Genomic DNA, 141,970 nt, shown 5'->3' with positions numbered 1-141,970 from the left:
GATGATCTCGTTGTCCTCAGAATACTGTTCGATGTCAAGAAGGTTCTCAAATACGGGCATTGAACACTGAACAGTCTATTAGATTGACCCTACTATTGAAGGAAAACCTACCTGAAGCATGTCTTCGTAGTCGCGCGCAGCCAATTTCTTCATTGCCGAGGTATTGTTCGTGAAACGGCGAATAGTGTCACGGCTAAAGGTAGGCACAAGACGATATCTAAAGAGAAGAAGATAAGCTAATTAGTATTGGGGTTTACAGACAGAAAGGACTGACCGGAGATTGAGGTTGGTGATCGCGTCACCACCATGAGCATACAGAATGCGTAGGAGATGGACAAATGCGCCTTTCCACACCCCGAGCTCAAACTCGTGCATCAAGTCAGGAGCAAGCATCTGGTACATATCCCATATATATGGCTCGACTTGAAGGAATGCGCTCTGGAGGTTCATGAGTTCGGAAACATGAAGCCGAGGCCTCAAACAGACCTGTGTCGGGACCCATGACTCAGGTTGCAATAAACCTTCAACTTGTTTGCCTTTGATAACCTTCTGGCAACGGTATATAAAGTAGCGCGCGCGTGAGACCATGGACTGGTATTTCTTTGTCGGCTGTCGCGCCATTTTGACGCGCCGGTTTGCGTCGTTGACAGTTCCGAATTCGTGGAACATCTTTGTGGGTATGGTACATCGTGGACATTGGCAGCGACCAAGACCACGAATGCAGGCAAGAAGAACCCTGATATGAAATTAAAGCACCGATCAGAATACTAGATTTTGTTTACTTCTCTGGGTAATCAGCTGAGTAGGTAAAGATACGGAAGTAGAATCGGCGGAAGAGACCATCAGGGCAAAGAATGACGACTCCATGCTTGCACGCTTCCAGAAACTCGGCATCCAACAGGAACAACCAGATTGCGTGCATTAGCTCGCGCCCGACATTGGGTGATGACCTCGGGACGTGGTGCATCACCAGTTTCAGCCTTGAACCAGTCGAAGAACGTGTCAGGAAGCTAAAAGCAATAGTGAGTGAGATGTGTTATAAGAAACTAAAACAAACCTTGGGCATATACGCAATGTGATGACATGCATGTGCTCGTGGTTTGCCGCGAAGCCATTTGGAGTAATTGCCGAAGAACAAGTAGAGCGGCCATAAGGACGCTGTTCCGAAGTTTGCGAGATGGGTCGAGTCGGACCAGAACATGAGTGCGACAATGCAGCGCTCAAGAGTACAGTTGGGTTCTGGAGGTTGGAGTTGCAGCTTGTTATATTCACTTATATACGCCTCCGATGAATATATTTCGTCATAGATTCGTTGAGGTGGTGAGCCATCGTTCGGTTGCCAAAACTGTCGGAAGGGTGTAAAGTGGAAGGCTTTGGCGGTTTTGTCGGCCAATGATGCCTTGATAGTTTCCGTGAGATTGCGAAAGTGTAGGCCAGGAACTGTGTAAGACAACAGCGGCTCGTCATTCTTGCGTTGTCGATGGTCCGGGACTGGAATGTTGATGCTCGTTATCTGCCAGCCATCTTTGGCTTGTCCATCTTGGCCACGAAGGAGGTTGTCGAAGCGCTGTGTTTGTGCTTTTAGATCGAAGTCCATCAAATCTACCAGCTTAAATAGCGGGGGTTTGAGATAGTGGAGGAGTTTGAGTGCTTCTCCCAAGCTTTTTGTCGCTGAGCCCGTCCACATCCAATTCATGAAACCCCACACTGTGAAGTTTCCAAACGGTCCATAACTCTCGCTTTTCGCAGCCATTCCGAGGATTTCAGATGGTGCCGCCAAAGGCGAAAGCCGTGTTTCACCTTGGGACTGTCGATTGGGTTGCGGTGGGGCAGGAATGTCGGAGAGATCATTGAGAAGGATGTCGGAGTCTGGATTGTAAGTCGGGAAGCAAGGATATTCACGGAACAGCCCAAAGTTGTTGATTGGGGTTCGTACAGTCTATTCGATATCGGGAGGCGATGTTTCGAGCACCTCAGACACTTCCTGTGGCTGGTCTGGCAAAGGAGGCGGCGGTTCAGGGAGCTGCTGCAGGAGTTTCCATGTTAGGCGTTTGGTGCGAACCGGGCGACCAGTGTCTGGTGTCGTTGCGGCATTAGGAGATGATTGTGGTATGGCTTCGTGCTCTTCGTGGGTGTTTTGACCAGACGGTGAGCCATCTCTCACTGGTGTGTATGAATCCAGAGATATTTGCGGGGTTCCATCAACCTGGGAAGTAACAATTGAGAAAGGTTTGAAAAATATTCGATAACTTACCTCCATGTCCTGCATCTGCACTTGTGCTCTCACTGCATCTTCCTCCACCCTCCTCTGCTTGAGCCGAAGCTCCAAGGCAGCTTCAAGTCCTTCGTCTGGCTCGTTGAAGTCCGGACAGCTGAGTTGGTGAATATCCCGCGCTTTGCTGTTATCGTAGAAGCGCTGACAAGGCCCAGATGGCTGACAGTAGAATCGTTGGGCCATAGAAATATAGAGGGTAGCAAAGAGTATGAGTAAGGATAGTTGCCGTAGCTCTTTCATTGAGCACCATAAGTTGCTGGTGGTCGACGACACCAAGACATGAAAGTCACATTTTGGTCACACATGATTATTGAAGGTCAGGCAGTGTTCATACGGTAGATATGTTATACAAGCTTGGGTTTGTTGCTACTAGTTGCTAAGGATAAGTCCGAGGCATGCAGACAAGCACCTGGGGCCTGGAGCACCTTCCGCAAGTATTGGCATTGCCACGAAGCCGAGCATACCGCTTCTTCAGGAAGTCTAACTGTTTCTTGATGAATCTTTTCTCTGCTGCAGCGCGCGTCCGCAGATGTGGGGGCATCTGAAGCTAAAGATCAGTATATCAATGGCGAATAAAGAAATCGTACCTCCGTTACACGATAGATGAGGTAGCGATGCTGTCGTCGATGGAGTTGGATCGCACCAGGGCTCGGGGTGCCCCTCGTCGCGCCTGCTTCAGGTGCGGCGACCCAAACCATCTCGCCCGGGATTGCCCCCTCCCCGCGGATGTTCGCTCAATGGACATCCTCGACGAGGTAATCCAACAACTCGGTGATGAGATGTTAGCGGAGTTGATCGCCCGCTACTCCGACACAGCTGCCCTGCCGGAATCAACAGCGGAGTTGATGGCTGGGGAGGATTTTGTCCCCCGCGACGAGTGGTTGGTGTGCCCTCGTTCGCGTCCATAAATCGTTTCGCCCCCTTGTATGATGAATGCACTCATTTGCCCTACAACGAGCCTGAAACGAAAGACATACCCTCCCTATCAATTTCCGATAAGGCCCCATCAATTTCCGATAAGGCTGCATCAATTTCCGATAAGGCCCATCAATTTCCGATAAGGCCTGTCACCCACCTCCGTCGCCTCACTGCCTGGGAAAAGAAATTACCCAAGCAGTATACTGTTGCTGCCGCCCCTGGAGTGAACTCCCTCCACCTCCCGCTGGAGCTAGAATCCACTACCAGCGCACTCAAGCTCTCGCTTTCTGGTCTGGTTGACTGTGGTGCCACCTCTGATTTCATCGACACAAACTATGTCACTAGAAATGGCATTCCAGTCCGCACTCTGGCGCAACCAATTCCGGTCTTCAACGTCGACGGCACTCCAAATGATGCTGGCTCCATCAATCAGATCGCGGACTTGGTCCTACGCTACAAAGGCCATTCCGAGCGTGTTCAACTTGCTGTCACTCATCTTGGCAAACAAGACCTCATCCTGGGGTACTCCTGGCTGCGGAAGCATAACCCGGAAATCAATTGGGAAACCAAGGAGGTCAAGATGACACGGTGCCCCCGCGGCTGCTCCACTTGCCGCGAGGAAGAACGTGTTGAACGGGCCGAGTTACGGCGACTCCGCCTACTCCAGAAGCGCCTCCGCTCCGGCCCGTTCCCCTCGATCTGCGCCATGGACCTGTCTGGTCCTGACGACGAAGGCGAATCTGTTTCCGATGGCGATTCCGGTCTGCCTGATCTGATGCCAGACTCCGATGACGACGACGACGACGATGACCAACTCGAAGATGGTGACCGCATCTTCTACACCTCGTTCCGTCCCTCGGAGGAGATACGTGCTGGCAGCACCGTCTCGCAGCGCCTAGCCGAAGCCTTCGCCAGGAACTCCGCGCCTCCGCCCTCTGAGATCCCAGACTGGGCTAGGGAGTTTGAAGATGTCTTCAACAAGGAGTCCTTCGACACATTACCGGAACGGAGAGCCTGGGACCACGCCATCGAACTCGTCCCTGACGCCAAGCCTACTAACTGCAAGGTGTACCCCATCTCGCCCCTCGAGCAACGCGAGCTTGACGCGTTCATCGAGGAAGGGCTTTCAACGGGCCGGATTTGCCCCTCCAAGTCTCCGATGGCGTCTCCAGTCTTCTTCGTCAAAAAAAAGGATGGCGGACTCCGCTTTGTCCAGGACTACCGGGCCCTTAACGCGATGACCGTCAAAAACCGGTACCCCCTTCCGCTGATCAACGACCTCATCAACCGGCTCAAAGGCGCTCGTTACTTCACCAAACTCGACGTCCGTTGGGGCTTCAACAACGTCCGGATCAAGGAAGGTGACGAGTGGAAAGCGGCTTTCCGGACTAACCGAGGCCTGTTCGAGCCCTTGGTGATGTATTTTGGCCTGACAAACTCCCCTGCGACGTTCCAAACGATGATGAATGACATTTTTCAGGACCTCATCCTCTCCGGAGACGTCATGATCTACCTTGACGACACTTTAATCGCCCATTCAGAGCTTCGGAAACACCGGCAGATCGTTCAGGAGGTCTTACGGCGACTCCGAGAGCACAAGTTGTACCTCCGAGCGGAGAAGTGCGACTTCGAAAAATCGTCAATCGAGTACCTTGGAGTCATCATCTCCCACAACCACGTCGAAATGGACCCGTCAAGGTTGCAGGCGTTTCCGCCTGGCCGACTCCAGAAAACAAGAAGGATGTTCAGCAGTTCCTTGGGTTTGCTAATTTCTACCGCAGGTTCATTCGGGACTTCTCAGCCCTTGCGCGACCGCTCTTCGCGCTTACCAAGAAGGACCAGAAGTGGACTTGGGGCGACGCAGAGGCCTCCGCGTTCCAGGCGATCAAGGACGCGGTCACCTCGGAACCGGTTCTGGCGATCCCAGACGATGCACGGCCTTTCCGACTCGAGGCGGACAGCTCTGATTATGCGACGGGGGCGGTTCTTTCACAATCCGCCCCGGACGGGAAGTGGCACCCTATAGCATTCTATTCCAAAAGCTTAAATGATGTCCAGCACAACTACGAAATCCACGACAAGGAGATGCTCGCGATCATCCGCGCACTCGAGGAGTATAGACACTTCCTCGAGGGCGCCGCGCACCCTGTCGAGATTTGGACTGACCATAAGAATTTGGAGTACTTCAGGAAGACGCAGCACCTCAACCGGAGACAAGCCCGTTGGTCCCTTTACCTCTCCCGGTTCGACTTCACACTGCACCACAAACCCGGTCGCGACATGGGCCGACCTGACGCTCTCTCCCGGAGACCTGACCATGGAATCAACTCCGACAACTCCGACGTCGTCCTCCTGCGACCCGAACTCTTCCACGTCCGCACACTCGAAGGCGTCTCCGTCTCTGGCCCCGGTTCCGAACTCCTTCGCGACATTCGTGACGCCCTATCTGGTGAGCCTGATCTGGAAGAGCCCGTCGCACTAGCGGCCCGGCAACTCCTTAAGGTCCAAGGTCAAGCTCGAGGCCCCCGCTCCTCACGTTCTGACGAGTGGGCCGTCTCTGGCGGTCTTCTCCATTTCCGAGGAAAGATCGTCGTACCAAAGGACAAGGACCTCCGGAGACGCATCATCGAGCTCTGCCATGACACCCGAGTCGCCGGACACGCAGGTCGTTTCAAGACCCTGGAGTTGGTCTCCCGGAACTACTGGTGGCCTCAGATGTCTCGCCATATTGGCCGGTATGTTGCGACCTGTGACTTGTGCTGTCGGACCAAGGCACTCCGGAGACTGCCCCACGGAGAGCTGCACCTGACGGAAACACCCCCGGAGCGCTGGCATACCGTCTCCGTCGACTTCATCGTCGAGCTCCCTGAGGCGCATGGGTACGACGCGATCATGGTCGTTGTGGACACCCTTGGAAAGCGAGCCCACTTCTCAGAGTGCCACACCACGGTCGACGCAGTAGGAGCAGCCCGCCTCTACTACCGGAACGTCTGGCGCCATCATGGGACTCCAGAAAAGTACGTCTCCGACCGCGGCTCACAGTTCATCGCGGACTTCACCCGAGAACTTTGGCGTCTAATCGGCATCAAGCCTGCCACGTCCACTGCGTATCATCCACAGACGGACGGTCAGACAGAGCGCGTCAACCAGGAGTTAGAGCAGTATCTGCGGATCTTCACCAACTATCAGCAGGACGACTGGGACGAGCTGATTCCGGCCGCGGAGTTTGCCTACAACAACCACGTTCACTCCTCCACGCAACAAGTCCCCTTTATGACGGACACAGGACAACTCCCGCGCATGGGCTTCGAACCCGGAGTCCGTTCCGCTATGGAGTCAGTGAACGAGTTCCGCGACCGCATTGCCACTGGGGTTGCCGAAGCCAAGGCCGCGCTCACCAAAGCCAAAGAGGAGTACAAGCGCTACTACGACCGGAGACGCACTCCGTCTCCGGAGTTTAAGGTTGGCGACCGTGTTTGGCTGGATGCCTCTGACATCAGGACGACTCGCCCTTCGGAAAAGTTCTCCCACCGCCGTCTGGGACCATTCAAGATAGTCGCGGAGATCAGCAAAGGTGCCTACAAGCTCGACCTCCCTCCGCGCTACTCGAAGCTCCACCCGGTCTTCCCCGTTGTCAAGCTCGAGCTCGCTCAAGACGACCCCTTTGATGGACGCCCCGGCTACGACCAGCCCCCTCCAGACCTCGAGGACGGAGTCCCGGAGTGGGAAGTAGAGGAAATCCTGGACGCAAGGGTGAGGTATAAGCGGCTGAACTACTTCGTCAGATGGAAAGGCTACGACGCATCGCACGACCAATAGGTCCGCTTCGACCGCGTCTTCGCCCCGGAGAAAATTGCGGAGTTCTATCGTAAGTACCCTGGCAAGCCACGACACATCGCCTCCGCGACCTTCGACTCGATTCCGTTCCGGTCTATGCGTCGGGATGCCGCATTCAAAGGGGGGGGGTGATGTCAGGGGAACCTCCCTTTCGGCCCCTCGGAGACGCCTCCGATTCCGGTCCGACTCCGGTTCCGTCTCCGGTCCGGCCCTCCATCTCGCCCGCACAATCACCGATCCGTCAACGCCCTCCCGACGGTCGCCCTGGGACCTCGCCTGCGACGCCGCCCAAGCCTTCTGTGCCCGACAGCGGCAGCTACGGACAAGCAGTATATAGTCAGCTACCTAGCAGGCGGACCCTTAGAGTTTCTTCTCTTTGGATCCTCCCCTGCTAGGTCAGCTTCATTTGTATTCGCTTACCAATGTTCACGCTTTGGATCCTCCCCTGCTAGGACCTTGATCTCAGGCCTCCGGGGTTGCCCTTACAGCCTGTCGTGTATATTACATTACAGCCTGTTTGTTTTACCCTCTGAATTCACCATGTTTGCATTTTACAAAAGTCTGCTGAATGACTGATATCGTCTCACTACTCCCGGACAATACTCCACCAACCCCATTATCTATCGCGGTCTCGGCAATAGGTTTGCAACACGGAGGTCGTTTGCAAGACCCGGCGAGAGTTTGCGCAAGCTCCGAAGGCCGGGCGAGCCATCGCAAGCCTTGCCGTTTTCGCAATCGACACAATTCGAAGGTCATTCGTAAGGCCGCTTGAGGCCGCGACACGCTGGTGAGTGATTATGGCGTATTTCGCCAATTTTAATGTTTTCAAGGCCTTACTAGGCCTCGAAACAAGGTCCTTATTTTGCTGATGTAATCTCCGGACCTCGGATCACACCATCATGATTGTAATGTATCCACCTTAGATCTAAACACATATCAGTGTGTCTGAATCCTATGAATAACATGTTTACCTATGTAAGGGCAATCCTGGAGACTCTGACAAAAGCCTAGCAGGGGAGGATCCAAAGTGTGAATAAAAGCTACAGCGAATACACGGAGGGACCAACCTAGCAGGGGAGGATCCAATTGGGATCCAAAGAGAAGAAAACTCTAAGGGTCTGCCTGCTAGGGCGCCAACTATATACTGGTCCTCCGTAACTGCCGATGTAGAGTGCAGAAGGCCTGAGTGGTGTCACAGGCTCTGTCCCAAGGTGATTGTTGGGAGGGTCTTGACGGATCGGTGATTGTGCGGGCGAAGGAGGCCAAGGACGAGGGTCAGGGTGGGTTGGAGCGTCTGAGGGGGCGCTGATCGGACATGCCTCGGATGCGCTCAGGCGGTCTGAAGGAGGCCAAAGCGGGGTTCCCCTGATAACCTACCTAAAAATTATCAGCTGCATTTCCCAGCTGGCAGCGGCTGGAATTGAATATGGCAGCAGCTGGATGCCACAGTGCCAACAGCTGGACAGATCCGCTGATGGAAACAATATAACAATGGAACAATGACATGGCGCGGGAGCCCGGCAAATAGAAAATTGCTGTGCTTCTGACAATCAGCGTCTGTCAGCGACATCTTTATCTTCTCTTTCCATCTTCAGAATCTACTTATATTTGATGTGTCAGACCGAGGCTCGAACCTACATGACTCATTGTTTGTATCTATTTCTTTTCATGGCAGGGAACATGATGAATTACCAGTACTTATCACGTCGGGCATCAGCACACGCTAGAGACATTACCATGCTAAAGAAGCAATTATCAGGTATCAATTGGCACATACTCTAAGTCGATGACACATGCCATCGATAAATCTATATGACCCTTGCGGCCAACGCACATCTACTCCCTGCCGTCACCATGCAGGCCGTGTTCCTCCAGAGCAAAGTTGCAGTGAAGTTGGCTTCCGTGCAGTAGCGCTGGCACAGGATGGCACACAAGTTGATTGCTTCAAGCCAGCCAGTGTGATAAAGTTACGTTAAGCCATGGTTGGCGTTGAAAGCCTCAAGTGATTCAATTGTATCCTCGCATATCCCAATCCAGCTGCTGACCACAAGAGGGCTTGGCTTGGCCCGCTTGTCCATGAAGGTGGGGAAGGAGATAAGTTTTGTGATTTGTGCGTGCGGAATTAATGGGCTGACAGGAGAAGTGGAGTTGTGAGGTAGAAGGAACCATATAGGAACTTGGGAACACATAAAGGGAGAGATCTGGAACAACTACCGAATAGGAACAAAGAAGACCAAACAAGCAACAACAAGCCAAAGGTGGAAATATAATAATATATATTGCAGAAAAAAAAACTTAAGACCTGTGCTGATTAATGCTGTCCAGAATTATATTTTGCCAGATTATGTTTCAAGTACAATCAATTAAATAGGAGGATAATTTACCCCTCCATAATCATCCATGAAATGGAATGTAATTATGAATAAATATCATTATGGTTACATTATGCCAAGGTCCTATATATGTCCTATTTTGCTGGTATTCACAAATCCGTTGTTTCAAGTTTTTTTTGCCTATCACAGAAATTCAAAATCCGTGAATGTGCTATTCTTCGGTGCATTAGAGGTAGTTACAGGCAAAATTGGTTATGCTGGCAATCATTTCATCAGGTCATGTGTTTACTAGATAAAGACTACTAGACAGCGCTGGGGCTACGCCCCAGCTTTAGGTGTTGTATGAATGAAAAAAATATCTTACTTATTGAAGAATAATATAAAGGTGCATTTATTGATTCACTGGCGTTGGCTTCAGGCGAAAAAGCCATGGCTTTTTGGCTTTGGTACCAAAGCCAAGCCAAGCCAAAATTTCCGGCCTGTGGTGGCTTTTGGTTTAGCTTATGCGCTGGGCCAGCCAAAGCCAGGCCAAAAGCCAGTGGCCTGTGTCACGTGTTGGCGGTATCATGTCACAGCTGTCACTGGTGATGACGCGGCCTCTTGCTTGCTGTTTACTCATCATCTCCGACAACCTACGGGCAGCGATGGGCTCTGCTACCACTAAGCGGGTATTTTCCAAGGTCCTCCCACCTGGAAACGGCCGCTCTGCTCGGGTTTGAAGGTAGTCTTGGGCGATGGCGGGCTAGGCTATAAAATCGCTCACATTTGTTAGTAGCGACCACAAAATGCCCCCCGGGCCACGAGATGTCCCCGACCCATCATTGCTCATCGACACTGCCCGCTCGCGCACCAAATCCAGCCGTGCTCTCAGTTACGAGGATCCCCCGCCATCGACAAGCACCATCGACGTGCATGGATCTGACTTGGAGGAATCGGATACTCGTGAGTGATGTATAGATTCCTGCCGAGTAGTGAGCTGATAACAACTACACATTCAGCTATTGTGCTTCCCGGAAAACGAAAGAAAAAGCAGGTGCTGGTCCCACAAACACCAGTGAAGGGGGTCAAAGTGACGACGACATCATTGCCACGAAGTCCTATCAAGAGTCGTGCGTAATTGGAGGTCCTTGGTTTTTGAAGACTCACCAAGGCAACTCAGGCTTCCGCAAGGGTGTTCCCGAGACAACTACTGGGGGCGCCGAAGGTACGTCGCTGCTCGGACACTTCAGTGTATCGAATGAAGTTCTCATCAGGCAATAACACGGCAACTTCCACGACCACTCAGGCCGATCCGGATATGTTAGACGATGACAGATTTCTTGCCGACATACAGCTTACAGCACTGACTGGGGGACGAAAGAAGAAGGAGGACACGAACAAGGACTTGGACCATTTCTTTGGTCCCATATACCAGGACGGTGGGCAGGGCGGGAAAGTGCAATCACGCCGGCTATGTCTCGTGTGCCCTCGGTAAGTGGTCATGAATATCTAAGCATTCTCTGCTTACTTCGAGCTCCAGTGGTAATAAGAGCATAGTCTCGCAGCCGACTACACTTCGTAGGCATATGGAGGCCACACACGAAGTATGCTATTTTCCTTGTTGATTAACGTGACTCATCGCTTTCAGGCTATATATCATAGGTGGGCTACGAAAAACGGTTTTCTCTCAGCGCTTCCGAAGGACCGAAAGGCTCGCAAGGATGCTGCTGCGATCGCGAGTGGCGCAGCATCACAGCCAACTCTCGACAAGCACCTCCACGAGCCGCCACCCCGCGAAAAGTTGGTGATGTATACTGACGAAGTCTTTAAAGAAGCTGCTCTTGACTGGCTAATTGCGACAGACCAGGTATGTCTTGCGCATTCAAGGTCATATCCACATATTGACTGGAGTGGGATTAGCCTATTGAAGCACTCAATCATCCGAAATTCAAGCATATGATTGACATTGCCTCCCGCGCAAAGAACGGCGTCAGCATCCCTGGACAGGGCTCTACCCGGGCTGAGATTATCGAGCTGTTCCAAAAGCGTATGCTGTTCTTGAAGGAGAAGCTGAATGTAAGCCTTTTGACATTTCCCTTCGATAACTTACCTATGAATTCAAGGGCCCAACTGTAACAGGAGAGCTTTCATGTACGGATGATTGCTGGCAGGCCGATAATAATGATTCTTACTTTACTTGTACTGCTGCATGGATTGAGGAAGTTAGTCGGGGCGTATGGGAGACTCACGAAGCCATTATTGGGTTTGTTTGAGTAAACAATGCTCATCATGGAACATGTCTGGGTCAAGCGCTATATAAGATTGCCACTCGACTCGGCGTACAAACCCGGGTAAGTAACTTCTTTTGATACTGTACCGTTCGCTGAACCTGTATAGATTGGTTATCTTACAACAGATAATGCAACTAATAATGCATCAACGGTCCGCAAATCTTCGTTCGCGCAATGGGATGCTGATGAACGTCATCTTCCGTAAGCTCTTTCTCCAAGCACAATAACTTAACTAATACTTGAAAACAGCTGCATGGCGCATATTATCAACCTCGCAACACAAGCATTCATCTCCACGTATAGCAAGTCACCCCATTTTGACCCCAAAAACCCTGAAAACCACCTCCCCAATATGGTTGCTGATATTTGTGACAAAGTTGGGCTCATCCGGGCCATCGCTGTGAAGGTAATGATATTGTCAGAGTTGATATAATGCTCATGGAGTTCCAAATTATAGGAGCGCTCTTCATCCAAGCGGAAAGAGCTCTTTCTCCGAATTCAAGCAGAGGCTGTTAATCGGCGGACGCGTGCAATTGAATTCCAAAAGACCCTTCGCACTGGCGACATGATACAGACGGAATCATCAATACCTCCGGATCCTGGGATGCCTCAGCAACTTATTCTTGACATGAAGGTTTGATGGACGTCGACACAAAACATGATTGTATGAGCACTCGAGAGGCGCGAGGTAAGCATGGTCTTCATTGGCATAGACTCGACTCATATTCATCCTTGTTAGTTTATCCCGGAGTTCATTGAGCTGCTTACCGTTCAAGCCAGTACTGCAGACGAACGGACAAAATTACGCTCCCTTAACTTGACAGAAAGTGAATGGAAGCGGGCGATTAAATTCGCGAGCTTGCTTCAGGTGCGGGGCATTGTTTGAGCTGAAAAATTCTCGCTCACATTTTCCACAGCATGCCAATAACGCACAGCAGTCGTTCTCATCTGGAACGATCCCGACGCTTCATAATGCCATTCCTGCATCGGAAGCGCTTCATGCGGCGTGGACCAAACGCGCCGGACTCGACATATTCAAACTTTTCCGGCCAGCTCTCGAAGCCGGAGCAGCGAAGATCAACGAGTATTATATTAAAACAGCGAAATCTTCTGCACATGTTATCGCCCTTGGTGTGTGTTCCAGTTCCCATTAAACTCCCAATCTGATAGATAGGCGAGTAGTCCTGGATCCACATCAGAAGGGACGGTACTTCCTCAAGCACTGGGGCAAAGAACTAGCGGCCGAGGCCCGACAGACAGCGGAGAAGACGGTTTGTGCAGTGAATATTATTCGGTTTGGGGCTTTCTGACCCAAACAACACAGTTCAAGGAGCGTTGGGAGAAGCTTAATGGGCCTGTCACCAATCTCACACAGCCCATAGACTGACCGAACACTGTCATGGGTGCCTCCGGAATTGCCGCACTGCTTCACGAGCTTGATTCTGCAACCAATGATATCGACAGCAACGATATGGAGTCAATCCATGAAGATCCCGAGCAGCCGTGGTTGACTACGACTCGCGACCCGAAATTATAGCAGAGAACACCAAGTTGGCAGAATGGTGGGGAGTGAGTGTCATTAGTTTCTTGGAGCATACTGAAGCTGAACCCTTATTAGTCCACTCTTGGGCGATTTCCCACAAGGAGATCTCTTGCCCGAGACCACCTGGCAGTCCAGGCTTTGTCTGTTTCGAGCGAACGCGCATTCTCGGCTGGTGGGATCACTATCAGCAAGCGCCGCAACTGCTTGAAAGGCGACATTGTCGAAGCTCTGCAAATCCTCAAGTCGTTGCATCGGTCGATGGCCCTGTTCCGAAATGCAGGTGTGGATGACGAGGACAACAAGGACACAACTGAGTTAGACGATGAGACAGAGGGATGGGATTGCTTCATTGATGATGCTCCAGATAACTATGAGTCTGTAGTATAATATAAGCCCGTTGAATTTTATCTACGTAAACTTCAAAACTTATGAAGTAAAGCCATGGCTTAGGCCAAGGCCAGGACAAGGCCAGGCCCAAGCCAGACCTTGTGGCCTGGATTATATGCCCTCAAAGCTCAAGCCAGGCCAAAGCTATGGCTTTCGGGCCAAGCCAAGGCCAATGAAACACTAGGTGCATTTCTTATAACCCTCTTCAATATCTGGTCTACTATTATCTATATAGATTGCAACCCAAGTCAGTAAACTTTATATACTTATTTATTTATATGCAGGTAAATTAAGAATACTTAGTACACACCTACGTGTCATGGCAAATAACTCTAGATATAACATTTTTATAGTACTGGGTGCAAGATATCATCATATACAGCTTTTGTTACCAATTTGGGGCTTTAACAGCAGTGGCCCCAAAAATGGAAATGTGGAGCAAATGAATTGCTAGGGCCCATACCAAACATGTGCATACATTCACATGACATCTGCTTAATATATGAGTAATAATAATGGTTATGATATGGATCTGAGTACTAGTATGTTGTGAACATTTTGTAAATATACCTATAATTGGACGGCACTATAGTACTATGACCCGATTTAAGGCCATCATCCTCCCCTTGCATGCAAATGGCCAGCATACTTAGAGGATACAAGGAGGATGAGTAGTAACCAGACTTACTTAGTGCTGTCCAATCATGGATATAATTATGAAATCTTCATAATATACTCATATCCATATCATAATCATGGTCTTTGTCCTCAATCATATCATACTCATAATCATTGAGTATATATTTGATTATACTCAGAATATAATTGATTATTTTAGGCCCACTTGTAACACTATAAATACATGTCAATTAGCTGAGATTAGACTTTTTACCTATCCATTATATGTTACAATGGCTGGTATTCATGAAAGGTACAGGTAAACTAATGTGTGATTGAACAATATTAATCACATGATCTGATTAAATCCTGCCAACTTGACCAAATTTGCTCCTCGCTACTTTTAACTCACTGGAGAATAAGAACAATTTTCATTCTTATATCTTGTTTTCTGTAATAGGTGAAAAATACTGACAATGAGTGATTTGTGAGGAGTTGATGGGCCCGATACCATCAAAATATGATATAAATATAACCTTGGCATAATGTAATTATAATTATATTTATTCATAATCATATTTTTATGGATGATTATGGAATAATCATATTTAATTGATTATACTCAGAATATAATCTGGCATAATATAATTGTGGACAGCACTAGACTTACTACATTGTAGCTGTCAGTGTGCCAGGGCAGTGGCATCACGGAAATATAAAACATCATTATATATAGCTGAAGTCCGAGCTAAGCAACAACAAGAATAGGACTGTACATGTACTCATACTAGTCCCGGGCGTGTCTATCCCGCAGTGCTCAGTCGCGGGTGGGGTCGGCGTTCTCGGCGAAGAACTCGTAGCTGTCCGAGTTGCGTGCGCTGCATGGACGGGGGGTCAGTGGGGGGGGGATGCTCTCGGAGGTGGGGGCAGAACGTACGCCTTGCGGCTGTCGCGCGCCGCGAGCGTGAGCGCCGCGTCTTTGCCGGACGCGTAGACGTCCGTTGCGGAGAGCTGGTTGAACTGCGATGCGGCGGCGATGAGGAGGCCGCCCTGCGAGTACGAGCCCGCGGGCGGCGCGGCGCTGAAGAAGCGCGGGCAGACGTCGATCACGGGGAACCTGTCCGGCTGGACGCCGGTGAACGCGTACGGGCTGTCGCACCCGCAGTTGTACTAATAAACAGTCAGCAAAGCAACGAATCGCGGGGCGGAGCGGGGCGACATGCCGTGAACGACCCAAACTGGGCCTGGGCGATCTTGCGGAAGTTGGCGAGCACGCCGTCGTGGACGCCCTGGTCGAACTGGCCGAACCACGCCTTGTAGCGCGGGGTGTCGCCGCGGGTCTCGAGGTAGTTCACCGCGTTGTTGGCGTAGGTCTGCGCCTGGCTATATGCCACGATGAGCTGACTTTTCTGCTCGTCCGAGCAGCCCCAGTATTCGACGCGCTTCTCGAGGGTGTTGCCTGTCCACCCGCCGTATAAGTCCTGGGGTTGAGCGGGGCCAAACGAGGGCTCACCGGGGACGGTCAATGCGTTTGCAGAGAGGGCAGCGAACGCGAGAGCGAGGAGGGTGGTGGCCAACATGGTGGGTCGAGTGCTTCTGTCCCCATCTCGTCCCAGCGCCAGCTTTTATACCACCACACTCCTGCCCGTGTCGCTGGCGGCGAAGCCACCAATCGTAATTTGCAAATTGCCTTGGTGCGATCCTGCGCTTACTGGCGGCTGTGTTGTCCCCCCACAACGCAGTAATGGAGGGGGTGCACAAATCTCCCGCTGCATCGAGGAAGGCTGATGAGCGTGCGCAGGCTCGGCAGCAGGTGCTCCGCGAGTCCAACGACACCGGTGCACCCCACCAGTCCGAGTCACCGTCGTGACCACCCATGCGATGTTGATGCGATGTCCCTAGGTTAACTTCAATGCGCTAGTCATCGGATGAGGACGACTGCGGTGTTTCACCCAATGGCTGTGGGAGGGTAAAGACCCCAGGCCCAGACTCCGCGAGCACTGGCGAAAAACTTGAACTGGTGCATCCGTCGGCGCGCTCCCTGGCATGCCGTATCCGTGGTCCGGGGAGAGAGCGACGGCGACGAGCTGAGACTCGAGAGCACGAGAGGGTAAGTAAGCCAGGATATGGTTGGCATGGAAGCCTCGTCGGCGCCGAAACTCCCGATCTCACGTCACCGAGTGCCACTGATGATCATGATCCGACATAAACCCGATAAGCTGAGTGAATGGATCACCTTCTATACTCGTTGTACGCTGGAGGCATAACCACGTTGAACAAGCAATTATCAGGTATCAATTGGAGCATACTCTAAGTCGACGACAGATGACTCATCAATGAATCTACACACCCCTAGCGGCCAATGCGCGTCTACTCCCCGCCGGCACTGCGCGCGCCGCGTTCCGGCGGAGCATCGCGGTGAAGTTGTCCTCCGCGCGGTAGCGCCGGCGTAAGGGGGTACATGAGCCGATCGCCATCGCGGGGCAGTCGTTCGGCGGTGCGCCGACCCGGAGGACGTACAGGCCCGTCGCCGCCTGTGCATCCGGTCAGCATCATCGGAATCCCAACTTGGACGGGGGGAAGACTACGCACGGAGTACTCGCAGTCGGTGTTGTCGTAAAAGCACGCGACGCCGAGCGCGTCGGGGTTACCGTCGGTGCCGGCGCTCGCGGCGCGGTACGTCCCGGAGCGTGTGAGCCAGCGGCCGACGGTGTCCGTGCGCGGGCAGAGCCACGGGCACGCGTCGGCGCTCGGCCCGGACCGGGCGACGGCTTCGGGGTCGCATTGTGTCGTCGAGATGCCCGGGATGCCCGTCCCGTCCGCCTGCAGCGCGTCAGTGGGCCATAAGGGGAACACGAAAAGGAAAGGGGCGCACGAGGGAGAAGTAGCACAGCGCGCGGACGCCGTCTTCGAGCAGGCCGTCGCAGTAGAGGCTGCCGACGGCGGTGTTGGGGGTGACGGCGTCGATGTTGTACGCCCAGTCGCGCGCGACGGTGAGGTACTCCGGGCAGTGGAACGCGGGCGTGTACGGCTGCGGGGGCACCGGCGACGACTGCGGCGCCGGCACGTCCCGGTTCGAGACGAGCACGCCGGCGACGAGCGCCGGGGCAACAACAAGCAGCAGCGGTAGGCGCATGGCGAGGGGAGGGTGAACGGGGCCCGGGGGCGACGAGGCCCAAGTCTTTTAGAACTCCAAGACGACTAGGAGGCGCTGCCAGTTGGCTGCCAGTCCACGACGGAGAGGAGGAGCGACTGAACGGACGCATGCTTGGCGTGTCGGCCGCTCCAAGCCCTTGGCGGGGGGCACCAAGAGAATCGTCATCGAGTCCTTGTTCCATGTTGTGAGACAGGAAAAAGAAAAACTCAAGGCATTCAGCGAGTGGATGAGGAAGATGCCACGTCATCGTTACGTAACAGTAACTCCGTGACGCGATGACGAGAACCGAACTGATCTGATCCAATACTTACACTGATAAAGGGAATATTTCTGTGTCAACTTTATTTAATATAGTGCAAACAACTGATAAGTTCATATATTTGTCCAACCATGAATGGACAAAACTGGCCCCTGACAATCTTCATGAGCAGGTGCATGCTTAGCTTTTGCTAATGTACTGCCATGTGTGTTCCTCATGCCAAGGATGACGGAGGACTGGCGGCCCGCGGGTGGGGAGGGGAGCTCAGCGCCTTTGTCACTGATTTTAATCCCATCAACTATGTTCTCAGGGTGACTCTGAGGAGGGCTCAGGGCATTGACAGATCCATGATAGTGCGAATGAGAAAGTGAGTTGGAACAGAAATGGAGATGGAGTGAATATGTCTGTTCGGCCTAGTGCTGGCCATTCACACTGGGGATTTCCGCAAAAAAGGCCACCCGAAGTAGGATTTATATGTGACAGATATTTGTCAAAATTAATGACCCTGATTGGTCGTAAATCAAAGCTCTTAATTCCAGTGCACGTGACCGGCAAATTTCCTTATTTGGAAATTTGCCAGTCATGTGCATTTACATCGGGGGCCTTGATTTGGCAGCAATCAGCTGGCCATTTTTAGCACCAAATCTCTGCCATATAAATACAGCTTTGGGCTGCCCTTTTTGCCTGAATCCCCGGTGTGATTATTATGTTATGCTTTATTATTATGCCATATTATTATTATTGTTATTATGATGATAATATTATGCCCGGGGGCCAGAACTAATATTATATTATTCCATATTATATTACAATATTATTACTTACATTATTATTATAGCTCCAGCATAATATATTATAATACATTATTGTAGAAACTTAGATAAAATATTTCTCTAAATAAATTAAAAAACACTGGTCAAGTAGTCAACTTTAGAACAAGTCCTAAAAAGTTTCCACATACATATTCTATCCAGTTGCAGACAATCAAACCCAACAGCTTTTATTACAAAATCAGTGAGACTGGGACTGGCGGTCACTGGCCCAATCCCACTGATGGCACCCAGTCTCACTGATTTACTACACATCAGTGGGACTTGTGCAGTCTTGCACAAGTCCTATTGGGATTGTCACGGGTATACCAGTTGCAGCGCCCGGCCGGGGTTTTCCACCCCGGACCCTGACCAGGGGCTTCTGCTCACTATAGGGCCCACAGGGCAGCGCTCTCTTCCCTTCCCTCCTCCCCTCTCTCTCTTTTCCCTATGCCCTGGAGCCTTTTATCATGTGGTTGTGGTGACGGCTGTGATGGCTGAGGTGGACCCCAACTGGACCCTTGTCAGCATCAGGCTCAGGATGTCTTGAATCATCAGGGTGTCCAACTGCAGGGGGTTTGAGAAGCACAAAGAGATGGGTGTTTAGCCCACAGGTGGTAGGTCCCAGGGCAAATCGGATGGGTGCTGGCAGGACGTCGGCCCAGACTGTGACAAGGCTACTTTCTACTCAATCTTGTGTAATAAAAAGTTATTGGCTTTGATTGTCTGCAACTTCCACTGTATACCTATTACCAGATACTATTTTTCCTATGACAATGTGATGAAACCCCAGTTTTGTGCTTAAGGGACCATACTAGTATTTCCAACATAAGATCATTATTATGATGTGTCAGAACTGGCCAAGCTTTGAATTTATTCTTTATTGATGCAAATCTGATTGCATGTGTGACGATTTCGTGGGAGATTATTGGTATATAAGGGTCCAGAAAGAAATTCACCCAATTGCACACAATTTGTACTTTGGGCCCCATAGAGGATATCTTGGTCTTTCAAAAGCTACCAAGACTTCAAGAATTACCTGTATGGTTGCCGCCGAATCTGCATCAGCTTCGGGATCCGATCAACTTGAATGCCGTGTGGCAAGTGCCCCATTTCCTTCCTTGGGTTCGGTGACTTCGACACATGACGTAGTAAACATTGATTGACTCCGTTTCGACGGGCGAGCCAAGCTGTCGCTGCTGACGCCCCTCGGCGGTGGCGCGAAACAGGGACCCCGTCATCACATCGCTCCCGGACTCCCCTGTATCAACAACACAAAAGCCGACAGTGTGCCCCCCTTCAAGTCCCTGCTCACCGAATGCTTCTCCTGCCACTTCTCCTCTTCGCAGGCCTAGGCCCGGCGTCCGGTGCGCGCATCCGCGTGCGCGACGCCGCCGAACCGCAGACATCTCCGGTGCCTGTGCTGACGTACACTCCGCGCCTGCACTGCCCCGCGGAGATGACCGTCGACCGCGACACCCTCGTGCGCATCGGCCCGGACGACCCGACACTCGGGGACCTCCTTTGCGACGGGTTCAACATCGATGGCGCGCGAGCCATATGCTACTACAGCCTTGTATGTCCATCACCTGCACTGCTGCACTGCTGACTGACTCTGTCCCGCCTTAGGCCGCGGGAACGCTTGTCAGCAGCCTCTCGAGCGTCACTTGTTCGCGTGCTGGCGCAGCCCGGGCCGGGGCGGCACCGGAGGAGACGCCGTGCCCCTTTACTTTGCCCGCGCACGAGCCTGGCCGGCACACGCCTGCGCCGTGTGGTAACGTACCGGGCGGATGTGGAGACGAACTACTTCGGCGTCTCGTGCGAGTACGATGATGTGTGCAACTACGACGTGCGTGCCATGTTTGTTTGATTAGACTTCCGGCCCGGACTAATGAGAGGATACAGCGGAATAGCGGCGCGCTTGTGCTCCCGCCGGACGACATCCCGTTTCAGTGCCCGCCGGTGGCTGTCCCCGGATGTGTCGTGCAGCGGCGGCGTTATCGGGCCGAGGACAACTTCACTGCGATGCTCCGACGGAAAGCTGCCGCCGCTAGGCCTGCGCTCGGCAAGAGGTGATTGTAGTGTGAAAAGAGTTTTTGGATGGACTTTAGCTTCTATATAAAGCCACCCTCCCACAGTTGCTCCGCAGTTATTACCGTACTATAGTCTACTCACAACTATTTTCAGAAGGAGGGTACACGAGTTTGGTGGGAGTGGGACTCGTGCCAGTCCCACTCCCGTGAATCCGATGACTGATTGGTGTGGCTTAGCCCAAGTTTGTGGGATTGGAAGAGTGTTGGCCATGCTTTACCGACGGCAGGAATTATGATGTGTGTATGTGTATATGTGTATGTATGTATGTACCTGGAACCTTCAAACACACATGGCAGGCCATTTCAACTCTTTAACATGTTCACCTCTCATGAATTACCTGTCCATGGACCTATAACAGAGTGGGCTATCCAAGCTCATGGGCCTGAAAGTATATAGATATAAGTATGAGGTTGTGAAATATAGAAATTGGAGTGTAGACACTATATTTTCAGGGTCTTTACACCCATATAAGGCCCAAATCTTTCATATACAAAAAGTTTTTTTTACCCCCCTGGGCCCCCCCCCCCCCCCCCCCATGTGCCTGATAAGGATCTTGAACCCCTTGACATGTGGCAGTGGCTAGCAATGTACATGGCCGCTCAGCAAGCTTGACAAGGACTAACGCTGCATTCAGTCAGGGTTGTCTTGCGCTTCAACGCATCGACTTCTGCACGCACGCATGCTGTATCTCCATTCGCCACTCTTCTTCAATTCCGCTTCTTCCTGGACGTTCTCGCTCGAAAAAAACACCAAGGATGGGGATAACATGTGAGTGCCATTCATTGTAGACATATATGCTATTAATGCTGGAACAGCGCTCCAAGTAGGTACACTGAACATGGCTGCAATCAACGATTTTGGTAAGTTCCACTCCAGAATAGAGCTGTTAACCGATTTTCGGCAGACTTTCAAATGAGTCCAAGAATGGCTTCGGCGATTGCACGTGCAATGGACGAGTATGAAAGAGAACACAGGGCTGTGCTCACGTCGGAGTTGCCGACCTTAGCCGCCCCTGCGAGGCATGGTAGCAATGCCGCCCACAGCATCTGAGCCCAATGGCGGCTACACTGGCATAACACACATGAATGCAAGCAGTTTGGAATCACTTTCGTCTCTTGGCCGGTGTGACGTTAAATGAACTTGGTCCCACTTATTTGGGTGAATCACACTAAAACATGTTGATTAGTGGCACTCAGCCAGCAGAGTGGGACTCGCGCCAGTCCCACTTCCACCATCCGCGTATATACTCTTTCAGAAGTCGAGGATGAGCAGAGTTGGTAGCATCATCGATTAACTCCATGCATCCTGATCAGGCCAGATATTCGTCTCCCTAGTCCTCGTCATGTGGGTCGCGCTCGACAAACAAAACACCGGCCTTTGCTGCGAGCGGGTGCGCCACCGCAAACTTGCCTCCCATCATGCAAAAAAACTTGTCGGGAATTTCGCTCGGAACTGCATACAAGCTGAGAAGAAACGTGAGTGACATTATTGCTGGGTGACTAACGACTGCGCTGTCAAGCGCTGCAAAGGAGCGCTGGTCGAGGGGGATGTTAGTTATATCAAACAACGACAGTGGATCATAGACATCGCGGCCCAGGGAGGTGATGGAGACGAGGGTATAACGGACTGCTATGGCCTTCAACATTGGACATGCAGATGCATAAATAAGGTCGAGGACCAAGGAGGAAAGGAGGTGTGGCGACTTCGGCGATACCTTGCCGAGATCTAAGGTGAGCCGCCGGAGAAGTGGAAAGTGCATTGGAAGAACAAGTAATACCGTGGCGTTCAAGTAGTTGTCTTGTGTAGAGTGAGTTTAGATCTTGGCAAGGTACATTGGTTTTACTCACGGGACAACCTGAGATCGAGGCTTTCCAGTGCCTCCGCAGCGTGGAAACAGATCACCAGGTCTTGCTGGCTATACACAATGTGAATCTTGAGTGTTGAGAGGGAGTTTCAATGCGGCACGAACTCAGGGCGACAAAGAACGTCCATGAGTTTGTTTTGATCCTTCATGGACTTGAACACCATGAACGCTCTGAGTGGCATGCTCAGGACTGCCGCCACTGACTGCTGCTCTATTGAGGCCGAGTCCGAGTTATTGATAGCATTTTTGGTGTCCAACTCAAGCTGCGGCATAGGGTTGACGTAGGTATATTTGACTTCATCCGCAATGACCAGCATTTTGCAGGAATTCGCATGCGAAATACCATCAGCGAACCACAGAATGAAGTGTTTTAACTTCTGCTGTCCAGGGTGGGTGTATCGGTCAAGTAGGGCCTCTACAATACCGATGTTTACGGTCGGGCCGGCCCAGAATACTTCGAAAACCATCACCTCCTCCAATCGGGTGAGCTACCACGGCCGCGGCACCCTCTGCCGGATCGCTCTGACTGTCGTCATCTAGTCGGAGATCTAGAATGATTGTCCTGGTATATGCAGCAAGGTGCGGAGACTCCCGCCAGAGCTCCAAAGCCACGGAGTACAGGAGCAGCCGCCGCTCCAATCCGTTGCCGAAGGATGCCTTTGGGGCTTCGTCCAAGTCACCTGTGGATTCCACATTACCCACCTAATTACAGCTCCTATAGTCAGATCTATGCATAAGATATGGGTGGTGTCCAGGGAATATTATGCATAAGATATGGGTCCAGCTATTTGTAATATATAACAGCCCTTGAATTTATTATTATTAGACTACCTGAGAGGGTTATCAGTGATGGAGTGATGGCATCTAGATATATACCTTGATGTGGAACCATTTTTGATTGGCATCAGTGATTCTGATGGCTATATAGAGATCCATCAATTTCATCCCAATTAGGATGATAATCTCTTTTCCCTATCACACAGTCCCCCTAACTACATACCGGGTCATCGGCCTGAAGAAATAGGACTTAAGGATATTATATATGATATTACATAAGTGATATCTGTCAATCCTGTTGTGTAATATCAGTTTTGATCTCCTGTCACAATTCCTGTCACAAGTCGCACTTAGAGGTCTCTGGTGGAACACCCATATCTTATGGATAGCTTTCTGTGGACCTCACCAGCATTTTATGCATAGATCTAGCCATAGAGGGTGCTAATTAGGATGGATGATACATCACAGCTCCCATCCTAATTAGAATGAGAGCGCTCAAAAGGCCTATGCTGCAATATCACGTCCTTTGCCACAAGTGTCGTCAGTGTCCTTTGCGCGTCCTTTGGCAATGAATGCTTTGACCAAGGGTTGCTTTGGCCTTGAACTTAATCAAAAGAAACACAAAAAGGGTAGAATTAAATGTAAAGATATAATCAGTAAATTTGTACCAAAGTAAAAAAAAATGCAAGAATTCGGCATACTCATCAAACTTCATTATCATCCTCGCCTTCGTAACCGTCAGCCTCGTCTTCATAACCATCGGCCTCGTCTTCATAACCATCAGCCTCGTCGTCAGAGCCATCTGCGTCCAAGTCACTGTCCTCAGCGTCCTCAAAGTCTTCCCCTCCATCAGTGGTCAGGAATGATGCAATACTCCCAGTGTCCGATCCATCGTCTTCGCTCGCCTCACTATCTTGACTACCCACACTCTCACCCTCGTCGTCACTGGTACTGGTTGAGTCAGGTGCTGGAGGAGGAGGAGGGGTAGCAGGTGGGGCATCGGAAGTGGCAGCAGGAGCGACATCAACGATATCATACTCTGCAAAGACTGCTTGACCATACTTCTTGGTTAGCTCTTCAACTGACATCGACCCAGTGTCGCTTCGCCTCGACAAGTCCTTTGACCCAGGTTGGAAGACGATGATGAGCTTGGGTGCGATTTTTGCACGTATCCCTGGCGGTAACTTATTGAATTCCACTGGGTCATAGTACTGAACAGGCATGTTCTTCGGAATCTGCTTCTGGCATGAGTATCAACATAAAGAATCAAGAGTAAGTCTGACCGTTTCAAATCGTGAGGGCCCTCGCTTGGTCAGCTCTGGTACGACACGGCGCCTGAGCTGGTTTGCTGCCTGTGTCTGGTTGTTCATTGCCAATGTCGTGACAATAAGACGGTCGACTTCATGAAGAATGTCATCTGCTTCGGCAGATCGCTCTGGGCGTCGAAGGGCTCGTGTGCCGCCAGTAGGTGTCGACTCATCGTCAGAGGTGGCTTTGACATCGAAGAGCAGCTGGACTCCCTCTGGGATGCAGGAAGTAGCGTCCTTGATGTATGCAACACGCCGTTCGCAAAAGCTAAATATGACGATCAGTAAAACAAAGTTAGCACATAGATGACATACCCGACGCCGACCATGAGATGCAGTGTTTCTATCCACCTCAATAGTGTTCGCTCCTGGGTTCCGAACCTCCTTCGTCCACTTCTGGAACATGTAATGGAAGACATAGTGGTTGAAAATGTTATTCATGAACTCGATTGAGTTGATGAAGGATATGTCTGTAATGTCGAGAAAATCGTAGGCGGTGCTGGAAACCATGAGACGGAAGGTGTCAACAGCTGTTGCTCGCATTATTGCGTTGTAAAAGAGAGTCGAGAGGTTGATTGAAGTCGGGAGCCCACTGGAGGATGCCATACTTGGCCAGGTGTCCACGCACAAGGAGTTTTGGAGTATCTCCAAGCTGAGCAAATTTCTTGATGATTTTGCCCTTGGAGCGTGCATCATCAGCCATTGAGATGCCGAGCTATAATGAGTGAGCAATACGAAAGAGTATAGAAAAGTAAGTACATACCCTCACTTCGTTGATGTCAACGAAGTTCTTTGCCCCATGCATACCAATGCGAGTCATCTCCTTCACCGAGAATGCTCCGAACCGTCGATTGAACAGGTCGATGGCTGCTTGCGGGGGCTGACTTGGGTGCGCCAGGCGTCAGACCACCCCATAAGAATCAAATATAGAGGAAAAATCCGTTCTATATGACCATCAGTAAGAGGGACAGGGCGCGTATGATAGAAAGCAAACCTTGAAGGGGTCCGTTTCTTTATCCAAGTCCTTCTTGAAAATCTGATGTTCTGCTTGCTTGCGAACACGTTTAGGCTTGGACGCAGGTGTTGCTGGAGTGGACGGGGCAGGGGCTGGTTTCGTTGATGGAGCTGGTTTCGCTGATGGAGCTGGTTTCGCTGATGGAGCTGGTTTCGCTGATGGAGCAGGTTTCGCTGACGGAGCAGGTTTCGTTTTCGGGGTTGCAGTTGGTTTCTTTGGTGGGGTTGGAGTAGATTTTGCTGAGTTGGTCGTTGAGGGACCAGAGCGAGAGGCAGTGGGAGCGGTCTGAGGCTGGGGCTTCGGAAGCTCTAATGCAGTTGTTAGATGACGCAAAAAAAGAAAATGAATACGAACGTAGCGTTTGACTTGGGCTTTCGCTGTTTTACTGACGGGTTCTGTGCTGTCTGCGAGGCTCTGAAAGATATCAGTGGATGCCAAACGGAATGGGAACAACGCACCTCTGCTGAAAAGCAGCCTGGGCCTGAGCCGCCTGAGCCTGAGCCGCCTGAGCTTGAGCCGCCTGAGCTTGAGCCGCCTGGGCATGCGCATAAGCAGCGTCACGCTCAGCTTGCATATTCAACCAGTCAGAGTTCATTCGATTGTAGTCGTGGTGGAATTGTTGTCGATACATCGCCTCTGTTTGCTGTTGTTGTTGCCAATGTAGCTGCTCCTGCCGCTCCAGCACGTTCTCATGCGCGAGCCGAAGATTAGCCATCCATTCCGCAAGGTCGGGGTTGTTGTTCATCTGATCAGCGATGTGGGGAGGAATGTCGATGTGGCCAGAGGACGGATAGCCTTGGTCGTAGCTGTACTGGTGGTGGTTGTACTGATACTGGTTCGAGTTGCTGTACGACTGATCTCCACCAGTGGCGTAGTAGGGGTCAGCTGGTTGGAACGAGTTTGCGTCGAAGTCGGAGGTGAAGTTGGTGGTGTCGGGGCCACTAGCCCACATGGACTGGGCGACACCTTCGTTGTAGTAGCCGTTGTTGCCTTGGGAGGGATACATGAAAGAGTTGAGATGAAGTTAATACGACTCACCCGAATTTATAGCAAAAGTATGAAAGAACAAAGACTACCAAGAGTTCAAACGGTGTCAAAGAAATACAAGGAAGCTCACCTAATACGCCCGAATGGACTAAGTAAATTCTTGATTTGGGTCTTGAATTGACGTCAGCGGGCTTGGAACTCGCATATGATAAGCTGCAGGAAAAAGAAATAAGCCAAGAGCACGTCCAACGAAGGATCAGGCTTACCATTGAGAAACGGAGGGGTTGGCAAGGACGTGAATCGAGAGCGAAGAGGTGAATCGAGAGACACCTCGGGCCAGCAGTAACACCCGCTATAGTGGCCCGATTCACCCTATCACGGGCGCCAGGGGGGGATAGCCCTCGCTGGAAGGTGGAAGCAACGCGCGGAGGGTCCTTGGAAGCTGGCTCAAGCAGCAAAAACGGTGTCACACCAGCGTGTCACACCTGCTGTCAAGGTGTGACACCGGCTTCACGTTCCGACTCTCCAAGCAAGCTCCCTCTCTCGACTCTCTCTCAGCTCTGCCGCACATCTACCGCTGACCCGCCGCTGACCCGCCGGCCATTGCTGACCCATTCCGTCTCTTGCGGTCCGACCACGACATGACGCGTCACAACATTCCTTCGACCACTCGCTCTCCCGCCAATTCCCTCGTGCCGCGCCATGAACAAGAGCCTGGCAATGCCGTCTGCGGCAAGTCAGCGGGAACCAGCAACGAGACGGCTGCAAGCTTACCGCTCCTCGTCCCATTCGGCCAAGACTGCTTGCGACAGCCAAGGCAAACCCTCCGAGAACGGCAAGGATATGCCTGAATGGTCCGTAAGTGGACTCAGACGTTGAAAGGGATCCAAAACTGACCTTGGCGTTATACAGGCCGCTGACAACGCAATCATCTCCCCAGTATCGCGCAAGACACCACAACATGACCAACAAGTCGGGCGATCCCGACAACCATGACTCCCAAACCAGTCCTCTTTCGCCCGCAAGCACTCGGGTCGAAGGAGAACGGTGCGTCAAACCACTATCTTTTCTCGTCTCCACGACTGACAGGGCCTTCCGTCCTCCAGAAACCTCACCAACAAGAATCTCTGCTCCACGCTTTCTATAACTTTCCATTTTCCAAACCGCCCACAAGACGATTCGCCCTTGGATCTCGCGTGCGGCGTTCCGTTTACTTCATGAATTCAACACCTACCTCACCATTTACTGATGCTTTTTGTTCAGGTTTTCCACCTTCACCATCTCGGGTGCCATTCGCAGGGCTCTCGTCGTTACCAACCGCTGACCTTCCGACAGCGAGAAACCTAGCGCGTGGATTTTCTTTGACAGCTGGTGGGTCTATACTTTCGCACAATATTTGTCATTCACTGAATCATATTCAGCGGTCATTATCATATTCTTTCATTAATGCTTCAAACAATGTACATATATCCTGCATCAATCTCTTCCGCGTTGCAGCGAATCAACGAAGATGGTGATATCTTGTGTGATTCCGAATGTTCCAGCAGGACGACGGTAATATGGCAGGTGGGCAAGTATCCGAGCAGGTTCGATAATGATGAGGGGTTGGGGATATGTGGGGCTTGAGTATCGCACAACACAAGCAAGCCCTGGATGTGAGGCATATGGACTCTTGGCCTCATCGCTAACTGATAATGGCTCATGCGGCCGGACAAGCACAAATGTGAACAGCTTGTCGCTCAGAAGCATGGAAAATATGCTTTCAATGAAGCCAAACTCCTTCTTTTCTGTGTGAGGGTTGGTGAAGGAAATGGAACTGTTTCCATGGTGCTTCTGATAGGTGGAAAACACTCGACTGTTATGGTGGAATGTTTTTACTGGAAGGGCTTGGGAGGGAAAGACTTTGAAGCCAGCTTCCATTTCAACCATTCCAAAATCGGCTAGGGCTATGAATGGCGGAGAATAATAACGGTTGTGATAGTCGAGGAGCAGGTTGTAGACAGTATCTTCCAGCTGAATTGCTTGTCGTCGGTGAGTGGACTGTTCCTTTGGTGTGATAGTATAAGGCTCCAATGGGACTGACCCAGTTGGCTGTGGAGCTAAAATCTCCATTGCTTCCACAACTGCAGATTTGGACTCAGGCTCAGCAACTTTGGCACTGTCCCGCATGGCTGCAACAAGTCGCCCCCGTCGACAGATTTGGCGAAGCATGGTAAGATCCATTTCCCCTGTAATTTGTGAGAAAAATTCTAAAAGGTTTATGGCCATACACATGTGGTTGTTGGTTTTAATCTTTTGTAATGTCCCATTATGAGCCTCATACAAAAACTCAGCAAGTTGGATAAGAGGACCCCACCACTTGAGCTGAGCACCATAATGAAGAGCAAAGTGGTGGTTTGGCCGTGTGGTAAGCCCAGGAAAGAGATTTTGGGATGTTGTCAGATAGCGGACATAGTGCTCCATATACTTGTCGGCTTCCGCAGGGGTTACAGAGTAGGAGAGCAGAATATTGGTTGCAGCAACTAGATCTGTTAGATTTGCAAGTAGCTTTGTATCAAACTCCCTGCGGTCTAAAGGACCACAGCTGAATATTTCTGGCACAATCAGGGGGAAGTCAACTGTAATAGCAACAAACCAATTATCAGCTTTAAGCTTTCCATGCTTTTTGTCGCCAAGATTGACAGGAATCTGGTCAAGATAAGATGGAAGAATTATTTTCGAAAGACCTTCATGGAGTTTAGGTATGCCGAAATGCTTTTATTTTTGTCAGAAAAGATATGATGAGGGAAATAGACCAGAAATATACCGTTGTGAAGATGGTATGAGGTGGTTTCTCCTTCTCATATACCATCTCATCATCATCCTTGTCTTCTTCCACTCCTTCAGATAATGGTGGACCATCTGACTGGACTGGCACAGGTGCATTTTGCATCACTTGGGGAGGTCCAGAAGGACCACCAAATAAGGCACCCAGCCCCATCCCTTCAATCTCCTGCTCCACCTCAACCTCATCCACATCCATCATCTCCATATCACCCCCTAACTCATCTGATACTGTCTTGCTGGGCGCAGGGCTGCCAATTCCCCATTTGAGCCGACAATGATGCTGGACAACTCCTTCAAGCCATCCATGCATTACACCCAGAGTAATATGCTTGATAGCATCTCGATACTCCAGCTTGTGAAAAACTGAGAATCGGTGACCCTCATCATGGACAATCTGTTCACGTTCCTTCTTTGTCTTTGCAAGAAGGTGCTTGTATGCGGACTTTTTTGCCTCGGTGCCAGTCCGGAGAACAAAGTTGTCGTAATCGACACGGGTAATCTGGGCTCGGGAAAGCTTGCATAGAAAACAGAAGTTCTTTGCAGATGCAAGGCCCGCACAACCCAGAAACTTGATGAGAGCCTGGAGATCGCCTAATGCACACAAAATTGCAGTGCGATATAGAACACCCTCGATAGGATGATCAAATGTCCGTAAGCGTTTCCCTTTCCACATCTCGATAAACTGCTCGACAGGCTTCTCCATAAGACCATTGATATTATCGACTGTGGGCTCATCAGGAGGTGGGGTAATACCAGCGAAATATGCATTGTCCAGTTGGTGCCATAACTCATGCGGCAGGTTCAGACACACTGCAATAATTGCACCACAAGATGCCTTCTTGCCTGCAATCTTGTTGAGAAATGGGTTGAACCAGTCAACATAGAAGCTGAAGACAAGGTTATGGGGATTGGACGTGAAGTCACCAGGAAGGCTTTTCCATGCTGGGCTATCCCAAATAGAGTGCATGCGACCAGAACTCTTGGGCTTGTGAAGACGGGACTTGTCAAGGAGTTGCTCCATTCCAGGTCGACCAAGGAAATGCTCTAGCCAGCTTTGAAAGCTTTGAGTGCTATACAGCCTTCGTGGAACAATCTTCGGTCCACCACTTGTTTGGCGTTCTGCCCAGAGAGACGTCCCACATGTGGTATTGCCATCACGGGCGAGACAAGTCTGGGGGAGAGTTCGGATGGAATAAGCACGGAAACAAGTTGGGCAGCAAATGCTCCGATCGATTGCAGGCTCGATAGACAAATGATCTATTGCTGTACGGACATCGGTAGGAATCTTGTATTTCGTGGGCGACTCTGAGGCAACATTGTCTTGGGCAGTAAGGCGAATAATGATGTCGAGAATTTTCAGAACACGGCCACTAGTGTCTCTGCTGACTCCCCCCACAAGGTGCAGCCATGACACCAGTGAGTTGGTAAGAAAGCGAATTCGTTGTTTGAGAGACACTTCATATGTGTTAGTCTTGAGTTGACAGTAATATACGAGACTCACCAGCTCTGCCCTCATGGACAATCTGAAGAGCAGCTGGCTCCTGGTACTCTTCTAGAGGCTGTGGAGCAGCAGTAGTCTGAGATCGAGAATGAGCCTGGAAGAACAATCAGATAACTTGAAAAAGTAGGAGAAAGCTGTTCACCGAGCTAGGGGCTTGCTGTGCATGATATGCAGCATCTTCCTTGCGATGCTTGTACACAGTTCCCTTATGGTACCAGTGTCCATTCCTTAGTGAGCCGTCTATTGATTTCCAGACCTTGGAGCGGCAGTCTCTGGTGAGACAGGTGCAGACAAGGTAGTTTTCCTTGCTCTGGTTTGGGTCTGGCTCCAGGTCCTCATATCCAGTCCCACTGGACATGGTAAAGACGGAGGGAAGGGGAGTCATCAATGGGAGAGAAGGAGAGTCGTCAACGACATGAGGCTGTGTCGGGATTCACCGGGCCGGTCATGTGGCATGGAGTCTCGGACTGAGCGCCATTGAAAAATTTGCGTCCCAAAATGGACAGATTTTCATTTTTTCATTTGACTATTTAAAAGGGACAAAGGAGAATAAGAGGGATAGCTAGCAAAGGACTCCGGCTTTGAATGAGCAAAGCACCAAAGGTGGGAAAAGGACACGGGCGACTCATTTGGCAAAGGACGTGACATTGCCCGCCGTGTAAATACTGCAATAAAACTGCAATAATTCTGAGATAAAAACTTTCCAAGTCATAAGTCCAGTAGTCAGTGTTGTTTAGATCGCTGGCTGTGATCGGATCACCACCTTCCTAAATAGGTAATTTTATCTATGAGAAGATTCCCAGACACAAGACCTGTAGAATTTCATAACTAGTGTCTATCATCATCTATCACATCAGACCTTCCCAAAATGGTAATTTTGATCGCCCATCAAAACCTGCAACTTCAGCCACTCAATGTTTATAGTGGCTGGTCAACTCATATCATATTCAATTAAGCAAGCACACATGTCCATTGATCAGAATAAGAGCAATTAAAAAAAACAATTATTGACTACTGTAGCGCTGACGAATGGTACCGAGAAGAAAGAGAGATAAGAAAGTAACCCAGCTAGGCCTCTCGAACGCCAGGCGGACCCTTGCCCTTCTTGCCCTTGGCAAAAGCCCGTGCAGTGTTAACAGATTCCGCATTGACTTGGCGGGCTTTCCCAAAAGCAGGGCGCGGCTTGGGACGCGGCTTGACCTGACCTCCGCTTTTATCACCTGCTCCCTCACTGCCCGCTCTACCCATTCGCCTCTTCAGTCGGTTCAATGCCCGACCCCCATCATCCAGAGCTTGGTCGTTTTCCTTCTCCTCCACGCGCTTCTTTTTCTTCCTGCTGCCACCCTCCCCCTCATCCTTCTCAGCCCTTTTTCGCTTCAAGCTCCCATCCTTGGCCTTGCCCTTGGTCGTCTTGTGTGGTTGGGGCTTGGACTTGGCACTTTTGCGTGCAGCTGCCGCCCGGGAAAGTGCCGCAAGCATCTCGCGCCTGCACTCGATAGCAGTCGCCGTTGTAGGTGCAGTATTTGTGTTGTCTGACTCTTGGTTTTCCTCGATGTCCGTTTGTTCGTCATCAGTCTCGATCCGCTTGCGCTTCGTCGAGCCCCGGGTCGTTCCCTTTATCGTTCCTTATCTTGCGTGTCTTCATCGCCGGAAGCTCGCCATGACGTTGGAGCTGCTTGAGTCGCTTGAGCTCCTTCGCGACTCCAGCATCGTTGAGTCATTCCCACACACACGACTTGTCTTGAAGCGCGCGGTAGATATTACGCGTGTCCGAGTTGTTCTGGAGGGACATTCGCTTGAAGGGAGTATCTTCAGGCCAACGGAGCGTGACACTGTGGACAGCAACAATCCGCTCGCCGAAGCTCTCGAAGTTCATGCGGACGGCTTTCCCTACAATTTCCTCTGTAATGAATATCAGTTCACTGACAAGCGAGCAAGCATTAACACCTACCCAATCCACGCTGAATCATTGCTGCAGCCTCGACCCGCATCTCGGGAACAGTTAGTGTCGCCAGCTTCCCTGAAGAACTGCTGTGAAACTTGATCTGAAAGACGAGATGAACTACAAACCTTTGGCGCGCGCGACAGCCCACAGCTCCAGGAGTCCGGGAATTTGTGCAGGGTCCTTTTTGAAGATATCGGCGAAGAAGCGCGAGGCGCCTCCGGATTCGATCATGACGGGGACCATCGTGTCATTGAGATGTCCCCGACTAAAGAATGCCACGCCCAGTGTGCCTGTGCGTCTTTCGAGATCAATCATCTGCATTATGTTGTTAGCAACAGCACAAGTGCACGAAGATAGATGTTAGCTCGGTCGATATACCCTTGAGAGTATTGACCCCATCGACTGCTGCTGACTTGTTGTCTTTTCGAACCCCAGAACGCTGAACCTCGCGCTGAGTCTTGATGGCTTCGACCATGTTGTCCGTTTCTTCTTGCGTTATATCTCGCAGAAGACCAGGATCATCCGCAATCATGGCCTGAATATCCTTCAGCGTGTACTTGTCGCCTGCCGGACGATCTAAATGCAGTGTTAGTTGACCTTTTCAGCGAAGAAGGTACTGCGACATACCAGCGTTAAGCTCGTTCATCAAGTGCTTGATTTTGGCGTTATAGCTGTTGACCTTGCGGCTCTTCTTGTTGAATCGCTGAGAGGCGTTGGTAATTCGACGCAGAACTTCCTTCTCGGCGACCCCATGCGTGGCGGCAAGCTCTGGGACAGCAACTCGTATTGGCGCAAGGAGTTTTTCGATGGCGTCATTGAGCTGGATTCCTCGATTCTCCTTGACGAGCTTACGGGCCCGCATATTGGCGCGGTAGTTGGCCCCTTTCTTGACACTTCCACGCTTGCGAGAGGGGATGATCGAACGAAGAGGGTGACGACTAGCATGGGTACTCGTCGCACGTGCAACTGGAGAGTCCTCGTCGGCCCAGTCCTTGTTTCCGTCGTCGTCAATGGGCACATCATCTTCGCTTTGAGGAGCGGGAGAAGAAGACATCTTGGAGGGAGAAGGAGAGGCGGTCAGGGTTTGTGAAGAGTAGGTGAAGAAATGTGACATACCGATTTCTTCACATCTTGAAGGATCACTTTGCGGACTTCAGGGTTGCGGGTTGAGACCGTTTGGTGACATCTAAGTTTCGTTATATTGTGTGAGCTGTCTAATCGGGCGTTTCGTAAACTAACGGTAATCTAAATGCGGCCACGCATTCGCTCCTGCAGGGTCTTGCGGGTATGGAGCTCGATTCTTCCATGCTGAAGCTCGTCGACGGCCGTTGAGCTTGAAAGAGCATTAATAGTTAGAGATGTAGAGTGACAAAAACTCACTGGTCTCGATAAACATAGTGCGTTGATGAATTGTAGGCGAAGATGGTTTCCCGACGTTCGAGTGAAGCTGTGGCTGACGCGGCGATGGCCGATGCAGCGAGGGAGAAAGGAGCGGACTCCGCTGCTGCCAGGTCTGTTGCAGTTTCAGAGGTTGCAGCCTCAGAGTCGGTCTCGTCAATGGAAGACTCGGAGACAGTGCCGATCGCTCTGTGAGTCGAAATCGATTCATTGGTGCCGAGATTGAATCGGCGGCGCTGTATGGCAGATGCTGCAGCCTGAGGTTGCCGGACATAGCTCGATGAAGAGACGTCGAGGCCTTTGGTAACCAACTGCGCTGCTGCCAAAAGGTAGCGCGAGCCGGGTGGTATGTCGCTCTGGCGGAGTGACTTCTTCGAGATGGTTTTCGATGATATGTGGGATGTGTTTGGGCACCGTTTTGTCGTAGAAAGGTCATTGGGTGCGATGAAAGCCGCCGAGGGAAGTATCGCGCCATGTGGGATGGATGGGAGATCGATGTGAAGACCAGTCTCAAGATCGTCGTGATCGAGAGCGCAAAGGACATTCCAGTGCGACAAAAAGCCACTCCATGTGAGATGCCCGCTGATTTTCTCGCGCTTGGCTCCAGGAACATTGAGAGCCGCACTTCTGGGGATGACTGTTAGGGATTGAATGAAAAACGTGGTGGTAGGACTTACAAGAGAGTAAATCCTCCAACACCAGGAAGTAGCCAGTAGTACACCTTGTCCGACGTCTCGTGGGCTTCAAAAGCATTGTAGTTCGGACTGGGAAAGAAGGGAGGCTTGCAGAAATCCGCCTCCTCCATGCTAAAAACGACCCGATGAGCTGGCGAAGCCATGGAACGCGGCGGACACTTACAGAGAGCAATGTGAGTGTGGACTCCACCAATAGGAACGACCGCTTTGGATGGCGTTGTGTTCAGGCCAATGTTGTCGATGCAGACAGTCGTTGAGTGAAGTCAAAAAGTTGTCACTCCGAGGTGTGACTCGGACTTGATGTCATGGTCGATCAATGGTCAATCGAGCAAGAAACGCACTCCGATCCAACATAGTTATGGATAGTACTAGTTGGGCATACCATGCAAGTCAAGTACTTTATCACTAATGTTTCTTCATCCCACCTGGTATACTGACATATTATAGTACCCACTCAACGCTGATGAATTGCTTCGACCATTCAACACAGAATCGACACGAGACTAATGGAATCATATTGCGTGCTTCATCCTCCCGATCCTTGCGCGTGTGTTACGCTGTTTCATTCCATTTATCCATCCCTTCATTTCCCCAGCATAGCCATCCTCGATGTCCAACATCGAGGAACGTGAATGCTTGAACTCGGAATCCCAATCTTCAATCGGGAAGCACGATTGAACTTGATTCGCAATGTGTGCAAGGTGAGAATCTAGCCATTGAGTTCTCCTCCTATTCTAATATCTTTGTAGGCTGTGAATTGTCTACAAGTTGGATGTACTACTTCGACTCAGGAATGCACTCTTCTAAGTTGTACGAGACTTGTCCTCGTGAACTTGAGATGTTTGACCAGTATCTTACCTCTAAACGGATATCTGATGAGCTCTGTCAATGAACGAGAAGACATTGCTATCTCAGGTCCAGTGTCAATGTCGGTGCTATTGGAATCGAAAAGGATTTGCCTATGAGTTCGCTTAGATCTCCCCATCAGGTAAGCTCGGGGGTCTCGGACGAGTCCGGGACGACACGTCATGAGTGACATGTTGTGACATGTCACCCTTCAGGGCTGTCCGACGATGCACAGGTCGGCGGCGCGCTCGTCCCGTTTGCTTGTCCTTGGCTCCTCTAGGCCTAGCCTTGGGCTCCTCTCTACTTCTTCTCCCGCCTCCCTCAAGCAAAAGGCTCTCAATGCCAGCGCCATCAAGAAGTATCGTCTCTCAGTGGCAGAGGAGATGGAGGCCGAACTCGAGAGTGCGCGTCGTTTGGCATGCTATTTCGCTGCTAATTCTTCATGCAGTGATGGACCAAGACTCTCTGGACACCCTCCACACTCTGCAAAACATTGCCGCTGATGATGACTTCGACACGACAAACCTGCTCGCTCAAGGAAACATTCTCACTCTCGGCAGTGTGCTCGATGGCACTCACGCTCCCAACCTAAGCCATGCCGGAGGCGAATTTGAAGGGTTAGAAGAGCTCTTGCACGGGGGGCGAACAACGAGCAAGGTTCTTGAATACCGTTATATCCTATTTGCATCGCTAACTCACCATCCTCTACAGTCCACCCCGCCGGGACTGGAGAACACGGCGTGAATCAACTCAGAGACGTGCCGAAGCATTCGCGGTCCAAGGTCCCACAATGCTCAATGCCTATTATCGATTCTGTGCTGGCGACACTTCTACTACACCACCGGAGAGTCAAGCTGACGCCGACCTGTACTCTGTCACCATTGTCAACATCTTCGGTGCGTATTCTGCGTCTCTCCGTCAAGTTTATGCTAACGTTTTTGCCAGAAACAAAATATCATCAAGAAGTTTGGCTTGACCCGACCGCGAATGGTATTGCACCAGCGTTGGTTGCTCAAGGCCTTTTCCCATGCTCGCCATGGGCCCCGAGTGTTGTCATAACATTCAAAACTCTTGAGCTCTATCGTGTAGCACACGTGCGCTGCCCACAGTATACTATTCAAGCATTCGTTCGCACATTAAGCGACTTACACGAGGTTTGTTTTCCTCTTTCTATCGCAATGTCAAACTAATCTCAATACCAGGTTCCTCATCAACCATATCTTCGTCACCAGTTCTCTGTCGCCTACGACGTCCTCCTAGACCTTCGGCGCCGAGCAGAAGCCGAGGTTTTGTCACTCCTCGGGCGAGATAATGGCCCATGGCGTATCAAAAACGTCTGCGCTCCCTGCACTTATCGACTCGAAGCAGAGCCGCCTCTCAAATTTGGCATGCTTTTCGCGATGGATGGTAATGACTCTTTGAAGCGGGTGGAGAGGAAGGAGTTGACGGAAGATGGAGAGACGTTCCGGAACAAGGAACGACACGATCCTCGAGATGCCAGTAATGGCTATTTAATTCCACGACACCATGTCGATGAATTCGCCAAGACCCCATCCGGGAGAGTGTTGGCGACCGATGGAGAGGTATGTCGACTTGCTTATGATGGTCAATCTTTCTAATGATATCGTCTAGACTAATGGCAATCCGTGTGCGGACAGATGGAAGAATATAAAAAATGATGTCGTTTCGAAAATGTGGGGCATGTTTGATGAGACGGGGCTCTTCCTCGCTCTCTGTCGACATGGATATGTCATCGTCGGCGCCGATATGGTTCGTAGTGGCGAGCTGTAAGTCTTTTTCCTTTCTTTTTTATTTCTTTTGCTGACAAATTGAAGGTCTAAATATGCTCTTGCCATCGTCAACATCATTCTCAAGTACATCGAGGAGGAGAACAATGTCCTCGGTTACGACGTGGCCTGTAACGTCGACACGACGATCAAAAACAGTGCAATTGGGGCTCTTGCGGAGGAGAAGGGGCTGAAATGTGTAGTCGGGTCCTTCCATGGGCACGCGCACAATCGTATGTGTCAGCTCTACTACCTGTCAGGGGAACCCCCGCTTCGGCCTCCTTCGGACCCTCCGAACGCATCCGAGGCGCATCCGACCGGCGCCCCCTCGGACGCTCCGACCCACCCCGACCATCGTCCACGGCCTCCTTCGCCCGCACAATCACCGATCCGTCAAGACCCTCCCAACGATCACCTTGGGACAGAGCCTGCGACGCCGCTCAGGCCTTCTGCGCCTCACGTCGGCAGTTACGGACGACCAGTATATAGTTGGCGCCCTAGCAGGCGGACCCTTAGAGTTTCTTCTCTTTGGATCCTCCCCTGCTAGGTCGGTCCCTCCGTGTATTTCCCGTAGCTCTTATTCACGCTTTGGATCCTCCCCTGCTAGGCTTTCGTCCGGAGTCTCCAGGGTTGCCCTTACAGCAGAAGAAACTCTCTACGGGATTAACCGGTCAAGATTGCCAGGTTTGGCGCTGATTCAGGCTCGGAGTACGAGTCCGTACCCCCCCTCGTCACCGCCCCTGCCACTTGACCCCTCCTCCTCTGCTCTTGTCGTCTTTACGCCCGCTATGTCCACCGGAGCTGCTCCGGACGCTGACGCGCGCATGGACGCACTTGAGGCGAAACTAGACAACCTCACCAATATCCTCACCCACCTTGCTTCCCAGGCTTCCGCTGCCGCACCACCTTCGGCAGCTCCCGAACCGCCTTGGCATCTCCGAATGCCCCGACGCGGATGCGTTATTTGGTGATATTACTGTCGCCTCAAAACTGGTCTTACGACCAAACCCTCCGTTTGCGTTTAACGGGGATCGCAAACGCGGCCGCGCCTTTCCTATACGCGGTCAAGACTTACGCCGGCTTGCCCCGGAGGCCTTCGTGGTCAACGGAGAGCCGAGCGAAGAAAAGGCCGTCCGCTACGCCATGTCCTATATGGCGGAGGGACCTGCTCAGCAATGGGCAGAGCGTCATGGGAGCAAAAACCCCTTCCCCTTCCCTCGGTGGAGCCAGTTCCTCTCCGAGTTTCGCCTTCGGTTCGTTGAGGAGAACGAACAGGACCTCGCGCCGCTAAGTTGGAAAGCGGGTTATCACATGGGAACGCGGGATGTCTACGGATACACCGACAACTTCGAGGACTTGATGGACCTCGCTGGCTTCAAGACACGTTGGTTAAGGTAACCAAGTACCGCCACGGACTTGACCCCCTGATCAACAACGGCATCACGTCTTGAACGACCCCCCAGACCTCCGTGACTATCTGGGCTGGCGCACTCGGGCTTTCCGACAATATGAAGCCCTGGTGCGAGCGAAGCTCATTAAGGGAACGGCTACCCCGCGGACCGCCTGGGAGCTCCGCGGCGCCTTCCCCATCACTCGTTCGGCAACTCCGTTCCCCATCCGCCCGGTGGCCGCACCTGCGCCACCCGCGGCCCGCGCCCCGTCCCGGTACCTCCGGCTCCCGTCCCTATGGAGTTGGATCGTACTAGGGCTCGGGCGCCCCTCGTCGAGCCTGCTTCAGATGCGGCGACCCCAATCACTTGGCTCGGGACTGTCCGCTCCCCGCCGATGTTCGCCATATGGACATCCTCGACGAGGTGATCCAGCAGCTTGGCGATGAGATGCTGGGAGAGCTACTTGCGCGGTTGTCCGACACCGCGGCCTTAGCAGAGGCGCATTCGGAGGCTCCGGCAGAGGATTTTGTCCCCCGCGACGAGTGACTGGTGTGCCCTCGTTCGCGTCCATAAATCATTTCACTTGTTTGTATGATGAATCAACTCCCTTGCCTTACAACGAGCCTGAAACGAAAGACGCACCCCCTGCCCCCTCCGAAGCCCCCGTTCGGATTCGCCGACTTGCCTGGGAGAAAAAGCTACCTGGCAGCTATACCATCTCTGCCGCCCCTGGGGTTAACTCGCTCCACCTTCCTCTTGAGCTTGAGTCCACTGCGAACGCGCTCAAGCTCTCCCTCTCAGGTCTGGTCGACTGCGGAGCCACTTCGGACTTTATCGACACAGAATACGTCCAACCGAAACAACGTGCCAGTCCGAAATCTCTCAGTACCCATACCGGTCTACAATGTCGACGGCACCCCCAATGATGCTGGGTCTATTCGCCAAATCGCGGACCTGGTCCTACGATACAACGGACACTCCGAACGCGTTCAGCTGGCTGTAACCCACCTCGGAAACAGGACTTGATACTCGGGTACTCCTGGCTCAAAAAGCATAACCCCGAGATCAACTGGGAAACAAAGGAGGTGAAAATGAGCCGCTGCCCCCGGCTGCTCCACCTGCCGCGACGAGGAACGGACCGAGCGCGCTGAGGTTCGCCGCCTCCGACTCCTTAAATCGCGCTTGCTTGCGGGCGGCCTTCCCCACCGTTTGCGCTATCGATATCGCTGGCCCAGACGATGCCGACGACGAACTCGGAGCTCCTTCGGACCCTCCGGAGCGCTCACCAGACCTTGACGACGACGAGCATCTTGAAGACGGCGACCGCATCTTCTACACCTCCTTTCGCCCAATCGAGGAGATTCGCTGGGAGCACCGTGTCCCAACGCCTTGCAGAGGCCTTCGCCCGTAACTCGGCCCCCCGCCTTCGGAGATTCCGGACTGGGCCAAGGAGTTCCAAGACGTCTTTGACAAGGAGTCCTTCGACACGTTACCAGAGCGGAGGGCTTGGGACCACGCTATCGAACTCGTTCCCGACGCGAAGCCCGCTAATTGCAAGGTGTATCCGATCTCCCCCTTGAACAGCGCGAACTTGACGAGTTCATCGAGGAGGGACTTGCCACAGGCCGTATCCGCCCTTCGAAATCTCCGATGGCTTCCCCCGTCTTCTTCGTTAAGAAAAAGGACGGAGGACTTCGGTTTGTCCAGGACTACCGCGCCCTCAACGCAATGACGATTAAGAACCGGTACCCCCCCCCGTTGATTAATGACCTTATCAACAGGCTTAAGGGCGCCCGTTACTTCACCAAACTCGACGTTCGCTGGGGCTTTAATAACGTCCGGATTAAAGAAGGAGACGAGTGGAAGGCGGCCTTTCGGACCAACCGAGGGTTGTTCGAACCTTTGGTGATGTATTTTGGCCTGACGAACTCCCCCGCGACTTTCCAAACGATGATGAATGACATTTTCCAGGATCTCATTCTCTCAGGAGACGTCATGATCTACCTCGACGATATCCTTATCGCGCATTCGGACCTCCGTAAGCACCGCGAGATCGTCCGCGAAGTCCTTCGGCGACTCCGAATGCACAAGCTGTACCTTCGCAAGGAGAAGTGCGACTTGAGAAATCGTCAATCGAGTACCTGGGGGTTATCATCTCTCACAACCACGTCGAAATGGATCCCGTTAAGGTTGCCGGAGTCTCCGCATGGCCTCCGCCCGAGAACAAGAAGGACGTCCAGCAGTTCCTGGGGTTTGCTAATTTCTACCGCAGGTTCATTCGGGATTTCTCAGCCCTAGCGCAACCCCTCTTCGCTCACCAAGAAAGACCAGAAATGGGCCTGGGGAGACGCCGAAGCCGCCGCCTTTCAAGCTATCAAAGACGCGGTCGTCTCAGAGCCTGTCTTAGCGATCCCGGACGACTCCCGGCCTTTCCGACTTGAAGCAGACAGCTCAGATTATGCGACGGGGCGGTTCTTTCACAACAATCCGCCCCGGACGGGAAGTGGCACCCTGTAGCGTTCTATTCCAAAAGCTTAAATGATGTCCAGCGCAACTACGAGATTCACGACAAGGAGATGCTCGCGATCATCCGCGCACTCGAGGAGTATCGGCATTTCCTCGAGGGCGCCACGCATCCGGTCGAGATCTGGACTGACCATAAGAATTTGGAGTATTTCCGAAAGGCACAGCACCTTAACCGTCGGCAAGCCCGATGGTCGTTGTACCTTTCCAGGTTTGACTTTACGCTGCACCACGTCCCAGGTCGCCAAATGGGCCGTCCCCGATGCTCTCTCTCGCCGGCCCGACCACGGTATCTCCGACGACAACTCGGATGTCACCCTCTTACGCCCCGAACTGTTCCACGTTCGCACGCTTGAGGCCGTCACCGTCTCTGGGCCTGGGTCCGAACTTGTCCGCGACATCAAGGAAGCGCTATCCGGTGAGCCTGACCTAGAGGAGCCCGTCGCGCCCGAATACAATATGTGCAAGCTCTAAAACAGCTCGACAAATCTACGTGCGTTCACTTTATTTCAAAAATCCTTCCCCGGACTAACTTCAAGTCTCTCTAGTCAACAGCTGCGTGAATATCGAAGCGCTGCTCGCCGAGCGCATGCCGATGACGCCACATATCAGCCTGGTCGAACGAAGGCTGACGTGCAGGCGCGTCATGCTGAAGAGCACTTCAATCACGACTTGAAGATCGTACAAGAGTTGGAGGTGGAGTTGGAGGTGATGGAACGCTGGAAGCCGGACCAAGCCGAATATCGCGAAACTGAGCGAGATGCATCAAAGCTACAGTATAGTCAAGCGTTGGATCGGCTGGAGCTGCTGCTCGTACAGCGGCTGCTCGAGTTGAGCAAGATGAATCAATCTGGGCTTGGTGCGTATACCTATTTATCTCTATAATATGACTCATCGTGAATAGGCTACAAATTACGTGCACATCTCGCAAGGGCGATACAGACTCGGTCGAAGACGGTCCAGAAGGCGCTCGACATTTATAACAGCATTGCGCAAACACAAGATCCACCTAAACCGCACATCTTGTGGGACGAAGTGGTAACCCGCGCCTTTCTATCGGACTTCGATCTCCTTCGTGATAGTACAAGTAATATTCAGCATAAGCGTTGGGCCCGCCCTGTCTACCGCAAACTCATGCATCGTTACTTCAAAACGCGTCGAGCTCACGAGGAAATTGAGCGGCTTAATGTAGAGATACGCCGTCTGGTGACATGGATGCATGACGAAGCAAAGTTCCTGAGAGAATTGGAAGCAGAGCTGCGCAACTCGGCAGGGAAGTCTCCTGAGCAATCAGCAAAAGATCTACTCATGACAGTTGAACTCGCTATGTATGCATCGCAGCGACATCGGTTCGATGCTGAACATACTCGACGGTTCCAAGCCCTTGCGCTGATGGACGGCTTCACAGGCTCGCTGGAGTTGGGGGTTTCGGTTCGGAAATTTGGTGATCGCAAGGACATTGATGGCGATGAGATGCTGAATGTGAATGTGACTCCACTGGGTGAGCAAAGAAGCATGGACATGGTAGGACAAGTAGATGATGAGGGTGGGGGTGACTCAGATGATGAGGGAGATGACGCACATGATGCTTATGTTGCTGAAATATTGTATAATCTGACTGCGGTTAGCATAGATAATGACTAGCTGTTGTTTCTTTTTTAGGCAAGTCACCTACTACATATGTACAATTTTGATGGGCGATCAAAATTACCATTTTGGGAAGGTCTGATGTGATGGATGATGATAGACACTAGTTATTAAATTCTACAGGTCTTGTGTCTGGGAATCTTCTCATAGATAAAATTACCTATTTAGGAAGGTGGTGATCCGATCACAGCCAGCGATCTAAACAACACTGACTACTGGACTTATGACTTGGAAAGTTTTTATCTCAGAATTATTGCAGTTTTATTGCAGTATTTATTGCAGCATAGGCCTTTTGAGCGCTCTCATTCTAATTAGGATGGGAGCTGTGATGTATCATCCATCCTAATTAGGTGGGTAATGTGGAATCCACAGGTGACGCGACCTTGGGCCCAATTTCGGAGCTGCATGCAATCTGCGCGCAGGGAGAGGTACTCTCCAGCTTTCCACCATCTATGCGCTGATTACTATGGCCATTGTCATTTTGGAAACAAAACAACGAAGGCTTTAAAATCCTTCGCCACAACAACGTTTGGCCGCACATCTTCCTCTCAACCACGATGGACGTCGACACACCAAGCACTTCTCCCCCTTCTGCACGTCAGAACCACACGTACCCCGCCTTCGCCGCCGACCAACCACCGATCTCTGAGGTGTCGATGTTCTACGAGAATCTGCTCCCTCCTGCCCCTCAATCTTCGCGCCCCAACGCCTCATCCCAGCTTTCTAACCAACTTGGGCAGCATACTTTATTGGGGTCGTGAAATCCCTTCTTTGCATTTACCGTGCCACCGTCCCAAACGCCGGCCACCGAACTGCTGGTGAATGCGCCGCAGAACCCTAATCCATTGGCCGAACAGCTTGTCCAGTTGGACAACGGCTTGGATCCTCCAGTTGGTGGCGTTCGAAGCGCGAAAAGAAGTCGGATCAAAGAGTCGGAGACGCCAAAGGCTCTGGCCAACGTTCCCCGTTCCAAGGTTGCTTTCTCGTTGCTATTCAAGCTCGCTCAGCTCAATGTCTACAGGAACTAAATGCGGGCCTCAAGCATAGCGAGTACATACAAACCCACTGGTCCATACTTCGACAACAGGCTGCGGAGTATCGTGCCAAGGCCGAGGTATTAGCCGGCGAGGTCTCCCGCCTTCAGGGTGTCAACGCTACACAAAATGCTCATCTGCTAGAAATGCTTGAGGCATTTGGGACTCTTAAGGGGCAGCACGAAGTGCAGGAAGCCCAATGGGAGGAAACTGTAAGTGTTCGTCATTCTCACCCTATGTAATTTCTAACCAGTTGTAGTTCGAGCGACATGAGCAGGAGATGCATGAGCTCACAGCGAAACTGACCGCTGAAGCGAAAATTATAGAGGAAAACCAAGCAGCAGCGAAGAAGAGTAGAGAAGAAGAGCAAGCTGCCGAGAAAGAAAGCAGAAAAAAAGAGCGAGAGGATGCACAGGTGAGTGATAAGTGGTTTTTGTTCTCTCTCTTTAACCCAGTTCCAGATGGAGAGAGAAACTGAACTCATCAAGCTCCGTGCTCAAACGGCGCAAGCTAACGCAACTCGGAAACCTGGCTTCCGTCGTGGAACTCGTGAGAGTCTCCAACATTTCAAGAACCCCACCACCCCTTTCGTGAAGCTTGCATTTGTGCCCAGCAACAACGACTTGAATTCCAGTCCCGAGCCAAGCGAGGATGAAGGGGAAACTCCTGCATGCAAGCTCGCCAAGACTACTGCGCTAACCTTCGCAATCGCATTTGAGTGCGAGGTTGATATCAAACAGTTAACCAAAGCCATGGAGACGGTGTTCACTGGTGTTCCACCCCCTCAAGCTGCGTCCCCTAAACAAGCAACCCCTCGAAGGAAGAAACCGGGCGGTAAACCCCAGGGTATGTTACCACACGTCCCCAAGATCTATGTCAACGTACGTGGCTTCTGTCTTGTGCCTACTTATAGCTACTAATGTGTTGCAGCATCTCTTGCGCGATGCACTCTACGATATATTCCAGGTCATGGACGGCAAATCTTTTGCCGTTCATCAACCGGCAGACCCAAAGAAGGTTATCGACTACGAAAATCATGTAGGACCAGGTCCAACCAATCCACCACGATGGGATTATGGTCCTAATTGGGCTCATTCTCGATGGAATGGTACCATCATCGGGTGGATCGTTGATGCTGCTTTGACTGCGGATGTTAGTGGGTCAGGGTTGATTGGTCGTGGCGTAGAGGCGTTGGGGAACAACCGCGAGTTCATGGCAGATCAGATACTCATCAAGCTCAAGGGGTATCGAAGCAAGTCGTCTGAGACGCATGCCCGTTTGAACAAAACAGAAGGGCGCATGGAAACGGAGAATGAAGCGCAAGATCGTTCTATAGGAGCACAGGAAGATCGCCTCGCTGCTTCCCGTGTCAATTCGGGCAAGGCTCGAGTGAGTGATACTTTACTGTATCGGTTAACAGTGTGCTGACTATTGAAATAGAAATTCAAATGGCGTGAGGAGACGATCAACCAGGTCATCGAGCAGTTGACAAAAGCAATGACCCATCTGTCCGGTTCTGGCAAAAGATGTTGCGCGCACTCAGGCGTCTCAAAAAGGATGGAATGTCTTCAGATGAAGGCCAGTCAGATGTCGATGAAAGTGGCCATCGCTCTCAGGGTTTCACAACAAGGAACACCATTTGGCGAGCGGAGAAGCTTACTGAGTGCCTGCTCCTTGTTGATGACCAAGCCCTGGTGTTTGCGAAAGGTAATCGCAAGAAGAAGAAGAAGACGAACGACAGCGAGTCTCGGATCCTGGTTTTCCTCCCCCTCCTCGTGGGCTTCCGGCCTCTTTTTATAATTCTGCATGGTTGGCTGAACAGCTACCTTCTGTTGTCAAGGCACTGAACATGGACGACGAGTTTGACGAGTTCGCTGCAGTCTTTTGGAATTAATTGATGTATCTAGTCTACGTATTGGAAATGCCAAGTAATATATAACAACATCTGCATGAAATTTAAAGGGTGAAGTTGGACGAGTTGGACGAGGAGAAGGTAAATCATTATCCACATGATCAGGCAGGATCGCCGGCGCTCATCTGCCGATCATCTGCCGCTCACCTGCCGCTCACCTGCCGCTCATCGGACGATCATCGGCAGACTAATTTTTACATCTGGAAAAAAATCTAAGAAAAAACTTCAAGTTTTTGATTGAGTTTTTGCTTAGAAAAAATGAGAAGAAAAACTTCGAATTTTTCTCTTGGTTTTTTCCGGGGAAAAACTTAGTTTTTGTATGTAAAAAATTCAGGAAAAAACTGATCATTTGTGCAACAATTTTTCCTGAGCAAAAATTTGAAACCTTTCCCGAGCAAAAATCTTGAAAAAAACCTAGAATTTTTTTTTCTAATTTTTTCTTGGCAAAAACTAGCTACAAAAACTCGAAATTTTTGTCCTAGTTTTTTCTCTGTATATAGTCAGACATTTTTCTTAGTAATAATTGGGTAAAAAACTTCAAGTTTTTGTTCTGACATTTTTCAGCCAAAAGTTAGCAAAAAAAGTTCAAATTTTGACTTGGAAAAAATTTATTCAAAAATTTCAAATTTTTTATCTAACTTTTCACAGGGAAAAATTCTGGAAACGGCCCAGTGATTGATACCATCATGCTTCCCTTCCTATAGCTAAGTATTTGAAAATTTCAATACCAAGTTCAGAGAAGTGATTATATCATACAGCACAACTTATTCCTGGTATTCAGTGTATTGCACAATTTTTTAGTGAAAAAAAGTTTGATAAAGATTGAATTTTTTATTGCCAGTTTTGATTGTAGAAGTGGTCACATGATGCTAATTGTGGGAATATATTACCCTATATGGCAGGAGGGGAGGCCCAGAGGGTTGGAAAAAAAACTTTCTGACGCTATATCTGTGATTCGAATGATGAACCCCCTTGTAGGCAAGCATACTAGAGCCTTGGTATTAGACTACAGGATTAAATCCCTGGTTCAAACCAATTTTGAAATACTGTTTTAAACTCTTTGCAAAAGCACCTGTTGTGAAACAGCAAGGGCCATAGAGTTTGGTGCAAAGTGAGGCTCAAAATCAATGTTGGCCCACCAGATAATGTCTCATTTCAAGCATGTCCTATATGGCAGAGCGACCTGCTCAGCAATGGGCGGAGTGTCATGGGAGCAAAACCCCCCTTTCCCTTCCCTCGGTGGAACCTATTCCTCTCCGAGTTCTGCCTTCGGTTTGTTGAGGAAAATGAGCAAGACCTTGCACTTGCTAAGGTGGAGAGCACCGGTTATCACATGGGAACGCGGGACATCCACGGATGTACCGACAACTTCGAAGACTTAATGGACCTTGCCGGATTTGAAAACACATTGGTTAAGGTGACCAAGTACCACCATGGAGATCAACAATGGTATTACATCTTCGAATGACCCCCCCAGCCCTCTGTGACTACCTGGGCTGGTGCACTCGGGCTTTCCACCAATACGAAGCCTTGGTGCGGGCGAAGCTCATCAACGGAACAACCCCACGGACGCCTTTGGGCACTCCACATGGTGCATTCCCTATCACCCGTTCGGCAACTCCATTCCCCATCCGCCCAGTAGCCTCACCCGCGCCACCCATGGTCTGCGCCCCGTCTCGGTGCCTCCAGGGTCACAGCGAGTTTCTTTGGCCCTAAACCATCCCAAAATGGTAATTTTTAAAAATTTCCGCGCCTACGGCGCGCAGAACTTCCATATAAGGCAGGAGGACACACCAAATTCACCCCTTGGCTGAATTGCACATTTCTGCCACATGTGTCACAGGTCACAGGCCTGCAGAATTGAACGAAATAGTACAGTATAATTGATCAAAGGCACATTGCACCAGATATTCATAATATTTTGAATATGATCAATATTGATTTAATGAAACTGGATATAATGATGGTCACCACTCATGGAATTCATCTGAGCAAAGTAAGCTGGTGAATATTGGAAGACGCCGCGGAAGTACAGGACCGTAAGTTTGGCTCCAACTTGAACTTGAAGCTTCAATTGAGCAAACACTGCCATTATCTACAGTGGCCCTGTGTGAAGCCATCTCACACTAGATACTTCCCCTGCGCCTCCCACACCCACATCCACCGCTTATGATGCATTAATAGCGCACGTTCCTGTTGAGCTATTCCGGGGCTGACGTCGGGCGCCCGGACCGGCACGCCACTGCCGCACCATATGTGGGCTGCTGGGTTGCGAGCCCTGCCACTAAGTAACCAGGCTGGCTCAGGCTCCCATGCAGCTCATCTCCCTCGTCTCCCTTCTGGCGGCCAGCAGCGCGGCACTCCCTTTGCTCGGTCTCGCGATACCCCAGGTGAGAGAACTGCGGTGGGCTTCAGTGACGAACATGATGCCAGTGTGCCATAGCAGAGGGTGGATGCGGGACATGCTCTGGATGCCAAAGGCGATGTACTGTTTAATAACATGCAATCGGTTAGTCGTCCTACGCGTGAATTGAAAGCGCATAACTCATCAGCGATTAGGACCATATTTTTCACGTTCAACAACTTCAACTTGGATCTGGAGGCGAAGAATATACTATGCGTCGTCCATGGCCGTTCGTGCGATGGATCAGCGGCGATCCACAGGACGTTACGGTAGCTGGAGAGGACAACGACAAACGAACACAAAGAGCAAGAATCACTGCAGAGGACCGCCGCGGATGTGTTGGCGATTTCCAGTGGTCGAAGCCAATTTGAATATATCATGATTGTATTTACATACATGCTTCTCGAATTCATTTCAACGGTGTATTGAGAGTGGATGTTGCAGTACAAATATTCCTTGAGGCTTGAACAACTACTGCCGCAAAATCACGAACGTCTGCGAAACCAACTGCAGCCCCAATCCAAGCGCCGTGAGCCACCACGCACGAAGGAGCACGCGCCAGCCCTCCTCCCTAACAACACACCTCGCGCAGTCTACCAACCCCTCATACGGCGGCTCATCTGCGTCCTCGCGGAAGCGCAGCACCTCATCGCCGGGCAGCGCGACCGCCTCGCTCCCGCCCCGGCGTTGCAGCGTGAGCTTCGTATTAAGCACGTGCAGCGGGTTCAGCACCAGCGTGCCAAGGAGTACGAGCGGGAGGCCGACGAGGACGAGTAGCGCGTTCGGGAGGCGTGGCGCGATTAGCTGCCACGTGATGTCGAGCGTCGGGATTACGAGGCCGGGGAGAACAGCGGAGAGTGCGACGCCTGGGGCGAGGTATAGTTTCAGTGGCGCGGCCTGCTCGGCGGGGGAGAGCAGCGCCTTGAGTGCCGGGCCAGGAGCGAAGGAAGAGAGGGTGTGCGGCGTTGTAATGGCGCGATTGGTCACAATCTCGAGGGGGACGAGGAGAAGGACGGGAATGGCGGAGAGAGCATGAGCGATGACTTGAAAATGTGAGCTTCAGATGGAGTGGACAAGGCTCCGGAAACGCACGGGGGACAAGTAGTTCCTGATGAGCTCGAGAGGGTGGGACGTATATCCGTCCATTGGGGAGGATCGTGGACCCCACAGCGACGAGCGCGAAGACGGGGGTCAATACGACCATAGCCACGAGCATCGAAAGTAGAGACGGCACTGCCCACGGTCAGGCTGCGTTGGAAATGAATAGCAGAAAGACGCACTGATTCCCTTATAAAGCCCAGCCCAGCCTTCAATACGATGTACGCGCTTCATCATTCCGAAGTAACCAACGTCATTCTCTGCTGGCGGCGGCGTTGCTTCGCCCTCGAGCCGAACACCACCCTGTTTCGGCGTGTAGTTCCCCCAGTAGCGGACCAGTGTGCCGATGAAGGGCATCGACACCGCGAATATCAGTCCCAGTGGGCTGGCCTCTTGTCAGCTTTGCGCCAACGAAGAGGATGTGGACGTACATCAGCGTGGCGATGGCCACGAAGACCGCCGTGAAAACGTCGAGCATGTGGTGTATGTGGTTGTAGTCGTGGAGAAAGAAGGAAGTGGGGCGTGTCCTGCCCACGCTCTTAATATATATGCTGTGGCCGAAGCGCCCAAGGCGGTGTTGCCCGCGACAGCATGTCGCTGCGGCGGGATGCACAACGCGCAAGCGCCGACTTTAGCGGCACCAGGACACGCGTCGCCCGTGGCTCAGAGTCGGGCACTACGCAGGGTAGTCCGTCAGGGGCGAAAACAACGACAGCGAAACGAGAAAGGTGGTGACGAATCGCACGATGACTCACCGGCGTCCCACGCTGCCAGCCTACATTCTGATCGAACATTCACGCACCGCCACGCTGCAAAAAGCGAATTTGTCAAGTCATCTGTTGTTAGGACAAGAAGGATTTTTCCACCCAGTCTGCCCATCCTTGTTACGGGCACACGCAGAACACTACACATGTTGCGGAGCATACTCATGATCTTGTTTATTGCAAAAAAAAATTAAGGTTGCATGATGAGATAAGAAGTAATGTAGAGTTGCAAGGTATTGATATGAGTGATGTTTGTATTCAAGGACTGTGGTCAATATAAGTCTTAGTTTAATCAAATCTGGGGGGTATCTCAAAGTGCTTATTTCTGACCCCTGGTTCAAGACTATACTTGTCATGCTAGCTGTATTTGTTCAAGATCACAGATACCTATAGTTTGCTGACAGAAGTTTAAACCTAATATTATGAATGGTCAAGTTGAAGCTGATTACTTGAATCTCTTCAAGTCTGGAGCATACTTTCAAAAGAAACTGTTACTTATACTGTAGCATTTTATTTAATTTGGCACTCAAAATGAGTGTGACATCGGTGCTGAACTGAAATTTTTAGCATCTGGCAGCTCCAAGTGTGACCACTGAAAGAATTTCGGCATATCACTGCGGCAGTGCACGGTCCTGCACCACCCAAAACTGGTAAATCAGTCAAGGGAATTTGGCATCCGGGCTGTCGAATATGACTGCTGAAAAAATTTCAGTATTTTAAGACCGTGACTGTGAATTGAATGAAATGCTATAGTATTGATCTTGTGAATATTTGAGTATCAAGCCTGTGTAGTTATATTTAAGATTACTATAAAAAAGACTACAATTGGGACTCGTGATGTAGTGGCATTCCACCTGTCCTGGCCTTTGGGTAAACCAAAAAGGTCCTGGGTTCAATCCCAGCAAAAAGCTGCCTAACGAGGGGTTCTAGTGGGTATTAAGGACAAAGAGCCTTGGAGTCCCACACTGTTTGTTCACACACTGTGTCATTCGTGCGTAAATGCATCCCCCCCGGTGGAGTAGTAGGATAAAGTCTTACTGCTTTGGATATTCATATGTCCAACCTTTACCAGAGCCTTGTGGGATGATCAATTATCAACTGCACAAGAGTTCACATATGGTACAGCTAAAAAAAAAAAAAAAAAAAAAAAAAAAAAAAAAAACTACAATTTAGAAACTTTGCATTAGAGATTATCAGCAACGAGTTTTTGCAAATTCTATATACAATCGATGTAAAAGATGCGCAAATTTTGAGCTCCACTTCACAAAATCTGTACACAAAATGGCAGTTTCGTCACCGGCCATAATATGATAATATGACCGAGGTTGGCCGGTGTCCTTCTAAAACGGCCTCTTTTCTCTTACTACGACCGGTCAACATTGCACGTACCCTCCAATCCACCATGCCCGTGATCCACCAGAAGCTGTCGCGCTATCTACTGCTCAGCCAAACACTAGGACTTGATGGAACCCATGTGCTACGTGCAGCGATGCAGGCAACAACAGCACCACCGGATGACATTTAGCGGGTAATCACGGCAATCAGGCTCGCATTTTATACGAATGCAAGTTCAAAGCACCTAGTGTGCCACATGGGACTACAAACAAAGCTACTACTCACTTGCCACCTCTCCCTGAGCCCAAACAAGCCCGTTTCAATCACCTGACTTCTGTACCGGGAAACGGCGCTGCCGTTTCCGTTTCAATTCCAAGTTCAACCCGTAACGGTCATAACATTGTTTCACCTCCACAGATCCTTACAGTATCTCCCTATGCACGCCCGGATATCGGAGGAACACGCATCAGTCTGCCTTAGTTAAAGCAGCTGAAACCCCAGGACTACTTGTACCAATTTCGGTCCGTCTCACAAGCAATCTAGTGTCTTATATATTCTCACGCATTTCTAGCTTCTATGCTGAGGACTTACAAACCTTAGTCAACGTGCCCAATGTTCCTCAGCCATTCAAGACAAAGAACCGTGCTGTGTTCTCTGACATCAAAGCTCTATGCTTACTTCTTACACGATTTCGGACCCAGGCGACCAATATCAACTCTCGATGCGATATGGGTGGAAAAAAAGGTGGTCTGGTCTGCTGATAATCTCTATTGCAATGTTATATTATATTCATATTTCCTCTCAGATATTCAATATAATAGGAATATATTCCAATATAATCTAGTGATCTTGTGAGCTGATCTCCAGGAGCACCTTGAATGGTCCCAGACAGCAGTGGAGGAACTTCTGCGAGGGGTGAGTCATCCTAATGTCAGAGGCATCCAGCCAAACATGGTCGCCAACCTTAGAGCCAGCCGGTATCCCTCATGAGTTGTTAATCAAGGGGTCAAGTCCATGGCGGAACCTGGTCACCTTGACCAATGCATTATGAATTGGAAAATGGCAATCATAATCCATCTTGCTATATTTGACTATTCTGTGGCTATAGTATAATATACTGTAGGAGTCTGTAGGGGTGAAATATAATGCATAACTCCCCCACTGTTTCGTTTCTATATTCTGAAATAAGTAATGCATAATAGACCAAGTGTTTCAGGTCCAAAATGAACCAAAAAATAGTATTCTTTAGGTAGGATTCTCAAATTTTTGCTAAATTTCCACCTTTGACTATGTATTCCCCGAAAATACATTAAACTTTTGCATGTTTGCCTGTTGTTGAGTAGAAATACCACTGATATATATGTTTATGGACCAAATATTTCAGAATATCAGGACCTCAACTGGTACTTTTGAGTGTCACTGTTTCAGTGTTTCTTGCTGTGTAACACATAACTCAGCTGGTGTTTCCTGTTTCAGTTGATTATATAAGTGTAACTGTTTCACCCCTACAGAATGCTACAGTAGTCATAATATAACATAATATATTCAGACATAATCATATTCAGGTGATTGACCAAAGGCATAATATATTAATATTCATAATATTCTGAATATATTCAATATTTAATCAACAATATATAAATCTGGCCAGCATGCCATACAAGAGATATATAGTCATATATTGACTCTGTACCCTATTGTTCTGAAGCATTGTTAACCACACTGCTTAAATACCCTTGAATGCTTGCTTTGACAATGCTTTCTCTTCAAAGGTCAATAAAATACCTCTGGGGATCCTCCCCCTCCGGGGAATATATTCCCATGATATGATAGGATACTGCAGCATGTGAGCACTGATGTGATCAGATGTTGCAAAATTCCACCTTTTGGGTACCCTTTTATATTTCTATCTATGCACCTGGAGCCTTTGTGAAATAATGACACACTATTTGTCTCAGCTCAATGTGAAATAAATCCACCTTAACTTGAGTCTTCAGTGGTTCAATGTCACAAACAACACCAATTCAGAGGATGCCAGTTGGCCAGTGAAGGCAAGCAAGAAGCACCGTAAAAGGATATCGTAAAGATGATGGAATTTGAAGACTGGGGTACAAGACAAAATCTACTCTACTTATATACACTACTACCATGTGTTTACCATGCCTAATACAAGAGGCAATGACATCATACTTTAGCCATGCCTTTATGTGCTGTTTGCCTCATGTCCAACTCCACGCTGTCAATCAACATTAGCATCGACATCTGATTATCCAATCACCATCTTATCGTCCATCTTATCTCCTCCTTGTCTTATCTTATCAACCAGGGCCAAAATAAAAGGTTTAAACGGCGAAGAAAAGGGTTTCTTGAACCCAGGGCTTGACATTCAACCAACTACTGAACTCAAGATCCAACGTAACTTAAGTCCAAACTAAATTATGGCTGCTATAGGTCTGAATACAACATTGAGCATGCTTAGGTAAGCATAAGTGCGCTTAGGTCTGGTTCTACAGGACTTAAGTATGATCATATAATCCTAATTTTCAATATTTTGAGGTTTCCAATATCAAAAGCTTCCTGATTTGGAAATTATAGAACTTAATTAGAGATGTTGTACCACTGCCATTGGAGCCATTTATCCCTCCAATGGCTCGTTAAATTACCACTTACAGTATCTATGAACATTATTTCTTGACATAAATTTGAGATTGACTATATAATAAGGTAATCTATTCTGTCCCAAAATCTGGTCCCAGAACAGGCCAAAAAATTCAGCTATTGGAGCTATTTAATGGCTGTGGTGCAACATCTCTATTGAGTATAGAACTATGATTGCTTGAACTTTCAAATGGTAATAAGCATTGACCAAGATTCTGGTTTCTTCGGATGATCCTATTGCCTATTTGTATCTAATAATACAAACACATAAGAACTGGTTAAATTTCATTTAACATGAGAAGATTTTAGTACATTGTATCTGTGTTCTTAATCTATTTTATCAGTTGATCCAATTAAAATTTCTCATCCTATAATAGGAAGTACTCCCTTATACTTCCATTTGCAACTATTAAGAGAAGACATTATTTGGAGCTTGCTTATGACAACTTAAGGTCAAGTAGAAGCTAAAATCAGAACTTAAGTGTCTCAATTATAGCTGCTAGGTGACACATATCCACCTGATAGCAGCCAGACATTCCAAAAACTAAGTCAATCCAGTCATCCTGAGGATCATCATCTCGGGCAAGATCATCTTCCGAGCAAACTGTTTTGCATAAGATGAATTTGATCTCGGCGCGGGATGTCTGTCCGCTTGGTTGCGACGGATGTGTAAGTAATCTGCCATACTAGTTCGTACGCATCGTCGAGGCTCTGAACCTGGAAGCTCTCCAATTTGCAGAGAAGTTTCAGGTCGAGATTCATACGAAGGACAGTTCATTGAACGGTTTCCCGCCAAGTTGCCATGCCGCGTTACTCTGGGCAGGGGTGACGTCACGGGCGGTGATGCTGTGCATCATCGATTGATTTCGCGCTCACCTGCCAATCGACGTTGCTAACTTATCTCGCTTCTTCCTTCCCTTCCTCCTTTACCCCGAACTTCACGGCTACGACTACGACCACCACCGACTCTCCAGCGAACGCTACTACGACCCGAACATGAGCTTCATCAAGCAGCTGGCGGATTTGGTGGAGAAAGTCCCTGAGGGCCTGGGGCATGCACGAGACGAGGTTGTCGGTGAGTCTCTTCGTTGCTCTCTTGTCTTGGCCCTGAGTCCGCCCTTTCCTCACAGGCCTTCTCAATCCTAACCGTGCGTTTGCTTCCTCTACTGGCCCCATTGCGCTCCTGACATTCACAAGGGCGCCACGACGACCCCGAAGAGATTCGCCGAGACGAAATTAGGGCTCAAATCAACGCGTCCCACCGCTTCAACTCATTCGCGACTGAAAGGACGGAGAACACAGTGAAATGGCACATTGATGGGCACGATTACATGTGGGCGGTCTCTGAGATGCTTGACAGCGCGAAGGAGTGCATCTTCATCCAGGTGCGTAACATCATTTGCGCTCCCTCCAGCGCTCAGGCGGGTCTTATAGGACTGGTGGCTCACTCCTGAGCTCTATTTGCGCCGACCCCCGGCCCAGTACCCCGAATGGCGACTCGACAAACTTCTTCAGCGCAAAGCCCAGGAAGGCGTCAAGGTCCATGTTATCGTTTACAAAGAAGTTACGCAGACAATGTCGATGAGCTCCAAGCATACCAAAAGCACGCTCGATGCCCTCCACCCCAACGTCGTCTGTCTCCGCCATCCGGACCACATCGGGTCCAAAGGTGCGTATCGACCTTTCTTCTATATGTCGTTCCGTTCAAGAGACCTCTAGACACCGTCGAGTTCTGGTCCCACCACGAGAAAGTTGTCGTTGTCGACAACCACTATGCCTGCATCGGCGGACTTGACCTGTGCTTTGGCCGCTGGGACACCCATACTCACCCACTTGCCGATGTCCATCCAACGGACTTCTCCCTCACGCTCTTCCCCGGCCAGGCACGGGCTTCTTTTCTCCCCACCTTCCAGCTTCGTTGACTGCGGTTTAGGACTACAATAACGCACGAGTTATGGACTTCAAAGACGTCTTCAACTATGCCAGTAATACGCTTTCAAGCTTGGAGACAGCGCGTATGCCATGGCATGACGTATGTATCCCCCCCATTGTTTCTAAGCTTTGCCCACACGCCCTGCAGGTTCACATGACGCTGACTGGCCCCGTCGTCCTCGATATCGTCCAGCACTTCACTGAACGTTGGAATGAGATCAAGAAGCGCAAATATCAGGACCAGGCGTACGACTCTTACCTCGTTCTATCCGGGCCCCGCTGATAGATGTTCATAGAAACGTCGTATATCTGGCCCTCCCTCATAACGTGCATTTTGCGCCAAACGAAGCGGTCGCCCAGCATCCAGAGCGCGAAACATGGCACCAACTTGGGCATCGCTATAAACAGCGTTGGATGGGGTTGCCTGACGACGAGCAGAAGGCACAGAATTTGCGCTACGCCCCAAGGCGGGCACCGGGAATGAAGGTGCAAGTTGTGCGGAGCGTGAGCGACTGGAGCCATGGAGTTTTGACGGAACGCAGTATCCAGAATGCTTGTGCGCGAATCACAGTCGTTCATTGGGAATTACTGACAAAACCTCAGATCGCCAGCTTATCCAGGAGGCTGAACATTTCATCTATATTGGTTCGTGCCCAACAAGAAACCTCCGCATGCACTGACTATTTTCGCCAGAGAATCAATTCTTGTGTGTCATTTCACTCAATGTCGCTCATTGCTAAACTTCGACAGCATCTCCACTACCTACGACAAGGACGAAGTCAAAAACCAAATTGCAGGGGCCCTAGTCGAGCGCATCATTCGAGCCGCCAAAGCCGGGCAAAAGTTCCAAGTCATCGTCGTAATTCCCGAAGTCCCAGGGTTCTCCGGTAACCTCAAGGACGAAGGCTCACTGAAGATCATCATGGCTGCCCAGTATCGCACGATCAACCGCGGCGGACACAGTATCTACGAGGAAATTCGCAAGGCGGGCTATGAGCCGTGCGTCTCTTTCACAATCGCTTAATTCTTGCTGATGTGGCTATAGTATGGACTATATCCGTTTCTACCATCTTCGCTCCTATGACCGCATCAACGCGCCGCTCTCGACCTATATCCAGAAAATCGAGGCGGAAGGTGGTGTTAAATACCACGAAGCCCTCGTCGCTCTTGCTCGCAAGTGGATTGGGCGTGAAGGCGGAGACCAGAAGACCGTCACGTATACCTTGCCTGTCCCGACGAAGGAGGGCATTGTGGTTACCGACACCAAGACCCCTCCCAAGACGGAGACGGTTCCGATCCCCGAAAGCGAATCTGAGGCACACCACATTCTCGAGAAGTTCGAACGGGCGGCGAAACGGGTGAGAGGGGACAATGATGTTGCGGACAATGTTGCGCAGCATATGTTGCATGATCGCACGAGCTTGTTGGAAGAGAAGTGGTTGGGGACGGAGCAAGAGGAGCTCGATGCGTATGTCTTTCCTGTTTTGTGTCTTGCCATCCGCTGACTACTTCAACAGCTACGTTTCGGAGCTGCTTTACATCCACACCAAGTTAATGATTGTCGACGACCGTCGTGTTATCGTGCGTTCCTTTCCCTTTCCTCTCACAGGTTTGGCTGACAGACCAACTTAAAGATGGGGTCAGCGAATATCAACGACCGCAGCCAGAAAGGCGACGGCGACTCGGAGATCGCACTGGTGGTTGAGGACGCGGACATGGTTGATGCTACCATGAACGGTCAGCCGTACCCTGTTGCGCGTTTCGCTGCCTCGCTTCGGCGCAAGTTGTTCCGCGGTGAGCTACTCTATCGTTGCCTGTCTTTCCCACCCAACTCAACTTGTGGAACCATAGAACATTTGGGCCTCATTCCGCCTCAGCAGGCCACCAAGAACGAGCAGCGGCCGACTGACTTCATGCGTCCTGCGCCTCATCCAAACCCGGACGAGATGAACCTCAAGCACGATGCCCTCGTCGCAGACCCGCTTTCTGTGGAGATGTTGACCTTGTGGAACGACACGGCGAAGAAGAACCGCGAGATCTTCACGGAGGTGTTCCGTCCAGTACCAACCAACCTTGTGCGGGACTGGAAGGCATATGATGTTCGTTCCTATGCCATTCTGCGTTCTAGACTAATTGTATTACAGAGCTACGTGCCGAAAGTTAAGACTGGCCATGTCGTCCCCGGAATCCCGCTCGACCGTGTGAAGAAGCAGCTTGCGCAGGTGCGGGGCGCGCTCGTCGAAGCCCCATTGGTGAGTGTATCTTACTCTAAAACGTCCGGACTTGGTGGACTGACCCAAACTACAGGATTTCCTAATCGACGACAAAGATTTCGTTGATGGGAAGGAATGGAAAGGGCTCAACCCGACGCTGCCTATTTATATCTAAGGCAAAGATATGTGAGTCCCACAATATGTGAAGATGTTGTATGTAAAAAATTGTGATCAAGGATTGAATTAGATGGGTTCTTACTTGAGAATAGAGAACGGGGTAGCCGCAACTTCGCGGCTCATCCAGTTAGTTCATCGGAAACGCAGCCGGTGAATTGGGCAAATGTTGTGATATACGGCAGCAGCGATGAGACATTCAAGCATTCAAATTGTTGATCCGATGAACGCGTAACCCTTCTTTCTTTCCTCTTCCATGGAGTCTCTCTTTACTTCGAAGCTGGACACGAGCTACGTGCCCACCGACGCTGAAATCCGTCAGATTCAAAGCAATCTGGCGCCGCTTATCCTCGAAATGGCTTCCCTCGACGAACAGCTGGCTGTCCTCTTGCAACGCCGCGAGGAGCTTGAAACCTACATCGAGGCGCATCAAGGTTTCATATCTGTGTCCCGCCGCCTTCCGCAAGACATTCTGGAAGAAATCTTCGTTGCGTGCCTTCCGACGACAAGACATTGCGCTGCCGTTGTGGTCGAGGCCCCACTGCTTCTGACACACGTCTGCTCCTCCTGGCGCACGATTGCGCTGGCGCTGCCCCGGCTGTGGGCTAGTCTCCATGTCTCCTTCTCGTATTTTGCGGGGTACACCGACCGGACGCATGTGCTGGCCGAATGGCTGCAACGGTCGGGGTCATGCGGCCTGGCGCTGTCGTTCTGTGCGGAATTTCCTCCCGGCTCTAGGATCGACTACGAAAACGTGACGGAGGAGCATTTGGAGTTAATGATACGCATTCTCGCGGACCAAGCGCATCGCTGGCAGCATCTCCAGCTTCACAATATGCTCGAGTCAACAGGACATCTCTTATTCGCTCACCCGACGCCGATGCTCCGCTCGTTGGAGGTCGAATACTGGGAGCTTCCGGCGCTGGAAGAAAACAAGGGACTGCTGCAGACCGTGGAGTCGCTCTCTTTTCCCGAGTTTTACCTTGAAGGACACGACGTTTGGAGCATGGGAATCAATTGGGCCATCCTGACGCATCTCAATGTCGGCAGAACGCACAATCAGGATAGGGACGATGCGGGGCTCACGCTGGTAGATGCGCTTGAAATCCTCAAGCTCTGCACTCGTCTCCAAGACCTCAGGTTGCAAGCGCCGCGTGCGGTTTCCGGCGCGTCTTGGCCTATGCTTGCCGAGCCCTTACCGGAGCTGCGGACACTGCTCATCACATACGAGCTGCACGGGGAGGACATCACAATAGATGAAAGCTTCTGGCAAAGGCTGCCCATGCTTCCCAATTTGGAGCGCTTGGCTCTGTATTGGGCTGATCAGTCCTCTCCACAGGCCGTCGACGACCTGCTGCGCAAGACGTCGAAGCTGTGGTGGCTGTCGATGACATTGCGACTCGAGGACCCTCCCAATTCAGACGACGAGGACGACCCCACCACATCACCCCCACCGGAAACAACCAACACTATTCACACGTTTGTCGCCCTGTTGCAGTGCTTGGGCTCTGGCGTCGTCTGTCCAGACTTGAAGACACTTTGTCTCGCTAACTGCTCTATCCCGCTGGCGCCTGCTCTCATCGACGCATTCCTCACGACGCGCATCACGCGCTTCCGCCACCTCGAGATCGCCTACAACATCACCGACCCCGATGGCGACTACGGCCCGTTCCCCGAAGAGCGACTTGATTACTATGACGAGTGCGGCGTCGAGTTCGAAACATCTCATCCGACGAATCCTGGCAAGTATAAACACATTTTGTCGGACGATCAGGTCCGTGCCGGAGCGGAGGGTCGAAGGGTGATACCGTTTGCCGGCCCAGACGACGAGGGCGACGAGGATGATGAATAAAACACATCCAACGCGGGGGGATGTTACTAGTATAGTGATACAATAAGACTTGAATTGGACTTGAAATGATATTTACATTCAACCAGCCTATACCAGGGCCCAAGATTATCAAGGGGGGTTCAAGATCCTTATCAGGCACATGGGGTAGGGGGGGAGGGGGTCCCCGGGAGGTAAAAAAAACTTTTTGTATATGAAAGATTTCAGCCTTATATGGGTGTAAAGACACTGAAAATATAGTGTATACACTCTAATGTCTATAGTTCACAACCCCCATACTTATATCTATATACTTTCAGGCCGATGAGCTTGGATAGCACACCTGGTCACAGGCCCATCATCAGGTATGTGATGGGAGGTGAACATATTTTACAGTGATATGGCCTGCTATATGTGTTTGAGGGTTCCACGTACATAGATACCTACACACATACATATACAAATACATAAATTCTTTTGGAAAAAAAAAGTTTCCCAAAGATTAAATTGTTTATGCCACTTTTTGATCACATCAGTGGTCACATGATGCTGATCGTAGGAACATATTACCCTATATGGCAGGAGGGGGAGGGGGGGTCCCCAGAGGGTCGGAAAAAAACTTTCCGACCCTATATCTGTGATTCGAATGTTGAACCCCGCTTGCTGGGAATATGTTAGGCTAGCATACACATGCTAGTATCGGATATACATTTCACATGCATGTAGATAGTTGGTGCATTTGTATGCTTCCTTTGTATATTGTTATACTAGTATTTTTAACTGTTTTTGAATGGTAAGAAGAATGTTTTCTGACCATTTTAGGAGTGAGCTTGTCTGGAGAACCATAAGCTGCCAATTATAAGGAATTTTCAAGAAATTTACTTGAGAAATGTCCCGTTGGCGGTGCATTTTCCAGTGCATTGAGCGGTATGTTTATGGTACATGTTTGTGATATGTGCGGGGTTGTTACCGCATGTGCATTTGTCCTCACAGCGGTGTTATGGCCATTGGCATGTGTACATCCTGCGGATCAATGATGTAATGTGAAAGAGTATTTTAGGTGGTGCTGCGGGGTCTGCGTATGCTGAGACTTGGATCAGGGCGAGCGCGGAGTGCCAACTCTCTTATTATGTCCTGATCTGGGCACTTCAAGTACTTACGATGGTGAATGGTATTTGCGCCAAGGTTCTGCGCCACCGATTGGCGCCTAATTGCCGGCACGCCACGCGGATGATGACGCCATGCGGGAAGCCGCGTGTGTGATGACGCGAGCTAACGCCGGACAGCAGGCACGTTCTCGCTGCTCGCTGGCTTTGGCTGCCGCTGCGGCCCATCGCCAACACGCGCCTTGTTATCACGCTTCTCGCTGCTTCTTGTCTTCTTCTCCCATTCCCTGGACGCCCCCGTCGCGGGGCATGGCCTCCTACCCCGACTCTTCCTCCGACTCCTCCTCACTCAGCAGCGACAGCACCACCATCGCCATGGCCGCCCTCCAGAGCCGCCGCCGCGTCCTCCTCTGCCTCGACGCCCAGCACGCGGGCCTCTCCCCGCCCCCGCTCGGCAACCCCATCCCCGCCGCCGCCGCCGTGCTCGCGAACCTGAAGCACATCCTCGCCACCGCGCGCGCCGCGACGCACCCGCCGCTGATCGTGCACGTGCGCAACGCCGGCGACCGCGGCGACCCCGACGAGCCCGCCGCGCCCGGGTGGCACCTCGCGCTCGCGCCGCTCCCCGGCGAGGTCGTCGTCGACAAGCGCAAGAACAACGCGTTCGCGGGGACCCGCCTCGCCGACGTCGTCCAGGAGGACGCCGAGCTCGTCGTCGTCGGCCTGCAGACGGACTTCTCCCTCCGCGCGAGTGCGTACCCCGTTTTTTTATCGCGCTATTTTTCCCGCACGTTCCCACTCCCTGGTGCGCTGGCTGCGCTAGTTCCTCCGCCGCTATTAATGTCCGCGCGTTCGAGTCCTTATCTCGCCTTCTCCCCCTTCCTTCCTTCCCGTTCGCTCTTTCCCCGCTTACCCCAATCTAACGCCTATTCACAGCCTGCTCCGCCGCCCTCGCCCGGGGCAACTCCGTCCTGCTCATCCGCGGCGCCCACGGAACGTACGACCGCGTCGAGATCCTCTACGGCGGCGGGCTCACCCCGGCGAAACAGGTGCGCGCCATTACTCATTCGGTTATGACTGCGCTTCATTTCCCCCCGTTCTGACTCACTCCGCGGCAGGTCGAGGCCGAGATCGAGGGCGAGCTCGAGGAGGCCGGCGTGCACCTCCTCGGCATGGAGGACGTCCCCGCCATCTTCGACGACCGGTGACCGCCGACCGGGAGGGAGGGTGGGGGGTTGGGGAGGGGAGTAGAGGTGGCTAGATGAACGACTCGGATATGCTGTTACCCTTTCTGCTTGCTTGCGTTTTGTCCGTTGCTTTGCTACAATACTCATGAAATACGTGATACGACCCGGTTAGTGGGAGGCTGGGTCACCCTGGCAGGGCTTAATAATAATTTCTGTAGATGTTTTACTAGTAGTATGAGGCTGATAATCAGTGGGTAGATGCACAATAGCTGCTGAACCATTGAATAGGCAGGAATAGTGAATTGCTGGCCTTGGCTTTGGACCAAGCCAAGGCCAAGCAAGGAAAAACCAAAGTTGGACCAAAAGCTTCATTGCTATATTGTAATTTATTATGATAATTTATTATGTACATAATGATGCAGAGGACTAAATTATAATATTAGTATGTGTTTAGCATGATAATATTATAATAGGTTAGTCCTATGTGTCCCTAATAATAGCATCCTTGTACAGATACTCCAGCATTGACACAAGTTTTGCTTACCAAGATGTGCTTGAATTACCCCAGCATTGACATGGACAGGCTTAGTAAGATGTAACCCTTTATAAATGTTTATAAACAGTTTTCAAACATTTTTGAACCATTTCCATTTGTTTTATAATTTGAATAAACGAAAAATAAAAGGTTGGAGCCCTAGTCTTGTTGAGCCCAGCCACCTTCCTGTCATGTTACTGTAGTATTTTACTCAATTCGCAGGCGTATACGGGGCTTTTTAAAAAAAAAAGATCCCTTGTAATTAGAAGATGAACATTTTTAAAAAAACATCAGTGATTTACAAGTTGTCCCCTCGTTTTAATAAAATCCACCCTGTCAAACTCCGTATCATTCTTGACACCTTGCATCAACATTTTTTTTCATCTTTTTTTGGCTTTCCCCCTACTCAGTATTTTCCCTATACCTAAGGAATTTTCCACACGTCAGGTCTGGGGCCTTATAGCTACCACACTGCCCACCCTGACATGGCCTTTCAACTTTTTAAACCTTTTTTTGATCTCTCATTTCCCTATATAAAACCCACCTTTTGGCAGGGGCATAGATTAGAGGCATTTTTTAGAAACATTCACACTGGTAATGAGAAGGCTTTTTTTTAAAAAAACCCCGTGTACAGGTGCAATTCGAATGCCAAAAATGGTGTGACATTTGATACGAAATTTTGAATTCAAATTATTGCCTAATTAGAAAGTTCTTGGGGCGCCTTTGGCGCCCGGAAACGTTAAAAATTGCCTTTTTGGGACATGAATTTGAACAAAATAGTGTGACATGCGGAAAAAAATTCAAATTTTATGGCAAGTGTGACACGTGACATGCAAACTGAGTAAAATACTACAGTATTCACCTGTGAATTTAGAGCCATTCCCAGCTTTGCAAACTTGACATATTGTCGCAGTATGATGTATGTGTTGATTGTTCATGACTAGATCAAATTACCATGTGCAAGACAACACCTGCGGGAAGCACTAAGTATTCCCATCTTAACAGACATCTGTAATCAAATATTTCCTTTTATAGGATATATTATCTTATCCAACAGTCACATGTTGGTCAGTGGCCTGGCCAAGGCTTAAAAACAAAAACTGGTATGTACTCTGCCATTCACATTATGATGTCCCCTTGGGAATCTCAACAGTCCCTGCTGTCTCAGCATTCCCTGTTGATGTACACTTCTGACTAAGTTTTGTTCCTTTCACATTGTGTATACCAAGGGGGAAACAGGACCCTTGTCCTGCAACCTGGTGCTGCACACACACAGGTCGCCCAAATTTGGTTTGTACTACAAATGCACCATCACGGAGAGTCCCACCTGCGCTGTTCTGTAGGTTGAGAGTAATTGCCGTTGTGCACATCTGTTGCACATCAGCAGCAGTGAACCCATCAGCACGGTCGTCAAAGACAGTCTTGGGGGGTGTGTCCGTCTTATCAAGCTGAAAGGCGCACAACCGGCTCTCCGTGTCACACCGGCCCCTATCTCGATTCGCAGCGCGCCATGCGGAAAATGTGTGTCTGCCGGATGTTTTTGAGGTGGATTCACCTTTAAAGATGTGCCCCGCCATTGCCTGGAAGCGTGCTGCAGCATCGTTCTTGATTGCTGCGGACGGTGCGAGACTGGCTGCCTGTTTCAAGGGCGGGCAATGGCTTGCTGTGGTTGTGAATGGGGCTGTGTTGGCGTTCGATGTCGTGCTGCGTGCTACACATTTGAGCGTGGAGGCATTAAATGTGCACTGCTTATTTTTGGCTATGACATTGAGAGTTAGCCTGAGAGAAGAGGAAGGATGAACAGGTGCCGCACTGCATGTTAGACAAGAACCAATGGCATTGCACTTAGATGGAGGTGGCTGTGCGGGTGCTGGAGCTTTAGCTGGTGCCTTGGCAGGTGTGGGCGCCTTAGCGGGCGCCTTGGCAGGTGCCTTCTTGGCAGGTGCAGCGGGCCGAACGATCTTAGCGCGACCATCAAGCTCAACATGATCACTGCCAGTGTACAAGATCAGTGACTGGAATGAAAAGGATGGGATGAAGTCATACGCGGGGGCAATAGGCACTGCCGAAACCAACAGGCCGCCCACAAACAGGATGAACAATGTGAAAATTTTCATAGTAACCCAAGGAGTCGTCCGGCGAAGAGAAAAAGAAAAAAAAGGCAAAGATCGAGGAAGAGTTCAGGAGCACGGCCAAGCGCGATACAGGAAGGTAGATGGAACTTTGCTTCTTATAAACCCGTGTCCATCTCTACGAATCCCACAGCTCCCGCGGACCACATTGCTGCTGCAATCAGGTTGCGCGGCCGACTATCAAGTGGCGTGTTTGAGGGGGATATTTCTGGCTTGAATTTCTCAGATACCCGTATACTCAATACTTCGCTGACTTAATCACCGCCGAGCGGCCCTGGAAATATTCCTCCGCTGTAACACCGCCCGTCGATTCTGATAGCATCTGCCGCACTGCCACAGCCGCATCTCTCTTCCTTCAACTACTATAGTCTCGCATGGGCACTGTCTCCACCGCAGGATCTCCCCCGGTTGCATACGCGCATCCGTTCATCGTCTGCGCTGGGTCAGGCGGGCCCGTCACTCTATGGACCGTCAATTTAGAGGGGAATTCCGCAATACTGACTTTGACGCTTGACACAGTCCCTCCGGGCCGCATTTGGCGGTGCGCGGTGCTCCAGGACACACATCTGCTCATCCATTCCGTTGTTGACGACTGGAATACCGTCATTTCCGTTTACTCCCTCTCACACGGCGACATGCAGGACTCTCTCGATATTGGGCACGGTGGCGCCGGCGCCATGATCTCCCCTTCGAATCAGTTGTTTCTACACCCAAATGCTTCCGAGGCCCGGATCTACAGCATCTCCATCACGGAGGGCCTTGGAGCGAAGTTCAATGCTGGGACGGTGATCGAACATCCGCCGACGTCGACGGCGTACGCGTCGGATATCCCGCAACCTGTGTTCCTGTCGCGAGACACTGTCATCTTCTCGCAAGCACGCTCTCCGGATCCCAGCGTGCATTTAGCTCACTGGATCATCAATCGCAGCTCAAAATCCGCCACTGCTGGCACTGGCACCACTCTCCCACCCCTCCGCTTGCCGCCCAACGACCTGCCTCGTGCCAGAATCGACTCAATGTTGCTCGACTCCATTACGGTACCAGTGCCGCCAGAAGATGGGACTTGCGCTTCCATTGTCATGGCGCATACGGAGGCCTTCTTCGACTTCGCCGATGAAGAGCCTGTGACTGCTGTTCGGCGCGTCAGCGTTTCGGGAGGCGATGCGACCATGGGATGGGCTGTGCTACTGTCACAACGTACGACATGGCTGCGGCACAGCACTGCGGCCGACCTCCTGGTGGCCTACGGCTATCGGAGTATTGAAGAGGGTATGACCCTCATCGTTCTGAACCCCAGCACGGGGGCCGTCCTGGCTGAACACTCGCTGGGTGCAACAGATTCGAAGCGCGTGACCGTCTGTGCTCTCACCCCATCCGGCTCGCGCATCGTCATCGTCCGCGGCAACGGGTCCATTATTGCATGTCCTGTGGAAGCGCTCGTGGCCGCAGGTCTCCCACGCGAGCAGGATGGCCCGCTTGTGTGGACCCCGTGTCCCAGTACGGTCCCAGCGTCCGTACCGACGAAGGCAGCCGACCGGAGGGCATTGGAACGTGGTTGGTGGCGGTGGGTGGAGAACGCGTATATAGATGAGCGGTCAGTTGTGCTGGTACCGGAGGACAAGAGGAGAGGGGATTTTGTTGTGCTACCGCTTCAAGAGTGATCTTAAGTACTTAGTGCCTAGTGCTAGGCATTATTATATTAAGATGTATTATTTTATTTTTATTATTATAATTATATTAAGTACAGTGTTGTGGATAAGTTGATAAGGGCTTATCTTATTAAGGCCTTATCTCGAGATAAGGTAAGGCCTTATCAAGCCTGGAAAATTTGGGTAAGGCCTTATTAACCTTATTGATCATCTGATTGCAATGATTGATGGATCAATTGACAACATCTTAGTTAAATTACTCAGTTATTATGTATTACTGAAGCTATCTTGACACTTGTCTAGAAGAGCTATACCCTTATCCACAACACTGATTAAGTATACCCAGAACAAATATTATATTATTCTATATTATATTATATTACAATATTGTATCATTCCATCTTATATCATGGGACTATATTATTATATCATTATGATGGCTTCAGCATAAGATATTATAATACATTATTCTAGCAACTTATATGTCAGCAGACAGTGAGAAAATGTTTGACCTGAACCATTACTGATAATATACTATCAATATTGTAATATTCACTACAGATGTGGGACTGAAAAGCCTCCTCTGAACAAGATCGAACAGAGTGATTTGGATAAGCTAGTGTTCCAGAGCATTGCATAATATTGGTCCTGACCCATATACTGAAAAGTAAGGTTGAAAATGTCAAAGGTTGGTTGGGGTTGTATCCAATATTATAATCACATTATTATCATTATATCATATTATGGATATATTTAATACACTAAGATCCTTTAAGCATCTAGTTCTGAATGTAATATAAGCTGAAGGAATATTATTTTGTAAGATAAGTCATGAGATACCCCAGCTGTCAGTGTGGTTACAATGTGGTTACAATGCCATCAGGGGAAAACAAAAATCAATCAGATTGTATTCAAAATTCATAGTAGTGGTATCTCCTCAAACCATAGTAGTTGTATCTCCTCAAACTAAACTGGCAGTACTAGTGATGTGTCTTGGTGTCCTCCGTCCTTCTCCTCAGGGGCCATAGTCCCTAAGGCTTTTACCCTCCCACCAAATGAAATCAGCAGAGTTTTGCTCTGGAGAGCAGGATCATTAAATGGGTTCATAACCTGCGCAACCACATAATTCATATCCGCCACAGTCCACATCCCACCAGTGCCAGTGCTGGGAAATAAGTTGTTCCCAGGAGGACTGGTTTCATGGTGCAGAGTTATACCCAGTTTACCATTCTCCGGGTTGTTGGTGAAGTTAGCGTCATACCAGGCGAAGGGTTGGAGATCTCTATATTTGTAAACAGCGACAATGGTTTGGTCGTGGGCATATGTGTTGTTGACAAGTGCCACTAATTGAGCCATATGCACTGGATGCTGTACAGATCCGGATTCCGATTTGTTGAAGGCACACAAAAAGTAGAGCGACTTTGTCTCTGTCGAAAGTGCAGCTGTGAAATGATAGAACGGGGACGCCCGACGCCGTCGGCCCAGCTGAAACGGGCGGCTTGTTTGTGTGATGCGCATGAATTGTGTTGCTGGGAGGCAATTGAATGGCTGGCCTGCATGGTTATCCCTGGGCAACATGCTCTCATAGGGAACAGAGGTGGTGGCTTGGCTACTTTGTCGAATGGCAGCCCACAACGTGAGCTTCAATTGGATATCCTCGTCAAACTTTGGGTTGAGCGACCAGACAAAAACTCGCAGAACGCAGAGGATGGCTTCGAGAACCAGCCAAAGTAATGTCTGCCGGGTCGATGCATCTTGCAGCAAATTGAAGCACCCGACGTAACCAACGGCCGTGGCACCGCTACCCAGGACGAGGGCAAGACGGAGGGCTGCAAGCAGGTATGATTGTCGTTGGTGGTTCCTCCGAAGACCAGCGTCATCGAGAAGAATCGCAACGATTCGGCGCTGCAGCAGGAATTGTACGCATATCGCGCAGAGGGCTGAGCCTATGACGCGCAGGACGGGGTATATCCACGCCTTTACAGCGCCGTGTTCGGTGTGGATGATCGTCGCATACGGGGTGAGTCCAGCCGCAGACAAAACTAGCGTCCACACCGTCAGCGCGAGGTTCCACGTGGTGTACTCGGGCTCAACAGCAGTATAGTAGTTGTGCATCGCGTCGTCCGCCGCCGACTTGTCCGCCAAACACGCGGCTACGCGATTGGTCGTCTCGAATTCGAAGCTGCGCTCGGCCGACATGCCGATCATCGGGGCCACGGAGCCCACCAGCTCGAACCCGGCATCGCTCAGCTTCAGCGCGCCGTTGAACGGGGCGCTGACGCTCGCGAACAGCACGCTGATAGCCGTCTTGACGATGCCGAGGCAGCCGAAGAGCGACAGCGGGGCGGCGGCCGCGTAGAGGTACCCGTTGTCGAGCGCGGACCCAACGTGGTTCTCGCACTGGTCTGTCCCGAAGATGGGCAGGAACGCGGCGATGTCTTGGATGCCGGATGTAAGAGTGCCGCCTAAGCCCATGATGGCCGTATCTATATCGGCGTAACATATGTTTTAAAGGAAAAAACAAAAGACTCACAGTGATGAAACTGAGGTTGGGAAGCAGGGTCAGGAACGCAGACGATCGTCTCAGAGGGCCACTAGCCTGCCACTGCTTTTATATCCAAGAGTGGCATTGAGCTGTGTGCCAGCGACCTGCCAGCGCGACGCTGCTTGGAGTGAGCACGTTGAAAAACATGAGGTATAGACTCACAGCGCGCAGTTGCTTCCTCTGCTTGCCCGAGCATTATGTAAGGTGGAAGAGGTACAGAAGAAGCAGCGCTGGCGTGAGAGAATAATGTGGCAGGAATCATGATGCACTGACCCCTCGTTTGGGGGTGGGAACGCGCGCGCACAGATAAGCATCTGTTGTCAATACTTACCTAAACAACCTCTGACTGCCCAGCTGTGCAATGGTCGCTCAGGCAGATCTTGGGCCCTCGATCGCGCCAAGGCGAGGAACTGGTTAAGAGTAGCTTTGAGATAATTAGCTTTTTTGTTGCTTCGAAGTCAGGTAATTGTTCGGTGTGTTGGGCGTCGTGTCTGGATGATAACGGTTCTTTTCGGTCGGTCATCGTGAATGACTTCTCTTTGAGGCTTGACTGCGTAAGTGCCATTCATGTCGACGTCGTCAATCGTGGGAACGGTGATGCCGAAAGCAGTAACGATGCACAAACGGTAAACACAAGTTCACACTCCCGTCCGGCCCTCGAGTTATATCAGCGATGAAGTATATGTATCAATAGTTTATCGTCAGTACTCACCCAATAACTTGGACGTGAACTTGAAGCCGCCCACCTCAAACGTCCGCCCTAGCAGTGCTGCAGTCCTTGTGGCTCGTTCGCGCCCAGGTCAAGAATTTCCACTGATACAACGTCGTTGTTTTGTGTGGCGCCGAATCGACGTTACGATTCGGAATCGTAACGATCTGCTGAGGAGTAGTAATCCTTTGCATCAACACTTCGGGGCAAATCGTGTGCTCACCCAACAACCTCTAGAATGACGAGTCGATAGTGTACCGGCTCGGGCAGTTCTTGTGCCCTCGATCGCACTGAGGCGAGGACTTCCAGCGCATACCAACAGTTGCCAATTTTTTTGTGCTCTTGAACGTAGGCTTGCAACAACCTCAGTGCCGCCCGGCTCCGCCTCGCTCGCACCGGCAGGTCCTGGGGCTCGTTCGCGCCGAGTCGAGGGCCGTGAAATCGAATCGTCGACATTTTTGCCGCCTTGAACGGGCTGACCTTGACGTCGGGCAGTAGGGTATTATGCAGCTCCTGTAACACTTGTCCACCCCTCGAGCTATAAACTGATTATTCCTCTTTATTGTTAGCTGCAGGCACGCACCCAACGACCTCTGCAAGCCTCACGGCTCAGACGTCCGCCCGGCCACGGGCCGGCGCACTCGATCGCACCGAGGTGAGGGACGTAGTGTTAGGATGGCAGATTTTTCTTTGCCAGTGGCCCTCTGAACCGGCCTGCGACGGACTTGAGTCATGCTCAGTAGTCCTTCATACCGAAGTTGGTCAGTCATGTAAAGGACTTGCTGTTGAGGCCTGCCCACAGGCACCGGATGGCTTCACGTTGTAGGGTCATATACCCCAAGCATTCGTCGTAGTCGTGCCCTCGAAGTTATGCCGTATACTTCCGCCCGCTCAATACCTATTGCAACAACTTGCGGTGGCTCGATCGAATCGAGGAGGGACGTAACTGAGGGTAGGATATTTTTTCATCGACGATGCTGGCATTAACATTAACAAGCTCAAGTTCACGACCACACACTGTGCATACTCCAGGCTCTGCCCTCCCTCTTTTTCCTCTCTCTTCGTGTCAGCCCGCGGCGCCGCTGGAGCCAGACGGTTCGCGCTCCGGGTCGCGCTTGCCGCCAGGGCCGGGGGCACCGTCGCGGGCGGCGAAGGGCTCATCGCGGGGGACGATGTCGATGAGGAAGTCGAATTGGTCGGACTTGGCGAGCGCCTTGGCGATGTCTGCGCGGGAGAGGGTGCGGCGCTTGTTGGCGTCGGCGACGATGAACGCGCGGGCGGTTATCTCTGCGATGAATACTACGCGGGTGGTGAGGACGGTGGGCGGGGCGATGGATGGGCAGCGAGGAGATGGGAAGTGGCAGGGAGTGTGGGGAGGGCGGGGAGGGGGAGGGGGCAGGCAAAAACAGGGTCACGCACTCTCGCAGGCCTTGCAGAACAACACCGGTGCTAAAGTAGCTGCAGCCAATCGCACTCGATCGCCTCGTTTGGTGACGTACCATCAGCAGCGATCATCTGGGGAGGATTAGCTCGTGCGCCCATTGGCTGGCGATAGCCCGGCGGGGACGGGACGCACCTTCACGTCGGGGTCGCTCTTCATAACCTTCTTTATGCGCGCGAGCGGCAGCGCGGGGTGGCGATAGTCGGGCGTCTCGGCCTCGGCCGTGTCGATTTGTCGCTGCCAGAACGTCCGGAGGAACTCGGGCAGCGGCTCGCCCGCCTGCACGAAGGGCTGCGTGGGCAAGCTGTGAGGGGGGCTCGCCATGGGGGCGGACGCGTGCGGCAACGGGAGGTAGGGCGGATGCAAGATGCGTGTCAGCCTTGACGACACGCTGTCACGGATGTGCGCTTGCCGTGATGTCATCTGACGGTCTAGGCCCTGATCGCTCGTCACGCCCTCGGCCCACGTCGGAGCTCCTCCATGGCTCTACACCAACTCTACACGCGTAGCTCCTGCAGGCTTTTAGGTTCGACGCCGGGACTGCACATTCGAATGTCCGACCTGTCTCTTTTTGAAAGGATCCCGCTCATCCCTGATTTGTTTGAAGCGATACAGGTCAACAACCTTCACTTGGCTTTCACCCAGACCGTTTGCCGTCAACGAATGCCACTCGTTCTCCGCGTTTGTACCCCGCTGCCCGCGCTTCACCGGCAGCAGACCTACCCAGGCCTATCCATATCATAATCCAGGTCGAGGTCGATGAGCTCCACGGCAGCAGCTCGTCTCCCTCAGGCTTGCGCAGGTTACGGAGACACTCACTCACTCACCGCCCTCTGAGGCATCTTGGGCACCAAAGGCGTACTGCCATTGCTGTCGCGCTAGACCTCGGGGAGCGCACCACCTCCTCCGTCTTCTTCCATTTTCCCGAGTAGCACGGCCCTCACTGCCCGCCGCGCTCTTGACTCGGAATCTTCCACATATCAAGCTAATCCGGCGCGTACCATCATCCAGCCGCGTGCCGGCGCTCTACATCCGCGGAGTGGTGCGCGTCACCGACGGCTGCAGCTTCAGCTGCACCATCAGCAAGCACTGCAGTTGATTGTGTAGTGCTACAATGTCCTATATAGCATCTGTAGCTCTGTATACAAGGTGCCAATTATATATCTCTACTGTAGCAGTCTGTAGCACTGACTACTTGCTATGAGGCTGCTACCATAGCACCCTGTATCTCATTGTAGCCTCTGTACCTACTGCTGCTGCTACAGGGCAGCATCTGATACAACAGCTATACTGATACTTGTAGACATTGGATCTCATATGCATGCCTCACATAATAAAAGCATAAAACATAATGGATTTCACAATACATGTCTGCTAATCATCTGCTCCCTCATCATGTTCCTCCTCTGACTCACTATCCCCAGCACGCCCTTCTTGTTCTTTCCGAATCTTGTCCTTGATGGCATCGGTTACAAAGCCCTCGACGACTTGATGTTCTTCGGTGAGGCCAGCATCTTTACTGAAGCAAGATTAGTAGGATGTAAGTGAGTAACATGATATGATACCGGAGGTTTCTTCCCCATTTGCTGCGCAACTTGAGGGAGAATGCAGGATCGACAGCGTCCCACGCCATCACATCGCGAAGCATCGCATGATATTTTGGCGCGACAAGGGTCTCCTCAAAGTCTTGGCGAACGAGGAAGCCGGTCTTCCATTCCTCAAGGCAGTGTTGAATCGAAAGAGAAGTCAGTGCTATAGTCAAAGATAAGAGTGTCACTTACGATGGTGTAGACGAACGCGATAGTGGGAAGGCTGATGTCGGGGGAGAAATGCTCTTCCTGCAAGATCCCAAACGACTTGCTGCCGTTATTGAAGCAAGCCTGACGCAAAATGTTGAGCGCCGTCTTGTTCTCGAAGAGGTATTCCTGAGTTTTGACATTCTGAGCAACCAATATTAGCGATGATAAGCAGCAATTGACTCTAACCTTGTAGCGATAGGCCTGGCCCTCGACGGCGGCTTGATAGCGCTTCCGATTCTCACGCTGGACCTTGTTCGTTGTCCCATTCTGCAGTCGAAACTCGATTTGAACGATGGCACGGCCGGCGGAGCGCAGGAACTCCCCGCGAATACGACTCGCACGCTGCTTAACCTAAAATACTGTTAGCGAGAATAATATAGGAAATGGCCACGAACAACACGACGAATGTGCGTTGTCAATGCGTAGTTTGTACCCTTCCGCTGGTTAGCCTTCTCCCAGCACTCATCGATCACATCGTTGACCAGCGGGAGTTGTTGACCAGAAGGGGCATCCGAAGTAGCTTCCCGAACGCGCATGAATGCGGCCTTTGTCACCACCATTGCCTCCATTTCGTGGCAGGCAGAGATGATGACTTCATATGGGCCAGCTTCGTAGTCCTCCGCCTTCGGCTTTCCACCAGGCTGGTAGTTGCGAGCAAAAACAGCGACCGTCTTGCCCGGTGTTGCTGGTGGGCTCGACTGCCGTTCTGATATTCATGTTAATACAGCAGAATGATGAGAAAAAACTACGCACCATCGCCAGTGTTGGTGCCAACACGAATCCGGCGGTGATGAGGCCGACTGAGGTCATCGTCGTCCTCACCAGTTACAAGCTGTTCCGAGTCTGTGTTGCAAACATAAGTATGACGCTCAGACGAATAGACATGCTCACTGTTATGATTAGCACCATAAAGCTGGCCATTTTCGTCATCAAGACGAGCTCGTTTGTTGCCGACAGGTTGGGGGTCGTCGTCAAAAAGACTGGCTGGGTCGTCGTCGCCTCCAGCGGCGCTGCCACCACCGACCTGCTTGCGCTTGCGGAGCTCCGATGGTGAAGGGGATGAGTCGAAGTCCATGCCGCTGTTGGTGCGGTCGGAAAAGACTGGCCGTGGGTGGGAGTTATCGTGGGTGTTATCGTGTCGGCGTCGGGTTGGAACCCGTTCAGATGGTGGCTGGGGCGTGTATGTTTCGCCAGCGACAGCCTAGGGTACTGGTTAAGCCAGAGTAAGTGAAAAACGGCCACGCACTGAAGTCCCGAAGAGACGACGTGGCAGAGCAGCACCAGTTGGAGGACTGGTCACCTCCTCGTCTTCCGGCCCATCGTCATCGATATACTGCGGGAGGTCGTCTGGAAAAAGCATTGTTAGCCTTCGCCCTGAAGCTGCAGCTTTCGTACCTTTACGCTGGGCTTGCCGTTGGCGAAGCTTGTCCATCTCCTTCTGCATATGGGCTAGGCGGGCGGCATCGCGTTCGTATGCTGCATTTGTGGAGGTGAGTCCGACAAACACGCTGAATCGGCACTTGCTCACCATCTTGATACTTTTTAGCGGCTGTTGCTCGGGGAGGACGAGCAGCCATGGTGGTGGAGCAGAAGAAACCAGTGCTGCGGGAAGTACATGTGACCGTCAGCAAACCATATGGCCGATCGATTGGAGGGCCCTCGCCATATGGAGGGCCGATCGCTGCGACACGCAGGAGAGCAGCCAAGACCGGCCTAAAGCTAGTCGTTTTGCGACTAAGCACTCGCTCCAAGAATGCTCAAGTGCGCCATCTGTGGCTCACGAACGGCAACGAAGCAAGGCCTTGCTTCTCACCAGAGCCAAAACCAGCGCTGTCGAGAAATCCGGGCGCGTCAGTTGCAGCAATCCACGCAAAAGGAGGTCGAGCGCTCACCGGGGGTTTTTGATGCTGGAGAACCAATGGATATCGACTCTTCGCCGCCACCCACAAACGAGCCACTTCCTCAGCAGTCGCCGCCGAGACACCCACGCATGGAAGAGGTCCCAGACGACACATCCAACGACCCTATATCCAGCTATGACCCTCGATATCTTCACCGCCAACCATATCCAGTCGAGCGGAAAGCCGGATGGGGGCAATGGAAGGAGAAAACTCCGTTTGAAGAGTGGTTTGAACAAAAGGAGCTGGCAGGCGAGGACGCATGCTCGCCATTCCCAGCACTCGACGATTGGGATCTGGGCCGCTGGCTCGTACGGTCCGGCCTGTCCCAAGGCAGCATTGATGAGTTTCTCCACCTGAAAACGGTGAGTTTCCTTCCATTCATCCATATGTTGCTGTCCTTACCATCTCAGGTGAGGGAAAAACTGGATCCTCCCTTCGCCACCAGCCGCGCCTTCTTCAAGCACATCGACGCGCTTCCGACAGGCCCCGCTTGGATGTGCACGCCAATGACGGTTGCCGGTGATGAGATAGATGCGGATGGGAAGGGGAAGGTGGAGGTCATCGAGCTGTGGCATCGAAACCCGCTCGAGTGTATCGCAGAACTACTCGGAAACCCGGTGTTCAAAGAAGACCAAGTGTTCAAGCCGATGCGTCTGTTTCGTCAGAAAGACAGTGTAACGGGGGAGCTTCGTAACCGCGAATACGATGAAATGTGGACGGGGACCTGGTGGTGGGACACGCAGGTGAGTTAATATCCACGTTAAAGACGCCACTGACTCACATAATGCAGGACCTCCTCGACGATGGCGCCACAATCATCCCCGTCATTCTCTCCTCCGATAAGACCCAGCTGTCGTCTTTCGCAGGCGACAAACAGGCCTGGCCAGTATATATTTCGATTGGGAATATCAGTAAATCTGTTCGTCGTCAGCCTAATTCACGAGCGACAGTCCTTTTGGGCTACATACCTGTCCCGAAATTGGACTGTTACTCAAAGTCAGCGCGTAAAAAGTCGGCGCGTATCAAGTCTTTCACGATTGCATGTCGAAGATGCTTGAAACTATGGTCGCCGCTGGGAAGGAGGGTGTCGATATCGCCTGCGCTGATGGATGGGTTCGATGGTGCTTCCCATTGCTAGCCGCATACATTGCAGACTACCCAGAGCAATGCCTGGTTGTTTGCTGTCAGGAGAACTCGTGTCCACGGTGCTCGTGTCCGCCCAAGGAGCGAGGATCAACTGTGGAGCATCCAATGCGGACGCAGAGGGAGACATTGGAGGTGATGGAAGAGCAAGCGCGCGGTCTGAAGCCGAAGAAATTCACTGAGCTCAATTTACGACCAGTAACTCCTTTCTGGGCCGACTTACCTCATTGCGACATCCACTCGTGTATAACCCCCGACCTCCTCCATCAACTCCACAAGGGTGTCTTCGCCGACCATGTTTCTAGCTGGGCGGCCGAATCGATGGGAGGGACGGAGGACGAAAGGAAGAAGGAGCTTGATGCTCGCTTCAAGGCTATGCCGCGCCATCCCACACTCCGTCACTTTGCTAACGGCACCTCCGTCATCAAGCAATCACTGCGGGAGTTCAGGAATAAACGGCGCCCGTTTCGATCGATTATACACCTAAAATCAATGTATCAAAAAATAATTTTTTTTTTGCACCTCTATTTGTGCCAAAAAAAATGTACTGATATGGTGAATATGCCCTTATATAACATATATCAGGGCCCTGGATCATATAAGTGAACCTTTTTTGGCACAAATAGAGGTATAAAAAAAATCTTTTTTTTGGTACATTGATTTTAGCCATATAATGGATCGAAACGGGGGCCGTTTATTCCCGAACTCCTGCAGTGAATGGACAGGTTCCGAGTATCGTGGCTTGGCGAAGACGTTCCTCGGTGCAATACACGATGAGGTCGACAAGAGAGTGGCGTCTGTCATGCGTCACCTTCTGGATTTCATGAGTTATGCCCACTTCCAGGTGCAAACAGATGATTCGCTCACCGCTATGCAAATGTCGTGGGAGAAGATGCACAAGGATTTGCCCGTCTTTCAAGAGCTCGGACCTGAGCGCAACGATTTCAACATTCCCAAGCTGCACAACATTCGGCATTACGTGGACTCGATTCGCCTTCTTGGCTCTGCCGACGGCTACAATACGGAGAATACTGAGCGGCTACACATTGATCTAGCTAAGAATGGCTATCGCGCATCGAACCGCCGGGATTACATTCAGCAAATGACGCGGCTGGCTCACCCGCCAAGAAGCAGTCCACCGTTTCTCGCTATATCTCCAGTGGGCTTGCCCCGGATATGCACCCGGGCAGGGCTACAAGCCCCCTTCTAATGTCGAATGGGATGATTGGGAGCAGGCTGATATAAAGGAGGACGATCGGGATGAAGAAGACACTGCCGGGGGATGATTCTCAATCTACTGCCTATCACATTGCTACCCGACCTGCCTATCCCAACCTCTCAGCCGCCGAAATTGAGAGTCGCTTTCAAGTCCGCGACTTTCTCTACTATGTTCAACAGTTCTTAACGAAGGAAAATGTCCCTGGTGGTGGGAATCTTGGCCTCATGTCACGGTTTGGTGCTTTCAAAAAGGCCAGTCTCAATTTGCCAGCAATTCGTGCCGCGGAATCGGATGCTGAGCATCCTGACATCATCCACGCAATCCTTGCAGCATCGGGTTCAATGTCAAATCAGGGTATTCGGCGGAGCAGTCCCGCAAAATTTAGCACAGTTCTGGTTCGTGTTGGTCCAACAAACTGGAAAGATGGGCCTCTCAGTGGTAATTTGCCTTGCTGCCCTGATACTTTTCCTCACGAATCTCAGGCCTTCAAGCGGCGCACGTCAAATTGATATTCCGCCTTCCACCAGGTGTAACAACTTATGTGCAACCACTTGTGTACGTCCACTGGTTTACACCATTCCGCAATGCTCTTGATGATTTCAACTCGGCTTCGGGTCTATCGCGTATCTCTCACTCCACCTCGGTTGGCCAACGCCGAGCGTCTGTCATCCCACTGTCGGATATCTCGCAGACCTGCCATCTGATTCCCAAATACCCCTCTCACACGCCATCCAGCTGGGACACTAACACAATACTGACCCAAGCATCTACCTTCTATTTCAATCCTTACTTACGACACCGTGACTTTCACCTTTTCCGATATGGTATGCATCTTGTATCCGAGTACCATCAACGCCGACAGGCCCAGCTTGCGGCAACACTTGCACGTGGGGCAAATCACATTCATTTTTAGTTCAATAGCTACATTCTTATCCATAGATGAAGTAGAACTTGTAGTCTCCACAATAATATATTCATCAATCTGTATCATCAAGTGTTATATATATAGTGCGATGGAGGTCTACAGGACATTGGGCCATGGCTACGATAGTGCTACATGGGCTATAGGGCCGTTGGTAGCTGGGGCATAAGGTGGTATAGCAAATTCCGTGTTTCCTGATGACCATCCCGACGTTTAGACGTTTAAACCCCGGGCCTTGCTGACTGATAGGGCAGGGACAGAAGCACGCTTGAATATCAAGATGTCCACTTGAATATCAAGATGTCCTAGAATTTAGGAAGTGCACAGACCATGTTGCACCAGACAGTAGTACTTAGGACGATTGAGTCAGGAAAAACAAGGGAATGAGGGCGGCTCCATTGTGAGCAGGGACGACAACGCGCCCCCTGGAAAGAGTTAAGTAGTCGTCGTGAAGAACCGCGCCGAGGGGGGGGCCGGTAAAACACAAGGCAGAAAAAGGGGTGACATGCGTCCGAAAAGAGTCAGCGACCATGATGGGAGTCGAACCCACAATCTTTGCCTAACCTATTCCGGAAAGCAACGCGGTAACCATTTCGCCACACGGCCGACGTGGAGGTGCTGTCCCAAGCTGCCACCACGGCGCGGTCTACCAGTCGCCATCACCTGTGGTCTTCGTGGCGTCTAAATGTAACGCGATCACCGCGCGATCAGTGACAGTTTCTATTTTGATCAATACGCCGCACGGAGGGACTGATTCAGGCACTCAAGGGAAATGCCAACCCGTATTCAACTAGAGGGCAAGAATTTATTCATAAACTTGATTGAGTCGACGACATCTCATTGAATCTTGTGCCAGAAGTGAAGATGGATATAATAAATAGATAAATAGATAAATACACAATTAGTCACACCACTTGCTTGTCAATACTTGTTAAACAGTCCGCCACCCACCGGCATCGTAAACATCTGTCAAGCATCCACGAGGGGCTTGCTACATAATCATCAGTGGCCGAGCGCCTGCAGAACTTGAACCCCAACCGCACCTTTCTGGACTCTATGTACATCCCTGGCACACAAACCTCGAAGGAAGCGACGGCACCGCTCTCATCCGCCGCGGCGGTGCGCATTGACTCTGGAACCCAGGCGCTGTCCTGGGCTTCCGTGGCGACGAAGGCGATGTTCTGCAGCGCCTTGAGGGCCGGTGCGTAGGGGTTTGTCCCAAAGTCCTCGGGCTTCAGGTGGCTCTGCTGGCTAAGCCAGCGGGCGATCGTACTGAGTGGCGACACTCCGGAACACAACTCCACGTGGAGGGAGCGTAGCTGCGGCAGGAGCATAGTGCGGTAGCAGTAGCGCAACCACTTTTCGTCCTCTCGCAGGGTCGTGACCTCCTTGAGCACCAGATGCACCATCGCCGCGGTGCCCTGCAGGATGGCCAGCTCTGTCAATGCCGGAGTATAGCGAAAGATTGTGATAGTAGTGTCCTTCTCGAGACCACTGCCCCCTGGTTGTAGCGTTAGAGACTCCAGCTTGCATTGTGAGCGCCGCAGGAGGCCAGCAACGCAGGAATCAACACTGGAGTCGATGCCATGAACGCGGAGATGCGTGAGGGCTGGCAGCGTGAGGCCGTCCGTCCACTGGAAATGGCAGGTTAAACCGAGCCCGGGATTAGAATCATGACTATATTCGAGGGCGAGCGTGTGGAGGTGGGGCAAGCACAAGGTCTGCGCGTCGGACGGCGCCGCGAGAGTGTCCTGCTCCACACATTGCACATGCATGGTAAAGGTTGTCAGGCAGTGCATTGGGGTCAAGAGTTCCCATACGTAGGGGCGGTCCAGGTACTCCAGTGTAAGCGTCGTAATCTGCGTCCACGGTAGCTCGACCTGGGGCAAATGGATCGCAATGAGTGAGAGCTCGCGCAGCACGGGAGCGTCAGCAAAAAGTGCCACCGGAGGGTAGTCCTCGCGCTCCGAGTCATCAACACTAGCCCCATCGAGCTTCAAAGACCGCAACGCGGGTAATCGGCCGCGCAGGGTCTCCAGAATCGGCGGCGGCTCCAGCAGGGTGGTTATATCGCCGCTGTAGCGGGTCCAGCGCTGCGCCACGGAGTTGTCTGAGATCATTTCCAACAACGGCAGTCCGTAGTTGGTCCCGTACGATGCATCCATTTCGATATCCAGCTGGGGGCAGCCGCGCGACCGGTCGAGCCACATTTGCAGGCTCCGTGTCGCCGCGGCCTCGGCCGGTTCTCGGACCTGTCGAATGGTGATTTCGCTCCAGAGCCTCGGAAGCCCGACTGCGACGGCGCGCCACCGGCGGCAGACGGCCGCCAGAACCAGCGGTGGACAGCCGTAGGTAAAGCGTTCGAACAGCGGGAATCGCCACGGCTTGGCGCCAAAATTGAGGAATATCTTCCCTAGAAGCTCGGCGGGGAGATCCACCACCTTGGGGTATTTGACTGCGCGCAACGCTGCAACAATCTGCCGCCGTTTGCTGAGAGAGGCAGCTAGTTGCTGGCGAAGATCGTCTATCTCTGCTTCGGTCTGCGCTAGCTCGAGACGCAGCTCGGAGGTTGTCAAGGCGGGGATCGACATGGTGGTCAAGGGGAAAGAGGGTAACGCTTGTGACATTGCCAATTGCGGTTGCAAGCCCTGGTTCGAGCCCGCATTCGGCCCGACGATTGACAGACACCTAATCCAATACTTGGAACAGGGACTGAAATTCTCATCAATGATGTAGAATTGCTTGGGCTGATATATATATATATATATATATATATTACTCTTATATTAAGCAGATGTTGTGTGAATGTATGCACATGTTTGGCATCAGCTTTAGCAATTTATTGCCGAACCGAAGTTTCGGCTCTATAAGTGAAGATGAAAACCAGCCCCCCCAAATTGGGAGTGGCTGTGTTTTGATTACCCTTATTGGGATGGCATCACAATGATCACATGATGTGTCCAGCAGGGTCACGGTTCGGCTCTCTGCCGCTTGCGGCCTTATTCCTTCTCATTTACTCCATATTTCCACCTTTGGGACCGCTGCTGTTGAAACCCTAATTTGGTAAGAAAAGCTGTAAAATCAAGATTTTACATCAAGTACCATAGACAAGTCCAATCTAAGGCAAGGGGGTGTCACGTGTCAAAAAGTGACAACCGGGATGGTCGGTCGGTCCTCCGGACCCTTGAAAATTTTTTTTGGTAGAAACTTTTTGGCTGAAATGGTAAGTCAAAATTGTCTTAGGATGGGTTACAAGTACTGTTTGGTGCACTATACATCCATAATTAAGTATCAACAATCTCACAAGTGGTTATTTTTCAGTATCTCATCATCAGATGGAACATTGTGACAAATCAGACCATATGGGATGGATATCTGTACTCTGGAGTGAGATTTGTAAGACAATGACTATATCAGGACTTCGTCTACAAGATATATATATAGCTAGAAGTCTATGTTTCTATTAATGTTCTTGGAAATTCAGAGGACTGACTGAGTTTGATGCTATCAGATCACATGACTGTGTGAATTACCTTCCTAATATGGTAATGTCACGTCACAGTCACGGTCGGTGGGTCCCCTGGAAGGGCTTAAACAAAAAGTCCAACGTATGTTCTGTTATTTTTTTTTCTGATACCCCCTTGATCTAAGGCTATTTGTGATGTTGTTCTTGGCTGTAATATCAGTATAGAAGGCATGCAGACCTTGATATTTCATAAACCCATAAATAAAATTGGCACATTCAGTCTGCAAAAAAAATGGGAAACAATATTTGAAGCTGGGGTGTAGCCCCAGCCTGTCTAGTAAGCAATATATTAGACTCCAATCTTTTATATACAAAAGGTTTTGCGAGTGGGGTTTCAACCAACAAATGGTCCCCAAAGCAGAATGTATATGGGGATACCAAACAATGCCCTTTTTTTCTGCTTTGATTAATATGTAACAAAAGTGTAAGGGCAACCCTGGAGGCTCCAATGAGAGTCCTAGCAGGGGAGGATCCAAAGAGAAGAAACTCTCAGGGTCTGCCCATGAGATGTTACATGTAAGCCAGATTTTATCCTCTCAGTAATGAAGCTACGTAATGTTCAGGTTTCTAATAGTGCCTTAGAAGTTCAACTTTTGAGTACAGCTATGACAGTGTATGCACTAGAGCAGGCTTTAAACAATCTATGTCAAGGCCTAGACATTGGATATAGCAGGACCATAGAATAGAGTACACCACCAAAGTGCCCACAGCTGTCACCCAGCTGGGCATTCCAGCTGGTTTCCATATAACTCAACATCTGGGTCCAGGTGGTTTCCAGCTAAATTTAGTATTTCTGTGCAGCCGGAAATTCCAGGTGGAATCCAGATGATATAATTTTCTATATCCCAGCCCAGCCCTTCTACCACATAAACTTGCATTTTTTTCATACCTTGAAATCTGTAGAAGATTGACCAAACTCTGGTATGGTGCCGCCGGGCTTGTCACATCCACATTTGGACAAGGCAATGAGCTCGACATCTGATATAGATATAGCTTATTGCTCTTATGAAACTTATTATATTAGACCTACAAGCAACTCTGTTAGAGGGTTTGCCCTCAAACCTACAGGGTAAAAATTTAAGGCTTACCAATTGAGCGGGATTATATAAGCATTATATAAGCGCCACGTGACATGCACATGACCTGGCTGATGGCGACTCGCAACATATTTCTGAAGCAAAATATATATTATTTAAGCATCAAATTGATGTGCACGTGTCTCCGGAACACGACGGTGGGACTTGTACTTATGAGAGCTGAATTGACGCACCCGCGCCTGAGCATCCTTGCACCCCAAGCCACCATTATATGCATCAATCCACCGCCATGTTCGGTGCTCCCATTGCCGAATTGTGTCCACCGAAACACAGTCCAGTGCCTCCTCGAAATTTTTCTTCAACCCCTCAAAGGTGTAGTCACAGGTATCTCGCAGCCACTTCTTCACTGCACCCCAGAAAAACTCAATGAAATTGAGCTCACAGTGGTACTTTGGGAGGAAGATGCAGAGATGTCCCGCAGCCTCAATTGTCTCTTGGACAAGAGAATGTTGAGCAGCAAAGTCCAGCTGTGTCTCGAGTATGCGGCGACAGCAGCAGTCATGACGGTCAGATGATCCGCAAGGTGTTTTGCACTCGCGAAGCAAGCCTGAGCGCCACAGCCCCCGTTCCTGCAGAACAACACGCATGCCCTTGGGCTGGTTTCGAAGCGCTGGGTCGGGATGATTTGCTGGAAATATCATCGGCTGCTTGATGCATTGACCACGCGAGTTAAGATACCATCCACTGTGCAGACGTGCTTGCTTGCTGCCCCAGTTGAGGTTCATGCGCTGGGCAAGCAGTGCGTCCACGGAGTATGCTGAGTGGCCTTGTGAGTTGTCAATCATGAAGAGGGCCTGATAACCAGGCCCATGCTCCTTCTCGAAGGCCGGGATAATTTTCTCCTTGAGCTGTTTTTTTTTTCTGAGCCAATAGTGAAAGGTTGAGACAATAAGTCGAGAGAGTACTGACCTGGTTCACAAACATCTCCCCGTTCCAGTATCCATCGTAATTCTTTCCATACTCCATCGTCTGTCCCGCCTCCCGCAAATCGCCGCATGTTGACACGATTATCCCGCTGTAATGCATTCCGCGACCCTTGCTCTTCTTTCGCAATGGCTGTTCGCCCACGGGACCCCAGCTCTTTGCCTTCCCATCATGGGCCTGCGTCGTAACCTCATCATGCGCGCAGAGCACAAGTGCCCGTTCTGGCGTCCATCTTGCAGTGCCCTTGTCGACCAAACAGTGGATATCACCAACGACGTATTCAACCAATCGTGGTTTGTGTCGCAGCATTGCCGGAATGAACTCTTTCTGGCGATAATCGACAATGTCGGGTCGCTCATGTCCATCGTAATAAAGCGCCTTTTTATGCTCTTGATATTTCCAGCCAAATTTGGCCATCCACTTGCGCGCCGTCGACAGAGATATCGAGTGCCGCAGTCCGGCCTTGACACCGATGCGAGGAAAGAGAGTTGTTGTCACGTATTTTCGGAGTGCTTTCGGGATTTCGTCGTCCACCAGGTGACGGAGGAATTCCTTTGCTTCCGGGGACACGAATTTTCTGCTTCTGCCCCATCGTCTGCCTCTTCCTCCTCGAAATCAGATGCATATCCACCAACAAAAATATCCTCCCCACTGTCTGGCTAGCCACCTCCGACATCATCACCGATAACAACCGTTTGAGGCGAGAGGCTGGGCATCGAGGGCACAACAAGCAGCGAGGGGAGTGTGGAAGGAGTCGGAATGGCTGGCGGGGGTGTGGGCTGCGGGTTCTGGGCGGACTGGAAGTGCATGAATGCAGCCATATTCAACGCCCCGCTGTCGAAGAAGCTGGCCGGCAGTGGTGCCCATTCTGGTGCAGCAGTCGGTGCAGCGGTGAGTGCAGAGCACGGTCCGGAGGCAGCTGCAACAACTGGTGGATGGGAAGTGACACTGGAAACGGGCGGTGCAGGTGCGTTGCCTCCACAATGCTGCACAAACGACTGTGAAAGCAGACTAACCTCCTTCGGTGCCAACAAATCGTGTTTGGACAACAAACACGCACCTTTTTCTGCTCTCCGCCGCTGTGGACTCCCTTTCATTCGCCAGCTGCCGTTGACGTCGCAGTGTGCTGTCGCCGGGGCTGCCCTTGCACTGTGGGGAGGACTTGCAATCAATATGAGTGCAGGTTAATCAATTTGCATTATTTACAATCACATTGATTAAGCACAAATTGATTGTTTGGTTTTACAATCAAAACAAGTGTTTTTCACAAACAATCAATTTGCATATTTGTCAATTGTGATATTAAGAGGCTCTACACAGCTCCTGGCAATAAGATTATGTTCATACTTGACAGGTCTGTGTTCAAAGTGAGCTGCAACATTCCACCTTGATGTTTTACCACTATCAATCATATTGATTGTAAGTTACTCAGATTGATTGAATGTGCTCATAGACTGTGTCACAGTTGTCATACTCGTGCAATCCTCAGGATTACCCTGTAGGAAGTCGGAAGTGTTATCATATCGGCCTCCGCACCGAGCTGTCATAGAATCTGACGTGATATGACACGTGTCACATCACATCTTGGTCTTGACCACAACAACGATGTCTGCGGCCTCTCCGGAAATCAACTGGAAACAACGCGCGGAGGAGGCAGAAGCACGGGCTGTCGCTGCTGAGGCAGACGCGTCCAAAAGTCGGACGCAGATGAAGAAAATGAGGAAGAAATTGGTGTGTCAACTAACCTGACGCGTCATTTCCCATTCCCTATACTGCGCGACAGGAAGGCGAGGGGCCGAAACTCATACCAGCACCCAAAGGCTCCGCTGGACGCGCAATTGGAGGGTTCAAGCTACGGGAAGGCATGAGGTTGGTGGGGAAACAGCACGATGATACTTTCAACGACCTAAAGGTGCGGTGCTCCATTCTTCATTCTAGCAATAACGGTAGAAATTAATCCAGGCTGTGGTCCGCTACCTAGCGCCGAAATACATGCTCATCTCTGGCACGTATTCAACATACACCGACAAGAATAAGCTTGATAGAGTTGTTCAAGCGGTGCGCAATAGTCCAGTCTTTTACTTGACTTCCAACCGCCGTAGATTGCTAGCGAGGCTACATACTTCAAGAAATACGAGGGCTACTGGCCAATTCATCAAATTTTGCGCTCCTTTCTCCAAAACCAAGACTCCCGGCTCCGAACTGCGCTCCTCAATCTCCGGTGTCGCGAAGAGGGCACAGACCGTCCGCTCCGACGAAAGGGCCGCAAGAAGGCAGTTCCTGCAGGTGACGCCAACGCTGGACTTCAGATCAAGGAACATCCACATCCGCGCCCCAAAATGGCGGTGAAGAAATCTGCAGCTGCTCCAAACGAGGAAGCGGAGACTGAGATTGAGACCGAAGAAGATGCCGGGTGGAATTCCGATGACGAGATGGGGAGCAGTGAAGGCGGTGAATCGGAGGAGTTGGATGGGGATGGCGGCATGGATCCACAGGTGCGTGCTTGTGTCATACCACAATGCACACTCAAGCGGGCATGGACGAAGGTCTCGGAGAACGGTTTCGATAACAACGATTTGCAAGATAACCACCAAAAGCTCAGCAACATTGAGCCCTCCCCCGCCAACACTTGTCCACTCTGCAACGAACCAGTCCCATCATCCCCATCTGCTCGACTCGCTCAACTACTTACTCAAGCCACAATGCTTCACCCAAATTCCCCGCTCCTTCCGAGTCTCCACGAGAACATCTGCTACGAAATCAAATATACTCGACGTCAAGATAATGCTATTGCTCTGGCCAGCGAACGCGGCTGGCCCCTCAAGGTTGATACTGCCACTCTGCCGCAACGTGTCATCGACATGGTTAACGAGCTTCACATCCTGCTTGGCGACGAGAAGATCTTGGCAAAAAGTACTCTCCTCCGCGACCTGACTGATTCCATCGACTTCAAGATTTCCGAATTCAATCGTGTTTACTTGGCGCGCAAGCAGCAAGCAAACAAATTCAAGCATGAAGCACTGATCATTGCTACGCGTCATTACCGGCACGCATCCTAGTGTGTCTCTTTCTTTAACTGTCGTGGCGGCCATGACTAACCCCGTTTTTCAGCTTTGGCCCCGAAGGATTGGTCACCATCCGAGCCGCACTGCATACACTGGTCGCTCGTTACTTCCCCACCACCGAACTCAGTTGGGTCTTGACTGGAGTGGCGGAGCGTACCGAAGACTGGATACTCGATGATGGCGATGTCGACTGCTTCTCTCCACACACCCTCATCGACAATCTACTGGCACCTCACGTTGTTGTCTCTTTCATCGCCGAAGACCTCAATATCGACTTCATCTCGGCATCAAGACAGTTTTTTGAATCATTCGACACTTTCAACGCAATTTATCCACCCCTCAGTCAAGAGAAGAAACGCGAGGTGGCTTCGCAGATCCAGAACACAGTCGAAAAGCTGTGCGACGAGGTAATACTGATTTATTTTGGAATATCAGGTAACCTAGGTACAGGCGGAGCAACGAAGACAAGCCAAGGGTAAGCAAAAGGCCGAGGTCATTGCTGTCGACCCCAGCCCAGTAAAACCTACGGTAAGCACCAAGCTATCGATTCCCCGCTGAGTACATACTGACATCATTGTGGAGAAACAATCGCGAACGACAAAACGAAAGCATGAGCCGGAAGCGACCGAGGCGAGTCTTCGCTTGTGCGACCGCCAAGTTTGCTGACTACAGAATAGAAGCCCAAGGCCAAGAAAGTCAAGACCCAGAAGGCTGACCTCGTTGTTCGGAAACTGGGTGTTGAGGATTTCCCTCCGGTGAGTTTTCTTTTGGCTTTCCGCACAGAGGACTGACAATAACCCATCTAGCCGGTAAACAGGCCCATGCCAAAGAAGAGACAGACGCAGGGACGGCAGGCGTCAAATCAAGGAGTCGTCGCAGGACCATCACATGGATACGGGAATCGCGGAAGGACGAAGTCGAAGGATCTGGGAAAGAAGAAGAAAAAGAATGGGTCAGGTTAGATGGGTCCTGCTTCATTTTATACTCAATCCAGTCTGTACTGTGTAAATAGTGCTTCACCAAGCCAGTTTTCGCGCGTCCCGTCACGCGTGACGGGACGCGTAATCCCTTTTTCCTCCTCCACCACTCGTCTCCCACTGCCCTGTCATGACACGAAACACCTCTGCAACAACTTCGGCGGCTACCTAGTCCATATGCCAGCCTCTGGGACGAATCCCTCGGTCCGTTGTTCCGTTGGTCTTGCCTGGGCAGGAGAGAGAAGGTGGGGGTTAGTCGGAGCGGTTGCCTATCGCCAGTCACGTCCAGCGCCATAGAGCGGCTCAAGCCCATTCTGGTGCGTCGTCTGCAGCGATTCAGATGCTCTCTGACTGCTCTCAAGCTTCAGCATGGGTTCAAACTGGCGACACATCATGGACACCACTGCCTACTCAGCAAATTTCGCAAACCTTCGCCCAGTAGGTCTCGCTTGGTGACGGAAGTGCCTTTGGGGATCCTCTATCTGCTTCAGACGAAGTCGGTGCGTCTCCCCACCTATTTAGACACGGTCTGACCACGTATGGGCTCCACCGACACATCGGGCCAGTTCCGGGCGGCCTTTGACCATCTTTCGCCGTTTCGTGGCTGGTATGTCCATCGGCGCGCAGAACCATTGTGGGGCACATGCTCCTTCTTCCCCTCCTCCTTACCATCCTCGACTCCACCCCGTCCCTCGCCAACATCTCCGAGCTCTGCAAAGGCGCGGGGTGCTACTCTTTTCACCAGCTCGCGGAGGTCACCACACTCTACTACGCCACATCGCACGCTGGCGGTCTGCGCAGCTGCGATCGGGTGTACTTCTACTCCGACGTCGACCGTGTCCCGCTGTTGCTGCGGCTCAAGGTCGCTATCCCGAGCGGTACTGGGGCTCATCCTCTTGATCGTGTTAACTGACACTCACGCTAAGGCATCGGCCGCCCAATTCATCACCACTGATGCCTCCGATGTCAAAAACGAGACCATAGTCGCGCAAAGCTCGGGCTCGGATCGGGTATCGGGCCGCGGGGGAATCGAGCAATCACAGTGCGTGCTCTGCAATATTGTGCTGTTTCACTCCCTTACGGTCAGCTTTCCCAGTCGATGGTCACCGTTGGAATCCCTCGACCTCCGATGTCGTGGGTTGTCCTCTGCTTGTGTGCCCCGCTTACATCTTATAGGAACAGCGGGGAGAGCCTGACTGGGAGCCCGACTGGGGTATGCGGGACCCTGGAGGATGAACTGGTGGGTGTTTGGATTCGTAGTATACTGTGTCGTATCGTAGAAAATACATGTTTTTTGAAACAATCAAATGGATTTATAAAATGTGCTATATGATTGTATGCAATGCAATATGAGTGTAGCACTATGCATATTGAGTGTAAAAAGAATGCAAATAGATTGTTAGTTAAATCAAGATGCATTAGAACCACTCTATTTGCTTGAATTCCTTGCAAGGTTGAAATCAAATAGATTGTTTTTTAACAATCAGTTTGATTGTATGGCACACTCAAATTGATTGTATATCTATACTGCACATTGATTGTAACTACTGCCCACAGTGCTTGGTGTACACACTGCAGCCGACATTCTTTTCCGCCTTGCGCCATTCCTTTGCCGTCCGCGCCTTCATAATCCCGCCCCATGGCGCCAGCTTCTCCAGCACCCCCATCTCAATGGGGCCAAAAAGAATTCGCCGCTCGCTGGGTTGCGGCGCGAAATCGGCGGGAGGCGGCTCTGCCACTTTTTATACAGACAGTATCTCTGCGAAAAGTACACTTAATACCACGAGCTATACGGCGTTCGATAGAGCTCGTCTACCCCCTTCAAATGCACTACTGTGCGGCTCGAACGGTGCCCGCGTTGGCGAGCATTTGTCTTAGAAACAGTCGGGGTGGCGGCTGGTAGCGGCGGCAGGCGGAAGTGATAGTGTGTTTTGCCGATTTCCTTTGGGTAGCGGCGCTGGTTAGCGGCGCTGAGGCGGCGGGTATCGGCTCTTCCACATAGTGGTAGCGGCTCTGGTGTGACAGGTGGCGGCTCCCAGCCAAATGAGGAGAGCGGCAATATTGCAGTGCTGCAACCCCGGTAAGCGGCAGTTGCAGCTCTCTTCCACCTACCGCCGTCCTCAAAGCTTCTACCACCACCATCACTAGCCTCTTCTTGTCACTGCATGTCGCGTTGCCGTCATTGTTGTCGCTTGGTCGTCGCCATCAACGCTCGCCGGCGGCGACAATGGTGACACGTGGCAGGATTCTTACCAAACGATCTCTCTTCCGCTCCACCACCTCCGATGCCAATACGCGTACGACCTCCATTCTGTAACTTCTAGCCAGCGCATCTTCAGGCTGTCCTGCCAACCATGCAAAATGCTCTGGCAACCCATGGCCAATGTGGCTCTGAGCTCATGGTCATTATCCACCGACATCACACATCCAGGGTGGCGGCAAAGTACTGGTCGGCGGTAGCAGCGGCTCTTCTAGCTGTAAGTCGTGTCGGCTACCAAGCTGCATCGGACCGCGTCAACCACATGCTTGCAGCTCCTCGCTGCGAGTGTTCGCGCACCCGCCCACCTTCCTCCTCCTGCCCATGGTCCGCTGCGTGTGAACGAACGTCAGAACGCAATGACCGCGCCCATGACTCCCCTGCTCGCCTACGCTAAAGCTTCCCGCTGTTGCCACCACCATCCTCTGGGCTGCAACGCGTCGCCGCGCCCACCCAGACGCTTTTCTTTTGTCGACGGCCGAACCCGGGCCATGCTCTCTACCGCGTCCAAGACCACCAAGCGTTGCCAGTCCAGTGTCCGCGCTCTGGTGCTTACAAGGTTCGGCCATGCTGCGTTTGCCAGCCGCGCGACTCTTTCTGCAGCTGCCTGCCCGCTAGAACTACGGCAATCAACCGCTACCGACATGAATTGTCCGCAGCTTTCACGACCCTGCTCGCTCACACGTTGCGGAGAGAAGCACCTCGCGAGTTGTTTGGCTACACATTGTGAGTGACAAGACTTGGCTCGAACGCCTCGTATTGCGACAGATCGACGATAACTAGCAGTACTTGCTGGCATCATCGTCGACGTGGCCCGCGACTTCGCGACGCTCGGACGTGGGCCACGCTGTCCGCAGGCGGTTCGGGCCAAAACAGCCAAGATTTGGCCAGAGTCGTGCCTGGCGCTGGCCCGGATCCAGCCGGTGGATCACCCCGCAAGTCACCAGGGGGTGCGGCGCCTTGCGCCTGTCCATTTCCAAACTGATCCACCCCCCATAATCGTGCGCAGGGGCAAGATTTGGCCCCGGAGCAGATGTCAGTGTTTTGATTGATGTCACCTTGTGCGCTAACCCGTGGCATGTCTAATGCACGTCGGAGGGTTCTGAGCGAGTCGTTGGGGGTGCCTTGAAGCGGCCTGAAGGGCGGGAGAGGCGAGTGGGCGCTGGAGGGAGAGGGAGAACTGGTTCTGGGCAAACCTCCGCAGGAAACACACCACGACCCGCCATCGCCATGGTCGATTGGCGCAAAACCCGCTCCGCGCACGATGCGCCACTCATTAGTCATTCGAGGGGAGTTCGAGTGGCATTTGGAGGCCAAAAGACGGTGTGACCTCAGATTCTGGTGCTTGGCCCCGCTGCTCGCCGCGAGCAGGCCTCAGGTACATCCTTTTGGTCTCGGCGCTACCCGCATCACTCGGAGCCCCCGCCTTCCCTATCGCTTTTCTCCTCGACAATCTATTCCTGGCGACGCTCAGCGCATGGAACACCTTGTCTATGGCATGTGCACAAGCCAACAATGACGCCGCGCAGCCGCTCCACGCTGGCCTGCCGTGGTCGCACCTGGCTTGCCCTCTTGCAGTTTGCACTCAACGTGTACTGCCAATCTCGTGGAATTTGTTTGTACCGTTTTAGTATTTACAGTACCTGTTTATTATATGCTGTTCGAGAGTCTCCAAAGGACCACAGGATACAATGTACCACCATCAAAGATGAATATATAAACAGTTAGATGTGCAAAAGCCTCGTATGTTTATGTATTTATGCTCTAATCCTCAATCCCTCAAAAATGTACTATTACTTAGAATGGAAATTCCGAAGGAACGACTTTTGAGAGCGGGGTCTTCACTATCGTATACTAGAGGTCCAGGTGTATATAATCCTACAAAAAACTCAAATCATAAATTTTGAGTACTTCGCCGCTACCCGCTGACACCCCTTGTGCGGCGCGAGGGCAGCGCCGCGGCGACCGCCGCCGACTGCAAAGCGGCCGTAGACAGCTCTGCGGCACTCGACAGCTGTGAGATGGTAGTAATAAGACCATTATGAAGTAGTCTTGTGTATGGTAGTCTACTAGTCAATCCCGATGTGGAGTTAAAACTGAATCATTACTTATAATTGGGATTCTGAAGGAGCAACTTCAAATTTCAAGGCGGGGTCTTCACTATGATAGTCTGAAGCTCCAGGCCTTCCAATGAGAGCAAAAATCCCAACTCATAAAAATTAAGCACTTCGCCGCTACCCATTGTGCGGCTTGTGTGCGGCCGCTGCAATAGCGCCGCAGTGACAGCGAAGCAACAGCACACAGCGCCGCGATGCTGGAGCGATATCAGGACAAGCTATTGGGACCTCTGCATGTGTCGGAGTGTATACATGGGCTTGGGAGACGGCCTGTCGCTGCCACTGGTGTGCCAAGTGAATCATAAAAATCAATACACGACTTAAAATAGGTATAGAGGCAGAAGGAGGACAAACGGCATGACTGGGTCTTCACTGTTGTGTACAGGAGCTCAGAATACATCGAGCTATATAAAAAAATGGAACTTCAAAAATTCGCGACTTCGCCGCCTCCCACTGTGTGACGGCGATGAGCTCGGTGTGACGAGCGACGACATCGTGATGGGCACTGCTGGAGCTGGACCCGTGGTTGGAACCATGCGGCTCAGGTTGCAACTCTTGACGGCCGCTCGTTGTCATATGCAGCTCGAACGCCACACCGCGGTGAGCGGCGAATTGTATGTTTTGTGTCAGAACATGCACTTCGCCGCTACCCAGCCGCTACTCCACCGTGTGACGGTGGCGGCAGCGTGACAGGGGAAATCGGCGATGGGGGTAAAGGTCGCGGCGGGTAGCGGCAGGTGGGCGGCGGCATGCGGCGAAATCTATCTGCCCATCTCAATGCCACGCGGCCCACCCATTCTCACCACTACAAGCTGCGGGAGCAGTATTGCGAGGGCGCTGCCGCCAATGACATGCAAACATGGAGATGGCGGAGAGCGCGTTTGTCAGGAATGACATGGCGCCGTCGACGCTGTATTGGCGGACCGCCAGGATTCGAGGTGTGTAATCCTTGTGGGCCTTCATCTCTGCGGTCTGAAGCGCTGACGGTTCGATAGGTCCTGTGGATATACCGCTGCCTGCGGGTATTTCACGCCCAATAACACCGCGTTCGAGGGCGAATGCACTGACGATACCGGCCGCCACGACAAAGATGGGGAGCAAGGCGCCGGTCATGGCAACGGCATGCTCCAATGGTGTGTTGTCAATCGTGGTCTTCTCTCACCTACCCTGTTCAATAGTCTCGATGGCAGGTGGCATGTTCGCTAGCTCCACCATGTTCTCTCCTGTTGCTCGACAAGACATGGTTGTCCAGTGACCCGTCGTGCTTGGCATGGGCGCCAGCGCGTCTCAGATGCTACTGGCAGTGGATTCAGATGCGGGCCTGGAGCTTGGTGGAATCCCAGCTTATCTAGTGGTGCTGGTGGTGGGGGTTCAAGTAGCACCTGTGTATTTGCTTACTCTTGCAATCTATCATTTTGTGTGTAATTTTTGTGTTTTTTTTTTCATTTCTCCTGTCTACTGTGTGTATTATATAGCAGGTAAGATATAAGGCAGCTAGCTGGGTCAGCTGGTTTCCAGCCACTCTGGATCCAGCATAAACATGGATGACACCTGGAGTCGATCATGGATCCAGCCGGGTGTCATACGTGTGTCTGCCGCGGATTTCCCAGCTATGTCGCAGCTGGAGAACCATTGGCGGTGTATATTAAGCTGCAACCAGCAAACCAAGCAGACCTTGCAATGCTTGCCCCTGGAATGGGTTTCACCTGCAACACATCTGCTAAATGCAACTAAACTGCAGACAGCCCCTGCAATGACAACAAAAACTACACAGTTGCCTAATGCAAAAAAGTTAATGAAAGTTGAACATATTATCAAGATTTGCTGTAGTCTCATAACACAAGACAAAGCTGGGGTTATACATTTAGTGTACTATACCACACAGGATTTCCTTAAGAGAATTCAGCAGTGCTGAATTCTCACTGGCAGATATGTATATCAACATCATCCATATTCTATGCATCTATCGTTCATTGGTCCCAGATATGCAAAAGGACCGCTATCAGTATCCTCTCCTTTATTATGGCCAAATTATCTACAAAGTTCTCTATAAATGAAACTCAAGTCTGAGTTGCTCATGTGCATAAAACACATCATCTCTTGTAATATATTTCAACAGATGAAGATAGGCTATAGCATGGGTAAGGCAGACTTACATCGGTATGCGGGGCTTATCCACAGAGCCGTAGTGGTAAGATTTAGGCTATTATAGCCTAGGAATAGCTTGATAGGATATACCCTAAAACCCAAGCTGTTCCTAAGAACTAGGAGCTCCTAGGCTGTGTCACTCTAGCTTTTGCTGGCCTAGTATCTCAGAGTCACACATGTCACACAATCATAAAATATATTTTAATTCTTTCTAGCTAATTAAAGGTACTTATCTGATATGTAAGGGCATCCCTTAAGTAATGTTATTGATGTGGAACAATTTTTGATTGCCATCAGTAGTTTTGATGGATATGTCCAGCTACATCATTTTTGTCCCAATTAGGAGAAACATTGATACAGGCCTTCCCCACTATATACCGGGTCTTCGGCCTGAAGAAAAGGAGTTAACAGTACTATATATAGTATTTTCTTCATCACATCAATCAATTTGATGGAGTTATTAATTATTCTGAGAGTATTTCTTTAGTATTTCATAGCCTATCCTGCTAGCCATTCCTAGCTCTAACAATTCCTTGGTTTTTAGGGTATATCCTATCAAGCAATCCCTAGGCCTGTAGGCTAAATCCTACAGCTACGGGTGATCCACATGGGTATAGGTATAGATTATACCCACTGACCTATGGGTAGATCAGATAAGATGTATCATATCTATTGATCATATATCAAGTCATCTATATAAAGAGGATGTAAGGATGAGCCTGAGCTAGAGGCAAGATAGAATAAAATTGAGTTAAACTAGCCAATATATAAGTCTTTGGGGGTTTAGAATTGACAGTACCTATGAGTAAAACCCATAACCATAGCCATAACTACTCATACTCATACCCACATCTGTGGGTATGGTGGCTGTGCAGGTATGTGTATGAATAAGGCTCTAAATACCCAGGGCTTTACTTATAGTATTGCCTAGATGAGGAAACCCTGTGACCATCCTTGGCAGGGGCGATAGTCTGGACTCTGATTTGATGCTTGCAAAAACCCAGTTAAAAGGACTTTCAGTGACTTTATCAGGAGATCTACTAGAGTTATCAGAGGACCTTTTAGATAATGCAACCACCAAAAAGCAATACATGATACTATATGAAATTAACTTCTACAATTGGGGACAAAGGAAGGCAGCAAACTCAATTTCAGGCAAGGAGTCTATAGAGAGCTTAGCTGACTTCAGATTCAGATCAGAGACCTAAAAAAACCCTATATACATAGCTTACATAACATTCCGACATACTGTTGTGTTCAGCCAAAATTTTGAACCTATTGAACATACCTAGTGTACCTCTGGCAACCTCAAGTGGACCCAGCATCAGCAAAACCCAATCGCCCTGACGGCGCCTGGCCGGCCTGTAGAAGCCTGTCGATCGTCTGGCATGCCTGACGGCCTGGCAACAGAATTAACGGCTTGACAGAATTCGACAGATTTCTTCCCATTGCCAAGGTGTGGACTTGGCCGGAGTAACGGGAGTTTGATGCCAACTTTCCAAGTCCAAACGTACATCAAAGATATGTGTAACATGGCAATACCGTAACACCCGTCACACTCCCTCGTTTTTCCCCTTTCACCACAATGACTTACCACCTCCAGGACCTCCCCCTCCTCCCTCAGACCTGCCGCCTGCCTCTGGCTTCGACTCCAGCGCCACACCACCACCACAGTATGAAGTCTAGCTCACTTCCATAGACAATGGTGCATGCACTTTCGACTGCCACCAAGGCCTCTGCCTGTTAGGTGCGCCATAAGTCTGTTTATGGCTTGGACTGACTGTTAGGGCTAGGGCTACCCACACGGCAACACTTGTTGAGCATAGGATGTTGCGTAGAATGTCCCGCCGACCGCAAGAGTGACACCCACTGAACCAGCTTGTCGTCATAATCAGTGGCGCTCCCGTTGCTCTCCCGGAGATTTTGGGTCTCATGTCAATAATGCCAAGGTTTGTCTTCGGTTTTTATTCTTAGCTTGGCTCATCCAGCACCTAGGCATGACCCAGATGCTGCTTGTTCGTGACTGTCTTCAGCCGTGCCAGTGGCAGCTTGGCTCCACCACCATTCTCAGCGGTGCATTGTAGCCCTTCCCTTTTGTCCACTTGCTGACAAACTGTAGAGTGTTCTGCACTGTCAGCGTAAAGCCAGGGCGCGGCATTGATCACCATGAGGGACAGCACACTGCTCTCGATCCGGTCAGTAAGTAGGTTCTGAGGGGGCTACAAAATACTGTGTTGTGTTAGTCATGTACTAGTACCGTTGAAAATATGAATCCATTCCTGTCATAACATTGTATTACTGAGGTTGAAGGTGCATTTTGAGCAAACCTGTAAGCTTTCTGTTGAGATTCTGTGGCAATTCTGTCGACAGAATTTTTTTTTGACGGTGGCTATGTCATAATGCCGCCAGTCTGATTCTGTTGGCCTGTCAGCCCTGTGATCGGCCTGTCAGCCCTGTTGCCAGGGCTGCCAGGCAGATTGAGTTTTGTTGATGAGCCTGTGTAGCTTCCTCATCTAAAGCTGCTGCTGAATTTTGGGAGACACCTCTGGGCTGTTTCTGCTTTCTCGCAGCCCATTTTGCTGCTTCTCCTGTTAATCCAGCTCTATATGTATCTATCCAGTGAAATGACCAATTGATAAAACATTTAAGTGAGGTAGCCTGCAGAAGAAGATGTAGGAGAATCACTTGTCACGGTTTGGGTCAGGCTGAGGGGCTGTGTACTTCCCTTCGCCTCTACAGGTCCTATCACGGCGGGCAATGTGAAGTCCTTTGGCTAAAGTGTCTCCATTGTCCCTTTCCACCTTATGGATGCTTTGTTAAGGCTTTGTTGGAGCTTTGTTACCTCTGTTCATTAAAAATATTTACAAAAGCAATAATAGCGGTAAAAGCAACTATATTGTGAGGCCACTGGCATCAAGAGTGTCGGAGCAAGATTTCACTCCAAAATATGAATATTAATTCCATAACTCATGAGACCATCTCCCACCAGCGGCCTGCTTTCCCGAGGCCCGCCTGACTATGATGGAGATATGGCGTATGCAACTGAGTGGTTGTTGCCATCGACTTGGTATTGCTGGAGGCAGCCATCATCCAGTGACAAGATTGCCCCGGCAGCCCAGCCGATCACTGGCCCGGACATGCTGGGCCCGGCAGGCCAAGCAGCGGGCCAGCGGGTTCAGGGCAGCCCACCTGAGGTTCAGGGCGGCCCGCACCCGTACCCGCGGAAGCCCCGTTCTCACATGATGTAGCCACTCAGTGCAAGTCCTCTGCCAGGCCAGGGCGGCGGGGCGGCCGGCCCGGCCTGATTTCAGGCTAGGCTTTATCGGCCTGGCACTGCCCCTCAACACTCCCGCCGGGTCGGGTTCATGGTGTAGTAACGACATCAGAACTGCCAGGGTAGGGCTGTATACGTAGACTCGGAGGGAATTGATGAGGATGCTTGTGTCATTGCAGCGCATGCGAGGACGAAGAGGGACTGCACTGTTGGCGGCCAAACTTCTTCCGTCATCAAGTTGCAAATCCAATAGAAAGGCTGCAAAATTGCGCTCCTCCTGCCGCCAAGCACATGTTTTGATGTAACTTCACCTGTAGGAAATCATAAATGCAGCCCCAGAGATCATGATGTGAACGCCGAATAGACGGGCAATTTGTTGGAAATCACCACCAATCCTACCAAAGTCGGTGTTGATGCCATAAAATTGGAAATGTTGGTAAAAACTGGAAACTCAAAGAAGGAAGTAAGTATTATTTTAGGCCATAGTACTTGTATGTATAAGTACTTAATATAGAGGCACCAAAGCGCAGTGGCAAGGGACGCCCAAGGGACACTGGGCAACTCTTTGCCAAAGGACTTAGAGTTGCCCGCCGTGTATGCAGCATCCATCCGATCTGCCCTGGAACCTAGCGGCTGCTTGATCCTCTCTCTAATCATCTTGACAACTCGTGTATAAAAGCCATACCTATAGGGTGTAGTTGCTAGGCTAATATCATCTATTCTCCAGGCTAAAACCCCCATCCTTTCATGCTTCTCAGACCCCTTCGTAGTTGGATGACCTGATACAGCCCAAGGCCGATGCTGACATCACTCTCTCAAACCTGACCCACTGGCACAATGAAGATGAAATTTGTTGGTGGGTTCTCACCTTTGAGAGCTATACTGCCATTCCTACAAACTTTTCATAATATGCCTATTCCTTATATATTTTTTGCCACCTTTGTTTGTTCCCAACTGTAGGCGACGTCATAAACAGGCCTCAGTTTACAAAGCATCACATTTGAGGTGTTGTATCTGATGACAGAAATCTCTCTACACTAGATAGTATTTATATCAGTACATTGCTTGTTCCAAGAAATCAATCTGAATGTTATTAATAGCTCTCTTTGCTAAATAATTTTACAGTATCACCGAATATGGAAAGTGGAGACAAAATACTAGTATGTGTCATATTTAAGCTCTAGTGCCATGGTTGCTACGACTGTAGAGTTGGGGTTCCTATTGTTTTTGGCTAGCTGGTCTTCTGCTGGCAATAATTTACTGGCGATCCACTGAGCACTGCGTAAGCCCGAAATTTAGACTAAATCCAGCCGACCCTGAACTACTGCGGGAGACTGATCCGATTTACGGCGCGCCGCTACTCCTTCCCCGAACAGCTAGTGAGCTTCCTTCTTCGGCCGCCTTAATGCACTCCGTGGCGACGGTCGCCCTCACGACACTAGTCCCGCTCGCCACTCCCGCCGTCGACATCGCCGAATTGCGCGCATCACGCGTGATGGGCGTGATCGGGGCACTTAGGCCAGGGACGCAGTGCGCCGACGCGCACCGCTGCCGCGAACACGGACATGGTGCATGATGAGAGTCGCGGCGTTAGTGCGGTGGCTGCGCGGTGGAGGGCGCGGATTATCCGGCGCCCGCGCGGATCGGCGTTGGCGGGGGACGCGGGTTGGCCAAGACGGATTTCCAAGACGGATGATGCGGTGCGATGTTTCTTCCGGACATGCACCGCGTTGGCCAATTGGCCGCTGAGGGGCGGGCGTAAAAGGGGCTGCCGCCGCCCGCCGCCGACAGTGGCGGACGCGAGCCAGGCGGGCCAATACTCCCACGTCGAAGGGCACACTCTAAAAACTCTGTCGCTCCCGTTGACCCCACCGGTGCTACCCGATGTCGCAATGGTGCATTTCTGTTAGGCGATCAAAAGCGAGTCATAATGCCGTGATTTGCATACATGACGGCTGTCTCTTTTTTTTTTCGCTCGCCCCTCCCCAGCGCTAACTCTTGGTCGTATATGGCCGCTATTGGCATACTAGGGGCGCATTATTTCAGCTCCACTGCATTCTGCGGATGCGATCGGTGGTGCTGTCTCTGTCTCTGTTAATGCATTGTCCACGATCAGTGGGTATTTCACCTGGCATGGGCGTAAGTGACACCTGGCTTTAATTAAAAGCCCTCGTTAACACGGACGAAGTGCCTCCTCCCCTTTAAAGCACCCCTCCCTTCCGCCCATCCACCCGTCCGATGGAGAGCCCCTCGCCGACGTACACCGAGTTCAGTGTCGGGAGCGTCCGGACGGACTACACTGACTCGAGCCAAGGGCTGCGCTCGCCGCTCGATGAGGCGTTTGACAGCGTGAAGCCTTTCTTCGCCCAGTATTACGTGCGTCGCTGCTGTCTAGCTGCTTGGCTTCCCCACTGACTTGGTGTAGAACCTGAAGAACGAGGGCGCGGGTGACTTTGCCCCAGCTCCCTCCTACGGTCCGGGCTTCCAGCGTAGCTTCAGTGGGTCGATGTATGGACACTACCAGGTGTGTTTGCTGACTCATCTTGACTCTATCGTCCTCTGACCGCAGCGGTAGCCCTACGAAAGCACACAGACTTCGAGCTCGCCGTGGCCTGCCCAGAACACCTTCCACGCACAGCAGCAACAGGCCCACTACTCCTCCTCGCTCCCCCACGCCCACCAATACCAGCACTCCTCCCATGGGCTCCACCACTCCGCCTCGATGCAGCACCTGTCAGCGCCACAGCCGTCTTCCCCCGTGATTGCGCGGGCGCACTCCCAGAGCGTGTCTTACCACCAACATGTGGACCCCCGCTTTGTCTTCCAAACCGCGCACCAAGGCTCGCCCATATCGTCTCCGCCGCGGAGCCCCAGCGTGGGTCCCCGCAGTGGGTCTCACTCGCCACTGCTTGTCGACAACATGCTGGGGCTGCACGCTGCGGGGCCGAGCACAGCAGCTACCTCTGTTGACGAGGGCAGCGACGCGGATGGAAGCGGCAGTGCGGAGGTTGACGGCGACAGCGAGTATGTTGACAACGGCAGCGACCGTGATTCGGACGGGGATTTCATTCCAGGTGGTAGCTCCCGCCGCCGCGCCCGTTATGCACCCTATGCGCCAACGTACCCTGGCCCTAGCTATCCCTACGACTATGCATACTCGGGAGGTGCGTTGCTTTTCTGATCGATTTAATTCTCAGGAGTTAACTGAAGTCTGTAGGCATGTCCGATCTCGGTTACTCCCCCACATCCCCGTATCCGCCAACCTCCCCGCTCGACGGGCCCGACATGCGGCGCACTAGGGCACGGCCGAGCAGCGGGCTGCCGCCTCCGATCCCGGTTCCGAACCTGACAAAGAAGAGCCGCGGACGGCGTGTGCCAACCGTTCAGACGCTGTCCGCCGGCGGGCGCGGTGCGGGGAAGAACGCTGTGGCGCGGATGTACACGTGTAAGGTGGCGGGCTGCGGGAAGTGCTTTGCCCGCGGGGAGCACCTGAAGCGGCACGTGCGCAGCATTCACACGCACGAAAAGCGTATGTCCCTCTGTTTTGGCTGTGTAGAATCGTCGCTGACTTTAATATAGCGCACCGCTGCCCGTACCCCGGTTGCGGGAAGGACTTCTCGCGGAACGACAACCTGGGGCAGCATATGCGCGTGCACAAAGATTTCGACGGCGCGCGCTGCTAGGTCCCCCGTCTACCCATCCCCCCCTTTCACCTTCGCTGTTCCACCGCTTCCCCTCGTTTGGCCTTTCCCTCTCATTTTGATCCATCGGAAGTTTAGCCCCTGTATAATAGCCCCCGACATATATAGTACATTACGTATCACCCTCATTGGAACTAGGTACCTTGGTTGTTGTACCTGTACTGATTATTGTTTTAGTTTACGGCGCATCGTGGAATTTGCATATTTTTTGTTGTTGTTGTGGGATGGTAGTGTGCGCTGAACTTGAATGTTTGCGGTTGTGATGCACATATAAGGTTCCGACTGCCCCATCAGGCTCTCCTGTTGCCGCTAGTTGGAGTGAGTTTTGGCTCGGCTCGGGTCAAGTTGACAACTTGAGCCAGACAACATAAGTAGCTGATAAATCTGAACAACCATGAAGAGTTTCTTTTGCTGTAAGGGCAACCCTGGAGACTCCGACGAAAGCCAAGCAGGGGAGGATCCAAAGAGAAGAATCTCGAAGGGTCCACCTGCTAGGTAGCTGAACTATATACTGTTGCATTTTATTCAATTTGAATGCCAAAAGTAGTATGATGATATTGAATATGAAAATATGAATTTGAATTACTTCCTAATTGGGAAGTTCTTGGCGCCTCCGGCGCCCAGAAATGTCACAATTGCTATTTTGGGAGAGGATTTTAAACAAAACAATGTGACATGTGAAAGAAATTTGAATTTTATACCTAGTGTGAATAAAATGCTACAGTACTATGCTCTTGATGTGCCAAGTGTGATTGTTGCTCCGAGCAGTATGTCTGTGCCATGTCACATGGCAAGGCCAGGTCCCAGGGGGATTGCCAGGGCAGGGTGGTGATATGCTTGATGGAGGCAGTGATGTGATCACTGGAATCGGAATTCCCCTGACAGTCCACTGTCCTATGCCTTGGGTATACACATGTGCTGATTTCTGGCCTTATGTCATGACTCATATCCGTGCATCTGTCATGTGCCACGGCCCGCGGACCGGTCACGGCTCGCCCTGGCCTGATCTGATCTGGTTGCTCCGGTGACCTTGTACTCTGTATGTCTTTTGCCTTGTTACTTATATCTCTTTATGTCCTTAGGCTTGTTACTTTCCATATGCACTCCATACATTGTACTTACTTATGGTCTTCCCTTTCTACTTACAATCAGTATTTAAACAGATAAGGTAGCTATGGTACTTTAGCTTGATTATAAACGTCACTTGCACTCCTCTTCTGTGCGGAACGACTCCGATCCTATTCCCTCGTCTCTGGTCCTTCAACCGGACTCACTCCGCTCGCGGGCCTTGGTCTGCTCCGACTCCGCTCCGGTCTGGTTGGTCTTGTGTTCTTTCATGTCAGGCAGCTACTGGCCCGTTAGTCATAGTAGAAACCCCCCTCTGTTCTGCACGGCACTTGACAACTTAGCACAATTTTGCATGACTTCTTCTTTTTCAAAGTTGAGCAGGGAGCCATTTATTTGGAGATACCATGGTTATAAATTGCTGTTTTATATTAATATAGATGCTTGTGTCATCATCATCTCAGTGGAACTTGAAGGGAAAACAACTGGACGGATTGAGCTCCAACACAAGGCTGCCGCTAATATGCCAGTGCCATCACCATCATCCCTCCAGCAGCTGTGTGGTAGCTGAATTTCATCCATGCTGATGCAATGATACATGGTCAAATTAATGGTCTTGGCTTGCTGCTGGCATGACAAGCTTTCAATCACTGTCAGCCAGATTTCGGAATTTTTCAGCGTGCTAAAACTCAGTGATTGTCTGAGGGGGAGAGGCCTTTGGTCCTTTGGAGGCGGAGGGTCCGGAGGGCCCTCTGGTGAGGGCTTCTGCCATTAGTCAAAACCGCTATAGGCCCTCCATGGGCCCTTTGATCACATCAACTCATCAAAGATAACTGATAACACATATTTTTTAAAAATTCTCTTTTTGCAGCGTTGCTCAATGAACTGTAGAGCATATAATACTCTTGAAAATAGAAAGCATCTACAGCATCTCAGCAACCAGGTAACTTAACTCAACCTGATATTGTAACATTTCTACATTTGAGGAGAGGCCCTCCTTGGCCCCTCTGATGGAGGGCCCTCCCCCCTCCGAGAGCCTCTGCCTCAGCCTAACCAAATGGAGGGGCCCTTCAGTGATCACTGGTAAAACTTTCCTGAAATGAATAGAGACTTTGCAATGAGCCAACGGGAGCCACCATATCCATGGATCCCTCAGCAAGATATCAAGTTGTTAAGTGCCGTGCAAGAACCGAAAGGAAGTAGCGGAAAGTCCGAAGCAGAACCGAGTGGCTATCACAACACTATATCGGAGTGAGCGACTACACACGTCTTGCAGGCCGAAAGCAAGTCTGAACAAATATGTGAACTCCAACGGATACGTTCGGAGAAGCCGAAGGGGTAAAGGCTTAGAACGAGGAGGGAGTCGGATGAGAGCGGAGAGCGAGGCAAGAAACGTTAATGACGAAACTGAAGTACAGGATCGTAGAGTACGAGTATTTATACTAAGTGGTAAACATAAGGCATATGACCTCACAGGGAGATCCGATGTGGTCCGCAGGATCTCCCTGCGGGTTAAGTGCAAAGGCATAGTAAGTAAGGGGAGCGAGAAGACATACACGAGGCAAAGGAAACAAGGCGAACACCTAAAGGATATAGGTAAACAAACCAAAGTCCAAATGGGTAAAGATCTGAGTTGATGGGCGGAGAGTCCGAACAGGTCTGAGAGAGCCTGCGTGCAGATTAACTGTTTGAAGGGAAACGCTCAGATACCTTCATCACGTAAAAACCCTGTTGCGCTCCAAGGATAACCCTCGGAGCGTCCGAAGATGCACGGGATATAACACAAGTGATCATTGTGCTCAATCAAATTTTTTTAAAAAAACTGCAGAAAAGGGGGATACCAGTATAACTTAAGGTTATAAGCCTAGACTCACATCAGAGCATGTTTACATTAGGTTATTATCTAGCTACCAGTATGACAATCATCTAATTTGATGTAGAATTGGTGGAGATATTGCTGCATCAATATCTGTAATGAATAATCATGAGATGATATATATATATTAATAACATTGTATTGTCAAGGATATTAGTCCACTCATACAGGTACCCTTTATAGTACTGAAATTATCCATATAAGTTATCAACTTAGTGAGATATCACTACATCAGGTGTATATCAGCAAATAATTGGCCAGTGCTGACACAGTTATTGAGCTGTGACCATAGGTCACTTAATAAAAGTTGTTTGTATAGTCAAAATGCACAACTTTGATTTTGTGACAATTTGTGACATTCTCCAATCATTCTGTTGTTGAACTGCGAAAATTTCCCTTTTGGGAACTATGTCACATTTGGGACCTCATATCACACTATGTAACAGAGTGTATGGACTTGGTAGGATATGTGGAAACTATAGGTGCTAGATTATCATCAAGTTACTAGCCTTTAGTATCAGCCGTGACACGGCTGACCTTGTACAATAGGTCAAGAAATGACTTAGAGCCTGGGGCCTCAGAAATATTGCAGTTTTATTGCCCCCTTTATTGCAGCATAGGGAGTTTTGAGACATCTCTTCTAATTAGAATGGGCACCCAAGCGTGCTGTCTATTCTAATTAGAAGGGATAATTGGGATTAACAGGTGCCATAACTTGTATCTTGTGCGTATGGCCTCAGCGGTAGTTGTCCTAACTGTCCTGGCGCATTTCCAATGTTCAGATGTCCAGTTCCTTGACAGTGTTTTAGAGTCGCCATTGATCGCAGGTCCAGGCCCCAATCAATTGAGTGTGTTTTCGCCGTTTAACCGTCCCTTGGCACTCTCGATCCTCCAGCATGATCCGAAACCACGTTCCAATGATGTCAGTTCTCGATACCAACAGAGATAGGGGTGTCCCTTATCTAGGAGAAGTCGACTTCGAGTCTCCACTGCGCGCCAAACCAAATATGCCTTTTAGAATATACTCCCGTTGGGTATTTTGCATAGAATTGGATAGATTCTAGCAAGAAAATGGGCTCTGCAAACTTTTCCTAGTCAAGATTTTGGAATCACTGAGAGCGATTTGATAGACTTTGACTGGTTCTGATGCAGATAACTCCCTAGTTGACCATTCGGGACTCATGTCAACCCTGAGACGTGTGCTGAGCAACAAAATTGACAAAATTAGTCGTTTCCTGGTCTGTCCCAGACTGCGGCTTATCACTGGCATGCACTATACTCGCTAAACCCAAAGTCTCGGCCCTCGCACACGCTAGCTTGACCCCGCGACGAATCACCGAGAAGAAGGCTGCCGAGCAGCTATATCTGGCTGACAATGCGCTTGCTGGCTTCAATGACTGGGCCACCAACACCACTGACGAATGCCCGCGAACATGTCCAGTTCGCATATCTAGCGGCTTGCGACAACCTAGGTAATCACCACGACACCGTGCATTGTGCGCATTACGCCGCACAACCGGCTTTTACTTTAATCGACGGTGATTCAATTCGCCCGTTGTTTCCCTCTCCTCCTTCTCTATCCTCTCGTACAGATGGGCTAGTACCCATTTTCCCCATTCACAACTCGATGCGCCTTCCGCGCACATGGCCACTTTACTCATCTCACTTACAGTACTCTGATTTACTTACCGCACCTTACAGACCATATATAAAACCCGCCATTGAGTTTTCTCAGAGGGGGTCATACAGTATACAGTCAAATTCTCACAGATGAGGCATTTTCTATATCTTTGTTACTATGCTTTCTGGAACTATATCAGAGATCTGACTAGAAAACTAAAGGAATTTTCTCAGGATGAGTAAAGCATAGGGACAAAATTTTTATGTGTAATGTGGCAAGTGGTGGATAGTAATGAAAAAAATCCAGCAACCAGGATAACCTCATGGGATGAAACTGCTTAGGTTAAAGCTCGGGGTATGCAACCTGAAAATATGCAGGTGTCTCCATAAAGTCAATTAGGGTTATGCACTGAACTCTGGGCCCCTGCTGTGAGCAGAATCTGAACAGTTTCTGTGTGGCCATACCATAGGGCAGCGTGGAGAGCTGTCCCAAACAAACCAGCAACCAAGTCAATCTGTGATCCTGCACTGATCAGAATGTGAACCATGTCTGTATTGCCCATAGATGCTGCAACATGAAGAACTGTCCCATAATCACCAGCAACCAAGTCAATCTGTGCCCCGGCATTGACCAGAATCTGAACAATGTCTGTGTGGCCCCCAGATGCAGCAGCATGGAGAGCTGTCCCATAATAACCAGCAACCAAGTTAATTTGTGCCCCTGCACTGATCAACATCTGAACAGTGTCTGTGTGGCCCATATATGCAGCAACCTGAAGGGCTGTCCCATTTTCACTGGAAATTAAGTCAATCTGTGCCTGTGCACTGATCAGCATCTGAACAATGTCTATATGGCCCTCAGATGCAGCAGCATGCAGCGCTGTCCCATGTTTACCAGAAGCCACGTCAATCTGTGCCCCTGCACTGATTAACATCTGAATGGTTTCTATGTGGCCCCAAGATGCAGCAGCATGGAGAGCTGTGCTATGTTCACTAGAAACTAAGTCAATCTGTGCCCCTGCGCTGATCAAAATCTGAACGACATCTGTGTGGCCCCTATATGCAGCAGCTTGGAGAGCTGTCCCATGATGACTAGCAATCAAGTCAATCTGTGCCCCTGCCCTGACCAGAATCTGAACAATGTCTGTATGGCCCTCAGATGCAGCAGCATGCAGTGCTGTCCCATGTTTACCAGAAACCATGTCAATCTGTGCCCCTGCACTGATTAGAATCTGAACAGTTTCTATGTGGCCCCCAGATGCAGCAGCATAGAGAGCTGTCCCATTTTCACCAGAAACTAAGTCAATCTGTGCCCCTGCACTGATCAGAATCTGAATGATGTCTATATGGCCCTCAGATGCAGCAGCATGCAGCGCTGTCCCAAATATACCAGCAACCAAGTCAATCTGTGCACCTGCACTGATTAGAATCTGAACAGTTTCTATGTCGCCCCCAGATGCAGCAGCATGGAGAGCTGTCCCAAATATACCAGCAACCAAGTCAATCTGTGCACCTGCACTGATTAGAATCCGAACAGTTTCTATGTGGCCCCCAGATGCAGCAGCATGGAGAGCTGTCCCATTTTCACCAGAAACTAAGTCAATCTGTGCACCTGCACTGATCAGAATCTGAATGATGTCTATGTGGCCCTCAGATGCAGCAGCATGCACCGCTGTCCCATGTTTACCAGAAACCATGTCAATATGTGCTCCTGCACTAATCAACATCTGAACAGTTTCTGTGTGGCCCCAAGATGCAGCAGCCTGGAGAGCTGTCCCATGATGACTAGCAATCAAGTCAATCTGTGCCCCTGCCCTGACCAGAATCTGAACAATCTCTGTGTGGCCCCTATATGCAGCAGCTTGGAGCGCTGTCCCATGATGACCAGCAACCAAGTCAATCTGTGCCCCTGCCCTGACCAGAATCTGAACAACATCTGTGTGGCCCCCAGATGCAGCAGCATGCAGTGCTGTCCCATGTTTACTAGAAACCACATCAATCTGTGCTCCTGATCTCATCAGAAGCTGAAGAGTCTGAGTTGCTCCTGTTGATGCAGCAGCCTGGAGAGCTGTTCCAAAGTTCCCAGCAATTTGATCAATTACTGGCTTCTCTGCCAATAAGAATTGAATAATATCTCTGTGATTATGGAGTGCAGCTGCATGCAGAACACCTAAGGATCCCCAACCCCACCCTATATAAACGGTGGACAAGGGGGGCGTGGCCACCGTTAATTAGCGCCCGTTATTGTAATATGTCCAGCACGCAATAAATACACGGAGCAATAGCTCCGGTTACCGTATCCGGTCCTGATCAACCGGACAATCAGCCATCTATCACAGGGTGACGTGCTGTCCGGCCAGCTGGCCGCATCAATCTCCCGCATCAACGGCCGGCCCACAGGCCCGTCTTGGAGAATAGCTCAGTTAAGGAACTTTATTACTTGTAAAAAAAAGAAGAAGGCAGCGTCTATTATATGTAATACAGGGTAATCTACTCCTCATTCTCTCGCTCTCTCAAAGCCCGGTACTCGCTCCTCGACATTCCAGCATCTGCTCGGACCTTCCTCGTTGTGCCCCCAGTTTTCCCATTCTCCAGCGCTTTCCGCTTCCGCGGCTTGGCCGAGGTATCATTCTCTGGCGCTTTCCGCTTCCGTGACTTGGCCGAGGCATTCGTGTCAACGAACACGAACACGTTAGGAGCCGGAGTGTCCCGGACAGCTGGTGAAGAGGTGGCGGGGATGATCCCAGTCGCTGTGGTCGCAGAAGGGGGACCGTTGTAAGAGAAGGGGTAGGGGTCCATTGACGGGGGCCCGTCTGTGGCCTTGGACACGTCGAAACCGAGCGGGCCCTGCCCAGACTGCGTCGCCGACTGAAACGCTGCCTGCACTGCATCCCAGTCAATCTCATCGCCATTGGGGACTTCGCTGCTGCCACCGAAGTAGAAAGGGGCATTGTCGCTGCCACCGAAGTCCAACTGGGCATTGTCGTCGTAGTTGAATTCGGGAAACGTGTTGCGGGAGCTGCCTTCAAAAGCAGGATTGGTGTGATAATCGTTTCGCAGGCCGGTGGGGGGCCGGAGCTCTTGCAGGCCTGGTGGCGAGCAGTGGTCCCAATCCGTAGGGAAGCGGGGGCACTGTTGTTGTTGGTGGGGTTGCTGGCCTTGTCGGCATTTCAGGCGTCGCCGTTGGTCCGGGAGGCGGAGGCGGAGGCGGAATCAGCAGAGGAGTCGGCAGGTGAAGTGGACGGGACAGCTTCCTGGGTCTTCCTTGGACCTCGAGCAACGCCTGCGTCTGACCTTCTCTTCCGCTGGGAAATAGACCCAGTAGAAGACTCCGCCCGCTTTGCGTTGAGCCGAGCCACCAGCGCCGCGTGATCGGTCTTGCTCATCTTCTTAATTCTTATCTCCCCCACATCGAGGAGGTAGCGAACTTGTCGGCACTTTTCCACGTTCCACAGAGCAGGACGTGTGGAGAGGTCGATGTTGGCGGGGACTCCGATAATCTCGAGGCTGTGGAGCTCTGAGAGGGCGAGCTCAAAGTTTCCCCAGGCCATCTCCAAGTCTTTGTTCTTCAATACCTCCCCTACAGGTATGTCAGTAAGGCTTCTCACGAGTGTCACGGATAAATACCTGTACTCTACCTGCGGGTAATTTAGGCTTCAAAACCAATACCTGCATTTGCAGCATCCGTGGGAAACGGGTACCTGTACTCACGGATACGGGTACCTGCACGGGTTATCCACGGGTATTTTGAATAAAATATTAGGATACTGAGGTATATTGACAATATTAAGAGCTTATATAGAATATAGTATCAAGTACTATACTGATATGAACACTACAGGGCATAAGAAGACTGTAGTGACTGGAATATATAGAAGATAATGAAAATTAAGATCTTCCAGAGTCATACCTGTACTCTTGGCATCCGTGGGAAACGGATACCTGTATCCGCGGATGTCAAACCTGCAGATGTTTTCCTGCAGGTACCTGTGCAAACATCCGCGGGTGTTGACACTCGTGCGGAGCTTTATATGTCAGAGACAGCGGAGGAATTAAGAAATACACCCACTGATTTGCTCATTGAACAACCGTGAAACATCCTTCCGGACGCTCCCAATATCGTTTCTTTGGGCCAGAGCTCGAATCCAAGCTCATACACCACATTTCAAACGCCCGCAGAATGTCGACAAAGGTGGTGGGCGTGCGGGAGTTGAAGAGGTTGGGGCATTGGCGGAAGAACTCCTTCGCGCCACCAGAGCCGTCGCCACACGGTCGGATGGGATCGTCTGGATGACCACGCGAGGCCAGGAATACGACACGGACCCCGGTCCGTTTGAAGAGCTCCACAATCTGCCAAAGATATGAGACGTTTTAAATGCCTAAGATGAGTTTCACGTACCTCTCTCAGGATACGCTGCAGTACAGCCCGCACATTGTTTTGCGCGCCTTTATTGGTTGCCCAAACCCCCCGCGCCGCTCAAGATCCCGCGAGTCTAATAGCTGCTTGATTACACGTTCCTCCTCATCGGAGTCCATGTTTGCGAGGTCAACTTCGCCGTCGTTAATGTCGTCTTGCAAGTCTTGCTGGAGCTCCTTGAGTGGAATCGCCTTTCCTAAACACAGGTCAGTATTCGGGGACTGCTGACCGGAAGCAACACACCTTTTCCCTTGGCCTTGAGAGACCGGTCATGAAGTACCGCACGGTAGAGACTTGGTCGGCGGCTAGTGCTGAACTGCGACTTGCCCATGAGCAAGTCACGAACGTAGCTCGGTTTCTTGTTGTGTTCCTTGGCGATGGTGGCAATGGTTTCTTCTCGGAGGAGGAAGAAGGCGTCCACTGCATCGTTGAACGCCTCACGCTTCTTCAGCTTCTCCTGCGAATGCGCTGCATCGGCGGCTTGAGCGACTGCAGACTTTTTTTGTCGCCCAGGCCGGGAACGAGATGGTTGTTTGGCCCGACCAGGGTTTCGAGCGGCAAAGGTCGAGGTGGCTGGGCCGGAGTCAGAGTCTGAGGAGTCAGACGTGGGCATGGAGGTGAGTGGGTGAGTAGACGAAGGTTGTTGATTGTTGATGGTCACACCACACCACACGTGAATGATGCCGCGCGTGGGGTGACGAGCACGTGTCAGTGTGACATGCACGTCTGAGGCGGGGGCGGCTGCACAACAGATCCATCAATATATGAACTATTTTAAGACCTTCTTAGACTAGTGGGACGGCGCGTGTTGCTTGAAACAAGGCCAGTTTCCACTATCACGCATGGTCCCACTGGTTTAAGAGGTCTTTTGTTCGAGTCCCACAGCGGTCCCTCTTTTTTTTTAGAAATCTTGTCAAGACATTTTGTTCCTCAACTGACTGGCACAACTGCACTCCACATATACCCTCCATAACATGAATATTAACTATAAAATACAAAAGTCCGCTAGTCCTTCTTGTTCACACCCCGTATCGCCTTCGCGACCCACTTCGATGCCTTCTCAGTGTCCCCAAACCTCAAGAAGTCCTCGTAGGTGTTGGACTTCTTCAATCTGGCGACTTCGAGATTGGCATCGCCCCTGGGTGTTCCTTAGTTATTTGCCGATACAGATGCCAACGCCACATACCTTTCGATGAAGAAGGCCACCGAGGACTTCCCAACGACAACAAAGCACTGATCTTCAACAGATCGGGGCTCTGGCAATACCGCGTCCGTTGAAGAAGAAGGGCCGGCTCGGGTTCTGACCGCTGGCGTAGGGGAAGCTGGCGGGGAGGAGAAGCTTGCCGTAGAGGGGGTTGCAGACAGGGTGGTGGGGGTCCGGGGAACGAAGCGGGTTGGAGTGGTGGGCACAAGTGGAGAAGAGCTTGGCAGCTCCCTCCATCCCTGCCGCCAGAGCTCCTCCGCCAAGCGCTTGACTGCGTCGTTATAATTGGTGCGACGGCAGTGGCCGTTCCCGCTGACGCCGTTGGTTACATGATGGGCTCGGGCCCTGCAATTCTATATAAATAGAATCAAACAGTAGAGGGTTTGAGGACGCACCACGAATTGAATATGCCTATCTCCAGGCCTTTCCACACCACATAGTAGCCGTCGGCAGAAGGATAGATGGCCGCGAAACGTGTGCTGATTGCCTGCTCCAGGGCACCGTATGCCGCCTTGTCCGCAGACGTCATGGCCGCAGGTAGAGCGGCCGCAAGATCCTGAAGATGCAAAGCCATGGCGGCAATCGATGGCAAGAGGTGCTTGTCACGTCACGAGGTCACACGCAGTGTCAAATCAGTTAGGGAACTTTAATAGACAAAATATTCAAAACAATATACAGAGTACACGCAACGGGCTATCTCAATGCTGGCTTTGGACAAAATCAGGTGCAATATAGTCAGCGTCCACGCCTGGGATGTCAATCTCCACCACCTCCTCTTTTATGTCCTCCAGATCCTCCTCGCCCTTGTCTGAATACTCCCTGTACACGCCCTCCTCCAGGCCATCATCATCGACTTCCGGCTCGCCTTCTGGGCAACAGAAGATACAGTCCCGTCCACCCCAACCTTCGATCGCGCCGCATTCGTAGCATCGTCCTGGATAGTAGTCGCAGAGTGGGACGAAGAACTCCTGCTCCCACCAGCGCCATGGGGGCAGCTGTAGGAGATCTTCGTTTGCCCCGAGTTCTTTGCAGCTGTGAAATTATTCAGTTAGACGCCATATCCTTGGAGAGCACTTACTCGTCCGGTATAATATACGTGCAATTGCGCAAGGCCTCTTCTTCTGACAGTTTTTCCATGAGCTGTCGAGACCGCGTTGGGTTGAGTTCTTCGACAAGACAGATTCTCCACCGACGAAGATCCTTGGCCCCCAATTTCTCCAGCGCCTCGCGTCGTTCAGCCGGCATTCCACGATAGACTCTAAGTTCTCCGGGGACTGGTGGGGATGGCGCACGGGGTGGAGCTGGTAGAGGTTGTCGCAGCCACGTGGGATATCGTGGGGGTGGTGTGTCTTCGAAATCCGTGTACTCGCTCATTGCCTTGTCGTCGTCCGAATTCGAAGGCGCGTCGTGGGATGGACAGGAACGAGGGGGTGGTGCGGCGTTTCTTGGAGGGGGTGGTGCGGCGTTTCTTCGAGCGAGGTTTGGACCTCGTCACAGGGGCCTTGCCTTTGCCTTTGGCGGGGGCTTCATCGTCTTCGCTCTCCTCAAGCTCATCCCTCTCCGTCTCTTCCGCTTCTTCGTCGTCGTCATCGGATCTCTTGCGTTTTCGACTGGCTTCCTGGCCAGATTTCTGCCTATATGTGGGAAGTCAGTGAAGTTTTTCGCCGCCAGAATACCACTCACCGGGCTCTATACGCAGCACTATTCTCTGCGTCCTTGCGACGATACTCCTCCTGCACCTCCCCACCCGCTTCTTGCACTGCTTTACGACGGCTGTGGAAAACAGGTCAGTAATGTATCGTTGGTTGATCAGAAGACGACCACTCACTTTTGAATCCAGCGGAGGCTGCTAGCCCGGTTCTCAGCTCTATGCCTGCAGAATAGAAGTAAGTAAAGCCAGTTCAAAGGAAAATAACATTGAGGAACGAATAGGAAACGTACGCCCTCGTTGTATCGCCGTTTGGCGGCAGCGCGGTTGGCAGCGACCTCCGCTGGGTCTTTGCGTGGTCGACCGCGCCCGCGCCTGGCTGGAGGAGGGTCCGGAGGGTCGGGGGAGGCTGTGGGTTCAGCCATGTGTCGTGGGTGTTGAAGGCGAAGACGGAGCGCTGCGGAAATTGAAAGGTGGTGGTGGTTACAATTAGAGCAAAGTGTATTGCTCAAAATTGTGACACTACCGCCAAAAACTCATCAAATCTTTGGACTCATTCTGAGATAATGGGTAAAGATTAAATTCTGAAAATATTCATGAAGGTAGAAGTTCATTTAAATATTCGTTGGGGAAAAAACTACCACCTCTGGCGGCGCCGATGGAGAAATATGCCCCTCACAAAACTTGTAAACAATTTTCTAGAAAACGCTTCCATTTATGTGGAATAAAGCCTAGACAAAATTTGAGTTCAATCGGAGGAAGAATGAAGCTGCTAGAACAAGATCATCAGACACACAGATAAGGGATCGTCTCGAGAGATCATCCTGGCCGTCCATCCACAAGGAATAACAGCGCATCTAAGTGTCCTTTACACGTTCCCAGGCTTTCTGAGTGTGGACTGGGCTGTGAGAGAAGAAGCACCTCTCTTCTCTGTCCAGACTGATCAGAGATTCTGGCATCATCAGTCTCACCCATTCAGTATCGGACGGCCCTGGGGTGTGGTATATAAGCATATGCACCATTGTACCAAGTTTGAAGCTCAAGGCATGGGACTACATCGTGCAATAGACAAGACATGTTTGATGGTATCCATCAGACTGACTACTTGCATTCACTCTCAGATACCTGTAGTATCGACGCAATGTAGTTTATTTCTACTTAGTACAAGACAATTCATCTAGTGTACTCCAGAGACCAAGCCCCATTTCCCATCGCTCGCGTTTACTAGCCTGCATTGCGGCAAACCCTTCAGCATCATCTCTCTGAAATTCTCCCTCCGTTCGGAAACCATTATCGACATAGCGAAAGACCCCCCCCGCCGTGAACTGTGTGAACGAGGCTCGACTGTCGCCGGTTTGAACAGGGATATTGCTGTGCGATCAGTAGATATAGCTGTATCTATGCAAAAGATATGGGCACTGTCCCAAGGCTCTAATGCAAAAGATGTTAAAACAGATGTATTTCATGAATTTCTCAATGGAATCAAGTGATATGACTAATACAAAAATATATATAGTAAGAGAAATCACCTTTTCTTCAGGCCGATGAGTCGCAATATAATATTTGGGACTTATAAGCCCAGGGACCAAAAAATTAATAATCGATTAAGTAAGGTTGATGTAGCAAGATATAGTCATCAAAAGCTTTGATGGCAATCAAAAATCGTTCCACATTGATCAACATACTTATATGCCATTGATCCCATCACTGATACCTTGATATTGCAAACAAAAACAGTCAAAGAATATTATTTCATTTTATTCTTGGGCAGTTGCCCTGATCTTTTGCATTAGAGCCCTGGGACACTGCCCATATCTTTTGCATAGATACAGCTATATGAGCTGGTGCGATAATGTAGCTGAGGGTAGCAAAATGAGGCTGCCGGGCTGGGAACTCGATGACGAGCTTGAGATCCCATAGGATCAGATGGCCTCCTTTTTTCGCATCGAAGTTGCCCAGTGCCTGGATAGCACACCAACCGAATGGTAAGTTGAGAACGTCCCGGTGTTTGAAGGTCCAGACGTTAGGTCCAATATTGAAAGCGGCGGCGGCGAATACGGATTTGATAAAAGGTCGTCGTAGATGGAGACGTCGGGTTATTTGTTGGTTGTATCCGACGTAGTACGCATGAAGGCGTGGCGCCCATAGGGCTAGGGACGCTGGGGAGTTTGTCAGTTGATGGCCTTAAATTACTAAGCAGATTTACGCACCACTAGCGAATGCAGCCATCCTCATGATGTGCTCGTTTTGTAACAGCGCATCGGAGACATCCTTGTAGTCATCCCCGAGCCACGCTGGTGCCGTTTGTCCTTGTCCATATGATATGCCCACAGTAATGGCGGCGAACAGCCCGCGGCGATGATTACGCATGGAGGAGGGGATTTTGGCGGCATTTCCTTCACGTAGAACGGCGTCGTATGCAAGTTTTGTAGCACGGGTGTAAGTAGGATCGTTGGGTTGCCCAGCCAAGACGGCGAAGACCCGACCGTTAGCGTCCACCAAAGGTCTTGGATCCCTATAGAAGAATAAGACAAGAAAGCTACAAAAAGAGTGGTGAACGCACCGGCCATTCCACTGAACTAGTTGAAAGCCTTTCGAAAGTAGCTCCGCCAGCGTCCGTTTCTTCTTCTTGCCCACTAATTCCCGCTTTGTCTCGACAGAACCGGTATACGCTCCAAACGTGGTGGGCAGGGAGTTTGAGGGAAGATCGGTGGCCAACGCATTGGCAGGCTTCACGTACTTGGCGGAGGTGTTTGCCCGGGGAGTATGGCCATCTTCTGCAATCTTTTGCGCCCTCTTCGCTCTTCGACGGCGATGGGAACCAGTTAAAGGTGGCTCGGACCCAATGTCGAAACGGTGCTTCTTCTTGGGTGGCGGCAGATCATCCACCTCATTCAGCGGATCCGCCACAGTATCGTCGTCATCCGAAGGAGAGTCGGGGAGATCGTCATCCGGCTCATGGTCCAGCTGAGCATCGTCTTCGTTGGTTACGGCGGCCTTCAAGTCGGTGTTGATGCAGTAATGGGCGGCTTGTAGATGGGAGGAGAAAACTGCGCCGCTACGGGTCTGTCGCTATGGTAAGTAGAGAAGGGAGTTTGTGCCGCAACCTACCGTGCGCGAAACCGGGACCCATAGCATCGTTTTGCCTGGTGGTGCATCAGTGAGGTGTCACGTTTTTGAGGTAGCCGCGCCATGCCCAGCCAGAGTACACCAGAGTCCCAGGTTTGAGTCTTCAAGGTGCGTGGCTGGGCTGGCACAGCTAAACGACAAACTTACTATTGTAGAGAGGGGAGGTTTGTTGACAACGCGTGTTGTCACGACGTGACGCTCACGTGTCGCGTTATGCCCTCAACTTCAAGTTCTTCGAAGTCGTCTCGTCGCAAAGATGCTCGCCGCAGGGGGCCGCTCACGGTCAGCAGCGCCGTCTCCAACGAAATGGAGGTCGGCTCCATAGGTTCTTCGAGAAGTCGCACCCACCACGCAAGAATCTTACGGGGCAAGCAGATTTTGCAAGAGCGGGAGAGAGAGCTGGCATTGGAGGCTAAGCGTCGGGCAGGTGAGTAAAAATCCACGAGGGCCAAGGTACTGCGTCTAAACGGTGGTTATTTAGACCTCAGTGTGCAACAGGCGCTGGATGAACAGTACCATTGGGAAGATGTGCCCATGGGATTAGACGACGACATCCTCACGGGGGACGCTCAGCTAGATATGAGCCACGCGGGTGAGGGAATGGGCAACACGGAAGAGGTGGAAGATGTCGAGGAGATGGACGCGTTTTTGGAGGATCTTCGAGCACAGCTAAGGTAAATGGGCCAGCTTTTGACTTTGAGTGCCGTCTTCTAACTATATTTTACAGGAAACAGCAGAATAATCCTCCCCGCAACCGCTCCAACCGCACACAAACCCTCTTCGACGCTTTCAACAGAGAACGCGAAGGGATGACGGACATGTACATGGAGTGGGCAGCAGAGATGGGCGGTGATCTACTGTCCCGGCTCTTCGAGCTACCAGACGACGTCGAAGCGGTAGACACGTTGCCGAACGTGCAAATCGTGGATCTATTCGGTGTGTACGCAACATCTAGCCCTTCGTGTCATCCCATATCCTCTCCAGATGCAATGCAGAGGGACATTCTGATGGTTGAAGCACACGGGACATTCGTGACCAACTGTCTATGACAGGGTCTGGTCCCTTGCGCGACAAGGAAAATTCAGCTCGTCTTCACCATCCGGACCCTCGAGGCCTTTCGTCGAGTCACGCTTCGTTGCCCTCGTCTTGGAGTTCAGGCGTTTTGCAGGTCCCTTTGCGACCTCTACGGGGTCGCTCCCCGGCCATATCTTGCACGCCAATTTCGCGTGGCCTTGGACGTTTACCTGGATATACGAAACAACGTCAACACACGGGTGAGGACCGTTCTCGGCCGCAATACCGCCAACTGGCGACTTATGAATTCCTGCCCCGCCTGTTGCTACAAGTTAGAAGATGAAGTCGAACTCGACATTCCCATGTTAGTGACCATCGATGGCAACAACTCCCTCAAGCAGTTCTTACGGTCGACCAAGGTCTACGACGAGAATGGGAACGTGTCAGCTGGGAAGTCGAGAGAATGGACGGATAGCCGCCAGGTTGCAGGCGACTACTTCATCCCAAGGGAGGAAGTGGACAGATGGGCGAAGGAGGTGATTGGGGAGCTGATGGAACATTACCCCACCGACCAAGACAACACGCCAGTCGAGGAGGAGGACGATTGTGAAGAAGAGAAATGGAAGAATATGCAACAAGACGTTACCGCCCGTGCGATCGGGATGTACGACGAGACGGGTATTCTGCCAGCCCTGTGCAGACATGGGTTCATGCAGGTGGTGGCCAATATGGTGAAGAGCGGAGAAATGTGAGCATTTTGGTATTGTTTCTTTATTATTCCCCCACTGACGACAATGACAGGTAACGTGATCAATTTCTTTGAGTTCCTCAACTGATTGACGTCAACAGGTATAAGTACGGCTTCGCCGTCGTCAATCATCTCATCCGGGTCCTCGGCCCCCTTGGCCTAGGATACGATGTCGGATGCACCTTTGGCAAGGCAGTCCGCCAACATCCGGTGCTTGGACCCCTCTCCCGTCGCCACCGGTTCCAGTGCCTTGTCGGCGCTTTCCACGGGCCGGGTCACTCCCGACGATGTCAAGTCAAGCATCTACCCCGGTATAGAAAAGGACTGGGCCTGACGACTCTGGAGAACTGCGAAAACTGGTTTTCCAAGTCCAATGCGTTGGCAGTAACAACGCGGTATGCGTCCGCGGTTCCATCGGGAACAGGCGATTGTGGGGTATATAGAGCATGCGGATGCAGCAGACGCGTATGCTGGGCTATGTAAGTCCCTTGCCTTCTCTCATTTCCCGCTAACACTTTGATCAGCGAATCTGTTAATGGCAAAGTATCAAGAGGCGTTGCGGATCAAGCAAACGGAGCCTGCTCTGTTGACCGCATTGAAGAACATGGGTGTCTCGGACAAGGCTGTGGTGGAAGATTGGCTGAAGGAGGAGCAAGAGTTTCTGAAAAGCTTGAAGAAGGAGCCCGAGGAGGAAACGCTGCAAATGGAGTATTACCAGGCATTGGTAACATACTTTGACTCAAAGTATGCTTCTTATAACCCACTCGTTTGGTTGCTAACCCAATTTGAAGGCGCCAAATGGAGGAGCTTCGACAGAGCCTTCCTGTCTTCATTGACCATCAAGAGTATAGTAAAGACGCGTCCGAAACACGACGTCGAGAAACGCAACGGCGGCACGTTGAAGAGAAGTATCAAAAGTCGCTTGAACGCGTGCAAACAATGGAGCGCCGACTGCAAATCGATCGATGGGTCCCTGGGGGGAAGGAATGGGAGGATGCAGCCCGATTGGTGAGGCATCGAAAGTACAATCGGGCCTTGGATGAGCTGGAGTCACTGGTGATCTCGCGGATGTTCGAGCTGAACAAATGCCATATGTCTGGCACTGGTCCGTGGTCTCTAACACATCAAACGGTTTACTAACTCGTCTACAGCCTACAAACTTCGACAGCATATAGTCAAGGCCATACAATCAAGGTCCAAGGCCGTTCGATCAGCCTTAGAACGATACAATGCCGCCGCCGCCGCAGTGGTCCCCCCGAAACGACAACTTTCCTTCGACGAGGTCGTCAAATACGCCTTCGTCACCGACTTTGACCTCCTACGAGAAGGACGAGAAGATATATCCCAGAAGCTATGGGCGCAACCGGCTGGACGGGCGGCCCTCGACATGTACTTCAAGCTGCTCCGGGCGGACGAAGAAATCGAGCGGCTCAACATCGAGATCCGCCGATTCGTCACTCACATGGCTGACGAGGAGCGATTTATTGCGTATCATCAGAGACGGCTGGAAGAGGAGGGGAACAAGGGACTGGCCCTCCAGGTTGGGTTGTATGGGAATGAACGAAGCCGGTTCAATCACCTGCATCACATTCAGCTCATAAAGCTCAACCGACTCCGTGGGTTCACAGGCTCTATTCTACCGGGACGCAGCATCAGCACCGACCTTAATGTCCCCCATGACGACGTTGATGAACCGGCGGCAGTGAGGGTATCGGAGGAAGAACATATAGACGACGAAGAGCAGGAGGGGGAAAGTGATGAAGAAGACACGCTGGTAGAAGCATTCGAAGGGATAATGAGAGTGGCAGAGGACGAGTAATATGGACGGGAACTACATATAACAGACCCCGTCTTGCCTTTTTTTTTTACAAGTAATAAAGTTCCTTAACTGAGCTATTCTCCAAGACGGGCCTGTGGGCCGGCCGTTGATGCGGGAGATTGATGCGGCCAGCTGGCCGGACAGCACGTCACCCTGTGATAGATGGCTGATTGTCCGGTTGATCAGGACCGGATACGGTAACCGGAGCTATTGCTCCGTGTATTTATTGCGTGCTGGACATATTACAATAACGGCGCTAATTAACGGTGGCCACGCCCCCCTTGTCCACCGTTTATATAGGGTGGGGTTGGGGATCCTTAGGTGATGCAGAACAGTCCCATAATAGCTGTCAATCCAAATCATGGCATCTGGTATGTTTTTAATACACAGGGCTTTAAATATTTCCAGGTGACCAAACAAGGCAGCAAAAATGATTGCTGTATCTGGACTGCTTACATGATTCAAAATGAAGTCTGATAAGTCCAGTAGCTGTCCAGATAAAGTGACTGAAAGTGCTGTCAACTTAGTTTTTGCATGCCACAACTGCTGCCATTGCTCATACCAAGGATGATCCCAGGGCCAACTCTCAGGTTGATATATATCATAAGAGATAATATGCTCTATACACATGAGCAACTCAGATCTGAGTATCATTTCTGCGGGACCTTTTGCATGGAAAAGGATATTCTGACTATAATCAAAGAGAGGATAGTCATGGCTCTCAGGATGCCTATCTGACACAAGTGATAGATAGATGCAGAGAATGTGTGTAATCTTCACATGCATTTGTGAGAACTCAGTATCTCTGATCTTCTCAAGAAAGCCCTGTGTGGTATAGTGCACCAAACGTATAACCCCTGAGTTGTCTCTGGTTATAAGACCACAACAAATCCTGATAATATGTTCAATTTTCATTAATTCATCTGCACCAGGCAATACAGTCCTTGTTGTTGTCATAGCCAGGGCTGTCTGAAGTTCCCTTGCTTTCAGAGGACGTTTGGCATGTGAAATCCATCCCAGGGCAAGCATTGCAACCTCTATGTGATTGACTGGTTGTAGCTTGATATACTCAATGGTCCTGTGATATCCAATGTCTAAGTCCTGAGGTAGATTATCCAGATCTTCCTCCAGTGCACTTACTGTCAGAGCTGTACTCAAAAGTTGTAGGTGGAGTGGTACCATGAGAAACCTGAATACTTGTGAGCTTGATCATTTAGAGTATAAAATCCCACTTGCATGCCATTGGCCTTGGCAATTATTCTACTAACAACCTGCTCCTTGAGAGCCATATCATGTGATATCAGGTCTTGCAGTATTTGCTGCTGATCAATCTGTTCTCTGATATATGATTTCATATCTCCTTCCTGAGCCTCTATTTTCAATTCTGTGATGGAATAGTGGGAGGGCAGAGCTAGATGAGGCCTGGACATTATTATCAAGTTCATATTTTCACCCAACTGAATAAGCCTTTGAAGGAGCCTGCTGTATTCACCATGTTGATACTCATCCAGTGCATCTAGTACAACATACACTACTGGGAAATCAGCAATCACAGAGGAGACAAGCTGCTGTATCTCTGGTAGACTGGGATGTGTGCCCTTTTTCATATGGTGGGCATAGAGACTCTTTGCCTGTGAGATATCCTTATTGATTGTCAGCTGTCTCCACACAGCTGCCAGAAGGTTCCAGTCAGTTTGAAGGGCTGCCTCCTTATAGTTCAGATAGACTGCAGCGACTCCAATTATGGAATCCTCTTATTGAATCTGGAGAAGATAGTCTACTGCTTTGGATCTAAAGTAACAATCAGAATATATAGATAGATGCAGATTATACTTCACGCTAGCACTGTTTTGCCCATACCAGCTGGTTTTTAGATGTGAACTGTGTGTCAATATAATAGGTTGTACCAACTTACGTATCCCTGTACACCAGAGTCTGCTTCCTGGGGTTGACTTCCATTTCAAGAAATCTGGGTGCTCCAAAAGCCAGTCACCAGTGTTGTCTTGCCGAGTCTCAGCAATAGCCTGATGCCGAGGAAAGAAGTTAATTGGTGAGATCCACTGTGTCACTGTCATATTTTCTTCAACTGTAACAGATTTAGCATTTAGGTACAGTGTGTATTGGACTTACAGTCTGTGCTTGCTGCACTATAGATTCTATAGATTTGGCATGAGAGCGATATGTAGTGCATGTGCAATCAGCATACCTAGTGTAATCTCCAGTCACCTGGATTTGGGGACCATCTCCACGGCCTCCATGCCCACCACCAGGACCTCCATTTCCACCTTGACCACCTGAAACAGTGAGTTTTGGATGTTCCACTGAACATACGGGACCCTACCGCTAATATACACAACAGACATTGTAAGCTGGGGGGGGATGATTGTGGTCAAGAGCAAGATGCACTCGTCGTGCGACTGACTCCCACGCCGACCATGAGGGGACCATGAGGGCGTGTGCTTCCATTTGATGGATCATGGAAGCAGGCGAAGGTGCTGTTGCTGCGGCGGTTCGGCTATTTGATGAGTGTCCGAAACTAATCTGCCACGTTGTGGTAGTGCACAAAACGTTGACGACTCGTCAACTTGAACGTCCGGAGTGTCAAAAGTAAATTACATCTTCGTCCCGGGCCTTCGTCCAGCACGCCATTCCCACGTGCCTCTTGTCTCCGACGACGACTAAGGGGCACGTGCATTCAGTTACTTACTTCTTTTCTGGAGTATATATTTACTGTACTTGTAGCTTGCGCACATCGCGCTATTTTGGCTTCTGACACGGAGCTCAGTATGATCGCGATTCGCAGCGCATCCGAAGACCAGACAAATCCATATCATCCAAGAATGAGAAGTCGATGCCAGAGAAATCGAAATCTGTGTTCTAATTCGATGTAATCCAGGAAGGAATCAACAAATGACTGGGGCCAGTCGGGTCGATAACAGATTCTGTGCACGGGTAAGCATAGATGCAACTATTTCTCTTCAACACACCTTCACCTTCCCTATTGGCCTTCGAGTTTCCATTCCAGGCCGACGACCGTTGATTTGCACCCCCTTGAGAGGACCTGCACGAAGCTCGAGAAGCGCCGCCGCGGCGTCAATCTCCTTAGTCGCAGCGCGCTTTCCGAGTCTTCTCTGAGACTCTGCTGCGATCTCTCCTCGCAAAACTTTCAACCCCTCCTTCAAGTCCTCTCGCCGCTTATCGCTTCGAATGTCATCTTGGAGTTGGAGACGTTCGACATCTTGCTGCACCTGTCGCCCACGCGCAAGAGAGAGCTTTGCATCCTCCTGGCCCTCGCTTTGCAGTTCGCTCTACCGCTCTACCGACAGGTCGTCATAGCGGGCGAGCTGCTCATGTCGGTCATGCGCCGCGTGCGCGGACCGTTGTTGCCGCTGCGCTGATAGCTTTTCGCGGGCGTGGATTAAGACGATAATGCGCACTCTCGATGGCTGTACATGTCTAGCTTCCTGGCCCCGGAGGCTGGAGCGCGCTGCGCGTACATTAGAGAGCTGGAGGGGAAGCAATTAGGAACATACCGCGGCCCTCCGGGGCCCGAGCAGCGTAGGCGACAGTGTGGCGTGTACAAAACGCCGACCGTGCCAGGTGGCCTTGATTGCGAGAACCAAACTTTCAAAGGGTACGCCGTGTGGTGGCCTGGTACGACCGAAAGCTCCCACTGTCCGACCTGCAGGAGTCTAAGCAGTGGAGTTGAATCGGCATCACGGCCGTAGCAATGCGAAATACGAGAAGGAGGCGTGCAGTCGGTGCAGGGCAGATAGATTTCGCCGTCTACCGCCGCCCACCCTGCCGCGAACCTACCCTTACCCGCCGCCGCTGCTCCGCGTCACTGCCCTCGTTGACCCGCTGCCGCAGCGTGCAGCCCCGGACCCAGTATGTTGTCGGCCAGCCAAGGCGAGGTGGTGCTAGGACACTGGCACACTCTGCGAAGGAAGGCTGTGGGAGAGCGAGCCGGCAGCACTTCTTTGCTTTTGGCCACGAGAGAAAGCTCCCACCGTCCGACCTGCCAGTGCGAGACCAAGCAGCGGAGAATCGGCGTCGGAGCAATGCGAAATACAAGCAGGAGACGTGCGGTCGGTGCACGATCGGCCGGGCCGTGGGCCGATCGTGCGCCGGAAGAGCAGACGCGTGTCAGAAGCAGGGGTGAGCCCTTGTGCGAAGGCACGCGACGAAAATCTCCTCCAGAATGTCTTGCGGAAGGCGGCGAGCCACGGGCATGCCCATTGCCTCGACGTAGGTTTCAAGCTCCTCGCGGCGCTCCAAGAGCCTGAGGACCGCCAACTGTTTGTTACCGTCGATGGAAACCATTTCGAGGAGAGGCGGGGCTAGTTGTCTTTGGATCTGTCGGATTTCACTGCGCCACTCGGTACGCACGTAGCTGGTGTGCAGCTTCGCAGCACTGAGCAAAGACTCCATGGGAGAAGAAGAAAAGACGTACGTATGACTAATAAGCCGGTTACCCGGCCAGGGGCAGCGACCAAGCACGACAGCGTGTGAGCGCGATCATCGGGCGCCGCTGCCCATCGGGTGACCGCATGTGACCGATCTTTGCTTGCCCCTCCTCCTGCCCACGACGACGATGAGCACGCGCGCGGACGACGACGACGACGCGCAGGACGGGCTGCGCACGGTGCTGCTGCTGCTGAACGTGCAGCACGGGCTCGTCGCCGACGCGCGCACGCGGATCCACGATGGGCCGGCCGTGCTCGAGAACATCCGGCGCGTGCTGGCGGCGGCGCGCGCAGCGGGAACGGGCGCGGGGGAGGAGGAGGAGCGCGGGATCGTGACAGGCGGCGGCGGCGGCGGGCCGCGGATCGTGCACGTGCGCAACGCGGGCGACGCCGGGGACCCGGACGAGCTCGGGACGCCGGGCTGGGAGCTCGTCCTGCACGATCGCGACGGGAGCGACGAGCTCGTGGTAGACAAGCGGAAGAACAACGCCTTTGCGGGGACGGAGCTGGGCCGCATCGTCGCGCCCGAGGCGGAGATCGTGGTTGTGGGCGTCATGTCGGAGTACTCGGTCAAGTCGAGTGCGTGGCCGTTTGCTCGTTTTCTTCTGCGTCGACTGACGCGTAAGATAGCTGTCAAGGCGGCGCTCGCGCGGGGGAACACCGTCATCCTGATGAAGGGCGCGCACGGGACGTACGACCACGTCGCGCTCGATAACGACGGCAACGTCACCCGCGCCGACACGATCGTCGCCGAGATCGAGGAAGAGCTCGACCGTGCGGGTGCAGTGGTCCTCGACATGGAGTTCCTCCCCAACTTATTCGAGGGCCGATAACACATCACCCCATCTAATTCATCGCAGGGCATGTTTGGGGGATATAATCATCTAATTTATTGCAGGGATGTTGGGGGTTATAGTTATTTCTTGGTGTAGCAGGGATTCTTGAAGAAACAATGCTTCATGTTCACCAAACTTGGGGTATGTTTTTATGTACTTGTATGTTACAGCATAAATAAGTAATTTTTCATGATGCCTTCCTGTGGAACCCAGGCTTGAAATTATCCAGTTGACCTTCCCAGCCACTGGCAGATGGTCCCTCCAAGCCCTGCTCCAAGCATCCCAATGCTTCCAATTTGCCATCGGAAGCAATGGATTTCACTCATGGGTATTGTCACTTCTAAACCCCAAATGACTGATATATTTTTCCATCATGGTGACATGCACACGGTGATTGATATCCACAACTTATCTGATCTACCCATGAATTATTATTCTCTAAGTTCTAACTCTGTTGTCTTCCTCCAAGTCTAAACTATCAACACTCAAGCCCTCGATGCTTCACCGTGTGCAAACTAAATGCATTTAAACACAGCTTAATTTAAAGTGGCCAAAAATATCATGTCCGAACTTAGGATCCAGGCTCTGATATGCTTCACCAGTTGTTGTCCGAATTTCCCTCCAACCTATCTCCAACTGGTGCCAGCTTTGTCCAAATTTAGTTGAGATTTTCAATAAATTTCATCCAAACTCTGTATTTGGCCTGTGATCGAATTATCAGGGTATGTAAAGAAAATGAACATTTTACCTGTAAAATTGGTAGGATAAGGTCAGATTTCCCAAAAAGGAAATTTTGACAGCTCGCTTAATTAACATGTAAATTAACAGGGTTCCTGGGCCTGTAAGAATTTTCTACATTGATATACCACCTGTGGAATAACTTCCAGTGCCCTATTCATAGCATATAGCAGTAGCAAGCCACCCCTGGCTATACCTAAGGTTGGTATCATAGTTGTGGTAGCTCATACGCTGGTGGCTGGACCATGTGACGATGGGGACCACCCGCCACAAGAGGCAAATGTTATCCATGTCATTCTATTTTTTTAGTGTGTATATTCCTTAATTTTTTCTTCCTTCCCCCTCACCAACTCCACACTCTCAACATCAGCATCAACATCTGATGATCCAATCATTGTCAGCTTATTGCCCATCTTATCTCCTCCTTTATACAACATCAGTATAGCCACAAGAGGCTAAAGAGTATGATCTCAAATAATAAACTACTGTAGCATTTCAATCAATTCGGCAGGCCATTTTGCTGTGACACATTTCGGGGAACCTGCGATTTCAGCCAAATTCGCTGTGACAGCCTTCCTTATATGGATGTTCGGTATGCGAAAATTTTGGAAAATTACCATATTTGGACAGTCTGGGATGAAGAAATTTCGCTGTGACCTGTGACCCACCGAAATATTTGGCCAAAAAAAGGCCCTGTGACCGTGACATGCCTAATTGATTGAAATACTACAGTATTGTGTGATGTTTTTATAAGCTAAAATATTCACCAGGCCACTCTGAGTTGGCAAGCTTCCCCTCTCATTGGAACACTTTCCCATAAATCATATTAGACTGTAATTCAGTTGTAATTCAGTTGTGTGCTATTTGTCCTTGTTTGCCCCCCCAATCTGGTGGCCTTGCTATATTGAATTCAGTTGGGAAACTCCATTTTTTTCTTCAATCAAAACCTCATACAGACCATATGTAATAATACTGTATGAATCATGATAAGATCATATCATATGACAATGTGAATTGTGTATGCTCATATCTGGGCTAGGGTCTGTCCTACATTTTACTTGCAGAGTTTAAATCCTAGCGTATATGCCACTGGATAAAACTTGAAAAGATGCATTTCAAATCGTTGTTCATTAACAATGCACAAAGTTGCAAAAAGATCAGACTCCAGTTTTCCACTAGTATGCGTGAATGTATAATGCATAAGTATTGTTGACAGTGTGAGCATCCAGCAGATTGAGTTAGCCGCCATCAAGATGGTGCCATTGATATAAATCCTAATCATTTGATTCCCGTCCTTTGCCTCCCACTGTCATCTCGCCATGCATACACCGACGATGTCCTTGTCAGGGGAACCTCCCTTTCGGCCCCTCGGAGACGATTCCGATTCCGGTCCGACTCCGGTTCCGACCCCGGCGATCGCATCACCGCCTCCGTCAGGCGCATCGCCGCCCCCGCCTGGCGATCCCCCTGGGACCTGGCCTGCGACATGGCGCAGGCATACTGCACGGAGCAACGATCAACCTTGGCGCGTCAAGAGCGCAGTATATAGTTCCGCTACCTAGCAGGCGGACCCTTAGAGTTTCTTCTCTTTGGATCCTCCCCTGCTAGGTCAGCCTCACTTGTATTTGCTTACTTCTATTCACTCTTTGGATCCTCCCCTGCTAGGACCTTGATCTCAGGCCTCCGGGGTTGCCCTTACAGCAGAAGAAACTCTCTACGGGATCAACCGGACAAGATTGCTAGGTTCGGCGCTGACTCAGGCTCGGAATACGAGTCCGTTCCGCCCTCGTCACCGCCCCTACCACTTGTCCCCTCCTCCTCTGTCACTCCTGTCACCCCCGCACCTGTCATGCCTTCCGGAGCTACTCCTGACGCTGACACTCGGCTGGATGCACTCGAGGCGAAAATCGACCGCCTAACTGAGGCCCTTACTCTTCTCACCACCCAGGCTTCTGCTGCCGCTGCCGCCGCTAATACTGCTGGCGGACCCCAAACAACACCACCCCCGGAGACGTCGATTCCGACTCCGACTCCGGTTCAGGGCGATTCCGAGGCCCTCTTTGGCGACATCAACCTCGCCTCAAAATTGGTCTTGCGACCAAACCCTCCGTTCACCTTCAACGGCGATCGGAAACGCGGCCGCGTTTCTCTATGCGGTCCGCACCTCGCCCGCCTTGCCCCTGAGGCCTTCGTGGTCAACGGAGAGGCGAGCGAGGAAAAGGCCGTCCGCTATGCCATGTCGTTTATGGCAGAAGGACCCGCTCAGCAATGGGCGGAGCGCCACGGAAGCAAAGCCCCGTTTCCGTTTCCGTCCTGGGGCTCGTTCGTTTCCGAGTTCCGACTCCGGTTCGTCGAGGAGAATGAGCAAGATCATGCTCTCTCCAAACTGGAGACTTCCGCCTATCACATGGGCACAAAGGATGTCTACCAGTACACTGACGACTTCGAGGACCTGATGGACCTCGCCGGATTCGAAGACGCGCTGGTCAAGGTGACCAAGTTCCGCCACGGACTTGACCCCTTGATCAACAACGGAATCACGTCCTCGAACAACCCCCCGGACCTCCGGGACTACCTTAGCTGGCGCACCCGGGCCTTCCGTCAATACGAGGCCCTGGTCCGGGCCAAGCTGATCAAGTCAGCCGCCCCCAAGACGCCTGGCGGTTTGATTCGGACTCCGTTTCCGGTCAACCGCATCCCGGCTCCGGCCCCTTTCCGCCCGGTGGCTCCGGCCCCTTTCCGCCCGGTGGCTCCGGTCGTGCCACCCGCGGCCCGCGCCCCCGCTCCGGTGCCTCCAGCTCCCGTCCCCATGGAGTTGGATCGCACTAGGGCTCGGGGTGCCCCTCGTCGCGCCTGCTTCAGGTGCGGCGACCCAAACCATCTCGCCCGGGATTGCCCCCTCCCCGCGGACGTCCGCTCAATGGACATCCTTGACGAGGTGATCCAACAACTCGGTGACGAGATGTTAGCGGAGTTGATCGCCCGCTACACGGACACAGCTGCCCTGCCGGAGACGGCAGCGGAGTCGATGGCCGAAGAGGATTTTGTCCCCCGCGACGAGTGACTGGTGTGCCCTCGTTCGCGTCCATAAATCGTTTCGCTTGTTTGTATGACGAATCAATTCCTTTGCCCTACAACGACCCTGAAACGAAAGACATACCCTCCCCCGCCCCCGTTTCGACTCCGTCTCCGACTCCGCCCGCGACTCCGGGCTCATCGTCCTTCGCCGCCTCACTGCCTGGGAAAAGAAATTGCCCAAGCAGTACACCGTCGCTGCCTCCCCTGGAGTGAACTCCCTCCACCTCCCGTTGGAGCTAGAGTCCACCACCAGTGCGTTGAAGCTCTCCCTTTCTGGGCTTGTTGACTGTGGTGCCACCTCCGACTTCATTGACACGAACTACGTCCGCTCGGAATGGCATTCCGGTCCGCACCCTGGCACAACCGATTCCGGTCTTCAACGTCGATGGCACTCCGAATGATGCTGGCTCCATCAACCAGATCGCGGACTTGGTCTTACGCTACAAAGGCCATTCCGAGCGTGTTCAACTTGCCGTCACCCATCTTGGTAAACAAGACCTCATCCTGGGGTACTCCTGGCTGCGGAAGCATAACCCAGAGATCGATTGGGAAACCAAGGAGGTCAAGATGACGCGGTGCCCTCGCGGCTGCTCCACTTGCCGCGAGGAGGAACGGTTGAACGGACTGAGCTGCGGCGACTCCGGCTGCTCCAGAAGCGACTCCGCTCCGGCCCGTTCCCCTCAGTCTGCGCCATGGACCTTTCTGGGTCTGATGACGGAGACGATTCCGTCTCCGGTGACGACTCCGGCCTGCCTGATCTGACGCCGGACTCCGACGATGACGATGACGATGGTCAGCTTGAAGATGGTGACCGCATCTTCTACACCTCGTTCCGCCCCTCGGAGGAGATACGCGCTGGAAGTACTGTCTCGCAACGCCTGGCCGAAGCCTTCGCCAGGAACTCCGCCCCTGCGCTGTCGAAGAAGAGAGTTGTCCCTAGGGGGACGGGAGAGGTGGCGAGGTTGGGCGAAACCGGGCTCGACGCGTCGAACACGAGTGTGGTGTCGAGGAGAAGAAAATAGGAGTAAAAGGCTGTCTTTTCGCGCGGGACTCGAGAAGGGGGGGGGAAGAAGATGCATGAGATGATGGCATACTACATTATATGTCCTATGGGTTGGCCGCTCGCGTTCTCATGCGACGCCAGAGCCCTCCATGATAGTAGGTAGAGTGACCATGTGTAAATGTGAAGGACCCGCTTATCCCTCCTCCGCGACAACACAGACACAGCCAGCCGACGGGAAACGCGCAAAGATGATATAGGGAGACTTGCTGCCGCCTTCAGCATGGACAAGTGGCTGCCCAGACCACGTCCGCGTCAATCCCCAGCGCGCTCCGACCAGCTGGACCATGTTGTGCTGACGCGAGGTCGAGAGTTGCGAGGAAAATGTGCAGGGGGTTGTGTGAATGGATAAGGGAAGTGTGCGGGGGGTGGATAGGAAGGATAATGTGAAATGTACTAAGTAGATACGTACTTGGTTTGCCCAAAACCTTTCCGACTGTGCGCTGACTGCCGCTTGCTGGCGCCTCGTTCCACGCTTCCCAGCCAATGAACTGCGAATGTCGCGCGGTAGAACACTTCTGAGCACGCTGCTTGTGCGTGGTCTCGTCGTGGTCGGCCAGCCGAGAGGCGCGAGGCGAGGGAAAGGTGTCGATGGTGAAGGAGTGAAAGAGAAAAGGAAATGATTGACAGCGTTACCCGCTGATCGCGGGTCACGCTGCCAATCCGGACTCTCCGGGTCAAATCCGCCGGACCGCGAATGCGATGTGTAAGACACATCGCACTTCCACAGAGGGGGGTACTTTGATTTTGCCCTCAAAATCCTGGGATGAATCAGTAGAAAAAGGGGTATTAAAGTGGTGGTGTAAGGTAGAACAGGAAGAAAATGGAAATCTGCTCAGCTAATGACAGGGGAAGGGAACTTCCATGGCAGCCGTTTGCTCCGAATGATGTATGTGTTCCGCATCTTTGCCGCCCGTTGATGTCGGTCGAGATGCCACTTGCCCGTGTGTTGCGCGATGAGATCCGCCCACTCGTTGATTGTCATGTCTTCGAGCATGCGCGGAGCTGATTGCCGAAGCTTCCTTTCGTGCCGCGCGACCACGTCCTCGAGATGGGTCTGCCGGTACTCTACTGGTAAGCCGGTATGGCGTTCCACCAGCGTCTTGACGCCCTGTTCGTTTGTGTCGACACAGAACTGTGCCGTGATCCGTTGCCAATTGGTCCGGTTCATCGGGGCGAGGCCATCGACAGCGTTTCCTGAGTAGCGATCGGGCACTGCTCCTTGGTCAAGCGCTCTGACGATTTCGTCCCAGCGGAGGTGTCTGTCACGACGGTAGACCCGAACAACGAAGGTAAGAAGAACTGGAGGCTCACCGGGGAACAAAGAGAAGAAGTCCTCATCTTCGTAGTTGTACGCCAGGCACATGTTTGCGCGTGTGCTCTGCGTATACGGCATTAGATCGACATACTCGTTGTCGTTGTCCTCGATGAAGACCATTCGGCGGCCATAGCGGACAAAGAGCGGGAGCAACCACTTGACGTGCTCGTAGTCTTCAGCGGGATGGAAGCCTCGGAGGGTTTGGTTGGCGGGTTCCCAAGCCATGTGAGAGCAAAAGGAGAGGAAAGTAGAGAAAGTGCGCACCTAGCTGTCCGGATTAAAAGAGAATTCGCTTGTATTGTACCGATGGCTATGTATAATTTGAGTGGAATATGCGCTCTAGTGATTGGAACTTAGCCGATATGCGATGAGCCAGGTGGTGCAGGGTCCACCCTGAACATGGGGTTGATAGGCTCGGGCTGTTGTGTCTCGGTTTGGCGTGGGCGCGGCTTGAGCGAGGTCTTCAGAGTTTGATGATCGGGGCGGAAATAGAACAGGCGGAGGCGCCGTATGTTGATGTGGCCTTTCAAGACTGCGCCACTGAGCTCCCGCAACACAAACGAGTCGCGGTCGCGCTTCTCGTGTATCACGTATGGCCCGGAGTAAGTCCACTCACCCTTGTCGCCTTTTGTCTCGTCGAATTTCGACTCCCGCAGCCATACATACATACCCTCCTCGTAGTTGACAAAGTCGTAGCGAAAATGGTATCGTTTGGCGAGGTCGTCCATCGCACGTTGACGTGACTGGCGAAGGCGCTCATTAGCCTCGCGCAATTTGGGGTCGCGGCGAGCAAGCTGCTTAGCGCGGATCGCTAACAGTTCTTCGTGTGTGTGGATTTTGTCCCAGTCCAATGTCTGCCACGTGGTGTCAGCGATATCAAATGAGAAAATTGGGTGAACACCGTAGAGCAAGTAGTATGGCGAATAGCCTGTCGCTCGGCTTGTCGTGACTCGCATTGACAGCAAAACGGGCTTGAGATAGCGCGGCCATGTACCCTTCGCCGTCGCCAGTACACTTGAAGAGCGCATTCACCAGAGGCTGGTGATTTCGCTCGACGGGAGCGTTGCCCTCAGGATGATACGCTGTCGAAATGATCACTTTGCACCGATATTGCGTCTCGAGAAGATGGATAACTTCACCTTTGAACTCCGCGCCACCGTCAAAAGTGAGAAACGGGACACATGCGAACCGACAAATGAGCTCTTCGTAGATGAAATTGGCGATGAGCTCGGCTGTGAGTCGTTTCAGAGGCCGCGCTTCCGGCCATAGGATGGTTGGCTCGAGGGCATGAACGATGTACTTGAAGCCTCCAACACCCGTTGGCATGTGTATGCAGTCGACATTGAAGTGCCGGATGAGTGGTGCTTGCCAAGATTCGTTGTACGGGATGTGTGGGATCGCTTTAATCGATTTTTGACATTCAATGCAAGACCGGATGAAGTAGGTGATGTCGTCGAACATATTTGGCCAGTAGACTCGATCCTTGAGCTGTGAGTAAACAGCATCGCGGCCGCGATGGCCACACTCGTTGTGTGCCTGCGCCATAAGTTCTTTTCGCCTTGAGCCATCCTCGACGACGAGGCGTGGCATGTGCTCGGAGTTCTTCCGCGGCGCTAGCCACAAGCGGCCTCCGTGTAACAGGAACCGCCTCGAGAACTTGAGATAGCGCACCTTATCGCGGTCCGTTGAGCATCGTATGGGATATTTGCCCGAGGACAAGAAGGTCTTCAGCTCTTGGAACAGCTCTGGCGTATCCGGGTCGCGCTTGCCATATGTGTGTCGTTGCTCTGAGGAGGAAGTGAGCGCAGATTGATCCAGGGGAGTACTTTGAGGGAAACTCAGCTGTGATTCAAACTCGAGCTCGACAAGCTCGTCTCCAAGTCTAAAAAACTCCACCTCTGCCCGCGTTGACCGCCGTTCGTGAAATTCCGGTAGATGTCGTGTCGTTTTGGCGTTAAGATTGCGCATGAATGACGTCGCATAGCTCGAGTGAGCGCCGGAGGATCGTGTCTCTTGCTGGAGCGCATCAGACTGTTGATAGAGTGGGATATCCGTCCCATCGTTATTCCAGCTCCCTACAAATCCGCTGGAGTACTTCGCATGTAGACAGTCGAATAGGAACTTCACCGTGGTCGAGTCCGAGTATGCGTCGAGGAACTCCTCGGTGTCCTGATCGTCATAATGAAGATCGGAGTCGACTTGAGGTCTTCTCGATAGCGCATCTTCTGCCTTAAACGACTCGGCGCGGACATGGTTTGTCTCGAAGGTGAATAGTCGGATCCACGAAACCCAGCGCAGTAATGGCGCATTCGGAACGTCGTCAGGCTCTTTGAGCATTTTAGCGAGCGATTTCGCATCATGATCTAGGCGGAAATGGACTCCCCATATACGGTGCCGCAACTCCTTGAAGGCACGAAAGACGCCAAACACCTCAGTCTTCGGCTGCCCATAGTTCTGCTGTGTTGAGTCGAACGTGCATGACCCGTATAATGCCGGGTGCTTCTCGCCATTTTGAATCTGGTACATAACCCATCCCGCTCCGCTCCAGGCTGAGTCGACGCCCACTATAATCAGGCCTTCATCGGACTCTCGGGGCAAACGCTTAATCGACTTAGCTTTGTCATAGTCCACCCGGACGAGCACTGGTGCTTCGGTGAGGCATTTCTTGAGCTTCTCTTGAGCCAGAATGGCATCCTCTGTCAGAACGAAATCAGTGGTGACATTGCGAAGGAGAGCAGTGAGAGGCTTAGCGATCAATGAAAATCCTTTGATCCATCGTCGACCTCCCGTTGCCAGCCCTAGGAAGCTGCGGACATCCGAGACTGATTTCGGCAGTGGCCAGTCAAGCACTCGCTGTACGAGTGAGGGGGAAATAATCCAGCCTTCGAGCGACACGACCGACCCAACGATCTGAAGTTTTTCAGCCGCCAAGACCATCTTTGCACCCGAAGCTGTGATTCCCGCCATCTGGAGTGCGCCCAGGAACTCGTCAAGAATCTTGATGTACTCCCAGACAAACCTCCGTATGTGCGGATTGTCCGGTATCGGTTCGTCGTTGTATCTGGATGTGGGGCCTTTAACTCCGCAGTCATCAACGAACGCCGCTGCAAGCTTTGGTGAAATCCGTCGGAGAGCGTGATAGACTCGCCGGATAAATTCCTGCATTGCATTGGTAAAACCCTGCGCCATGGTGCATTGCTGCTTCGGCCCAAGCGGCGAATGGAACGCGAGGAGTGGACGCGATTTCTGCGCGATCCAGACTGCATCGAAACCTGAAAACAGATCTGCTAGTCCATACATTGCGTGACCAACAAACGACTCAGCGAATTCATTGATGTTCGGCGGGAGTGCCGCGTCTTGAATCGTGACTGCGTTGAGATCTTCAAGGCTAATGACCAGTCTGACCGGAGGGTCTGAGCCCGGTTTCTTGCCAACCGCAAACATGGGTGAGCGGTAGCTTGACACCGTTGGTTCAAATCGCCCCGCTGCCTCGTTGTCCATTATAACCCGATTGACGTCGTCCAGCAATGCTCGTGGAATCGGAATTGGCTTGCGTTGCCAAGGTGTATGCTCGATGGTGGGTATCTCGTAATCGGGGTAATATTCTCTGGAAAAAGCGCCTTTTTCCGCGTACTCGAAAGCAAATGCGGACTCACGCTTGGTCACGACATATGCCAATAAATCAATCTCTTGCTTTTGTAGGATTCCAGGCTCAATTTTCGATAGCATCGTCTCAAGGCGTGGTAGCGTTACTCGGTTGCCAAAAGCCAGGGTGCGATAATCTTGAGGGTGTGTGGGAAGGGGAGTGAGCGTAGGAGGAGGAATATCGTGAAAAAACTGAGCTTCGGGATTTGGGAGGTACGTTGGTACCGGTCGGACTTTGCGCTCAACCGGTTTGTACTTGCGCTTTGCTGCCGATACTGTAAGTGGTAGATCAGCGAGGGCTCGTGATGTCCAGGGAGTAGTAGGAATAGCGGAAATATTAGGCTGAGTAGTATTGATGTAGGTGCGTATCATAGAATCGAAAGACGGACTGGGATTTAGAAGAAAAAGTGAATCAAAATTTGAAAACTCAGCGTTGCCCATTAGGGCTTCGAACGATCTTCCCAATGTGGCAGGAGCGGCGCGGAAGACAGGCGCAGTGCTCCGTTGCCTCATAAAAAACGTTCGTTGTCCTCGTCGTCGAGATCTTCAACGTAAGCCGCTTGATGGGAATGACCATGCGTGGAGATCGCGGTTGTATTACGAGGGTCAGCGGGGTCGGTGACTGAAATAACGATGGTAGGACGAACTTTCTTTCGATCTCCATCCTTCCACAGATACAGTTTGACTGCTCCGTCCCGCTCGTAGTCCAATCGCGACGAGAACCACTGAAGGAATGGTTGTCCCAGTATAATGTCGTGTTGCCCGAGTTCCTGATGTGAGACGAACAGATGGTGTGAGAAGTCATGCCCACCGATACGCATTCGAACATCTGTAGCGCAACCCTGAAGCTGCTCTGGATTTCCATGAATCCCTTTGAGGGACCATTTCATTCCTTCGAAGTCAACCGCGATTGACGCGCGCGTTGGTACCGACTTCGAGGCAAGATTGAGCTCCGAACCGGAGTCAATCATGGCGCTGAACTCCACACCGTTGATGGTTATTGTCATAGAACCAGTCGTCATCGCGAAATAACGCTGTTCTGGTGCTCGTGCAACAGCGTTGGCATACCGGGTCATGAATTCAGGCAGACGATCGTCGTTCTCCACCCACACATGTCGAACGACTTGTGCAGGCTCGCCTTCATCATGCTCAACTGGGGATGCTGCAGAAAACGAAGAGTACTCAGCTGCTTTACTCGTGTAGTCGCGTCTGACTTTAGTGGCTTCTGCAAAAAGTTTCTGCAGAGCAGGACTTGCACCGACTAGCTCGATCAATGGCACTGATATCTGCGTGCTGACGATCTTGCCATAGAGCTTCCGCATATCTACATTGTCTTGAATATCCGTTGTAAGATGAAAAGAAGGAGTGGACTTCTCTTTGGTGGCGTCTTTCATCGTGACATCCTGGTTCTTGGAGGAAGAAGGCCTCGAATCCTTCCACCCGTCTTGTCGGTTTATCGGGTTTGGTGGTGGCTGAATTGGGGCTTCGACTCGTTGCGGCACTGTCGCGGTTACTGGCGGTGCTCTCGGCACGGTTGCGGGGATGTGTGGAGGTACCTCCCGCTCTTTGCCTTTGCCCTTGTCCGGGCGTTGCGCCGGGTTGAACCGATTCGTGTCCTTTCCTGTCCGAGTTACAGGATCTGCATAGTAATCAGGACTCCCCAACGATGAGAGGGCAAAAACGTCGCCTTGGATTACGCGTTCTCCACCATACGAGAGACCTATCGAGCTCGTGCGAGCAACCGTCGCCGCCGTATTGTTCTGGGAACGAATATAGTCAGCGACGCCGCCAACAAAACCGATCGGGACTCGTGGTAGATCGCTCCCGTCTGGCATGACAAATCGTCCGCGGGCTGCATCGTGTCGGATGAGGCCAGCGTCGATGAGTTGTTTTGTCTCCGGACACCTGGAAGGATGCAACGGGTGAGTACCGATTTTCCAGCAGATGAAACAGCGCCTTGGGATGTTCAGGGTGTCACCCGATGCTCCTTGCTGGTTCCCTGCGAGTATACCGCCAGCTGATAGCCTGCCGTTGAGCGTCGTGATTTCTAGCGTCATCTTCTCAAGGAGAGATGTTAGATCGTCTACCGGCGCAACTGTCCTTGTTGTTATTCCGGGTGTTTGCGGCCTTGGAGCTTGATATGGGGGCGTAATAACTCGTCGTCCTTCTGGGTCGAATGAAACTCGTTGTGCGGCATCTTCATCGTCCTCTTTCCATGGTTCATATGACAATGTGTCAGTATCGAAACGAGTACGCAGAATGGCTAGCGACTCAGCAACGGAGGGAGGATTGGTGCGTTTGCGCTTCGCCGTAGGTGTTCGATCGATGAACCACTGCTTCAGTTGGGTCGAGACGCCGCTGACGAAATAGAAGTCGCGCTCCTTATCCGTGATGGTCCCTTGTTTGATGAGCGGCGCAGCTAAACGCGTGAAATCGCGAAAGTAAGCGTCTAAATCGTGCTTGGTCTTGAAAGGTGACTTAGCAGTTTGGGCCCGACAAAAGTCTTGTAGCATCGCCTCCGAATAACGCGGCGCCTCTTCGTTTGCACCGTATAGCGCCAGTAAAGTGGCCTTCGCGTCACTCCATTTCGTAGTTGTTGATTCTGGATCGAACTCGGGCATATAGCGAATAAGATCCTTGACTTCGTCCGACGAATATCGAAGGATGAATGGTACAAGGGTGTCTGCATCGTTTTTGCCAGCGGCGGCGCCATGTTGGATGATCAGCGAGAGGAAGTCGGATGGATATTTGCCGTTGAAGTATGGTGCATTCTGCGTGCCCGCGATAGGCATAGGAATCTGTAAAACAGTGCTAGTCGCCATCGTGAAGGTAGTTCGGATCACTCAGCTGGTTTGGCCACGGAAAACCTGCACCCCCCTGCGGTGGTCACCACTGTCGAAGAAGAGAGTTGTCCCTAGGGGGACGGGAGAGGTGGCGAGGTTGGGCGAAACCGGGCTCGACGCGTCGAACACGAGTGTGGTGTCGAGGAGAAGAAAATAGGAGTAAAAGGCTGTCTTTTCGCGCGGGACTCGAGAAGGGGGGGGGAAGAAGATGCATGAGATGATGGCATACTACATTATATGTCCTATGGGTTGGCCGCTCGCGTTCTCATGCGACGCCAGAGCCCTCCATGATAGTAGGTAGAGTGACCATGTGTAAATGTGAAGGACCCGCTTATCCCTCCTCCGCGACAACACAGACACAGCCAGCCGACGGGAAACGCGCAAAGATGATATAGGGAGACTTGCTGCCGCCTTCAGCATGGACAAGTGGCTGCCCAGACCACGTCCGCGTCAATCCCCAGCGCGCTCCGACCAGCTGGACCATGTTGTGCTGACGCGAGGTCGAGAGTTGCGAGGAAAATGTGCAGGGGGTTGTGTGAATGGATAAGGGAAGTGTGCGGGGGGTGGATAGGAAGGATAATGTGAAATGTACTAAGTAGATACGTACTTGGTTTGCCCAAAACCTTTCCGACTGTGCGCTGACTGCCGCTTGCTGGCGCCTCGTTCCACGCTTCCCAGCCAATGAACTGCGAATGTCGCGCGGTAGAACACTTCTGAGCACGCTGCTTGTGCGTGGTCTCGTCGTGGTCGGCCAGCCGAGAGGCGCGAGGCGAGGGAAAGGTGTCGATGGTGAAGGAGTGAAAGAGAAAAGAAATGATTGACAGCGTTACCCGCTGATCGCGGGTCACGCTGCCAATCCGGACTCTCCGGGTCAAATCCGCCGGACCGCGAATGCGATGTGTAAGACACATCGCACTTCCACAGCGCCCTCCGACATCCCGGACTGGGCTAAGGAGTTCCAGGACGTCTTCAACAAGGAGTCTTTCGACACGCTCCCGGAATGGAGAACCTGGGACCACGCCATCGAACTCGTCCCCGACGCTAAGCTGACCAACTGCAAGGTGTACCCCATCTCGCCCCTTGAGCAACGCGAGCTCGACGCGTTCATCGAGGAAGGGCTGTCGACGGGCCGGATTCGCCCCTCCAAGTCTCCGATGGCGTCTCCGGTCTTCTTTGTCAAAAAGAAGGATGGCGGGCTCCGTTTTGTCCAGGACTATCGGGCCCTCAACGCGATGACCGTCAAAAACCGGTACCCCCTTCCGCTGATCAACGACCTCATCAACCGGCTCAAAGGCGCTCGCTACTTCACCAAACTCGATGTTCGTTGGGGCTTCAACAACGTCCGGATCAAGGAAGGTGACGAGTGGAAGGCAGCTTTCCGGACTAACCGGGGCCTGTTCGAGCCCTTGGTGATGTATTTCGGCCTGACAAACTCTCCCGCGACGTTCCAAACGATGATGAATGACATTTTCCAGGACCTCATCCTTTCCGGAGACGTCATGATCTACCTGGACGACATCCTGATCGCCCATTCCGACCTCCGGAAACACCGACAGATCGTCCAGGAGGTCTTACGCCGACTCCGGGAGCATAAGTTGTACCTCCGAGCGGAGAAGTGCGACTTCGAAAAATCGTCAATCGAATACCTCGGAGTCATCATCTCCCACAACCACGTCGAAATGGACCCCGTCAAGGTCGCAGGCGTCTCCGCTTGGCCGACTCCGGACAACAAGAAGGATGTTCAACAGTTCCTTGGGTTCGCTAATTTCTACCGCAGGTTCATTCGGGACTTCTCGGCCCTCGCGCGTCCTCTCTTTGCGCTCACCAAGAAGGACCAGCAATGGACTTGGGGCGATGCGGAGGCCTCCGCGTTCCAAGCGATCAAGGACGCGGTCACCTCGGAACCGGTCCTGGCGATTCCGGACGACGCACGGCCTTTCCGACTCGAGGCGGACAGCTCTGATTATGCGACGGGGGCGGTTCTTTCACAATCCGCCCCGGACGGGAAGTGGCACCCTGTAGCATTCTATTCCAAAAGCTTAAATGATGTCCAGCGCAACTACGAAATCCACGACAAGGAGATGCTCGCGATCATCCGCGCACTCGAGGAGTATAGACACTTCCTCGAGGGCGCTGCGCACCCTGTCGAGATTTGGACTGACCATAAGAATTTGGAGTACTTCAGGAAGACGCAGCACCTCAACCGGAGACAGGCCCGCTGGTCCCTCTACCTCTCCCGGTTCGACTTCACGCTGCACCACAAGCCCGGCCGCGACATGGGCCGACCTGACGCCCTCTCTCGGAGACCCGACCACGGAGTCGATTCCGACAACTCTGACGTCGTCCTTCTGCGGCCCGAACTCTTCCACGTTCGCGCACTCGAAGGTGTTTCCGTTTCCGGCTGTCACAAACAACACCAATTCAGAGGATGCCAGTTGGCCAGTGAAGGCAAGCAAGAAGCACCGTGAAAAGATATCGTAAAGATGATGCAATTCGAAGACTGGGGTACAAGACGAAATCTACTCTACTTATATACACTACTACCATGTGTTTACCATGCCTAATACGAGAGGCAATGACATCATACTTTAGCCATGCCTTTACGTGCTGTCTGCCTCATGTCCAACTCCACGCTGTCAATCAACATCAGCATCGACATCTGATGATCCAATCACCATCTTATCGTCCATCTTATCTCCTCCTTGTCTTATCTTATCAACCAGGGCCAAAATAAAAGGTTTAAAGGGGAAGAAAAAGGGTTTTTGAACCCAGGGTTTGACATTACCCCCCTTCAAGGTCGACGTCCTCGTCGACAGAGGGCATTAAAGCGTTCATCATCTACCCCCCCCCTTCAGCCTCCACAAAATGGCCAGTCTGATAATTAAAGAGTTTCCGGGACGGATATGGGAGCTTCTCTTGCGTCGGCTTATAACGTTTGACCAGGTAATCCCAATGACCCTGGGCAAGGACAGGCACACTACGGGTCTTGACCACTGGGTTCTTCTGGTTGAACTCGTCTAATAATTCTTGAGAGTTCTCAAGCCTTTGCGCCGTCTCCCATGTATCCTCGCTATGCGGATATCCCTTCCACTTCACCAGATACTGCCAACCACGACCACGCTTCCGCTTCTTCATAATCTCCTCAACCTCCCACTCCTCGTGATCATCCACAATGTCCGGTGGCGGCCTTTCTTCTCGCCGGTGGGGTGGTGGCTCGTGGTAGGGTGTCAGCTCTGTCTCATTGTAGACTGGATGAGCCTGACTAGAACCTGGCATCTTGAGTTCGTATGCTGAAGGTCCAACCTTTGCCTCCACTTTGAATGGTCCCACACGTCGATCATTGAGCTTCTCGGATGGTCGATTCTGTTGTACTTTTGACCCTTCAACGTACACCTTGTCTCCGACTTTGAACTCAGGTGCTGGTACACGTTTCTGGTCATAGTACTTCTTCATCCGCTCTTGGGCCTTCTTAATTGCCACCGTTGCATCCTCACGCACGCGCTGCATCTTTTTCGCGAATTCTTCTGCTGCCTCGACCTTAGAGTCATATGGTCCTTCGACGCCTTTCCAGGGATGGTACCCATGATCTAGGAAGAATGGCGAGACCTTGGTCGAAGCATGAGCTTTGTCGTTGTAGGCAAACTCGGCCAACGGTAACCATTCCGACCAGTCTGATTGGTGGTGGTTGACATAGATGCGGAGATAATGTTC

At 51.4% G+C, this 141,970-nt stretch overlaps 16 protein-coding genes across 16 annotated transcripts; 10 read left to right on the top strand and 6 right to left on the bottom strand.

Moving 5' to 3' along the window:
- Nucleotides 1–10,148: 10,148 nt before the first annotated feature.
- Nucleotides 10,149–13,020, top strand: MIND_00185300 (putative AC transposase; the record flags this gene model as incomplete). The annotated part of the gene is made up of 14 exons (XM_037358764.1): nt 10,149–10,305; nt 10,362–10,472; nt 10,523–10,567; nt 10,617–10,833; nt 10,883–10,946; nt 10,991–11,209; nt 11,263–11,418; nt 11,740–11,834; nt 11,883–12,039; nt 12,091–12,267; nt 12,373–12,501; nt 12,551–12,764; nt 12,816–12,904; nt 12,958–13,020. 14 exons carry the CDS (start codon nt 10,149–10,151, stop codon nt 13,018–13,020), a joined length of 1,893 nt encoding a protein of 630 aa, XP_037223859.1.
- A 35,810-nt stretch (nt 13,021–48,830) lies between these two features.
- On the bottom strand, nt 48,831–49,986 carry MIND_00185200 (uncharacterized protein; the record flags this gene model as incomplete). The annotated part of the gene is made up of 4 exons (XM_037358763.1): nt 49,889–49,986; nt 49,640–49,842; nt 49,452–49,592; nt 48,831–49,402 (listed from the first exon to the last, which is right to left on the bottom strand). Exons 1-4 carry the CDS (start codon nt 49,933–49,935, stop codon nt 48,831–48,833), a joined length of 963 nt encoding a protein of 320 aa, XP_037223858.1. The 5' UTR covers nt 49,936–49,986.
- A 5,152-nt stretch (nt 49,987–55,138) lies between these two features.
- Nucleotides 55,139–58,534, top strand: MIND_00185100 (Phospholipase; the record flags this gene model as incomplete). Its single annotated transcript, XM_037358762.1, has 17 exons — nt 55,139–55,289; nt 55,345–55,362; nt 55,412–55,599; nt 55,649–55,883; nt 55,934–56,097; nt 56,148–56,246; nt 56,295–56,392; nt 56,443–56,702; nt 56,750–56,791; nt 56,840–56,852; nt 56,897–57,145; nt 57,192–57,614; nt 57,664–57,727; nt 57,781–57,940; nt 57,998–58,245; nt 58,291–58,398; nt 58,454–58,534. The coding sequence occupies exons 1-17, from the start codon at nt 55,211–55,213 to the stop codon at nt 58,532–58,534; spliced, it is 2,529 nt and encodes an 842-aa protein (XP_037223857.1). The 5' UTR covers nt 55,139–55,210.
- Nucleotides 58,535–58,777: 243 nt separating this feature from the next.
- Nucleotides 58,778–60,385, top strand: MIND_00185000 (F-box domain-containing protein; the record flags this gene model as incomplete). Its single annotated transcript, XM_037358761.1, has 1 exon — nt 58,778–60,385. The coding sequence occupies exon 1, from the start codon at nt 58,790–58,792 to the stop codon at nt 60,383–60,385; it is 1,596 nt and encodes a 531-aa protein (XP_037223856.1). The 5' UTR covers nt 58,778–58,789.
- Nucleotides 60,386–61,602: 1,217 nt separating this feature from the next.
- On the top strand, nt 61,603–62,675 carry MIND_00184900 (Isochorismatase hydrolase; the record flags this gene model as incomplete). Its single annotated transcript, XM_037358760.1, has 3 exons — nt 61,603–62,359; nt 62,404–62,516; nt 62,586–62,675. 3 exons carry the CDS (start codon nt 61,603–61,605, stop codon nt 62,673–62,675), a joined length of 960 nt encoding a protein of 319 aa, XP_037223855.1.
- A 3,020-nt stretch (nt 62,676–65,695) lies between these two features.
- On the top strand, nt 65,696–66,982 carry MIND_00184800 (uncharacterized protein; the record flags this gene model as incomplete). Its single annotated transcript, XM_037358759.1, has 1 exon — nt 65,696–66,982. One exon carries the CDS (start codon nt 65,696–65,698, stop codon nt 66,980–66,982), a length of 1,287 nt encoding a protein of 428 aa, XP_037223854.1.
- Nucleotides 66,983–71,290: 4,308 nt separating this feature from the next.
- MIND_00184700 (Nuclear transcription factor Y subunit C-2) lies at nt 71,291–71,989 on the bottom strand (the record flags this gene model as incomplete). Its single annotated transcript, XM_037358758.1, has 4 exons — nt 71,291–71,523; nt 71,644–71,673; nt 71,724–71,739; nt 71,801–71,989. The coding sequence occupies 4 exons, from the start codon at nt 71,987–71,989 to the stop codon at nt 71,291–71,293; spliced, it is 468 nt and encodes a 155-aa protein (XP_037223853.1).
- A 156-nt stretch (nt 71,990–72,145) lies between these two features.
- Nucleotides 72,146–72,597, top strand: MIND_00184600 (uncharacterized protein; the record flags this gene model as incomplete). Its single annotated transcript, XM_037358757.1, has 2 exons — nt 72,146–72,219; nt 72,273–72,597. The coding sequence occupies 2 exons, from the start codon at nt 72,146–72,148 to the stop codon at nt 72,595–72,597; spliced, it is 399 nt and encodes a 132-aa protein (XP_037223852.1).
- Nucleotides 72,598–75,039: 2,442 nt separating this feature from the next.
- MIND_00184500 (uncharacterized protein) lies at nt 75,040–76,503 on the top strand (the record flags this gene model as incomplete). Its single annotated transcript, XM_037358756.1, has 4 exons — nt 75,040–75,225; nt 75,281–75,727; nt 75,776–76,108; nt 76,156–76,503. 4 exons carry the CDS (start codon nt 75,040–75,042, stop codon nt 76,501–76,503), a joined length of 1,314 nt encoding a protein of 437 aa, XP_037223851.1.
- Nucleotides 76,504–77,310: 807 nt separating this feature from the next.
- MIND_00184400 (uncharacterized protein) lies at nt 77,311–77,718 on the top strand (the record flags this gene model as incomplete). Its single annotated transcript, XM_037358755.1, has 1 exon — nt 77,311–77,718. The coding sequence occupies one exon, from the start codon at nt 77,311–77,313 to the stop codon at nt 77,716–77,718; it is 408 nt and encodes a 135-aa protein (XP_037223850.1).
- A 1,862-nt stretch (nt 77,719–79,580) lies between these two features.
- MIND_00184200 (F-box domain-containing protein) lies at nt 79,581–81,249 on the bottom strand (the record flags this gene model as incomplete). Its single annotated transcript, XM_037358754.1, has 2 exons — nt 79,693–81,249; nt 79,581–79,640 (listed from the first exon to the last, which is right to left on the bottom strand). The coding sequence occupies exons 1-2, from the start codon at nt 81,238–81,240 to the stop codon at nt 79,581–79,583; spliced, it is 1,608 nt and encodes a 535-aa protein (XP_037223849.1). The 5' UTR covers nt 81,241–81,249.
- A 2,530-nt stretch (nt 81,250–83,779) lies between these two features.
- On the bottom strand, nt 83,780–85,293 carry MIND_00184100 (uncharacterized protein; the record flags this gene model as incomplete). The annotated part of the gene is made up of 4 exons (XM_037358753.1): nt 83,780–83,900; nt 83,951–84,120; nt 84,182–84,801; nt 84,864–85,293. 4 exons carry the CDS (start codon nt 85,291–85,293, stop codon nt 83,780–83,782), a joined length of 1,341 nt encoding a protein of 446 aa, XP_037223848.1.
- Nucleotides 85,294–100,272: 14,979 nt separating this feature from the next.
- On the top strand, nt 100,273–101,717 carry MIND_00183900 (uncharacterized protein; the record flags this gene model as incomplete). Its single annotated transcript, XM_037358752.1, has 5 exons — nt 100,273–100,410; nt 100,460–100,558; nt 100,610–101,198; nt 101,252–101,563; nt 101,614–101,717. 5 exons carry the CDS (start codon nt 100,273–100,275, stop codon nt 101,715–101,717), a joined length of 1,242 nt encoding a protein of 413 aa, XP_037223847.1.
- Nucleotides 101,718–106,688: 4,971 nt separating this feature from the next.
- Nucleotides 106,689–108,314, bottom strand: MIND_00183800 (uncharacterized protein; the record flags this gene model as incomplete). The annotated part of the gene is made up of 1 exon (XM_037358751.1): nt 106,689–108,314. The coding sequence occupies one exon, from the start codon at nt 108,312–108,314 to the stop codon at nt 106,689–106,691; it is 1,626 nt and encodes a 541-aa protein (XP_037223846.1).
- A 13,715-nt stretch (nt 108,315–122,029) lies between these two features.
- On the bottom strand, nt 122,030–122,674 carry MIND_00183700 (ANK-REP-REGION domain-containing protein; the record flags this gene model as incomplete). Its single annotated transcript, XM_037358750.1, has 6 exons — nt 122,617–122,674; nt 122,482–122,569; nt 122,406–122,431; nt 122,191–122,361; nt 122,114–122,138; nt 122,030–122,066 (listed from the first exon to the last, which is right to left on the bottom strand). Exons 1-6 carry the CDS (start codon nt 122,636–122,638, stop codon nt 122,030–122,032), a joined length of 369 nt encoding a protein of 122 aa, XP_037223845.1. The 5' UTR covers nt 122,639–122,674.
- Nucleotides 122,675–124,848: 2,174 nt separating this feature from the next.
- MIND_00183600 (Isochorismatase domain-containing protein) lies at nt 124,849–125,574 on the top strand (the record flags this gene model as incomplete). Its single annotated transcript, XM_037358749.1, has 2 exons — nt 124,849–125,320; nt 125,372–125,574. Exons 1-2 carry the CDS (start codon nt 124,870–124,872, stop codon nt 125,572–125,574), a joined length of 654 nt encoding a protein of 217 aa, XP_037223844.1. The 5' UTR covers nt 124,849–124,869.
- Nucleotides 125,575–141,970: the final 16,396 nt, after the last annotated feature.

This window comes from Mycena indigotica (assembly GCF_014461135.1).
Source record: "Mycena indigotica strain 171206Taipei chromosome Unknown Mind.scaff0002, whole genome shotgun sequence".
NCBI classification, from domain to species: Eukaryota; Fungi; Basidiomycota; class Agaricomycetes; order Agaricales; family Mycenaceae; genus Mycena; species Mycena indigotica.
This window is presented reverse-complemented; position numbering and strand designations above follow the sequence as displayed.